General features: G+C 38.6%; 6 protein-coding genes, 3 long non-coding RNA genes and 1 pseudogene across 12 annotated transcripts in view; 4 read left to right on the forward strand and 6 right to left on the reverse strand.

The window, feature by feature from the left end:
* Positions 1-4,128: 4,128 nt before the first annotated feature.
* On the reverse strand, positions 4,129-6,298 carry LOC125145882. Its single transcript, XR_007144346.1, has 2 exons — positions 5,647-6,298; positions 4,129-4,446 (listed from the first exon to the last, which is right to left on the reverse strand). It is a non-coding gene; the product is annotated as an uncharacterized LOC125145882 (long non-coding RNA).
* A 1,877-nt stretch (positions 6,299-8,175) lies between these two features.
* proca1 (protein interacting with cyclin A1) lies at positions 8,176-18,633 on the reverse strand. 3 transcript variants are annotated; one of them, XM_047820511.1, is made up of 6 exons: positions 18,407-18,633; positions 11,662-11,755; positions 10,865-11,122; positions 10,469-10,601; positions 10,029-10,163; positions 8,176-9,938 (listed from the first exon to the last, which is right to left on the reverse strand). In XM_047820511.1, exons 2-6 carry the CDS (start codon positions 11,666-11,668, stop codon positions 8,357-8,359), a joined length of 2,115 nt encoding a protein of 704 aa, XP_047676467.1. In that variant the 5' UTR covers positions 11,669-11,755; positions 18,407-18,633; the 3' UTR covers positions 8,176-8,356. The 3 variants fall into 3 exon arrangements, with proteins under 3 accessions (XP_047676467.1, XP_026992781.2, XP_026992772.2); XM_027136980.2 differs by lacking the exon at positions 18,407-18,633 and adding an exon at positions 17,258-17,382; XM_027136971.2 differs by lacking the exons at positions 11,662-11,755; positions 18,407-18,633 and having other exon boundaries at positions 10,865-11,655.
* On the forward strand, positions 16,490-21,336 carry zgc:174895 (uncharacterized protein LOC100126024 homolog). The gene is made up of 5 exons (XM_027137014.2): positions 16,490-16,667; positions 16,809-16,902; positions 17,292-17,438; positions 19,449-19,544; positions 19,910-21,336. Exons 1-5 carry the CDS (start codon positions 16,545-16,547, stop codon positions 20,062-20,064), a joined length of 615 nt encoding a protein of 204 aa, XP_026992815.1. The 5' UTR covers positions 16,490-16,544; the 3' UTR covers positions 20,065-21,336.
* Positions 20,481-29,381, reverse strand: rab34a (RAB34, member RAS oncogene family a). Of its 2 annotated transcripts, none has more exons than XM_027136992.2 (11): positions 29,166-29,381; positions 26,729-26,792; positions 26,229-26,320; positions 25,434-25,499; positions 25,163-25,264; positions 25,024-25,088; positions 22,854-22,905; positions 22,510-22,591; positions 22,322-22,412; positions 21,388-21,495; positions 20,481-21,080 (listed from the first exon to the last, which is right to left on the reverse strand). In XM_027136992.2, the coding sequence occupies exons 2-11, from the start codon at positions 26,780-26,782 to the stop codon at positions 21,013-21,015; spliced, it is 780 nt and encodes a 259-aa protein (XP_026992793.2). In that variant the 5' UTR covers positions 26,783-26,792; positions 29,166-29,381; the 3' UTR covers positions 20,481-21,012. The 2 variants fall into 2 exon arrangements, with proteins under 2 accessions (XP_026992793.2, XP_026992803.2); XM_027137002.2 differs by lacking the exon at positions 29,166-29,381 and adding an exon at positions 27,498-27,571.
* On the forward strand, positions 26,802-39,647 carry LOC125145881. The gene is made up of 3 exons (XR_007144345.1): positions 26,802-27,002; positions 30,429-30,554; positions 39,310-39,647. It is a non-coding gene; the product is annotated as an uncharacterized LOC125145881 (long non-coding RNA).
* On the reverse strand, positions 31,330-37,458 carry LOC113636785 (TLC domain-containing protein 1-like). The gene is made up of 4 exons (XM_027137103.2): positions 36,640-37,458; positions 34,931-35,013; positions 34,506-34,588; positions 31,330-33,446 (listed from the first exon to the last, which is right to left on the reverse strand). Exons 1-4 carry the CDS (start codon positions 36,843-36,845, stop codon positions 33,045-33,047), a joined length of 774 nt encoding a protein of 257 aa, XP_026992904.1. The 5' UTR covers positions 36,846-37,458; the 3' UTR covers positions 31,330-33,044.
* Positions 39,648-40,700: 1,053 nt separating the features above from the next.
* Positions 40,701-51,517, forward strand: nek8 (NIMA-related kinase 8). The gene is made up of 15 exons (XM_027137092.2): positions 40,701-40,845; positions 41,397-41,602; positions 41,854-42,086; positions 42,171-42,302; positions 42,400-42,608; positions 42,933-43,012; positions 43,349-43,536; positions 44,224-44,371; positions 44,753-44,829; positions 46,140-46,257; positions 46,378-46,528; positions 48,949-49,112; positions 49,225-49,377; positions 49,778-49,936; positions 50,970-51,517. The coding sequence occupies exons 1-15, from the start codon at positions 40,784-40,786 to the stop codon at positions 50,996-50,998; spliced, it is 2,109 nt and encodes a 702-aa protein (XP_026992893.1). The 5' UTR covers positions 40,701-40,783; the 3' UTR covers positions 50,999-51,517.
* A 616-nt stretch (positions 51,518-52,133) lies between these two features.
* traf4a (tnf receptor-associated factor 4a) lies at positions 52,134-84,638 on the forward strand. Its single transcript, XM_027137030.2, has 7 exons — positions 52,134-52,639; positions 73,963-74,014; positions 78,034-78,138; positions 78,829-78,990; positions 79,460-79,621; positions 80,442-80,597; positions 82,365-84,638. The coding sequence occupies exons 1-7, from the start codon at positions 52,497-52,499 to the stop codon at positions 82,995-82,997; spliced, it is 1,413 nt and encodes a 470-aa protein (XP_026992831.1). The 5' UTR covers positions 52,134-52,496; the 3' UTR covers positions 82,998-84,638.
* Positions 84,639-89,814: 5,176 nt separating this feature from the next.
* On the reverse strand, positions 89,815-89,963 carry LOC113636910 (annotated as a pseudogene).
* A 50,259-nt stretch (positions 89,964-140,222) lies between these two features.
* LOC113636823 overlaps positions 140,223-144,179 on the reverse strand; it is a 7,490-nt gene continuing 3,533 nt past the window's right edge. The window contains exons 3-4 of the long non-coding RNA XR_003439180.2: positions 142,985-143,149; positions 140,223-141,292 (exon numbers count right to left, since the gene is read on the reverse strand). This is a non-coding gene — a long non-coding RNA (uncharacterized LOC113636823). The remainder of the gene's footprint in view (positions 141,293-142,984; positions 143,150-144,179) is intronic.

The following is a 144,179-nucleotide window of genomic DNA, read 5'->3' on the forward strand; positions in this document are numbered from 1 at the left end:
TGGATGAGATTGTCACATAAGGATAACCATGTGCACGTTGTGTGGCAGATACATGTGATATGCCAGTTACTCCACTCCTAAAATTTCTATTCACAGTGTTTATTCCAGTACAGTATTTCTGCACATGTACAGTAGCATATACAGTATGTATACTGGTCAGTGCTGCTTTTGTGTACCATCTTGTAATGTTTTTATTGTTTGTTTGCACTGTATTTTGTCTCACACTGTTTGCAGGTTGCACAGATGTAAATGTAAATCAGGAGAAAAAATCTTTAAAATAAAATTAATGGTGTAAGAAATTACAGAAATTGCACCCAAATTCCACTCCAAGGTACACATCTAAAAGAGCTCATTCCTAAAAAGTTATCAAGTATCATAAGGTAATACGTTTAGGACTCTAAACGTATAAACTTGATTCAATTATAAATATGGGTGTGGCAGAAGGACATGAAGGATCACCACGAACAAAGGGTTTACGTGACCGCGATTACCATTTAAAGTGACCATTTGAAAAAAGTGACATTTAAAGTGACTCATTTAAACTACAAAGTGGAAAGCAGTATAAAATGCGTGAGCAGGATTTGCTCTGGGTTCTTACCGACTCCGACGAACCCAAAGTACGCCTATGCTGGAATAAACTTCTTGTTCTTGATTAAGATCTTCAACATCATCGTCTTATTTTTGCACCAGCGCATTTTTTTTACATTGGCGAGCCACCCAGCGAGGATAACAAAAAAAAAAGTGGGGAAAGGTAAGAAAAGCGGTATTTTCTTCCTTTACGCTGTTTTTTGACTCAGGGAACCCCCTCGTTTAAAAAACATAGAAAAGAAATGTTTTAGTGTAGAATAGAACATAGAGTATAGTTTACTGATCATAAGCAGGAGGAGTTATTGTTAAGCCTATTCTGTACATTTCTGTTTAAGATTCTAACGAAACTGAATTAACCCGACGCAGTGTGGTGACAGAGTTGTATGTAAATTGTTGTTTCTAAAGTAACTGAAACTTCTTGGTGTTTGTTATAATTCTGTTAAGATTCTAAAGTAACTGAATCAGCCCGACGCAGTGTGGCAGTTGAATTATAGCTAAAAGCGTTTCTAAAGTAACTAAGGGGTTTTTACACCTGGTCACTTCATGTGTTTTTTGTGATCCGATAGCTACCCGATCGTAAAAAGACCAGGTGTAAACGCCCTCCAAAACGGTTGCGAGACGGATATAAATCCGATCCCTCAAACCACTTCAGGAGGTGGTCTAGCTGGGACGCATTTCAGATGGAACTGGACAGGTGTAAATGAATGTGGTTGTTCAAGCCACATACGTCAGCGCTATACTCCTCCCAAACAGAAGTACGTCACTCGCGTGTCGTGCATCGCGCCAGAATCAAATATGTTTTCCCACCAGCGCTGGCTCCGATCTTTCACCCAGGTGTCTCGTTGGGTCCCACCCTGGCCCCACACCACATAACAGCCAATCACAAATTTGGTGCGATATTCAATTCAGCTCGAGATACGATATTTTCTAATTTCTGCCCAACCCCCCTTTCCCCCCTCCTAGACAGACAGACTTAGCTCATTCATTCACATTCACGCAACCTTTGAGGTAAACGGACGTGCTTATAAAGCAATAAACGACAGTCACAGTAACTTTATTAGAACTGTTAGTGAACTTGATTAACACACTATATATAGCCTAATAAAATACAACATGTACAGATTTCTTGTTCCGAAAAGACAAAAGAAAACCACTTTAGCTCTCCAGGACACAGCTACCACCTCCTCATCCATTTGCGGCAATGAGGTCGGAGAAATGGATGAGTCGAGTTCATCTGCAGCTTCCGATGGTGTCAAAAGCACAAATACACCCACTGAAAGATGCAGCAATTCTGTCCCGAATGATTCAAACAGGGCGAATCCTTACCATCCGGTTCTGATATCATACCCCCGTCTTCACTCAAGTAACAAGTTTGTTTTAGTTGATGTAAAAAGTTATTTTAAAAGAAATGCCCCTATTTATCAAATCTAAAGTTACTTAATTGATACAAGATCTGTTAAGGGGTCAAAAAAATATTACAAATGCAAAAAGAGAGAATGTAAAAATAAACATGTTAACCCTTTTATATATAAAGTTACTAAATAGTTCCAAAATATGTACAAAAAATATTAAAAATGAAGAAAACACAAACACAACAATAACAAACAACCCTGACAATTGTCTTAAATATATGGTATTAAAACTATAGACATGAGAGATTAAAGCATTAAAGAACCCCCCACCCCCCAATCCGACCGGCCCATCTGGAATATCGCTTGGCCCACCTTTCATCTCATATCTGGAGCCGGGCCTGCCATGTACTGTGGTCAGAGGTGGCAAAAGTACACACATCCTTTACTCAAGTGGAAGTACAGAGACTCCAGTAAAAGTAGAAGTAGCATTTGTGTGATTGGGAAATTCATTTTGTACTTTTGTTATTATCTTTTGTTATTATTATTATTATTATTATTATTATTATTATTATTATTTTGTTATCAGATTGTACTTGTTATTAAGTACATGTGGAAGCACTTAATAACAATAATGATTTTAACAATTCTTCAGTGGAATGCCAGAAGTCTTAATGCAAATGGAACAGAATTTAAAAAGTTTATAGATCAATTAGATGAAAAACCGAGCATAATTTGTCTACAAGAAACATGGTTAAAACCAAACTTAAACTTTGTTCTGCAAGGGTATCAAATTGTTAGGAAAGACAGAAAGGCAGGTAATGGAGGTGGAGTGGCAACTTTTATAAGAAATGAATTAAAATATAGAGTTATTAATGAGACTGAAGAATTTGAATTGGTGGTTATAGAGATATTTGCAGAGAAACATAATATTAGAATATTCAACTATTATAATCCTTGTAATAGATTGAGTACAGATTTAGAAAAGGTTATAGGGTCAGGGAATCATAAAATAATTTGGTGTGAAGATTTTAATGCACATAGCACCTTATGGGGAAGTAGTAAAGATGATCATAATGGGGATGTTGTTGAAGAAATATTAGATAGTAATAGGTTAGTTTGTCTTAATGATGGCAGGAACACAAGAATAGACTTGGTACGTGGAATTGGGTCAGCTATAGATTTGACGTTGGTTTCTGAAAGTATAGCTAGCAAATGTGTATGGGATTATTAAACATAATGCATTGACAAAGAATGAGAAAGATGTAACAATGTATGTGTACTATATTGAAACGGCAAATTGCAGATAATTCAATGATCAATGTGGGACGTTCCTGTTGGCTGTGATGGTTTCTGAATGTCTCTGCTCCAAACCCAAGTAATATTTTACATAGAACCAAATTTTAAGAAAACCTGTGATAAGGTTGCCTTATGGAATGGAGCTAAAACCAGTGTGAGTGAGGTGAAGTTGACCCGATGACGGGTAAGATTCTCTGAGGGCCGAAGGGGAACAACCTAAGGCAGGGCTTCACCGACACTGGGCACCAAGGATCACCATGAACAAAGGGTTTAGGTGACCGCGATTACCATTTAAAGTGACCACTTGGTTGATAACTGTAACAATACCAAGCCATTGTCTGTGTGACCGCGGTGACTGCGATTACCATTTAAAGGGACTATTTGACTGATAACAATTGTAACAATAACAAGACAAGGTATATGTGACCGTGATTAACATTTAAAGACATCTGGCTAAATAACAAGGTGTGACCCAGCCATTTGGGAGACACTCAGATCTTACGCTCAATACACATTCAAAGCAGAACCTCATTTAAACTACAAGAGGAAAACAGTATAAAATGCGTGAGCAGGATTTGCTCTGGGTTCTTATTGACTCCGGCGAACCAAAAGTATGCCGTTTTTTGTCACTGCTATGCTGGAATAAACTTCTCGTTCTTCATTAAGATCTTCAAAATCATCGTCTTATTTTTACACTACGCATTTTTTTCTTACATTGGTCATGCAGTATATGAGATGGAAAAGATGTATGTTAAGTAAAATGAGTAGTTTCCACTGACCAAATTATAAGATTGTAAAGATTTTAAATTCAGATAAATTCTAGGCCTCCTAAAAAGCAGGTTTTCTTTCCTTCAGTCCTGGAAAATCAGATTGAAGATTTCTACAAACACAGTTCTGCTCATGAAGGGTTTAATTATTAGTTCAGGTTTTGTGTGTATAGATAGTATGCACAAATTAAACAAAACAAAAAACAAAGGAAGTGTCATAATATGGTGTTGGGTGAATATAAACTGCCAGAACTATAATGCATCAGTGGCATTCTCCAGAACTCCGGAGGTCTCTAGAACTGCAAAAGATATTCTCTCAGTTGATATATATTTTATTGATGGTGGTAGATAACTCTTTCTGCTGTGTTGTAAGACCCTGGCAGGTACAGGATGGAGTTGCAGGAATCTTCCTAGGCTCCAATACTGGTTCTCAGCCAACATACCTAAATAAATACAAAGATACACCTCAACCAATTGTTAACTTATCAGAAGACAGACAGAAATAAATAGTACAAAGAGAAGGAAAAATAGGAAAATAAAGGAGAGACATAAGGCAAATAGACAAAGGAAAATAGACGTAAAAATACAAAAGGTTGAAGAGTTGGATAAAGAGTTGAAAGACTTAAATATGAGTGACTAAAAGAAGACAACAAGGGATCAGCTGCTGTACCTAGACAGCTGGAAGAAGATTCCAAAAGAAAGAAAGATTATAATGCGTTAAGTTTTATTTTCAGAAGTTCAGAACTCAGAATCGCTTTCCTTTTTCTTATATTCATGTATTCTCCTATAATAGAAGTGATAAGATTAATATTGCTTATTTTGATTGTAAACTTAGATGATTGTTTCTCACAGTGAAATCTTAAAAGCCCACTGTGACATTTACTCACATCAAGATTTGCTTATGCCGAATTATTGCATTCGCGGGTGAAATCTGCAAATGAAGTATTTCAACACTCGCTGTCGAAAATTCGAGAGAAGTTTTCAGTCATATGTAACCACTGCTTTGCAGCTGAAGGAAGTTAACCGCAATCATATAACCATATATAGAATTGTTAACCTTTAAAGACAGGGAACAAACATGAGTAGCACTCTGAGGGTCGCACACTAGAAATGTTTGGTGCATGAAATTTGATGTTGGCTGTCAAAAAAAGCCCAAAGGGTCCAGACTCGACAGCGAAATACAAAGTGTATATAAGGTCCATGAAATGTCATCTGGGTGTGCATTCTAGTGTAGGCAGGCTTGGTGCATGTTACACTCTGTGTGCATCAGAGAACAAATGCAAGCTTACACTTGGAGAGTGTTTCTTGGTTTGTTATAATCTTTGGATTTTAATTACTTTTACTTATTCTAATACTGTTTGATTATTTGAAGGAGATTTTATTTGTATTTTTTTTTTATTTTACTTTACATATATTACACACATTTGTCTGTATTACATTGCTGTTAATAAAAACAAGGCCTCCCATTGTGAGGACCCTGAAAAGACAAAAAAGTCTGACTCCTTCATTTAAAGATTCGACCAATAGATTAGGTAGAGGATTTTGAAGAGGATCCTTTGTTAGAAGACCAAGGGACTTCGAAGGACACCTGTGTTCAAGGTAAGACCGACTCTGATCATTGATCTTGTGTTTTCAAAACTAACCTGTGCAAACAGACACATTCCTTAGTGGGACTGTGGAAGGGATTCCTAAGCAAACGAAAACATGTGTCACATAAAATACTTCTGCTCTGAAACTTCCCTAAACATTTAATTGTGTTAGACTGTGAAGTAAATAGCATATGATCATTTTAATTCTCATCAAACTATTCAGTAATCCACTAGGCTGTTTGGAGTTCTAGGAAATAGAACAATAAAAGGTAATTTTCATTCTTCCTTAAACTTATTTCCAAATTTACAGGTTTCATCAAAACGCCCAGAAAATGGTTCCAACGGCTTAGACGCCATCTGGTGGACACTTACAGAATTTTATACTTTTTTCTTTCTTTTTTAAAATGTTCTTTACGTTCTCAGTTTGCTTTATCATTCTTTCACTACACTCATCTTTATCTTTGCTACCTGGTAATGGTGATGCCGTCACAATCTCCCAACCAGTATTTCAACATGCTGCTTAAATCTATTCACATCGTCTCATTAATTTTTTCTGGAGCAAACAGGCTGAAAACTGTGATATCTCTCCCAGCTGTTCCACAAATGACATATTATGTGAGCACTACACTACACAGTTAATAGTGAGTATATAATTCATCATTTCTGAAAATTTTTGGTACTAAGGATCCTTCATCCAACCTCACACTCTGTATGACATTTTCTATTGTAATAATAATAATAATAATAATAATAATAATAATAATAATAATAATTATTATTATTATTATTATTATTATTATTATTATTATTATTATTATTATTATTATTATTGTTATTATTATAAACTTTTTGTACAGTCCTTTAGAAGTAACTTCTCAAAGCACTTGACAAAAAAGATTAAATTAAAAGATACACATAAATAGAAGTTACATAATACAAGTTGGCTGTAGCTTAGGACATTCAAATGCTTAGAAACAGCCCTAAAAGTAAGGGGAAAATAAGTATTATAAATATTGTGATGCTATCACATGGACCGTACTCCATAAATAAAAGTAGCATAAGTGTGATAAGCTCTAATATACTGTAAGTGCACTACATTCTCAAAATACAATGCTCCTATGTGCCTTAAGCTGAAATTCTGTTAATGAAAAGTTTGCAGTCAATTGCAACATACCAATAAAAAACAAACAAAAAAACCTCCCAGTGGACAAAGAAATAATATAAACAGCATTTACTCCAAGACCTGACATGTATATGGTTGTGGAAAGATGGCTGTCTGTAAGGGTCAAGGTAGCTATCCTGTCAAGGTTTTTACATTCAGTGTCTTCGCTGCATGAATTGCTTTGCAAAGCATTTGAATCTTCTTGATGATATACCAGGAACATAACAACCAAATACACAACAGGAGAGAAGAACCCTTGAATAACACCAGAGTGTAATCACCTTCATCCATATCTAATGGATCTAACTATAATAAAATGTCTCCTTCATTTCCTTCCAAGTATGAATTATAAATCACTCCCCTTACTTCTTATCAGATACCAGTATTATGGGTTTTTGTTTTATACATTATATCTAAATGTGTGAAAGAATATGGACTGTTAATGCATCAGGACATAGAGAGAGAAAAAAACAAAGTGCTCATAGTTTCAACTGTGTTACAGTAACTGTGCCCTAGGCAAAAGCATGAGAGTCACAAAAGGCCACAAAATCACAAAAGATCTCGCTTTGTATGTCCTAAATTTACTGGCATGTGAAACATTTCATGTTTTTATTTATTTTTTTTTATTTCACAAATTTTATAAAAGGCTGTGCTTCTATTCATCTCTATAGAACATATTTATTCTGTGGCTTTGTGTTTCTGTCTTTGAAGCAACTTACTATTAGAATCTGAAAAAGAACGAGGTCAAGATCAGGTTAATGTACAAATGCACATTCAGGGTCTGTAGTTTTATAACAAGTCCCACCTGTTTTCAACCAGTCCAATTTAATTCTAAAGAACAGAATGTAGGTTTGTAGTATAAACCCCCACGATATGTAATTATGCTTCTATGGACTGCCTGAATAAAGGTGCACATTGTTTCATAGCTCCAACTCTAAAAGTGAAAAGTACCAAAGGGCTTTGAGGGAGGAGTCTAGAGTGTGAATGGTTGTAGTTTTCACATCACACCATAATTTGAATAATCGTACGACCGGTATTCCCTACTTCTTGCATATCTTACATGCAAAGAAACGTGTATTTATATGGATTAAAGAAGATGCACAGCATTCTTTTGTACTTTAGTTATATTTTGTTCAATCTTTGGATCAAATCTCTACATATCTACAGCCAGTGTATGATAGATGTCTGATCTTTTTTGTTGAACATGTGAGGGTCAGCTGACAGAAAATTGGATTTGCTGTGCTGGTGCTGGCTAGTCATATAGTCATGGAGTTGTAGAGCTGGTAGAAGGAACCATTATGTTGTAAAGAATGTAACCTTTCCCCACTTAATCCTTTTGCTCTCCAGTCTGAGAAGACCAAAGCTTAAACTCAGTAGATATTATAATTCCACTACATATGCAACAAATATTCTGACAGTGTTTTTTCAGCTTTCTTTATTTAATGACAGTGTTAAATAAAGGGAAGTCTGTGCCATCTATCATCAGCAAGTAGTAAAAAAAAGTATGCTTAAAATCATGTCTTTCTTATTGTACTAACAGCTCTGGTCATCATGACACAGGCTAACTACTAAGACACATTCCACTGACTTTGTTTCAGGTAGTTAAACCCAAGTATTTCCTCCTTTGTTTTTTCGTCTGCTCTTGGCATCCCTCTTCTTTGATCTTCTTCTCTTGGATATTCTGGTTTTGAGAGGTGGCATGGATGGAGTGATAGTCTGTAGTCTAGAAAAGAAAAGCTGCCCAGTGCTTGCCTCAGCATCAGTTGCCTGAGAAGCAAGATCAGCTACAACTGATCCCATTGAGGTACTGGTAACCATGACCACTAGGGCCTCTTCCCTTCCCTTGATAACATCCTCTGTTAAAGATGAATTGTACTTGTGTAGTCGAGGATTTTTTCTGACCACTGTGCCCTTTAATGTTTTAAGTCGAATTCTACCAGACACACCTGTTGTAGGTTTTTCTGACATGTTGTTTGGTCCATTAGGCTGCAGCTTCTGTGATCCATTCTGTATTTCAGGAAATGGGCTAACAGACAGATCTTGAGTTGTGTCAGTAGGGAGAACATTTGGTTCTTCTGTTGTTAAGGTGTCTGTGGGGGAGGAAGAGCTATGTGGCTTCCGACTTTTCCTCCTCCCCCCTTTCTGCCTCGACCTCAGCCTTTTGGCTCCAACAATGGGTGTATTCTGTGCGGTGGCATTAAACGCAGATCCCTTTTCACGCTGGGACTCGACGTTGTGCGGTGCCTTTTCCCATGGTAGACTGATGGGAGTGTGTGCTGTCAGACCTGCTAAGCTGGTGCTTTTATTTGTACTCACTGCTGTGTTATCTGTCATCATATTATGTAGGGTGTCTTTTACAGGAAGGAATTTTGGAGTTGGATGTCTCTGTCTCTTTTTTGCCGCTCTTTCTTTCGGTATAGCAGGAGTAGATTTTCTGGTGACAGTCACTGTGGGGAAGAGTTGCAGAAATTCCATATCCTTGATTTGCTTTTGTGGTTTTATTATTTTAGCCTCTTGCTTTGCATCTGGTGCAGTGGTCATGGCAACTTGACTCTCGTCAGGTGTCCTCTGATGCTCATCCCTCATCATCTTATTGTTATGCTCAGTGTCTCCCACAGGACTGAATCGGCTGTTCATGAAGTTGTCGTTCTTGCTGACCCAGTCAAAATTCCCAGGGTCTCCCACATAAGTTTTCTTGTTGATGACATCTTCTCCTCTATTGGCAGACGGAGATACAGTGACATTGACTTTTGGAACCCTGCCTGTGTTCTGTTTTCTCTTTTTCCCTTTCCCCTTTCCTCTTCTCTTCTTCTGATCTTTCTTCTTTTTCCCTGCATTCTTCTTCCTCTTCTTGTCTGAGGCCTGTGCTTCACCTGTGTTACCACCATCAGTAGATGAGCTTTGTGAAGTGGAAACTGTAGCAAGTACTTTGATGAAGTCCTCAGCTGCTGTGACGACATTTGTAAGTGAAGGCTCTTCTAGTGGAGGATTTTTAGATCCTGAGGTGCTTGACTGTGTTGTGCTTTCTGACCTCTGAGATTCTTCTTTCTTGCCTTCATCTATCTCAGATAATTTTATCTTAGGAGGTGCTACAGTCAACACATCAATAACTTCAATGCCTCCAAAATCATATGGCATTGACTCTCTAATCACAGCAACAGGCACTTTCTCATATCTCTTACACCTTTATAATAAAAGAAAGTAATAATTACATCATGCAGAATTTGTGGAAAAAATTATGTTTGAAGTGAAACCTATAGGAGGTTTTACTTACACTCCATACCAGTGCCTCTCTACGCATTGCTCCTCAAGAGAGAATTCAAAACAGGGAACTTCAATCACGTTAAAGAAAGCCTGGCCGACCACCCGTGATGACGTATCATTAACCGCCCGCAGACACTGCTTCATTCTGCAGAATGACAAAATTTTCTTGATTTGTTATGTTTTAATAAGTACTGAATCATGTGACTTAACTTGGTTGTAGCATCAAATAAGGTAACATGTATGAGTATGGAATAAGCAGGGGATGGCAAACTCTCGGATGTGAGAATTATATCAATTTCATACATTAGATCTAATGCAGCATATTTACTTCTAATTAGCCTGATGTTTCCCCCACACTTAAAAAATCTCTAATAATAATCATCTAATTCTACCACTGATGTCTGTTCAAACATGCAACGCATGACACATTGTGAGCACTGTGATACTCACGCATTGTCACAGTCACAGTGTGAAATGGAATGCCACTTAAAGTTGGTGAAGCCATATTTAGAAGAAAATGCATGAATGACATGAGGACAATAGTCATGTGTTCGGCAGCATCTGTCCGTCTCAGCAAACTCTCCTGGAGACGAGACATGAACAAGCCAAATAAGGTATAAAAAATATATATTTTTTAAATCTGGGTGTTTTATAAATAATAAACTAAACATGATGAAGATACAGAGATAAATGTAGGTTTCAAATAAAAGATTTATTGATTTATAATATTTTAGTAGATAGACAGGTTTAAGAGCTTTAAATAATCAGTGGTTGTTTGTATGATTCTTAAAGAATATCTGTATAAAATTGCCTATAAGATGAATAGTTCACAGAATATAAACTCACCTAGTTGATCGTAGTTATCAGCGATGTTTCCTGCGCCACACCACAGAGTCCCTGGATAAGTGAAGCCCCGTTTGGATCTCCTCAGTGTCTGTATGTCACCGGACGCGTCTTGAGCATCTTGTCTTTCACCGTCGGCTTTCTGATGACTCAAATGCACACGGCACGCCGACGTGTTCGCACATGAAGTCGTATTGAGCAGAAAATATGAATCTTTTTCCGCGTCTAAAGCGGAAATTTCGCCTTTAACAAAGTCTCCGTCTAAGTAAGACAGAAACAGGAAAAGAAGTGACCACATGGCAGCTGTGCGCTTTCAGCACCACGGCTCGTGAGACAGCACCAGACCGGCCGGTCCCCAGATGCCCGATTGCGCGTGTTTTAATAGACTCCGGATTATGGGAGGGGTCTCACACTTAATTAACATCTTCACATCATGAGAACACATTATCCTGTGCAAATCTGTGCAAAAAAATTACTCTTATTCTGCTTGCACCCAAGGCAAAAAAGCCTAATGTAAAATAATTAACTACAGTATCTTATGTCTACTTTTTCGACATATAAAAAAAAAATCATATAATGTAACTTAATTATAAGAGTTTAAATACATAGATGCAGGAGAAGCCTATTGGTGTACAAAGGAGAAGGCTGGCATGATTTAATTAAGTTTTAAGTATAAGTATTTAATTAAGTATTTTGTCATATTTAAGTTGAGTTATTAACGAATGAATTCATTTTCTATGGCTTTGGGAAGTTCACACAAGGAGAATGAACTGAGAAATAGTGCTTTGACCGAAAGTTACCCCTCATTCTCCACAAGCTCGAGATTTACTCCGATGACGCAGCAAGGGGCGGGGCCTGTCACCGTCTCCACAGCAACAAGAGATGGGGTGATTCCTAGGACCCAACGAGATTGAGCTTCACACTCCACAAAGAAACAGTGACCTGATTTGGATTGGAGCCACACTGCTTTTTTTTTTTTTTTTTTTTTTTTACTCTGGGACTAAACATGGTCACAGATTAGCCACCAAAGTAAACCAGTTGTTTTACTTACATCAAAGTTCTACTTCTATCAGTAACTACTGACAATGATCAAAACCAGTGTTGAGCCATTCAGTAAAACATATATACAACCTTCATTAACTCATTTTTATTTCCTTGTTTACATTTTATGTTGTTTTTTTAAGCCCATCAAATACTTCTGCAAAATCAAAATCCATGCAATTTGTTGTGTGGAACATATTTAATCTGGTTTGCTCTGATTTGAATAAATTTTAACTTTAATTTCCTCCATGGCGTTCAAGCTTTGAGTAACATAATTTGATTCCTTTTTGTTGAGCAGTGATACACACTGCCACACCCTCTTTTTACTTGTGACACACAATAGGCCTATTTTGGTCAGCGCTTTATTAACTCTGAACAATGGTTCAAAAAGAAAACCCATCAAACATATCTAGCAACTTGTCTTTCTATCCCTCGAACCATCTTTTTTAAATTTAAGAATGTGAATGCAGTAAAAAAGGTAATTATATCACAGAAAGGTCACCTGAGAGAAGAAAGGTGCGTTTGTTAACATGCAAATAGTATGTGCACGGCATTCAAATTGTTTTTACATCTAGGATGTAGCAAGCACCTGAACTGTAGAAGTTGTTTTCATGACCCCGAAGGCTATATTCTGATCTACTGACATATAATTTGATCTGGACAAATATAAGCAGGTATAACAGAAATACCATGTATGTGATTAAAAGAAGCAGTCTTTATTTATTTGCCACATATATTTTACAGCAGAGTGAAATTATTTTCTTCACACATCCCAGTTTTTTAGGAATTTGGGGTCAGACCTAATATATGGTCTGAGGATCAGAGAGTGACACTAAGGCCTAACAGTGGCAACTTGGTTGTGCGGGAGCTTGAACCCCTGAACATTCAATCAACAACCCAGAGCCTTAATCAGTGATGGTCTTGAGAAGCATTTAGTAGGCTATAACATTTATGAGTATACTAATCATTGCAGCTTTGCAATACAAGTATTCACTAGTCCCCCAACTAACCACGTTAAAAGGAACATATGTGTCTATTCATGCAGTTATCCAATCAGCCAATTCTGTGGCAGCAGCACAATGCATAAAATCATAATAATGTGTATATATGATGTTGTGGTCAAAAGTCTTTCTTTAAGCCACAAACAAGCCTTAAATGTCTTTGATCAATATTCTCTGGACTGATGTGACCAAAGTGGAGACATTTGCCAGATTTGGCTAAAAGCAAACAGTGTATCACCACACCCAATACCAAGCATGGTGCACAGGGTGATTTGGGTTTGTTTTGCTGTCACAGGACCTGGAAAACTGGCAGACATCGAGGCAATGATAAAGACAAGAATATTTTGAAGATTACTGTAAAGCCACCTGTCCAGCACTTTAAGATGGGCTCATGCAACAGGCCAATGACCCCACAACACCATCAAATATGAATGGCTAAAAAATAAATTAACAAATTTCTTTTTGAGATTTTCTACCATTTAAATGATTTTGAAGGTTCACAAAAGCATCATCAATCTGAAATCTAGTAAATTTAGAACTATCAGTGGCTTGACTGCTTCCATGAAGAACCTGCTGGAAAGAAAATCATGTCAGAAATATTAATTCAATCAGGCATTCATGGTAGGGTATCTAGCAGACATATAACTGGCTTCTGGTCTGATGAGACAGAAATGTAACTCTTAATGTAGATGTTCTACATCTAAAAAGAAAATTCAGACACTCATTACACCATCCCTGGAGTAAAGTATAGTGTTATGGGACTCTTGTCAGTGGTCAAATGCAGCCACATACAGAGATGTCCTGAAGAAAGCCTGCTCCAGAGAACACCCAACCTCAGACTGGAGCAAATATTCACACTTCAGCACAACAATGACTCAAACACTGGAGTGGTTTTGGGACAAGTTTCTGAATGTTCTTGGATGACCAAATCTGTAAATGTTAACCTTTTAAAAAGGATCTGCCAGGAAAAGTGGGAAAACTGCCCATATCCAGGGTTGCAAATCTTGCAGAGACGTGGTTCAGAAGAATCAAAGCTGCATTTGTTGCTAATTGTGTTGAGTGCTTATCTAGTTTTATATGCTGTTGTGTCCTAAATACATTTTCAAAAGATTTCTAAAAACTTTGACATTAAGGGTTATTGTGCCTGGATGAATGGAAAATTATTATTTTAATCCATTTAAAATTAAATCTATAACACAATAAAGTGAACAAAAAAAAAAGCTTACCAAACTGACTGAATATAAGCAGAATTGGCTGTTACTCTCCGACCTCATTTTTTATCTGTAAATCATTTTGCAAATTTTGTTGATTTCTTTTTAGATTCATGACTTACACACCCTAGTCCATTCCAGTTGAAAGTTGTAGCACTACATAATGTGGAAAGGTTCAGGGGTGAACATTTATTCACGGCACTGTATGTTTCTATGACTACAAGAATGCCAGGCAAGTCAAGCAGGAATGAGACTGAATGGTTATGGCCTTACTCTTAATATATAATCATACATATTTTTTTTACATTGAACATAATGGAAAAGAACAATGATTTACATTTACATTTATATGTATATATTAAAAAAAATTATTATAAAAACGAGGACAGTAGAAGCTTAAGGTTTAGTATAATGCTCTCAAGCCCTCTTAACCCCCAGCTGCTCAGTCATGCTTGAACTGAATTATGCCTCACTTGGAATTTGATTTAGAAAGGGAAAGAAAGAAATAATGTAATTGTTAATTATACAGCATCAATAGTTTAAATGCGTATTTGGAAATTGATAGAATGCATATTATGCTTTGTTTGCTATTTAAGAGTAATGCTTACTCTAGCTGTTCACAAAAGACCATTTTGCCGTGTAAGCAGAAGCTATCATCAGATTATATAGTCTAGAATATCTGAGTATCTTGTGACATATAAAATGAAGTGCATGTTCAATTATGCAGGAATACTGTGGTCCGAGGAAAAATTCTATCCAGACCACCAAGTAGATCCATATAAAAGTGGAAAAAAGCGTCTCTGACATATTCTGTGTTTTGCTCTGCTCTATAAGAACTTGTGCAATGCACACTGTGGGCAATAGGCTTGTGCAGAATGGAATTTGGGAGGCAGAAACAAATGATGAAACATCAGCCGAGGCAAACCGGCCACTCTCTCGGCAAACCTCCTAAATTAACACAGGCTTATTTAAAATTTGCTCAGTTATGAATCTGCTGAACTCACTACCCATGTGATTCCAGTTGTACACCTATATTAAATCTTGTAGATTCATTAAAAGCATGCTGTGGAGCTTTCATTTTCAGAACATATAAAAGTGCATGCTTTATTCTGCAGTTTACACAGAAAACACTTCTTAAGATAATGCATGTAACTTTTTTTTACTTATCGATATTTCTTCCAAGAAGTAAAGATTGTAATTTAACTTTATTAAGTTCCAGCTGTGGAAATCATGACATTTCCATTTAAAATGATGCCGTTTGGAAGATGTCCTTATTCAGAGTAACTCACCGAAGTGTTTTGAAGTTTCTACTGATGAATTCATCGATACTGGTTCAATAGGTTAAGACTATGAATACCATCAGGCTAAAAACTCTTTTAAGAGGAAACATAAAAACAAATGCATAGAAATTTTTGTTGAAGTTTTAGTTTAAGTACTTCAGGAAGATGTTAATCTGTAGAAGTCATTTGAAAACCAGTAGTTTGGACACTTAGTGGTCAACTCATTACTATCAAAATTTGTATATTCATTTCATTATTTTATTAACCGGTCACTTTAAGTTGTTTAATGGTTAATGCTAAAATTCAGATCTTGGACCTTGAACTGAAAACTTCAGGAATAAAAAGCTTAATGGCTTAATATACAAAATATTAATATTAATATTTAGAAAAATAAATGTGTGCTGAGTGTTATTTGTTATTTGTTTAAATTTGTTTTAGAAAGAAAAGCCCAGGACATCAGCAGTTACAGAAAAAATCATGGTTCATGTGAGCACTAACCCAAACTGCTGGCATATAGCTCTATTATACTTTAAGCTCTTGCTACATGATTGGCTGATTAGATAATTACATGAATGTGTAGGTGTGTGCAGGGGTTCCTAATAAAGTGCTCAGTGAGTCTATGCATGTGTCTGAATGCACAGTTTAGTAGTGATTATATTTAGGGTTTAATTAAAAATATAGTACAAAAGTGTAAAGGTTTCGCTTGTTTCTTTGTCATAGTGATATGTAGATTAGACATGTGATGAAGGTCCACATGTTACACTGAGATTAATATTCAGCATCATTAACTGCAATCTCTAAAAATATAAACAGCCTAAATGCTGTTGTTATTGTTGTTGTTGTTGTTGTTGTTTTCCTGCGTGTTGCCAGATTGTGGGTTTTACCTTATTTGTTATTCTAGACTGTACGGGTAAATACATAAATGATTAATTACAATGTAATGTAATGATTAAACTTCGACTGTGCTGCACTATGTAGAATGTACAAATGTATAAAAGCGACTTTTACACTCGTTGGAATTTAAAGTAGTAGAGTGACCTGGCAACCCTGTAGTCTTACATCGCCCTCTAGTGTCAGTTAGTGTCATTGCTCCTCCATTCAGTCCGTTAGTGCTAAGTTTCTGCAGTCTGAAGTTTTGCTCCTCGTCAGTATGAATAATCTGGCTTTTCCTCAGGAGAGAGATGAAGGCTGGTATCTGTCACTTATGGCACCTAATACTAAGGGTCCACATTTTGCATGGCTAGATCCCTCCAGACTTTACTGCAATTCCCAGGTATGGTTTATTCTAATCTCTAAAGTCAGGAGCATTTAATAAGACTGTCTTGGAATGTCATGTCCATGATTACAGTATTTCATTAGTATATATTTTCTTTCTCTGCACTTGTTCATTCTTTTCAATGCGTTCCACAACCAGGCCTTGTCAGATTGTGTGACAGATCTTCTCAAACCATTCCAAAATGATTTGATTGACCTGGTGGCTGGAATAGACGCAATGGGCTTTATCCTTGGTACGCTGCATTTTGTCATGTTGTTGAAGGCAATGAGTTTCTAAGACAGGAATGACTCCTCTTCTATTTTTAGTTCATTCCACATGTTGGTAAGGCTGTAAATATAAACTGGGCTCTGACCCCACAATAGAACTGCCTACGGAGGGTATTCAGTGTAGTTACCACACTGTGGTATGGTAACTACACTGAATATGTGTATAAATGAAGAAAGCATGCTTGAAATTAAATCATTTCTCTCTTGGGGCTACATGGTATAACCTTCTGCAATATATTACGCTTATTTATAAAACAATATTTTGCAGGATTTTTATAAAGTGAAGTTTCTAGATGTAAAAGATGTCGTGTAAATAAATACCTCAAAAATAATAGCACTTAAATTCGGTTTTCAGGTACAGCCGTGGCCACCACTCTGGGAAAAGGCTTTCTAGCCATCCGAAAAGCAGGACACCTTTGTGTAGAAACTCAGACGCAGGAATATACTGACTACACAAGAAAAGAGAAACTATTGGAAGTACGAGCTGATGTGTTAAAACCAGGTACTTAAATCTAGCAAAACTACAGTAACAAGCCAATAGGATAAATACAGGATGAACTTAAGCAGAGAAATTCCAGAAATTCCTATATCATGGTGTCTAGTTTTGTTTGGCTTGACAAAGAAAGCAAATATCTGGCTTCCTAACCTCCTACAATGTTAGACTTTTCACTCTGAATAAGTCAGTGTTTTGGGTTAATGACCGATAATAAACCCTGACTGAGCTGGGAATAAAAACATCTTGTTCTACACTGTGAGGTTTAAAAGGAGGCAGATGCACCAAACAAATAACTCATTGTATAAAAATAGCAAGTTGTCTTAAACCTAAATAGAACTATGTACAAGTTTAAACAATTTCGAGCAATATGGCCATTGTATCATTATGGATTCAGAATCAGAACCAGGTTTATTGGCAGGTACTGTAGGGTCAACATGTACAGGAATTTGTCTTGGTGTGTTGGTGCATAGTGATAATAGAGAAAAAGCATAAATTTAGGAAATAACGATTATAAATAATAATAATAATAATAATAATAATAATAATAATAATAATAATAATAATAATAATGTGTATAAACATAAAGATTTACAAAAAACAAGCAATTGGATATAAACAAGAATAGAGACATGAATTATACAGCAATGCAAAGTGGCCAGTGCAAATATACAATTAGAAATAAGAAATGAACTGGACATTAGTGCAGGATATATAATAGTGGACCAGTGTGAGAAAGTAAAAAGCTACATATTTTACTTATGTGGAAATTCTGTCCTTTTTGTGTGTGATTGCTGAGTCACACTCAGTCTACACTGTGACACAATTCTAGATGGTTAAATGTAAAGCCTTAAGCCTTAGAAACATGAGTAAACCCAACTTAAGATAAACTTTGTTTCAACTCACAAGTATTCAATACAATGGATCAAGTTTCATTTCTGAAAACATGGGTTAAAGAGAAAAATAAGTTCACATACCTTAAAGGAGCTATCATGATTTACAGTGTACTAATCTGTTAACTCAGCTCCATGAAATTGGAAACCTTTGTCTTGTGAAGTTTCATAGACATATGAAGCCAACCAAATATCAAACTGTTGCTCCTGCAGTTTCACAAAGCAAAGCGTCCCCCTCGGAGGAAAGTGCTGTATTATGTAGACATGGCAGTTTTTGCTCTCATGGCTTCTAATGGCCCATTGCATTGGATGGCTCTTGCATCATCAGAATTCCAATCAAGAATCTCAATTTTTTGTTATATCAGAGAAGAGACGTGTTTTGAGGTTAACCCTTTAAACTACTGGGGCCTGCTAAGCTGTTCCACAATTGGTTTCACTTTAGATTCTAAATAATTCATGGTAGTTATTATATTATATGATATAATATGAATACATGAATAATAAAAAAGCCTAATGTCACATTCGCTAATTCAGTGGGTTTGTGTCGTTTTCAGATAACGTTTAGCATGGTAAAGATTAGTTCTGGGCATCATGATGTGGAGTAAGTAGTGTTGCTGCTTCACAGCCCGAGGATCCCTGTAGTTTGTGGAGTTTTGCTTGCATGTTCTCCAAATGTCACAGTGGGTTTCATTTAGTGTTATTGTGTATGTCTATGTCTATGGGATTCCTGGAATCTAGTCTCGGCTGCCGTGTCTTTGCCCAGTGTTCCTGTGATTTGGAGGCCCCATGTTGCTGACCAAGATGACCAGCATTCACTGATCAGTTCTGTAGATTGGTTTATTCCTTCTGTTCACCACAAATTTTGATAAGCATCCTTTACCCTAGGTTTTTTAGATCAGGGTTTTAAGAACAGATTACAGAACACCTTTCAAGCCATCTGCCTTTACACCGTAGTCACTCTCATGTCCCAAGATGTCTAAGTAAATAAAGAGGTTGCAAACCCTTAGCATGTTCTTACCAATGCTAATATGATGCTGCAAATACATGCTAATACTGTTTTCTTGCCATTCAGTAATGCAATTCAGTAATACCATTCAGTTTAATATTATGGTATGGTGTTTTTCAGGTCTGCGTGTTCTTATAGTTGACCAGTGGATTGAGACTGGAGGCACAATGAAAGCTGCTATCAAGCTGGTAGAAAAACAAGGAGCATCTGTTGTGGGTGAGCATGCATTCGTCCTGAATAAATGAATGAATGAATGAACGAAAAAATAAATAAATAAAATAAACAAATGTGTGTAGGATTACATTATAAGTTATAGAAATAGCTTGAAAAATTATAGCAAGCAGTTTAAAACATTAATATGCTGAAATACTGATGAACATCCAGTCTTCAGGGCCACTAGAAGATCCATTTTTGCTCTATCCAAACTTGCATAACAGCAGAAGACTGATTTTTTATGCTGTCAAGTCATTTAGCTGACAAGAGTTAGGGCCACTTGTTCCCGTAAATGAAAGGGTCACTACAAATCAGGAACATTTATTCAGATTCCTTTATGTTATGTTGTGATGTTCTGCTCTCTATAGGCGTCGCTTCTGTGGCCATTGAGAACAGCGAAGGAGGAAAGTGGATAAAGGAAAACTACAAGCACTCACATTGCATCCCTGAGAAACTTCAGTCTCAAATAGACAGAAAATATCTGGACTCTTTCAAGAACTTTGAGCGAAACGTTACAGAGTAGGTACCTCTGAGGACAGCGATACTAAACAGAAGAAAACCATTCTGTGTTTGTTCTGTCTATATATGATACACCACATATAAACATTGTTCTGGTCCATCTGAAGATGACTGCATTCTCACAATGGACTGAAAGAGAACATGATTCTAAATTAAGCTCTGATATTCCTCTTTCTCAAAAGTTGACTTATAACAGGCTTAGTTTTAAAGACTTAAAACTAAGAACATGACTAGCTTCATTAAAGACATGATTAGATTAAAGACTAAAACTAAGAGCATGAAATAGTTCATAATCTATTGAAACGTACGTGGCTCACATTCTTTGTACTAGAGAGCATGTTAAAGTTTACTACAATGAAATTGTTTTTTTTAATTTCTGTTGTTTGTTTAAACTAAATTCCTTAGTAACAGTCTACAGAAAACACTTTAGCAGATTTTAATTTAAAACAAATTTGAAAGCATAGTATACAATAACATGTAACAAGAACATGTATAACGATAGCATAAAAAAACACAAGCTAGAAATTGTTACTGTATAAACCAGAACAAATCTCCTGTATAAATGTGTATAAAAGTTTCTGATAGTGTAGTTAATACTACTGATTTTATTGCAACTATTTTTAATATTAAAAATACATCAGGTTCATTAATTGTGCAATACAGCATGATCTTAAACTGACATGTAAACTAAAGAATTCATAAACCTGATGCTTATGATTGCCATAATATGATGATCATTCTGAAACATCTAACACTAATGAAGGCAACGCAACCGATGTGCATAGAAAAAATTAAAAAGACAAGTACAACATACTACAGAGGAACCTGTCCTAAGTACAGTGTTTTTAACACTTTCTAGTCTCCCTTGTTCATCTGTACCTATAGTGTCTGCTTTGGTATCAGTTTTTTGCATCAGTTCATTCAGTGCAGAATTCTCAGGTTTTCTCTCCCTTTACTGACAGCAGCTTGGATGTTTCTTTTTAGAAGTTGCATACATGTTACTCGTGTTGCTGCTGATTTCTGTGAAGACAAATAGATGGAAAAATTAGGAGACATTTTAGCATAAATGGTATTAAGTTTGGTTTAAATCACTTGTTGATATAGGACTTGATTTTATTTTAAAATATATTTTAACAATGGAGATCAGAACGAAATAAAAGATTTGAGGAGAAATGTCACCTTTTTAACCTGAAAAGTAAAGTATGAAGGTCAGAATGTCACCATTGTTTGTACTTAGAGATATCATGAAGACTTAATAAACTTCACATTGGTTTGAGACAGAAGCAACTATATAGCAATTATGTTTAGAAATTAATCCGGTACTTACTGACAACATCCCCAATGCACCTGGAGCTGCCTTTTTCCAGCTCTGCCAACACGCTGTTCTCAAACGTCAGTGATGCCACACGGAAGAAAAACTCCCTCACGTTTTCCCCTGTAAACAGCACAAAAAACAAAACTAAACACACAATCATGAGGGAATAAGTGCTTTAATAACCAGAACTGCCACTATGTTCCATTTCTGTTCGTTCAGTTTGATTTGTAGATAGAAAGACAAAGCGAGAGTAGAAGCTACATCAAACTATATCAGTATAAATGGTATTATCCTCTAACACTTTTGAAAATATAGTGATGCATCATAAAATCTATGTATACACAGCAGGGGCTTTGAATATGCTACAGACTGGTTTAAAACTACTGCGCATATGACTGGATGAGTGACTAATCCATTTCATGGTACATCAGTCCATGTGAGAGTTACTTGGCTAATTCAACAGCTTAAACAGAGTTTAAGGGCTCACTGGAGCTGCAGCTTGGTAACAGAAGTCATACTGGCTGCAGTGACTGATGAGGAAAACCTGGGGTTGAGCTTAGTGCCTGCAGTAGAGCACAGTCACATAGGGTTTAGTACAAGCTGCTATTTCTTTATTTCAGGCATATCCTTGTAAGACACTAATATTCCTACAAGTGAACAAAACTGAACTTGTTCATTTGTAGGAATCTAAAAGATTTATAGAGCAGTGAAGCAAGTATGTAGAGAAACTGTCATGAGTGAGAGCACTTCAGTTCTTCGAGTACTAAAACACATGCATTTACATACTTTCCTTCTCTCACCACAGTCTACATATTGCTCCTAGGATTGGTGGGAATTTTTTTTGAGGTCAGGTTACAAATAGTGTAATTATTTAGCCTTTTTCCTCCCACAGTATCCCACCAAACCTAAGTAACAAAGCAACCCTCCTTAATCCATTTTGTCTTACCAGACAAAGCAGACACAGCCCAGTACTCCGCCTTCATCTCCTGAGCCACTTTAATAGCGTCCTGTTCAATAAGAGAATACTGTGCCGGGGGCTACAGGAATACACAACAGTGGGGTAAACAATTTGTTGCAGAAATTGTTAAAAAAATAAATACACTAAAATTTACAATCTAAAAAATAAACACTTACAATCAGATCTTTCTTTGTGCCTACCAAAAAGAGTAAGACACTGGTGGGGTCGTTCTCTTTCATAGCATCCTCCAGCCATTGCCTTTAAGAGAAGAAGGTATGTTGTCTAAAATGTGTTTCTAAGCATGTTTAGTTACACTGTGCAGGGACACATGTCCAAACACACTCATACATCCCCATATCACCTTCTGATGCTTTCACCAGATGTTATAGTTTAGATTTGTGTTCATTTAGCTATAAGAGCAGCAGTGAGATCAGTCACTGATGTTGGCTGAGGAGGTTCCAGTTAAACATTATTTAGTATACTTCACAGTGCATATTTATGATCTTTACAAGTACCTTACCAAGTATGTTGGAGCGAGGCCACATCAGTCAAATCAAAAACAATTATTACCGCTGAAAAAGATGAACAAGAGTATAGAGTCAATAACAATGAGAGAAAAGCAGTATTCTAATATCAAGTGTCAAGTAACAATGTGTCAGGGTGATATGACCGATGATCTACAACACACACATACTCTAGTTTTTATTAGATGTATTAATTAGACCGAGTGAAAAGGAGAAATATTTTAAGCATCTGCATATTGAAAGGTACAATCAACAATAATAAAGTTAACTCTACAATATCTGTTATATGCCATGTAGTGTAAGGAAAAAATTTAGACCCAATCAAGGCCAGACTCCCTCCTCCTCTGAGTGTGCTAATAACACACACAGACACACATGTGCACACACAGACATGCCCACAGTGACCCACAGACACCTACAGACACGAACACAGACACGAACACAGACGCAAACAGTCACACGCAGACACGAACCGTCACACACAGACACGAACCGTCACACACAGACACGAACACAGCCACACACAGAGTCACACACAGACACACGCACAGTCACACGCAGTCACACACAGACACGCAGACACAACCACACACAGACACAGAGTCACAAACACACACTCTGCCACACAGTCAAACATATCCAACACAGTCAAACACACAGACACACACTGGCACACACACAGACACACACTGACACAGTCAAACACAAACAGAGAGTCACACACACAGACACACAGTCAAACACATCCAACACAGTCACACACACAGTCAAACAAATCCAAATACAGTCAAACAGTCCACACAGTCACACACAGTCAAACACACAGTCACACACAGTCAAACACATCCAACACAGTCACACACATCCAACACAGTCACACACATCCAACACAGTCACACACATCCAACACAGTCACACACATCCAACACAGTCACACACATCCAACACAGTCACACACATCCAACACAGTCACACACATCCAACACAGTCACACACATCCAACACAGTCACACACATCCAACACAGTCACACACATCCAACACAGTCACACACATAGTCACACACACAGTCACACACACAGTCACACACATGCATGCACACACACACACACACGCATGCACACAGGCACACACACGCATGCACACAGACACACACGCGTATGCACACACACGCACACACACACACACACACACACACATGCACACGCATGCACACACGCACGCACACACTCACGTGCATGCACACACACACGCACACACACACACACATACACACGCACCCACACACACCCATGCACACACACACATGCATGAACACACACATGTGAACACACACATGCGCACGCACACACATGCGCACACACGCAAGCACACACGCATGCACACGCACACACGCACACACGCATGCACACGCACACACGCATGCACACACACACACACACATATGCACACACACACACACACACGCAGGCACCAACACATGCACACACGCAGGCACCAACACATGCACACACGCATGCACACACACACACAAGCATGCACACACATGCATGCACACACACACATTTCAGATTCATGAACACAGTCAAACACATCCAACACAGTCAAACACACAGACACACACGCATACACACACACACATGCATGCACACACATTCACACATGCACGCACACACATTCAGACATGCACACACACACATTCAGACATGCACACACATACACACATGCACACACATGAAATTTAGCAGATATCAGATTCATCAATGGAAGTTGCAAAATGAAGGCACTGCACTTTCAATAGATCCCAAATATTGATTTGACTAATAAGATGAATTGAGAGGGCAGTTCAACACCTTAAACTCCTCATGAAGTTCCTCAAATTCTTCCCCAACAATGTGTGCAATCATGGGGCCAGTGCCCAGGTTCTGCTTCTAAGTTCTTTGGCTTTTTTTTTTGTCTGTCGCATGTATTTCATAGGAAATCAATATTTTATGACACTTGAACCAAAATATCCCTTGAAGCTCATGACCTGTCCCTGCATGATGTTTTTCGCACTAAACAGGTGCCACATGACTTGCTGATCAGATAACTACACGAAAATAAATAATAAAGTGGGAAGTAAGTGTTTATATGCATACTAACTCTATATATGTACAAATATACTAACCCTGAGCCCCTCTGTAGTATGTGGAAGCGATGCACTTGAACCTTTCCTGTCCTGCAGTGTCCCACCTACAACAAGAAAGAACAAGCTAGTATTTATTCAGTGGTTTCTGGAAGTGCTCCACTATATGGTCAATACTTACAGCTGGAGGCTGAACGGAACTCCAAGCACCTCAAACCTCTCCATCTCAAAGTCTACACCAATAGTAGCTTTGTAATTCTTGTCAAAGGCATCTTTGCAAAATCTAGCAAAGCAGATGAAAAAAGTTCAAACTTTAACAACAATTAATCAATCACACAAACCTTAATATTTTACTGCACTCTATCTTACATATTAACCTTGTCTGGTGAAGTACTTACTAAACATGTAACAGTGGTTTCTTCAGTTTTTCACATAAGAAGAGTAAAGCTTACCTATTAATCAGACACGTCTTTCCTACAGCCAAGTCTCCCACTACAATAACCTTGGAGATCTTAAACCTGGAGTAGAGAGAAAGAGAGAGAGAGAGAGAGAGAGAGACAGAGAGAGAGAGAGACAGAGAGAGACAGAGAGAGAGACAGAGAGGTGGCAAGTAAAATATTTTGTGAGCTCTGATTGTACAGAGAGAACAAATTTTAATCTAGGAGTAGGATTATAGATGAAAGCTTTTCTTATGATTTTTCTCAAATAAAGCATATTGTCTTTTAACTTTGTGTCTGCACTGTCTTTTGTCCTGCAATGTCTTGTCCTGCACTGTTTGCACCAGGTTGCACAGTTGCACTTTATGTGGCTAGGACTACTTACATGTCCTTAGCCCTGTCTTTGTTTTATGTAGCACCATGATCCTGGAGAAACGTTGTCTCATTTCACTGTGTACCGCAACAGCTACTGTATATATGGTTGAAATGACAATAAAATACTTCTTGACTTGACTTCTCTTGACTTGATATTGCCTCAATTTAAAAAATGATGGTTAAGAGAAAACTGATTCCAAATGAAGAAATATTTTTTTAAATAAAAAATAAAAATGTGTTTGCTGTGTGAAGAAAAAGTTCATAAGTTGTTAAATGTTGTGGACAAAGTATTTTAGAGCAGAAAAAAAATTATGAAAATGACAAGAAATGGGACTCGGAACCCCTGGATACAGAAAAAAACAATTCAGAGACACTGCGATTCAGACACACCTGGAATGAGAAGACTTTAAATAGGCATTACAGCTGTAGACTCACCCCACAGTGCCAGTTCTCTGCTCCTGGCAAGCAGTCTTCACTTTGGCATTAAAGCCACCTTCTGTGTGTAATGCAGCCCCTTTACTGAAGCACTAGATAAAATGAAAAACAAATAACTGATCAAGTTAAATATGAGAAAAAATAACCTCAGTTAAAAATAAGACAAAGGTAATATCAGGACCATGATCTCTGATTTTCAGAGGGATAAAGACATGAAAGGCAAACAGAAACCTCCTAAAAGTTCCCACTGCAGAGACATCTTAAAATTGTACACAGATGACAGAAAGATTCTACACTTTGTTTGTACAGCTGAGAAAGTACTTCTGCCTAAATTGTCCTGTATTTCCAGAAACATTTACTTCTAAGACTTTTTTCAGAAAAAAAAGACCTTTAAGCGAACTGCTTCCTGGTTGCTGAGCCATAACATGTAATGAATAAACGCCTGTGTGATTCAGCCATGTGAAGTCAGGCAGAGTTTGTTAAGATGAGTGATGTATTACCTTAGGAAGCTGGCTAATGACGCGGTCCTTGCGCACGGGAGGCAGGACACTCATGATGAAAACCCTGTGAGAGAAACACAAGGGAATGGATCACACCTTACAATTAGAGAACAGGAAACACACCTCAGATCAAGCAGACTGAACAGTTGCTTCTGTCCTGTATGAGCTTTTACACCTTGCATCAATATAATGTCTTTGTTTACAGCTATTAATGTACACTGTGGAATGGAACGAAAATTGGGTAGCATTTTATGTAGGACCAGAAATATCTTGTGTAAGTGTCTTTTTTTTTTTTTTTTGACACCTTTTAGAAGTTTATCTAAATCTAAAGTTTACCAATCTACACAGACTATTCATCCCTATTACAATTTGCATTTATCACAGATTATATTGTGACAGTAAGATCTTTTGTAGCTAGTTTGTACTGTTATATCACGCTAGTTAACATTTGTTTGAGAGATTAGGAACAAAGCTTTTCATATCTAATGCTTTTCCATATTTCTTGGTTCCTTCATGAAAGAAACTCTCATTTTTCATGATCTGCCATGACTGTGTTACTAAAGTTGTCTTTTTCCTTTGTAAATCTTTAATGGTGGACATATCCTTCTACTGGAGCAGTTAATTAAATAGTAGTCACATGTTAAATTTAGTTTAAAAAAAGTAGGTACTGGTTAATCTAATGTAATCCACTTAATCAGATAATCCTCGTATAATCAGAATATCAGGTATAATCAGGTATAATAATCTGGTATCGAGCTGCGCCACTCACAGTGATAACAATTAATCGGTTATCATACGGTCATGTCTCCAGCATCAAGTTTAGCGAGTCGTGGCAAAAATGATGCCTCACTAATCTGCTAATCCTACAAATCTGTAGACAAAGAAATCTAAATCAGATAATGTACATCCAAACTATGTAGCACACTATTTAACACACTATGTAGCACACTTTTTACCACACTATTTACCCCACTATGTAGCACACTTTCTACCACACTATGTAGAACACTATTTATCTCACTATTTACCACACTATGTAGCACACTATTTACCACACAATGTACCTCACTATTTACCACACAATGTAGTACACTATTTACCCCACAATGTAGCCCACTATGTAGAACACTATTTACCTCACTATTTACCTCACTATGTAGCACACTATGCAGCACACTATTTACCTCACTATGTAGCACACTATGCAGCACACTATTTACCTCACTATGTAGCACACAATGTAGCACACTATTTACCACACAATGTAGCACACTATTTACCTCACTATGTAGCACACTATTTACCTCACTATGTAGCACACTATTTAAGACACTTTTTAACACACTATATACCACACTATGTAGCACACTATGTAGCACACTATTTACAGTACCTCACTATGTAGCGCACTATTTACCTCACTATTAATCACACTATGTAGTACACTATCTACCCCACTATGTAACACACTATGTAACACACTATGTATCACACTATGCAGCACATCATTTACCACACTATGTAGCACACTATTTACCTCACTATGTAGCACACAATGTAGCACACTATTTACCACACAATGTAGCACACTATGTAGCGCACTATTTACCTCACTATGTAGCACACTATTTACCACACTATGTAGCACACTATTTACCTCACTATGCAGCACACTATTTACCACACTATGTAGCACACTATTTACCTCACTATGTAGCACACTATTTAACACACTTTTTTAACACACTATATATCACACTATGCAGCACACTATGTAGCACACTATTTACAGTACCTCACTATGTAGCGCACTATTTACCTCACTATGTAGCACACTATTTAACATACTTTTTTAACACACTATATATCACACTATGCAGCACACTATGTAGCACACTATTTACAGTACCTCACTATGTAGCACACTATTTACCACACTATGTAGCACACTATTTACCTCACTATGTAGAAAACTATTTAACATACTTTTTTAACACACTATATATCACACTATGCAGCACACTATGTAGCACACGATTTACAGTACCTCACTATGTAGCGCACTATTTACCTCATTATTAATCACACTATGTGGAACACTATTTACCCCACTATGTAACACACTATTTAGCACGCTATGTATCACACTATGCAGCACACTATGTAGCACACTATTTACAGTACCTCACTATGTAGCACACTATTTACCTATTAATCACACTATGTAGCACACTATTTACCTATTAATCACACTATGTAGAACACTATTTACCCCACTATGTAACACACTATGTAACACGCTATGTAACACACTATTTAGCACGCTATGTAACACACTATTTAACACACTATGTAACACACTATTTAGCACGCTATTTAATACACTATGTAACGCGGTAGGAAGTTTGCGGTTTAGGACGCAGTTTTCTGCACTTACCTCAACACAGTTGTGATTTTTTTTTCTTTTGCTCTTTGTTTTAAATCACAATAATTCTATCCTATATAGTCTGTATGTTAGATCGCCCCGTTAACAGGAAGACTTCTTGTTAGTTCCAGACTACAGAAGTATCCGACGAAGGCATAAAAATTCATTCCAAGCGTTTTTTCCCGACCATCCTTCTGTCTTTCCAACAGAAAAAAAAGAGAAAAAAAAGAATCATCAGGATAATACTCTCTGCTGCCCTCTAGTGCTCGTGGGTCTTGCAAAAACATACTACGAGGGCATCAACCATGGGGTCACATAGTAGCTCAGTGGTGCCCAAACCTGAACCCAGAGAACCCACTGATCCCAGAAAATCTCCCGATCCCAGAGAACCCACAAATTTAAGAGAACTTACTGAACCCAGAGAGCCCAACCTAGAGGACCCATTGAAAGAAGAGAACACACCGGATCACAGTCATACCTTACAATTTTTCTTTCTCTCTCTTTGTCAAGCTATATATGCCACTCCGGAGCTCCCAGTTCCGAGTTCCTAGACTGATCTTCTTACGGAGCAACTTCGTCAATCCTGATGTTCTACCGCTGGCTAGAGTCTCGTCGCCCGGTGGTCACCTTGCCAGGGATTGAGCTGCATGGTCAGAAAGTTAAGACACTTTCTGACCATGCAGCTCAATCCCAGGATGGGATTGTTGTGGATTCCTTCTTTTGAACCAATGTTGTGTCAGTCAGCTGTATGGTCTGGTCTTTATCAGCAATCAGTTCTGCGCCGAACTCAGAGTTTACAATGACCCTCGGGAGCTCTCGGTTGCACTATTATAAACTGTTGTAGAAACGACGTTATTTACATTAACAATATTTACTGTAGATTGTCACCCAAATGAGGATGAGGTTCCCTTCTGAGTCTGGTTCCTCTCAAGATTTCTTCCTCATGTCCTCTCAGGGCATTTTTCCTTGCCGCCGTCGCCTCCAGCTTGCTCATTACGGATAGGGAAAGATATATAGTATTTTATATTTTAATTGAATCTTTTTTAAATTATCTTTTAATTTAATTGTATATATTCACATTTATTTTTATTCTTATTTTTCTTCTTCTTCTTCTTCTTCTTCTTCTTCTTCTTCTTCTTATTATTATTATTATTATTATTTCTTTTTCTCTCTCTTCTGTTTCCATACTTCTTAAAGCTGCTTTGAGACAATGGGAAATTGTTAAAAGCACTATACAAATAAATTGAATTGAATTGAATTGAATTGAATCTACAGAACCCACTAATCCAAGAGAACACACTGATCCCAGAGAAACCACTGAACCCAGAGAGCCCAACCTAGAAGACCCATTGAAAGAAGTGAAGAAAAAGACAATGATTTCAGACAATCCTTTGAACCCAGGTAACTCACTAAAATCAGAACCCACTAATCCAAGAGAACACACTAATCCCAGAAAACCCACTGAGCTCAGAGTAAAAGATTACAATATAGGACAGGGGTTCTCCAGGCCCAGGGATAAGAACGTGTGACAGATAGTATGGTTCTTTCTGTGTAAAACATTAGATCCCAGATCAGCCATCATTTCTAAAATCCTCAGCCACTGAAATACCATCTGGCACTGACAACTAAGAGAGAGGGATAGATAGATAGATAGACAGATAGATAGATAGATAGATAGATAGATAGATAGATAGATAGATAGATAGAGAGAGAGAGAGAGAGAGAGAGAGAGAGAGAGAGAGAGAGACAGAGAGGTGGCAAGTAAAATATTTTGTGAGCTCTGATTGTATTTCAATCATCTGTTTGTAATGCTATACAAACACATTATAGCAACAATCAGTCTCACAGAAAAAACATTCACGTATAATAGGTCATGAATTAATTCATACTTGCAGACATATTGATTCATAATCATACAATTATCTAAATTTCTACATGATTGTGAACCGTCTTTGTTTCATGACCTTTTTTTTTACATGTTCTGTGTCAATTTAATTTATTTGTATAGTGCTTTTAACAATTGACATTGGCTCAAAGCAGCTTTACAGAAGCATAGAATAGAATAAATATTGTAAAGCTTTTTTGTAAAGTTTCTCTTACTTTTAACAGTTTATCTGCAAGCTGTGAGTGTTATGTGCAGTTTTCAATCCTTTTGTACAAAGAAATGAGTCAGAAATTATTTTAGCACAAGTTTATTCACAATCATTTTATGCAAACACAATAAATAATGACTGGTTCACACGCTGTAGTCTAAAGGCCTGTTCAAAGTCTTGACTCATCATAAGGCACATTTGACTCAACCGTTTTTGTTTAAGTCACAGTTCCGACCTGCCAGATGCAAAAAAAAAAAGAATAACTTCTCGATGCAAATCTTCAAATGGTGACTTAATAAATTTACAGACCTACATAACCTGGAAGAAATACTTCTATGAGCCACAATACATATGGTAAGGGATGAATAAGGTATATGTACAGGTGTTAATTTATGACATTTTGTTGCAAAAATCAACTTTTTGTGCTTTTATGCATGCATGCAAAAAAAAAAGACCTCTGCAACATAAAGCACCAATGAAGTATTCCTTCAGTTTGTAATACTTTGCAACACTCCTGAATACACAGCCTTCAATAAAAAGTACTTTAATAATTGATACAAATAAGTGACAGGACTTTGTTGTCTGAGGACCATCAACATGTTAATCAAAATGGTAGCATTCACAACTGGCTCTAGCTAGTGTTGTTGTTTGGTCGACCTATTGTATTAGCTGTCTATCTAGCTGTTTACTTATATCAATAAAGCACAGCTTGTTTTCCTCTGGCATAGACTACATTTTCATAAACCTCCTATTTACATGACCAACAATCCCATAGTGAATTAATTTGCTTTGTTAGGTGACTGTGTGAGTCAACCAGCTGTCAAAAAGCTAGGACTCTTAGAGAGATTCATATGTCTCTTTTTCTATATGAAATGCATTTTTAAAGCACATCCAAAGTAATAAACGGACTATATAAATTTCCAGCCTGGAAATTAGTAGACACATGTACTGTTCTGACTGTTCTGACTGTAAATATGAATTACAGACCATCTTGAAAAGGTGAATATTATCAGTGGTATAACAAGATGCTTTAAAACCGTCTGCCACTCAATGCTACATTATTGCTTGTTTTGTTTACAACCAGGAAGTCGGCCCACAAGGTCTGACAGTGAAGGCCATACAGCTTACCCACATCCCATTAGACATTAATCACAATTGCACAAACACAGGAGGCAGTGAGATTTCTGAAGAGCTCTTGAGAGAAGGCAGAGAGAGGCAGTCACAGATTTTCAGGGTAAACACCTATTCCAGTGATCTGGGCTGTACAAAACCATTCCGTTAAGACTCTTATTACACTTGGTTGTTTCATGCGTCTTGAATATAAGGATTATATCTGGATAGGGATTATCTACATAAAAATACATGTGTAACTGCACCCAGGATTCATTTAAAATAGATTTCAAATCTAATTCCTTCAACCACTTCAAAAAGGATGTTTGAAACACATTTTAGCCACATATATCACACTAGTGTCACTATATCCATCTCCCCAAGCTGAAAGTTTGCAAGAGATTAAAAACAGAATGCAGAAATCTTGATTTTTATTGTAATGACTGAAAAACTAAAAATAAAGAATTGCACAGGAAGAATGTAATGTTCGGATTAATTCCTAGTCTATTAACGTGTAATACTGAAAACATCTTTCGAGAGGCTTTAACTACAAGTACATATCATGTGATACTTATCAGGATACAACCCAGATACAAGACACTGAAATGACCAGGCAAAAACACAGTCTAAAAGGTACTGAGGGTAATGAAACAGACTGTCAGATTTTTATTTACCCTCCAAAGTCTGGTTAGTCATCAAAGAGCTGAGTGGTGTTTCGGTGAGCACCATTCTGTATGACATGCCCCTTCCTTCTGGGCCAAAAGTCAGCCCTGAGCAATCGGTAGAAGTAGATGAGGATCATGGTGTCCATGAGGAGCACGGTGAGCAGGAAGTAACTGCCATGTTGCAGCATGGAGAAGTTGATGATGATGTAATAGGTTATGTAAAACTGGGTACCTAGGCGAAAGGTGACATAAGTGAAGAGGTTGAAGAACTTGTTGGCGTTGTAGAGAACGGACCCTTGAGCTCCTGCTAGTTTCAGGAGTAACCGTGCATGGAGGGTCATGCTGTTAACTTCCACCAGGAGGGCAACCGCTGCTCCAGCCACATAACGCTGGTTGTACAGATTGTACAAGAAGCACCACAACACCTGAGGGGTGGAGATAAAGGAAGGATGCAATCAAAGATGTTTTTGCCCTAAAGTATGTAGGGGTAATGTAATGCATTGTGCTTATGAGGGCGTGCCTTGTGATTTGTCGCAAGTGTGTGTGGTAGATAGCCTTGTTTATTTCTGCCAGCTCAGTAATTTTTATAAAGTCTTCTATAAGTGCACATTTCTCATTGATTCATAAAGTGCTGTACTTCCATTAGCGTGCCCGAGTCTGGTTACCACAACGTTAACTTAAAGCTTTGGGTTATTAATCACATGAATTTTTAAGCATATCATTCAGGTATTCAGGATAAACAGTGAAACTAATAGTAAAATAGGTATGGGAGTGTACTGAGTTTAAGGGTTTTTAAAAGGATAATCTATACATTGTTCTTCCTTGTTTTCAATGTATAATAGATTCCACGATTATGTGGAAAGGGTCAGAATGGTGTGGGTTTTCATTCTAGCTAAGCAGATGTCACATCTGAGTCTGTGGAAAGCCTAAATGAAGTGGTTAAAAAGGTGGAATCAGGTGGGGCTGCTGCTTGATTAGAATGAAAACCTCACACCGACCCTTTCTGGAAAAAAGATTAGAAATCCCAGGTATAAACCATACAAACTAGATATTCTGTTTAGCAAGTCAATTAAAATTAAATTGAAATGTTTCTCAGGTCTTGTCATGACGTGGCCGCTTTCGTCCCAAAAACAGGAATGAAACTTATCCATTCACCCAGTCTTCATCACTAGACGTCTGATCACACACGTTACGTCACTAACCCAGACTTTCACTCACAGTGCCATGTCTTGTCCCAGGAACCCGAGCATCTTATTCAAGCCGTCATTCTCATTTTCATTGTTACTTCAACTCACAAATATAGCCATACATTACTCATGTGAATAAGTACTGTACTGTAACTGTAGGTTACACCATGAGACTCATCTATAAAATAATATAATGCTAAACTTAATACTGCTGTACTTGCTGTTGTTTCCTAATGCTCCTTTTTTTGTAAAGGACATACCAAGAGAACCGTTCTGTGTTGCAAAAATGCAACTCACCAAGAAATGATGGAGGAGGAACTCCCATGATCCTAGGGCATGTCCTGAAAATATGATGTCACCAGCATCTTGCACAAAATAACCTGTGACAGTAAAGACCTAGGATTAGTTTAGGTTGATGTTTTGCTTAACAGGTTTCCAGTGTGAGATATTGCATTAAAGATCTTTGATGCAGTTGCTCACGTGCAGCATTAAAATAAATCTTATGAGATTAATGAAGACTAGAAACTTTTACTGAAATTAATTTTAATTCAAGATCTACTGTCTCTGTAGGTAAAAACAGTTTTTGTTTGTGTTTTTGCACAAATTTTGTTGCTCAGTATTTGAAATACAAGCTGGTCGATGGAGAGTAATCAGTTTACAAAGCAGGAGCATATGATTGTGTTTCATTAAGAAGCTGAAGTAAATATGGGGATGTTACTGACCTGCGGAAACACTCACAAGCAGGTAGCAGACTGGTGTGGAGAAAGAATGCATGTTACTCAGCATCTCTGGCCATAGGCTCACACTGCAGAGTGATAAAGTAACCACAGATAAATCTACACAGGACAATTATATTACAATTTTTCTATTAATCTTAACCTGTCATAAGATTTTCTGTAGTAGCAACTACATAGTAATGCACAGGTCTACCTTAATGTTCTCCTTCTAATAAGTTCTTGTTTCTATAGTAACAGCTTACAATAGGGTCTTATATAATAGAAACTCTATGTATACCGATTTAAAAAAAAACAAAAAGGCTGTCAGGGGAATACCAGGATTAAGATTTATGAAAGGATTCTCCAGCCTTGTAACAATCTTTTAAGTTTTCCATCCCAGGAAAGTCTTTAGGATGGAGGGCACAGTTGCAGAGTTGACATTAACACGAATTCATTGCTATGATATTAAAGTAATTTCACATTTGCTGCCAACCAACAATAATCAACATCAGGAAGAAAACAGCAAGAACCATCTTCAGCATCGATCATTGTTCAATGTAACAACATGAGAGAATTCGATTCTGAGCTCAGGTTACTGTTTGTGTTGAGTTTTGTCTTTGTGAGCCTACTTCAGTTTTCCTCAAAAACAAAATTCTAAATAAAAAAAATGCAAAATGCTAATAAATAAATAAATAAATAAATAAATAAATAAATAAATAAATAAATAAATAGATAGATAGATAGATAGATAGATAGATAGATAGATAGATAGATAGATAGATAGATAGATAGATAGATAGATAGATAAATAAATAAATAGATAAATAAATAAATAAATAAATAAAGGCGGATTCTGTGTGCGTGTGTGCACATGGTACACTGTGATCTACTGATGTCCCATTAAGGGTGAATGTCCAGCACACCTCCATTATTATTATTTTTTTTTATACTTTAACCAGGATAAAAATACTGTACAGTAAATGGACATTGAGGAAAACATCCACACATATTACAATAACAAACATTGGTAAATTATATCTATGACCATTATAGTAAAATATGTGGTAATTTAAAATATTTCAATCGAGTAATTATTCTTAATTCTTTTTTAAATGTTATTAACAAAAAATATACAGGACAATAATATTATTGTTTATAAGCTGACCCATATTTCATTTACAGCATTTGGCAGACCCCTTTATCCAGAGGACCTTATATTTTATACAACTGAATAATTGAAGGTTAAGGGCCTTGCTGAGGGGCCCAGAAGTGGCAGCTTGGTGGAACTAGGAATCGAACTCACAATCTTCCAATGTGTAGTCTAACACCTTAACCACTAGGCTTCCATGCCTTTATGTTAGGATTTCCCTCTTTCATTTCCCTAGGATTCCAGATTTTCCTCTTTTTACTTAAGACTTCTATTTCTTCATTCCCAAAGAGTTTCATACATACATTATAAACAAAAATCTAGGATACAGATGGCACAGATGCTAATATACAACCATCCATCGAAATGAAACACTTGCTATTTTATACTTTCATTATCATTTATGAATTAACCAAATCAGCATTAAACAACTCCAACTCCATCCCTGTATTATCAGTGAAACTATACCTTATCAATCCCAAATTTTCATACACACACACACACACACACACACACACACACACACAAGCATTCCCCGCCATCGACCACATGAATCAGTATCTCTTACCAGGTGATGGCCCATGGGCCGGTGAGCAGTGAATGGACCAGAGACACACTGAGGTTTCTCCACTTCCAGGACCGGAGCTCATCATGCTCTACTACTTTAGGCAGAGGAAGCTTCCTTAGGAGGTGATGGACCACCCTGAACATGAGAGAGAACAACAACACAGAGAGAACAGGGTTCTGGTCCACCATCAACAGTATTCCATCCATCGTCTCCCGCCTTCCTTTGTAAGGTCCCCTGTGGTGTGCTCTGGGATTCCTATGGCTAACCTTTCGCTGTTTGGTCTCTCTTGGCCCTTTTTTATATTCCTTATTAGCCGTCACACATTGTCTCACATTTTTCAGCTCCCTGAGGTAGAGAGGGAGTCTTACTTCTGTGCATTATACTCCTCCCTTGTGTCGAGATGACTGTTGCTGCTGCAGCTTCTGCAGGCTGAATGGTGTGAGAGGGGTGATGGAAAAAGAGGGGGAGTGGAGAAAAGAGAGGAGACAAGAGAAGGGAAAAGGGAGGGGTGTATGCTCAAAAATGGCCAGGAACCAAGGAGGAGCGACGTCGCATTATTTCATGAAATAATAACAGGGATGTCTGAGCCAGAAGCCATCTTTTTTTTTCAAAGCTCTGAAACAGCAAGACAAAATGGCTGATTGTTTCCACACAACAATGTGTTGTTTATATGTCATGGACAAATTGCAGGCATTGTCACGAGACACAGAGTGCTGTCAGTGGTGAATTCCAAAGAGGTGCTGCAGAAATGATCTCTTACAAGCACATTTTGTCATTTAAATCTAACACCCACTTTCTGAAAGAGAGAGACAGACAGCAAGTGTGCCTATGTATGAGTGTCGGGTGTGTGTCAGAAAGAACCACTATCATCACACACACACACACACACACACACACACACACACACACACACACACACACACACACACACAAACCACCCCCACCCCGAGTCACAACTCCCTTTCAGTGGGGGAAGGGTGATGAGACTCGTCATACGTCATGCATGATGAACAAGCAGTAGCTAAACAATGAGATAGATAGATAGATAGATAGATAGATAGATAGATAGATAGATAGATAGATAGATAGATAGATAAATAGATAGATAGATAGATAGATAGATAGATAGATAGATAGATAGATAGATAGATAGATAGATAGATAGATAGATAGATAGATAGATAATGCATTTAAATAAAAAAAATCATTTGCAAATCAGAGAGTTAACATATAGAGAGAGTATAGCTGAAAAAAGTCAAGTCCAAAGCTCCAATGCCTGAAATCTGTTGCAGGAGCTCCAGGATCCAGGGATTTCTTTGAAAGCTGGTGAAGAGCTCCTTGCAAGTGTCAGTCATTGTGATCTGGAGCTATCAAGCCTATTTTGGTAATGGCACAGGCTCACCAATTAAGACCACAAGCAAAAACATGCCTTAATATGTCTCAGAGGAAGCATGTGTTAGTTAGCCTTCGCTCTCATCATAGCTGTCAGTCATGCTATGAATTTTTCATACTTGTCTGAATGAGTCAAAATAAATTAGAGCATAAATCACAGGACATTGATTTATTTTGAATGAATCCATGGTCTGAAGCCTCTGGATATTATCAATGGGAATTTAAAATAGGCACAAGAGGGCAGCACAAACACCTGAGGATGTATTGCCCTCTTCACTAAGTAGATTATTAACGTTATTCATCAGTAAGTAAAGAAGATGTGTTTGAATAATTTCATTAATGAACAGTACATTCAGGACAATAAAAAAAAACAGTGAAGAAAGGAGTTATTTTTTCACCTCAGCTAAAAATCATATTCTTACAAACAACAGCCTAGGATTTGTTTTTTTATCTTTAGCCCTAAGATTAAACTAAGGTTAGTTATAATTTAAAAAAAAAAAAAAAAGATCCCACTTTATTCATTTATTTTCCTTTATTTATTTATATTATATTGGCCTCAAAATGAACACAAGGGATTAAAGGCATTGTTATAGGGTCTATAGTGGCCCCAGTGGACTCTAACCTCCATAACCTCAGAAAATCTCTGGTCTGTATGGTTAAATTAGCTGAATCATCTCTCTCTCTCTCTCTCTCTCTCTCTCTCTCTCTCTCTCTCTCTCTCTCTCTCTCTCTCTCTCTCATATAGAAAACCTAGAATAACTAGCACATACAATAACAATGAAACTAAATGACAGAAACGTGCTATGATATGGTGTGATTATTAGTTTCAGTAACCATAACAGCTTGTTATCCTCTCTCTGTGCTACTCTATGGCCAACAACTACCGTTCTGCAGCTATTATTTCAGTCATGTCTAAAGAAATCAAGTCTACTGCATTCTATTAATCTTTGTATTATTCTTTATATTAACCTTTTGTTCTATGTTTATGTTCTGTAAAGCTGCTTTGAGACAATGTCAATTGCAAAAAGCGCTATACAAATAAACTTGAATTGAATTTAATTGAAATGAAATGAAATTAATTGAATTAAATTATTTGGTGTGTAGAAGCACACGGTTATGTTTCCTGTTATGTTTACATATTATATTTAGGAATAATTTCATTTATTTCAGTTTTAATTGTATAGAGCTTTAATAGACGTTGTCACAAAGCAGTTTTACAGAAATGTATAAATTCAGGATCTAAATTTTGCATTTAAAAATGTGTCTCTTTTGAGCAAGCCAGTGTTGAGGAAACACTCGCTGAGGCAACATGAGGAAGAAACCTTGAGAGGACCCAGATTTAGAAAGGAAGCCATCTTCATCAGGGTGACAAAGGAGAGTGTGATCTTTTCCCTTCTATAACTGTATACTATATGGCCAAAAAGTGCAATTATGTAACTGGCATTCATTATGAAGTTTATTCACTAATAAACACACACATGCACATGTTCACACAGTACTTAATAATGAATCATAGCATCCATAATTAACTAAGTTTACTTTAGCTTTACAAAAGAAAAAATGCTCATTGAGGAGGAATGTGCTAAGCCTCCAGGATTTGCTCACAAAGCATGTTCCACCCCAGCAATGAGTGATGACTGATCTATGGTCTGTCTAAATGAGTAGCACTAACCAGTATATATAAATAATAATGATTAGATTATTTATGTAATAAGTTAAATAAGGTCATAAGCATTATACAAGTGATTTTTTAATTGTGTTTGTATGAAAGTTCATGATGAACTTTTACAGCCTAAGACTGTCTGGTTGCATATTTTTGTGTTGTGTGTTGGTTTTACGGCTCAGTCATTGGCAAGGAATGCATAGACCTGTTGTTCTCACTGAAACTGAGAGCTCCATTGAACTAAAGCATGCAGTGGAACAGTATCACTGAAAATCTCCACCTCTTTAATTGCTTACTGATATTTCCTAATAAATATGCTATGCTTTGTTACAAAAATATTAGTCACTGTAACAATTTACCCCAGTAAATACAGAATTTATTTGGATTTATGTTTAAGCCTCATGTCCTATGCAGACTCTCAGGTCTATAGATTGTATCTAATCAACACTTCAGCTGACTCAGCTATAGGGTCATACTGTATTAGATTGTATGTTGTGTAGCATAACCCTGCTAAAAATCCAGCATCGTCCAATGAAAGACAACAATATCCAGTCAGAGATTTGAGCAAAATCTTGTCAGGCAGTACCATGGCATATATGTACCAGCTGGTGAGTTATTATGCAGCTGCTCTATTATTTCATGAAATGTAGTAATAAAACCATTTTATTAATAGTGATATGTCTAGGTGCAGTGCCACAGAGTCGAGCATTGCTCCCTACTCCAATGACCCCAGTTTGATCGTGGTACTCTCTGTAACGTGTTCTTCATGTCCATTGTAAAAAGAGCTATATAAATAAACTTGAATTGAATTGAATTAAAAAATTCTAAGATTATTCCCATTAAAAAAAGAAAATAAATGTCTATATTTACATTTATCATGAACATGCTATGCTTTAAAGCAATCACTTTGTACAAAAATGTAACTATGAAATTTTTGTCCGTAGTGAGTTTTGTGTTTGTTTGTTTGTTTGTTTGTTTTGATTTGCTTTCCTGAACGCGGAGAATTTTCCAGGTTTACCCTTAATTTGTCCTTTCTCGCGTTCCGTAGGGATACAGGAAGCGTTGCTTAGCGACGTCGCAGGCGATGGGATGATTCACAGCAAGATGGAGAAGTACGAGAAGATCAAAGTGGTCGGTAGAGGAGCGTTCGGGTAATGCAAAGATAAACACGTTAAATCCGCTCCTTTCTAAATGCCGTCTTTTACAAATAGATCCATTCGACAGCTTGCAAATGTTTTGTTTTAAACTAAAAAGTTACTGTACTTATGCGCGCGTGCTTTATTCTTAAGTAGGATTGTTATTGATGGCTTATAAAGCGGATCCTGGGCTTTCCCCCCATACACAAACTTGTCTTTTTCTTTTTCTTTTCTTTCTTTCTTTTTTTTTTTTTACTATATTCCATATTTCTATATTTTACCTAATCTATTTTATTAGATGTTAGTTAACATGCAGGTTATCCTATGCATGCCTGATGATTCTGTAATCTCAGCCTGATCAATAATTCACTCCTCTGTGGCTTCTTTAGAAAGAAAGGTTGATATACAGGTGCATTTAGGTCTGTAAAGAATGATTTTTTTGAGAAATATAATCTGTAGTGCAGAACATAATTGAATGGTCTGATTTCAGATAAAGTCTCATAAAAATGAAGACCAGAATTTTACCTTCACTTTTTAACATTAGCTTGTCTTTTTCTTTCGGACAGAATCGTGCACCTTTGTCGTCGGAGAACTGATGGTGCTTTGGTCATACTGAAAGAAATCCCAGTGGAGCAGATGACCAGGGATGAGCGTCTTGCCGCGCAGAATGAGTGCCAAGTTCTCAAGTTACTCAACCACCCCAACATAATCGAGTATTATGAAAATTTCCTGGAGGACAAGGCGCTCATGATTGCAATGGAATATGCACCAGGTAACACGTTTCCAGGTTTTTTGTTTTTTTTTACATAAACTTTTTAACCTTTGGCCTTCGGAGAAAATGAGAACTTAGATCAATGTAATGGGTAAAAATAATGTAATTCTGAAATATGGCCAGATTCAACCCATTAACTGAGCTGGATAACAAGCAGCTAAACATAAATTAAGCAATGCCTTTATTTTTTGTTGTTTGGAGCAGATCAGAGTTTTTGTTGTATTTGTTGTTACCAGTCCTGTATATTTTAGGTGGAACTCTTGCTGATTACATCCAGAAGAGATGCAATTCCCTGCTGGATGAAGACACCATACTGCATTTCTTTGTGCAGATCCTACTGGCCCTCTACCACGTTCACAACAAACTTATTCTTCATCGAGACCTTAAAACCCAGAACATTCTTTTGGACAAGCACCAGATGATAGTCAAAATAGGTGACTTTGGGATTTCCAAAATACTAGTTAGCAAGAGCAAAGCTTACACTGTAAGTGCCTTGTGTACCTTTACACCAATTCCCTTTAGAACCATTATTAGTATATTTGTGCTGTAAATGTTCTTGTAATTGCAGGTGGTTGGAACCCCTTGTTACATCTCTCCTGAACTGTGTGAAGGAAAGCCGTACAACCAGAAAAGTGATATTTGGGCTCTGGGTTGTGTGCTCTATGAACTCGCCAGCCTCAAAAGAGCTTTTGAGGCAGCTGTAAGAAAGATTTTTTTACTTGATTTGTCTCAAACCATATAACTTCTGCCTGAACTTGTATAGTGAGAGTCTGAGAGGAGTTGTTTTCTGTTCTCAGAATCTACCGGCCTTAGTCCTAAAAATCATGAGCGGAACTTTCGCCCCGATTTCAGACCGCTACAGCCCGGAACTGCGACAGCTCATTCTCAACATGCTTAACCTGGACCCATCCAAACGGCCACAGCTCAACGAGATCATGGCCAATCCCATCTGCATCCGGCCCCTGCTGAACCTCTACACTGACATTGGCAATGTCCGTATGCGCAGGTTGGACAGCTTGCATAACCTTGCAAACAACCACGCATTAACATATTGGGGCAGTGGTGGCTAAAGTGGTTAAGGCTCTGGGTTGAGGATTGGGGTTTAAGCCCCAGCACTGAAAAGGTGCCTCTGTTGGGCCCTTGATCGAGGCCCTTAACCCTCACTGCTCCAGGGGCGCTGTATCATAGCTGACACTACGCTCTGACCCCAGCTTCCAAAGTTGGGATATGCAAAGAACAATTTTATCTGCGCTGTAACGTATATGTGACAAATGAAAGGCTTCTATTCTATACTGATAAATATATTCACTGGATAACTTTTTCCAAACAGAATTGAAAAGCCGCTGTCCACCATGCAGGCAGGTTCTCACAGCAGACCAGGCAGCCGTGTGACTGGAACAAGAACAAGGGGTTAGATTTTATGGCTTTATTAATGCTTTATTTTATAGAGGGAAATTTTTGGGGATTTTTATAATACATATATTTAAATTTTACCTTTATATTTATCACTGTTGTTTTGATAGCTTAAGTTATAGGTTATTTTACCAATAAATGTATTTGTTTTCAGTTTTAAGCATGCTAAATGTTTTTGTAATCTTGTTTATTATTATTATTATTATTATTATTATTATTATTATTATTATTATTAAGTAATAAAATGAGTACTACTACTACTACTAATAATAATAGTATAGTTGAAACAAGCATGAACATAAGGTGTAATTTTAGGTGCTATTTTTTTTCCAGGTGGTTTGTCAAGCTTAATTTCGACCAAGATGATGCACTCTCTGCCCTTGTCATCGGTGTATACGTGGGGCAGTGGCATCTCCACGCCACTCCGGTTGCCCATGCTCAACACCGAGGTGGTGCAGGTTTCACTGGGCCGCACACAAAAGATGGGTGTCACCAAATCAGGACGCCTCATCACTTGGGAGGTTAGTTGGTCAGAGTCCAGCTTTGCATCCCGTGTTCACAGAATTTATACCACTCTAGAGTTATGATGCTCTGAGAGTTAGAAGGTAAAAGTGTTCTGGTGAAATGTTATAAATGGCAGTGAATATGGAATAAAGTCTATCAGTCCTTGTTGTCTTCCCTCCATCTCTTGTTGATACTCCTGACTGTGCTCACACCTGCCACTGGCAGAATCCCAAAAGCTTCATACAGACTGGACATATGCAAGGCTGGAATGGACTGCATAATATTTGGCAGAAAAAGGTTTCTAAAAATTTGCATAGTTGTTTGTGGGTTTGATTCCTGAAACTCAGCCCTGTGTGGGGGGGTTCGCATGTTCAACCTGCGCCTCAGAGATTTTCTCCAGATACTTTGGTTTCCTCCACAGCATGCCTTTAGAGAGGGGTAGGTGTTGTCTAGTGGTTAACGTGTTGGATCAGAAGGTCATGAGTTTGATTCCCAAGTCCCAAATTTAAACATTGTCATTTATTATTCAGAATTTTTAGATTTCTATACAGCTGCTTTGACACTGTCGACTATTAACAAATAAAATTGAACTGAATTGAAAATAAATTTTTTTCAGATGGTCTTCTTGACATCACCTTCTTTTGAAGAAGTATGTTGTTGAAATATTTTGACCCGTTTAATATTTTGATGTGACACTGTCACAGGCTCCGACTGTGGGCTGCGGCGAGGCTTCTCTACCCGGTGGTCTGGAGCAGATGCAGCCCCAGTTTGTCTCTCGCTTCCTAGAGGGTCAGTCTGGTGTCACCATCAAATCTGTCTCCTGTGGAGACCTCTTTACAACCTGCATGACAGGTACACAACAAAAATAGTGCAAAAAACAAGGTTTAAATGCTAAAATAGGTTCAAATAAAAGTGTTAAAAATAATAAAAATGCTAAAGCTTAATTTACCATTACATTAAAGTGATAAAACTCTTTGGTTTATTATTCGAACTCAAGTCTAGTCACATTCCTCACAATATGAAATCTTTTTTCACTGAAACACAGCTTTCAGCTCAACACAACATAAAGATCTGCTCTCACAGTTCATTTGCTTTTCCCTCAGCGTTTATTACAGATGACAGATTAATGCTTTTTTTTTTTTTTTTGGATTATTCTGTTTTTATTTAATCCTAATCCCAGTTCACCTTTTGTCATGGGTGGTTAATTCTCTTCTCTTCTCCTTTTGTTTACAGACAGAGGCATAATTATGACATTTGGAAGTGGAAGCAATGGGTGTCTTGGACATGGAAATTACAATGACATAACACAGGTAAGTGCTTGCTAGTTAGTGTTAAAGGTTTCAGAGTAAGTATTTGAGAAGTGTGAGTTTTAAACCCAAGGACTTCCAAAGAGCCAGTGCTGGACCCTGGGTCTGGACCTCTAACTCTCAAATGCTGAACTGTTTGCTAATTGATTGTATCATTTATCTGCATTGGATAAAGGTGAATGTCAAATATATACATTTTATTTCTCCTAACTGTCAGGGAAAGCAGGTGTCTTAGATAAAATACAAACCCAAGTGTAGGGATTCATTCATTCATTCATTTTCTACCACTTATCCGAACTTCTCGGGTCACGGGGATCCTGTGCCTATCTCAGGCGTCATCGGGCATCAAGACAGGATACACCCTGGACAGAGTGCCAACCCATCACAGGGCACACACACACACTCTCATTCACACACCCAATCACACACTACAGACAATTTTCCAGAGATGTCAATCAACCTACCATGCATGTCTTTGTACCTGGGGAGGAAACCGGAGTACCCGAACATGCAAACTTCACACACACAAGGCGGAGGTGGGAATTGAACCCCCGACCCTGGAGGTGTGAGGTGAACATACTAACCACTAAGCCACCGTGCCCTGTAGGGATTCATTTAGGGAAAATTAACAAAGGGCTAGAAACACTAGAAAACTGGAAACACAAAAGACGGAAACACAGAAACAGACACACAGACACTGAGACAGACACTGGCACTGAGACTGGCACTGACACACTGAGATATTGAGACAGAGAAGGGAACCAAATACAAGGACTCTGCAAAAAACAGACGCAAGACAACCAGTAAAAATAGGGGTGACAATCATTGAAACACAAGGAACAGGTGTGCAGAGATGGGACAGATAAGGAAAGGGCTGGGCTTACACACCTGGTACAGAAAAACAAAACAAAGACACATGGCACAGATAAACAAACTTTAACAATGTCCCCCTAGTGTCCAAACAGGAAAAAGTCCAGGCCAATTCCTGACACTAACCACACACTGACTGAGGGCTCTATAATTTTAGAACTGAAATATAGGGTTCTAGAAGCAGAATACATAAATAGATAGTAACTGCACTGCAATTGTCATCTTATAGCATTTAGTGTAACTGTAATGAGTTTAATTAGTCAGTTAAACTGTTTTTAATAGAGATAAAGAACACTTGGATAATTTGATCTGTTGTAAATGTAAATGTCAGTAGTCTTGTTTAAACACAGTCACTGTTTCAGAGATTTACTTTCCACATATTTATAGAACAGATTAAACCTTCATGTTGCTTCTTCTCCTGTCTTTGTCTGTATTCATTGTAGCCCAAAATAGTGGAGGCTCTTCTGGGCTATGAGCTGGTTCAGGTGTCCTGTGGCGCCTCCCATGTGCTGGCTGTGACCAACGAGAGGGAGGTCTTCTCCTGGGGAAGAGGAGACAATGGTACATTGACATGAGCTATAAGTTGACCTGATCAAGTAACTCTACATTCCCTCTCTCTCTCTCTCTCTCTCTCTCTCTCTCTCTCTGTCTCTCTTAAAACCTCCCCTGCTTCCCTTGCAGGTCGACTAGGCCTGGGCACCCAGGATTCCCACAATGCCCCACAGCAGGTGAATATCCCAGTAGATTTCGAAGCCCAGCGAGTATTGTGTGGGGTTGACTGCTCCATGATCGTGAGCACTCAACACCAAATCCTAGCATGTGGCAGCAACAGGTATAAAACTTCAACAGCACCAAACACTTTTATAAATTCTCTTAAATATGTGCAATCTGTTAAGTTCTGAACATTCACACTCCGTCTCAATCAGCCAGCAAAGTGATTTGTTCCGGCCCTTCAAGTGGGAAAAAAGACTTCTCTAGAATAAAATGATTTCAGTCGGACAACGGACCCTACAGTTCTGAAGTGATGCGCATCTGTTCCATTTAGCACGAGCCGCAGTAGTGGCACAGAGCAGGAGTCACGTGATGCTAGGCGCGTCTCATGAGCAGCCTCTCCTGTGAGACGCAATGGCTGACAGGATGATGATGGATGAGAATCTTTGTTCGACATTCTTACACATAAATACCATTAAAACGAGTAATCACACATCCCTCACACACCCAGCACCTGCACCACTGTACTCTATATGTATTGTGCAGACAATGTATACCTGTACAGCCGATTTCACTGCTCTTACCAAATCTAAAAAAATGTATTTCTCTCATTAGAAGGCAGCCTAAATGTTAGCCATTTATTAAAGAGATGGCAGTCGTAGTTTAAATAGACATACTAAAATAATTAATTTTGACAAAAAAATACCATGAAACAAGGATATTTTCCATATTATGAACTTTTTTATTAAGTCTCAGTTACTGCAAATGAGTTAAGTTGTAAAGGAGTGTGATACGGCTTGCTGATTTACCCATTTAAATGTAGAAAAAGTCTACATGGGCATCTTACAATGCACTGATGATGTAATGCAGTTTCAAAATACACCATAAGCATATTTAAATGTAGGGGGATAAAAAGCCTGGTGTCTTATGGTGCGAAAATACAACACATGGGCTCCTATATTGTTGTGTCTTCACTCATATTGCAAGCCAGACTTCTCCAGCCCCTCATTTGGTATGCTTTTCATGAACTGGCCCCATGACAAACTAATTGAATAGCCCTGCTGCTCGAAGCAGCCAAAGGATACTGTGTGGATTAATTGAGAGCTACTGTATAGACCCACCAGAGGGTGCTGCTCTTTCTATTTTGCTGAAAGTCTTTGATGAAATTTTATTTGTGTAGCACTTTTAATAATGGACAGTTTTAAAGAAACTTGGGTATACAGTTGTTATTTAAAATGATCTGTAACGAGCAAGCCAGAGGCAACGGCAGCAAGGAAAACCTCCCTGCAGCGACAGAATGAAGAAAGTTTGGATTAATCAGACTCAGAAGGGAAGAGAAAATCCTCTTCTAGGTGAAGCGTGATCATAAATCATTTCTATAACTGTAGATTATAAAGTAATATAATGCTTCCTGTAAAAAGGAAATTGAGTATAAGAATCATTTGACTTTCTTGTAAAGTTGAAGTTATACCCAGTTTAGTGATGGGTGTGTGTTCAAACTGTTCTTAGGAATTGCTGTCTAAACTTTAGCTAAAGAGAGAACATCCATCCATATTAGTGTGTCTATGTGGAACCATGCACATGTTCATAGAGATCTGTCCTGACAGTCACTTGTGCGAGACTCCAAGTAATGGGTTCATCAGGATGGATCAGGTAGGACCAGAAGGATGAAGGAGTCATGATCACTGACTGGTACAACAGGAATAACTCAAGAGACAGAGAACGAGAAATAACGGATTATTAGATACACTCTTATGCTGTAATGGTTTAAGAAGGTGTACTTGTGCACAGAGTGAAAGCTGGGATTTCCTAAAAACTAGCTGTGACAAGAAGAGCCTCAAGGTAGCACAGACCTAAAGGATTCCTGGAACATAAAGCAGTCACTCTAAAAGGCGGTGGCTCAGAGTGAAGTCACTAAAGTGCAAGAGCAAATGACAAGCAAAAATGTCATTTAAATATATTTGTTTTGGTGAGATTTGGTGAGCTGCTGCACAGTCACTTGTTTTCATATCGCAGAAATTGAGATTGATTGATTGATTGATTGATACATTTTCATGTATACAATATATACTGGTTAGCATGGCATTTGTGACACAGCTTCAGATTAGACTTCAATTTCTTTGGAAACCTGTAAGCTAAGCATATATTTTATTAACAAAAGATCTTTGACATCTTGACCATTCTGTCTTTGGCAACATTATAAAACAAAAAGATCGTTTTGCAATGCATGAGCTGAAACCCCTGAGGCACTGTCCCAGTATCATATCCTGCAGTATTTCCTTAACCAACTAGTTCTGATTGTTATGCTTATATTCCTGTAATGCTTGCTGTGTCACTGAGAAAAGCATCAATCATCACATGGAAATGACCTTTCCACATTTAACCACCACATGTGTAATGATGATTATCCTATTAAGTATTGTCTAATAAATCCATACGTTTGTTTAATTAAGACTCATGTTTGCTGCTAACCAATATGAGCAGATCAAGTTCAAATGACATTTTCTTTTCTAAAGGCCAGTAATATATGTCCACTTACAGGTTTAACAAGCTAGGCCTGGATACCACCAACTACACAGAGGAGCCCCCCTCATGTTGTGAGGTAGAAGAGGTCCACACGTTCCAGCCTGTTCAGTCGTCCCCGCTGAACATCGAGAAGATTGTGTACATCGACATCGGAACGGCACACTCCGCCTCGGTCACCGGTGAGACGAGGATCCATCAGACTAGTGATCTTTTTATCTTTTTGTACAGTTATCAGATACAGCATAAGAGATTTCAACCAGATTTCTGTTGCAAATGTGCCCTGAAACCCAGAGAAAGGTCAGTGTTTCACATTTGGCAGTAACCAGCATGGGCAGCTTGGCTGCAGCTCTCGCCGCAACAGCAGAGTGCCCTTCCGGGTGCCAGGGCTGCAGGGCATCACCATGGTAGCGTGCGGAGACGCCTTCACTCTGGCCGTTGGTTCAGGTACTAAAATAACCCGGTATCATAATGACTTAAGAGTGGCTGTGGTATCAGGAGATTTTGAGAGACATTGTTTTGTCTTTTGTGACTGGTATTGTTACAAACCATTAGTACAAATAATTGTATTGTTTCTGTCCCTGTTGGCTAGTTGTATTAAATATTTTGGTACATCAGAATCTTTTTGTTTCAGCTCTAGATCACTCTCTATGTGCTTAATGATTTAGTCAGGTCCATTAAGCAGCTTCATGTTTTAGTCTTCTTAAAAGCAGAATGAGATAATACTTTAGACAGAATTGTCTCAAGAAAGCAGACATCAGTTATTAGATATTGCAGATATTAGTTACTAAGCTGTTATTACCGTGTGATGTTTTATTAGTATTTACTAGTTTCCTTTGTCCTTTAGAAAGTGAGGTGTATACCTGGGGAAAAGGAGCCCGTGGGCGCCTTGGAAGGAAAGAAGAGGATTCTGGGATACCGAAGGCAGTGCAGCTTGATGAGAGTCACCCATTCACAGTTACATCAGTGGCTTGTTGCCATGGCAACACACTCTTGGCTGTGAAACGTAATGTAGCATAATATGTCTTTTGACATTCCATTAGAAAACTCTGGAATCATCCACGTCTATGAGTAACAGCAGCCTTACAGTACAGCTCCAAGAATTTGGGATCTTTTATTCAGATTAAAAAAATATAAACCAGATAGCAAAGTCTATATTTTATATATTGAAACAAAAAATGTTGATGGTATTCAGTATTTTAAGTAAAGGAACAGGAACTAGTGAAAGATGAATTGTATACTTTAATGAAATATTTTCTTGTTGGTTAGAAAGTTCTTCTCATAAGTTAAAGCATACGCTGAATATTGACATATCTGAATATTCATTTTATGATACGTATATTGTCAATTTTATAAAATGATTATAACAGCGTTAATCAGTAGACATTAATTTCTACAAGTTATTAAAACCTGAAAAGTTATAGAAATAGCACCAGAATTAGCAAATCACTCTACACAGTTGGAATTATATTATTAAGAACTTTCTGGATCCCAAATCTCTGAGCAGGAAGGTACTAGCAGATAGTGCAGATTTTGTTGGGTTTGAAGCTTTGCAACAGGGCCTCAGATTGTTGATGATGTCTGTTGTGCTCAGTTGACAATAGTAGCAGTGTAACACAAGTCGCACCTTGTTTAGGTCCCTTAAAGCTTCAATGGCTTCTTACTAAATGCGCCGATTTGAATTTAGACATGCTTTGTCCCCAGGAATACAATGAATACTGGACTATCATGTTTGGTGACTATCCTGCTGGAGTCAGGGGCTTTTTAATGTACAATGTGTGAAATATAAACAAAAGGAATAACTTTAGTTTGCAGTTTTAAAAATATATAAATATTTGACTGAGTTGTTTCGAGTTTTATATTTCTGTAGTATTAAAAGAATTTGAATAGATAGATAGATAGATAGATAGATAGATAGATAGATAGATAGATAGATAGATAGATAGATAGATAGATCGATAGATCGATAGATCGATAGATGGATGTTAAATATACACATCAACTGTTACTTTCACTAATAATGACACTCTCTTTTACAGCTTTTTTTGAAGACCCTGGCCCTAAGTGACCCTTATACCTCAATGGCATAAGAGAACAGACAGACAACAAACATTCAGAGCAATTAGTGACAATGACTTTATAAGACTTGGAAGGAAGTGGACTGCCAAAGAATTTCAAGGCATTACGACAGTTTATGGAAAGTGCAATAACATCGAAGGTACTATTGTATGGATTATGAAGGCTTATGGGTTTATATATCCAATTGAAATTATAACATATAGTGTTTATGCTTGAAGGCAAAATCTTTTATTAATAACGTCTGTGAATGCTTCAGCTATGGGATTGTCAGTTTGCTGCTATACAATCACAAAGTAATTATATAACACACTCGCAGGAAGTCGGACCGGTCCTGTAGGATTATTATGAAACAATATGTGACAGAACTAACATGTAACACAGCTGAATGCCAAAGAAAATTTGTTAAGTTCTTTGTTCTTTCTATAAATTGCATCATGCTATCTATAACTTTTTTAAACTTTTGTACACCAAAAGAACAGAAATATTCAAATAAATGTTTTTAAATACATACAATGACTAAAAGGAGTTTCTGTGCAAACCAAAAAAGTGTCTACTTTCTGTATCAGCTTAAAGAATAGTTTATTATTTTAACGAGAACGAGTAATTAAATCCTGCTGAAGCCACATTTATAAAAACATATTCTATAACAGTGTTTAATTTGCTTACATTAGACTGCTTTTGTATTTTGTGGGGCATTTTTAAAGCTCAACCACTGATAGAGGGAGCTCTTTCCTAAACAAAAAAAAACCCTCCTCCTTCATCATGTGTGATGCTTTACAACATAAAGCTACTTGTAAAATTGAAGTGTAACATTGTTTTCGAACATATTTTAAACACTCCTTCCTTTTATTAGTACTATTACTATTAATACTTTTTATTATAGCCTATAAAATAAATAAAGTTGAGCTTTTTTTATGAATCTATCAGATTATTTAGGATAGAAAGACAGAGAGATTACCATGTGGGCACGTTAGGGAGAGAGAGAGAGAGAGAGAGAGAGAGAGAGAGAGAGAGAGAGAGAGAGAGAGAGAGAGAGATTACAGAATAAATAAATAAATAGATAAATAAATAAATAAATAAATAAATAAATAAAAGTAGTGACGCATTAGGCCACGCCCACGAGACGAAGGAAGGCGTGGTTTGTCCGACCTAAACAGATGGGAGCAGGAGCTTTTGTCCACAGAAGACTGTCAGTGTTCATGGAGATAGACAGTGGACGCGTTTCACCAAAGACCAAACAACAATAGCAGGAGGAAGCTGACACGTTTCCCAGCCGGACCGCTCGCCTGTTTGTTGTCTGAGAGCCGAAGGACCGTCTTGACAAGAGGACAATAGTGTGGGGCTTCAGGCTGGAGGCTGCAGGGAGGCTGCAGGCTGGAGGTTTAACCGTCAGCGCTCCTTGTTAATAAAAGCAGGTTCTCTAACAGTTCATCAGGGAGCAGATCCGCTTTGTGCCGTCTATCCGCTTCACCTGGTCTGCAGTCACAATGCCCGGCTACGACTATAAGTTCCTGGAGAAGCCCAAGAGGCGCTTTCAGTGTCCGCTGTGCAGTAAAGCCATGAGAGAACCGGTGCAGGTGTCGACCTGCGGCCACAGATTCTGCGACACCTGCCTGCAGGAGTTCCTCAGGTACGAGGCCTTCACACAGACACCTCACAACACTGTACATAGGAGCTGAAGGTGGAAGAAAGAAAGGTCATGTAGAGGGGTTGGAGATGACTGACAAGCCTTAGACATGTGGCTCTAAGCCTTTATACACATACACAGACTTGTAGCATGTGTTATTGTGCTGAAAGCTGTTACACAATGAGATACACTGCTTCACATCACACAGGGCTTTAGAACAACAGGAGGGTTTCAGGGATGTGCAATAAGACACAAAAGGTTTTGTGCGTGCAGTTCATGTGCAGTACTGTCAGAGTAGATGTTGGCATGTTGGCATCATCCACACGGTATCGTATGTGTGTTTTCTTGGTTATTTATCTCAGTCTTGGCCGCAAACTGTTGTTTCAGTTATTACAGAAAATGATTTCACTTTTGGTCAGATTAATCATCGCTGAACAAAAGATCATACCAGATTTACATGAATGGACATGGCCCTTTTGTTGTCTTGCATGAATTTCTGTGTATGTGTGTGTGTGTGTGTAATCAGGCAGTGGATAGCCCAAGCCCTGGCCCTGTCCGTCATTGTACCCCGAGGCAGTTCATTGGGAGGATGGGGCGGATAGGAGTTAATAGAGTCGAGCAGCCTCAGACGTGGGATTAGTGGGGGATTCTTTATAGGATTTAGGGATCCTGTGTGCTGAAAGACCGCCGGACCTTTCCCTCACACCTTATTCACGCTTCATTGCTTCTTTCTACACATGACGAATGCACTACTGTACATCACGAATGCACTACTGTACATCACTCCCATTTCCACAGCACCTTGTAACAGTGACCTCATGCATGTTTACCTTCAGCACTTGTTCTAAAGATCATGTTTATGTTTAACAGAGAAGTGTCCTATTTGTAACTTAAAAATAGAAGCTTTTTAATCTTGCTTTCCACCACATATTTAAATGTCCACGGTCTGTTTTCCTGCCTGCTGTAGAGGGAAAGTACGGTTGCTGGGAATGTTCCACTACAGACATATTAGGTGTCCTGTGACAGGTGTGACGTCGACCTCCAGTTTAGGCCGAATGCTCAGACACCTCAACAGCTTGTAGAAGTTATGCTCTCATGAAAGCCATAGTATCATAAAACATGAGAGTTTTTTGGGAATGTGGAATGTCTCTGCTTTACCTTCTCTCTCTCTCTCTCTCTCTCTCTCGCTCTCTCTCACACACATGTACTGATAGATAGATAGATAGATAGATAGATAGATAGATAGATAGATAGATAGATAGATAGATAGATAGATAGATAGATAGAATGAAAGAACTTTATTGTCATTTCATAGTACAGGTACACAGCAACAATATGCAGTTTGGCATCTACCAGAAGTGCAAAGATTAGCAATTGTGCAAATAGACGAGTGTAGATAAATATGTAGCTTATATATACGTGTATATATATATATGTGTGTGTGTATATATATATATATATATATATACATGTATATGTGTATGTATATATATATATATATATATATATATATATATATATATATATATATATATATATATATATAATGTATATATACATATATATATATATACATATATAATGTATATATACATATATATATATACATACATATATATATAAATATAGGTATATATGTAAACATAGTGAATAAATATAAAGGCTATAGCAGTGCAGAGATGTGTGGACATTTTCTAAATGTATAAGTAAAGTGTTATATGTATACAGTATATATATATGAAATATTAGGCAGAAAGTGCAGTAGGGTAGACATGATTTTTATATATAGATACACATAAATAATATAGTGCAGATGTATATAAGGCACAATATGTGTAGAGAATGAGGAGTATAAAAAATACAATATGTAATATGTAGATTGTATGTATAATTTTACAGACGTTATATACAGTAAATAATATTTGTAAAGAGAAGAAATAGAAAAGGCTGAGCAGTGTTCAAATCAAACCCCAGCAGCAGAAGGTGAACCACGAGATTGTCCTTGTGAGGAAAATGATGAATCATGTTTCTTTTGAAACAAGGCTGACACGGTTTGAGTTACTGATATAAAACACATACTACTATGTTAGTAAATATTCTGGCCTTCACATGAAAGCTTTCAAATCTTTCTTTGTTTTGTGCATTTTGTTGTTGTATTTTCTACGTACATTATTTAGGGCTGACTGAGTCAAGATTTTGATCTATTGTTTCAAGTATTGTTTGTGAGTAAACACAGCACACAGACACACCATACAGAGTCCCAGTCTGATATCTAGTCTGGACATGTCAGTCTGTCTTTACATTAGAAGAGGAAATCTTTTGCACTTTGCTCCAGGAATCTTTCGTGCTCAACTGAAATGGAAAGAAGTACCACCTTGTGTGTGAGTCACCCAGGTGTAAAGTTTTACAATAGGAGATTGTGGAGCTACGTATCGAATCATGCTCCAAACTTCTGATTGTTGTCAGATGTGAAACGCTGATGCAGGTTTCTGCTAGTGTTTGTCACGTGAAACTGTCCTAAATGGTCCGTGTTTCCGTTGAAGAAGGAATGTGTAAATAAAAGCAGCGTATCAGGAAGTTGTGTGACTCCTGGGAGAGGCAGGAGAGGCCCATGGTCCTGCGTTATCGCCCCTGCAATCAGCCATGAGTCAGTCACATGCCCATGCCACCATCGCTGATTGGGTAAACCACGAAGAAGAGGCATTTAAACCACAGCTTTTTCACAGTGGATTTCCATATGATGAGGGTTAATAAGTCAGAACACTGCAGTGTCTTATGTCCTTCAGTCTTTTACGTTTCTGTCCTCTGTGATTTTTGTGTCCGCTGTTTGCTGAATGTTTTGGGGATGGAGGTTCGGTGCAACAGTCGGTTTGGTCCTTTTGTTGGTTCGTTTTTCAATGCAATTTTTTTATGTTCTATTTGTCACGTAGAGTCTGCATCTAAGAGTCTGCATCTAAATCAATAGTATTAATAAGGTTTTTTTTATTTGTCACTTAAAATATGAGGTAGGATATGTTGAATGAGATTTTAAAAAAGAGATGACATCTTTGTGATTTTAAAGTAAAGTAATAATCTTCATCTTTAGTGTATTTATTACTCTTAAAAGAAAAATGAAAATGTTGTTAATTATGCAGATGCTTTTAATAGCAACATATGTCATCTTTAAAGATGCAGCACACCCATGCTAAAAGAAGAAGGATTATACATGAAACATCCCTGAAGGTCTCGAGACACGTTTACATTTCAATTGAATTCAAATCATTTTAAGAACAGCAGTTTGTTCTCACACCTCTGGGGTCGTGGGGGCCGATTCCTTCCTCCATACTATGTGTTGAGTTCCCATGTTCTCCACGTGCTCAAGGGGTTTCCTCTGGGTTCTCTGGTTTTCTCCCTCAGTCCAAAAATGTGTTGTAGGCTTATTAGCAACTTGTTCACCAGGATAAGCCCCAGGGTCCCTGTTACCCTGTAGAGGGTTCAAATTTCTAATCAACAGGCCAGAGGAAATAGGAGCAAGGAAATGATCCCTGAGATGATATTAGGGAAGAAATGCAAATACAAAATGTTAGTGGAACTAGTGGGATTATAGTGGGATTATAAATGTTAAACAATATTGGAGAACTGACAAGTACAAGCGAAAGTTTATCCCTGCATAAAAAGAGCTTCTCACAAATCTCTAGATTGTACACGGGCCTGTGTTTACCGTGAGTGGAAACACTTTTTTCTACTCATTTTTGTGATTTAAAAAGAAAAATATGTTGCATGGATAGATATAAATGCTGCAAATGTCCTCATGCAAATTACATCTGGTTTCTTTATTAAGGTTGTTAGCAAGAGATTGTAGAACAAGAGCAATCAGGAACATGAAGGAGCTTCTTAAGGGACAATGCTGTTACACACAGCGGTACAGAGCCATAGTCAAGACCTCAGTCCCTGTCAGTACAGCTGGGTCAGTAATACACAGGTGGAAGGTTCATTCGCTGTTACTGCTGCCTGGAATAACTTGAATGAGCTGAAACTTAAGGAGCTGATTTCAATTTCAACAGATGATTTTAAAGATATGGAAGCAGAATCATATAGCTGTGGATACGTTACCTGGTTCAGTTATGGACTAAATGATATTCTTCACATTATACATGTTCTTTTTCGTAATGTTCTTTGTTGGTGTGCGTGTGTTAGTGCGTGTGTGTGTGTGTGGTCATGCGTGTGCATGTGTATGTGTGTGTGTGTGTGTGTGTGTGTGTGTGTGTGTGCGTGTGTGTGTGTGAATTGCATTGAATCTTTTTTCCTGATAAAATAAAGGATAAATTTATAAAAAATCTTCCATCTGCTTCTCCTTTCCTTCTCTTTGCGGCTTGTAGTGAGTGCATCCAATGGCAAGTGTAGAGGAAGGATGAGTTTAAGCATGGTAAAAAAAAAAGGCCCAATTGATGACCAGCAAACTGGAAAAGAAAGGTTTACTTCTCTCTTGCTGGAGCCATCTGGAAGAACGACATCACTCCCCATTTAACTCCACATGAATTGACCTCTGTCTATTTAGACCTTTTCCACTGAGAGCAGTAAAATGGTCTCTTGCCAGTCAATAGCTAGTGGCTCTGTTGAGGAATGAATGGGTTGGGGAAGTTCCCTTTTTGCCCTGGATGAGCCAAACGAGTAGGGCTTGCCAGCTGGGATGGCACCAGTGGGACTGAGGCTGCTGAAAGGGTGACTGCATCCGGTCTCACTGCCACTTCCACTGCCACTGTCAGGCCACCTGGCTCCGTGCTTCACCCCGGTCTCTGAATACTCTGAATGGCTCTGTTTACATGTTCTGTGAGTGCTCACATGCCCATAATGGGACAGGTCGAGATGAACAGATCACATTTGCGATGGATTTCCTCAAACGCCTTACACAATATATTATACATACTTCAGTTCATTTCACTTTTATTTGTATAGAGCTTCACTTTTCACACCGGATACGGCTTTATAGCATTTCTATGTAATTACGAGAGAGAGTTGGATGTTTTATTCCTTATGGTGTACTTTTTTACGGTACGTTTGGATTTTAATCGTATGAAACATTCCTGGAACAAAATGTTATCACTTAGATTATAAATAGCTGCTCTGTCTCTCTCTCTCTCCCTCTCTCTATCTCTCTATCTCTCTCTCTCTCTCTCTCTCTCTCTCTCTCTCTCTCTCTCTCTCTCTCAGTTAATCATTTAAAAAGCACATCTTAGAACTACCTGAAACTTCGTCCATCAACATTCAAACACATAACATTACCTCACAGAAAGCTGCACCGTGTCATTTCTATATTTTCCTGCTGTCCCTGTGAGGGTTGTTACTATAGAAACAGTAATCTATTTCAACCAGCGCATTAATACACACCTGTTCTTTGATCTCGGCTGAAACGGCAAAGGTGGACTCACAGTCACTGCACCGAGGATCTTGAACGATCGACACCTAGACACCAGGGACCACATTCATGACAATTCTCAGTGCAGTGAGTTTCTCCTAGTGACGAAATTCTAAGTAAATTCTTAGAAATGTGGGCGTTTCCCCTTAAAATTAAAGAGAAGATCCTAGTAAACATAAAAGTTATTCACAAAGCACCTTAAGGTCAAAAAGTTTTAGGAGTTGAGAGGAGGACTTTTAAGAGGCTTAACAGTTTCTTTAGCATTATACTGTATAAGTTTTAATGTTGATGAAAAATATTAAGCACACGTTTCCTTACAGACTCCAAGTACAAAAATACTTGCAGAGTTCCAGTTCACAGTGAGTGAACTCCTGTAAAAGATCTCTCCTGTCAAGTAAACTGAAATAAATTCCATGCCGTTTTAAAATCTAGGGATTTCTCATAACAGCGTGGATTCCTGAACCTCATTCTATGCAAAAGTTCATAGTTTCACATCTGCTGCAGTCCCATTCAATCACTGCAACCTCTGCAAAAAAACACTCGCCTGGCCTTGTTTTACTGTCCGGAGCAAAAGTAAATACGTGAGTAAATATTACACACTACATCCTGTTTAGATTTTTTTCTTTGTTTAGATTTAAGAGGATGGTGTCAGTGGATAAGTTCTTGACTCATACGAGTAGAGGAAGGAAAGTGAAACTCTGGGTCCAGCTGTGAAAGTTGGCCATTTGTTTCTCACAGCTGCAAGAGCCATGTGCGGTGTGAGATGGTTATTATGAACATATTTCATTTGGATGTTTGGAAACGCGTCCAGTTTTCTAGGTCTGTAAGCGTTACCAAAGTTTTAGACTTTTAAAGCAATTACAAGCAGATTATCGGTAACAGTAAAATCCAGAGCATGTTGAATTGTAGCCAAGCGTGAATTTGATAAGCTAGTAAACTTGATGTTGTCCTTTCATTAATGACCACCATTTTACATGCTCGGAACATGCTAGTGTTTTACATGCTAGTGTTTTGTGCAGCCAGCTGTTGGTGGAATTGAAGTCTTTATTTGTCAAATAGACATTAAAGCAAAGTGAAATTTTTTCTTCACATATCCAAACTTTGGAGGTTGGTGTAAGAGCGCAGGGTCAGTCATGATACAGCACCACAAGAGCAGTGAGGGTTAAGGGCCTTACTCAAGGGCCCAACAGTGGCAGCTTGGCAGAGCTGGCGCTTGAACCCCCGATCCTCTGTATAGCAACAACCACTCGAGCCACCACTGCCAAGAGATAAAGCTCTTTGTGGAGATTTGGAACAAGTCCAAAAGTACAAACCTTCCTTCCACTGAATTATTCGAGCTATGTGCTAAAGTACACTTACTGTACATATGGAGCCTGCTGGGACCAGTATAAGTTTAACAGCTGAACTGGGATTTGTTTTAGGTGTGTGACTGAACTTGTACAGATTTGCATGAAAGTATGACAAGAACATTGACAGACCTGTTGGACCGATTTGGGTGCATTTAGAGCTCATATTCTCAGCATGTTGTTCCCTTTAAGATTGTTTAGACTTGTACTTCTAACCCTGAGTCACTTACTTTATCTGTTATGTCAGATTATTAAGCCTTACGAGTGCATGCAGTATAGTAGAAGAAGCGCTCAGCTGTAAAAGGAATGGACGCTTTCAGACTATGAGCAGACGTCCAGTCTGATTTGTTTTCTTTGGTGGACGTCATGAACACCGGTGAAGCGAGGTAGATACTTGGAACTTGAGCAACAACAAAGTGATCTTCATTTGTTTAAAAAAGCAATTCATTTCCTGTTGTTGTTGCCTGCATAAATACTTGCAGAAGAATCCGTCGACATTCAAACCTCTAACGATCCACAGTCTCTGGGTTTATTACAGCTCCATATACTTTCACCTGCAAAACTCAGCATGAGATTTTCTATATGGAAGGGAACTGATCTGCTGCCTACGTAAAATAAATCAGATTTAGTGCCTTATAATTAATCATGTTGGGACACTAACACATTGACTAATAATCAAACATATTCGTTATAAATAAGTCTGATTTGGAAGTAAAGCTGGGACCAAAGCCACGTTCACACTGCAGGTAAAAGTGGCTTAAATCTGATTTTTTGGGGGTCAAGTGACCAGGTCAGACTTCTTCAGGAGTAGTGTGAACATTCAAATCTAGCCCAGATCTTTTTCAAATCAGATTCAGACCACTTCCATATGTGGTCCTGAATCAGACCCAATTCAGATTTTTTCCAATGTGGCCGCAGTGTGAACAACCAAGGCGGATTTGATGCGACTTTTACGTCAATCTACATCGACATTCGTCACAATTATGCGCCGGCGAGTACGCAGACAAACATGACTACGCCTACAAAATGGATCAAATAATCAAAAGTTGAAAATTTTGAAAAGAAATAGCAAACAGTTCACACTGGTATCTCATATAGGCCACATTTTAAAAGGTAATGTTAACAGCCAAACAAAAAAATCAGATCTGAGCAAAATATCCGAATTGAGCATTAAGACTTGCAGTGTGAACGTGGCCCAAGTTGCATTTTCCAGCAGACAACCAGGGTTGAGCTGAAAGTGAACCTTCTGAACACTTCTAGTCATTGTAGATGGATTCTAACATATAGACTCATTTATTGATTCCGTTTGGTGGAGCAGTTACTGTAAGAAAGTTATTGCAAGAATAGATTTGTCTTTTAAGTTCAATTCTCCTAAGTTCAAACTATTTCACTGTTTTCTTACATTCTATAGTTTTAAACTTGACCCTGTTTAACTCAATATGTTATTCCGGATGTTGGGAAATGTTGGACTGGATTATTTGCCCAACAGTAAGACATTTTTCATCCATCCATCCATCCATCCATCCATCCATCCATCCATCCATCCACCTAATAATCCATTTTCTACACCACTTTCCCTACTGGGTCACAGGGAACCTGGAGTCTATCCCAGCACAAGGCCAGGTACAACCTGGATGGGACGGCAGACCATCACAGAGCACGATTACACACACATTCACACACTATGGACAATTTAGTGCTAATCTTTCTACAGTTCATGTCTTTGGGCTGAGGCAGGAAAACGACATCCTACACTGGTTGGAGTCTCATCATCTGGTGTGCACTCTGCTGGGCATAGATCTGCATGTAACTCTGGGAATTTCTGTGGAAAGGTACCAACTGAAGACTGTCACCCCAACTTTGAGCTACTGTCGGGTGGGTCAGCTTTACGGCTTTTTAGTGTTGGGTCTGTGGTGAACTCGGAAATTGCGCTGACGATTCAACTCGATTACAAGCTGTTGTAGAATGGACATTGCTTACATTTACATAAGTTACTGTCCGGTGTCACCCAAATGAAGATGAGGTTCACTTCAGCGTCTGGTTCCTCAAAGGGAGATTTTCCTTGCCAACATCACCTTCTTGTTCATCAGGGATACATGTTAGAGATATATAGTAACTTAGTATTAAACTTTACCATATTTATTCTGTTTCTATACTTCTGTAAAGCTGCTTTGAGACAATGTGAATTGTTAAAAGTTTAATTCAAATAAAACTGTCCAGGATGAAATATAGCTATGTTACTGTCCAAACAGATAATGAATAGTAATAATGGGAAACCATTAGGATGCCATTTATCCCAGTTGTTGTTGTTGTTGTTGTTGTTGTTATTATTATTATTATTATTATATCTTCCAGTCAGACAAATAAGTAGTTTATTCAGATGACCCCTAGTGCGTGGGATCTGATAGTCTAGCAGAATTGTTCTCCTGTGTTTTTGTTACACCTGCACAGCGCTCCTTTCTCCCACAGTCCATCTGCACAGGTTAGTGCTGTTCCTCGCTGATCTCCACACCCACCTTCCCTGTTCCGTACCAGCCGCTAACCTCCAGTGTCGGTTTCGGTTTGCAGTGACCTCGCCGTGTCGTATCTCCAATGCTAACAAATGTCTTGACAGAAATCTGTAGTGTGAGTCTGCATGCGCTGAGCAGTGTGAAAAGACTTGTTGTGTAGTTGATAGACGAGCGTGACCGGACTCGGGATGAGAGCGAGCAGCTGGAGGAGCGCTGAGCAGGAACGTGTGGATCTCTGGCTCAGGGGCACCTGTTCTGTGAAAGGTCCTCTTTAAGGCTGCAACAGGTGCTGCACTCGTTCACCGTTACTGCCAGCACGTCCGGTTAAGGTCAGCGCCTCCGCTTCTGTTCCTCAGAGAAAAGAGCATCTGTGGTGGCTTCCTTCCTTTCCAAGCACAACGGATCTATTCTGTTATACCAAGGTGGGTCTGTTAGCAGCCTACTCAAGCATGTCACCGTGTATGTGCCATTCGTCTGGCTCACTGCCAGCTTTCAGATTTATCAAAATGACCGTCTGAGCACATGTCCTCGAGTGACACAGCCAGACCATTGATTACTCCAGTGAGATAAAATAGAGGGGGAAAAAACCCTTAGTAAACTGTTCCAGCTGATTCATTAGCTGATGAATTTCCTGCTTTCCTAATTGAACACTTTGCAGCCAGAGAAAAACTTTGGAGTGACATTTCATTACTCAGGTTTCTAAAGCAAATTTGTGCATTATTTACAGCCACGGTTCTTACAGCACTGTTCATGGTTCTGATAAACTCTAAACAGTTGCACTTTTTCACATTGCTGCTTGTTTCTAAGTACCTTTAAAGAACGGACCAAGGCACTCGGTGGTTTCAACCCATCTCTTGGTGGCAGATGTTTTACCCGATATACCCCACTGTGCAGATGTTACCTGTTTGGATCTGTTTGATGGGGAGGTGAGAGCGTGTTTGAGATTGTCTCAGCTATATGTCTGTACAAGCAAACAAACTTGTACACCTGATCCCAAGGACCTCACTTTCCCTGGTTGCCATGGCATCCACAGCGGCGCTCGCAGTAAGTCAGAGCCCGGGCTGAGTGTGCTGATTGATAAATGATCAACAAGCATTTTTTCCCCTCTCGGATTACATTGCCTTGGCAGTAGAAGCTAGACTTGCATTTAGATCATTATGTTAAGCACACGTCCACTTTCTGATTTGAAGAATTTGATAAATTGCTGAAACAGAGTAGGAAGCAGCTGCAAAGGAGGAAAGTTTTGGGGCGTGAGTTTCAGCATGGTGGAAATGACTCATCACACATTATGTGCGTGGCAGTGTTGCCGTGCCATAGCGCAACCTGTGACTCAGCCCACCAGTTACTCAGCTGAAGATAACGAGCAAAATTATTAACTTCCTCTGAAACACAGCTATACTTTTGAACAACTCTTAACTAACTGACTCACTGGAAAATCGATCAGTTCAAAAACCTCTGCGTAGCTCTCGCTTCCATCTATCACCTGAAGCGTCTTTAGATGCTAATGAGGAAACGGAAGGCAGGAATTTGACGTTAACGTACGACCTTATTAACGTCAAAAAAACGTGGACGATTTTTCTTTTTTTTTTCCCCCCACAGATGCTTAGATGTGATGGAGTAAAACCTCCACCAAGTCTGCCCTTCACAGACTGAGCCCCAGAGCCTTTACTTCTCATTTGCTGCTAATTTGCTGTTCATGATATCAACCTAAATCTAAATTGCACTTATATCCTCTTAATATGCTCTTCATCGGTTACTGCTGATCGAAGTAAATGTCTGGATTTTTTAAATCAGCATCAGAAACGCTCAGGATAATCAGGATAATCTGCATGCTGACCCAAATGTCATAAACATTTAGGTCGAAGCTTCAACAAAATCTACGTACATATGACTACGAACATTTTTAAACTAAGAAATTTCTGAGCTAGAAGAAGAATGAAATACTTGATGTTTGTACCTGATTTGAAAAAAGGTCATTATTTATTTTTCTTTTCATTTCATGCATCTAGCGTGACATCTCTCTGTCTTCACGGTGGTTTAGACAATAAAGCACTGAACGAACAGGTATTTATTCTGAAAGCATGTGGGTTAGAACCTGGGAGCTATCTATTATTCCAGTTAAAACATGCTGGGTCATGCTGGAAAATAGGAAAAACATTTATTCACTGGATTGTGCGAAAGAGAGAGCACAACAAAACTTGTACAGGAAAACAAATTTTGTCAGCTCCATAAATATTAAAAATTGACAAATTCCTCTTCACTTGCTTCTTTTTTTGTACCCATCTTGAGGCATATAGAGATTGTACTGTACCAGCTCCGGTTGTGTTCCGTGTCATGAAGATCTCACTCATTCAAAGAGAAGATACCAACTCCATGTGGTCTTTAAGGACAGCAACCTCCTAATCAATACACAATTATCAGACTGTATCTGACTGTAGAAAGGAAATTATTCATAAGAACACTCTCTGGTGTTTATAAAAGTTTATAATCACACCCTTCAGTGTCACCCAAATAAGGATGAGGTTCACGTTTGAGTCTGGTTCCTCTAAACCAGGGGAGTCAAACTCAAATTCACAGTGGGCCAAAATATAAAACTGAGATAAAGTCACGGGCCAAACTGAATATTTATTGAAAAATTGATCTGTAATGTTCAACCTTTTTCATATGAAAACAAACTTTAGTTTTGCTTAAACACAGGATTTGGAACAACCAGAGCTTGATATTACAAACACATAAGAAATTAAACTTGAAATTAAACTTGACACATCAGTGGTGTTCATTTCGCAAACTTTGACCATACACTTTTTGACAAACTCTCCCTCATTAAAGGGCCGGACAGATTTTGCCGTCTCTGCCGCCACAATAAAGCTTTACAGCCTTTACAGCAGCTTCACTTTTTGATTTAGCTTTCAGAACATAGTCTGACGGGAAACCAGACTTTTTTCATCTCCTCCGCCTTCTGGAGCTTCTGCTTTACGTCCAGGTCCTTATACTTCTCATAATGTTTCGTTTCATAGTGTCTTCTTATGTTATATCCTTTCGTTACAGCTCCGTTAGCACACAATACAAACAGATCTGTCCTTTATATTCGTGAACAGATAATCTGCCTCCCACCTGTCTTGAAAGCTCCTATTGTCCATCTTTCGTTTGGCCATTTTTGTGGAGGGTGAATTAAGTTGCCCGATGTGACTGTAACATGGTTGTTAACGACTGTCAACAGAGAATGAGGGGCGCTTGCTGTTCGTGACTACGCGTCAATACAGTGGCAAGGCATTCTGGGATTTGTAGTGTTAGCGGAGCATGCGGCTAGTCAGCTGTAATGCACATTTGATATGATCTATCAGGCCAAATATAATTACACCCCTGCTCTAAAGGTTTCTTCCTCTTCCCCAAAGGGAGTTTTTCCTCACCTCAGTCACCTCAGGCTTGTTTATCAGGGATAAATACAAACACATTTAAATATAAGTCAATGGAGTCAACCTTAGACAATGGACATAAAGTAATTGGACATTATCAACAAACGGTCATGTATTTGAAATAAATAGGACATCGTGCTTCTGAACACCTGAACAGCTATTAGCAATGGCTTTAATTCTTACAGCGTTATTTTTAGAGCTGAAATCTTTTCCTAAATCCCTTCTGCGTCTCCCGTGAGCTGCCTCTCAGCCAGAATTAGAATTGTGAAGGCTTTTGTTGCAGTTTAAGAAGGGCTCACTGACACCTTTTGAAGTGCCATGATGATCTGGGCAGACTTGTTTTCAGTAAGCTCTTCAGCCAGGTGATGTCCTGCTCCTGGATCACTGATCTCAGCTTTTAATCACTTTTCTGCACAGGAACTTTCGGAATACTGTCAGTAATTCAATGAGGAAAAAAAGTTATTCGGTCTAAACAATTTGTGTGTGTGTGCGTGAAATCAGGTGACGTGTGAAAAGGGTGTGTGGGGGATGAAAGACAAGGGTCAGAGTGAAGGATTAAGGAAGAGAAGGTGGGCATGAAAGTAGGAGCTGTGAGGTTTGTTTTCATTCGGTGGGAGAGTTTCACACCTACGGAGTTGCACCGGAAGCATGAATCTCTCCTGTTTCCACCTCTTGTCTTCTTTTCAAACACTGCTGAAATACATGAAGTGACCATTTAGGTGTCTGATGTGGGGTCACGTTCCACTGCAGGAACTGGGTTTGATTTTGTTTCCTGCCTGATGGAATCCATCGATCCTTTCACTTCCTGTTCCAGAGGAGGAAATTTTACTAGCAATGTTTAGATGGAACTTTACTAATTTAACCTTACTGAAAGACCAGAGGAACTGTATAGACAGACATTATGAAATACTTTTGAGTGACCAGAACAAAGCTGAATGAGAAAACTACAAGCTCCTGGAGATCCACAAGTTCCTGGAAACAACGGCAGAGGAGCTAAAAGCACAGCGAAATGTTTTGACTTCCTAAAAACGTCTCCTAAAAACCTCAGATCAGTCTCCTAAGGACCTCAGATTACAGACACCTCACATACTGAAGAATCAAATACTCCTCTTTGTCAGTGCCTCTGAATGTAAAGCAGCCACGTAATGTTCATCTTGTTACTCAGCAAACGTCAGACGATTGGAGAGATTCATTGTGTCTCACTATGATCAGAAATTATTGACTCAGAGATGCAGCTACAGCAACAAGCAGCATTTTCATTGAGATCGTGTTAATGTAGGGAGAGAGAGAAAAAGAAAGAGAACGAGAACGAGAGAGAAAGAATGAGAGGGAGAGAGAGAGAGAAAGAGAATAAGAACGATAGAGATTGAGAGAGAGAGAGAGAGAGAGAGAGAGAGAGAGAGAGAGAGAGAACGAGAGAGAGAGAAGGAGAAAGAGAGAGAGAGACAGAAAGAGAATGAGTGAGACAGAAAGAGAGAGGGGGAGAAAGAGAGAGAGAAATAGAGACAACAAGAGAACGAGAGAGAGAGGGAGAGAGAAAGAGAATGAGAGAGAGACAAAAGTAGTTTAGAAGGAACATTACTGATTTAAGCTTAACTGTATATCCAGATGAATTGTTTAGACTGACGTTATTAAACAGTTTTGAGGGACCAGAACAAAGCTGAATGAGAAACCACATGTTCTAGTTTGGAGTCACTGATTCTGGTCTGTACTGCTACAGGATCTACTCCGTAGATCTCGAAGTGACCTAGAAGCTAAAATAAGATGTAGATCCTCTGGTGAAGACCCAGCAAAACTTTTTGACTTTGTAATAAAACGTCTCCTAAAAGATTTAAGAGATTTAAGACGCAGTCGAATCTCCGCTTTCTTCCATCTTCACGGACTCCTGGTAGGAAAGCAGCGTGTTCAGGCTGTAATTCTGGTGCTCTGGTCAGCAGTGAGGCTGAAACGAGGTATCCAGCCATGCATGAAGTGCTCCAGCTCCATCAGGAAGATTGCTTCAGCAAATACAGCAGGAACTAATGAAACAGAATTGATTTCTCTCGTCTCAGACGCAGCACACTGCCATTGTTCATGACCCAGAATTAGTTGAGTGTTTGAGCTGCATGCTGTCATTCAAACACGAAGTGAATTCTCTTAGGCTTTTGTGCTACAGATTTTCTTTTTTTAAAAAACAACAAACTAACTAACCAAACCATCAGGTCCTGATCATCACATTAGACTTGTTATGTAATGCAAGTAGCGTGGAATATTTTTCTATTTATTTTTCAATAGAAGTCACAAGCATGTCAAGTTTTTGGGGTTTTTTTCCTCACTTTTAGTTCCATTTAGTTCTAAAGGAATAATATATTATGATACCAATCCTAAATTGTATTGTGAAGTATCGCAAAATTATATACATATTTTTTCTATTTATTTCATTTCATTATTGTGTTCTTTTCTATTTTTTCATCCCTTTTTTCTCTTCATTCTATTTGATTACCTGTTTTTGTATAAAACGAAGGAAAAATACGTCACCGCACGTGGTACCATTTAAGATCGGATATGAATTCAGTGGTATTGCTCAGCTCTTCTCTTTACTTCAGCTCACGCAGGCGTTTAGTCGGGCCGAGGTGGTTAAAAGTGTAGCTCAAGAGTGTTTTATCGGTGAAGGTGTTGATGTTGATCCAGTGCGATGTCAGCACTTGAGTCCATCATGCAAGATTGATATCATGGCCTTCTTTAATGCTTCAGCAACTCCACTCAGTTCTATGATATCAAAAAGTATTTTAACTTAGGCTTCAGGTTTAATGCATTAGGATGAATTGGGAATTGTATTAAAACAGCGGGAGCCGTGTGTCAGTCACCTCGTCTGAGTCGTAAACAACCTCAGAAATCATCAATGAGGTTAAAGAAGCTGACATTTGGGGCAGAAATGTAGATATTTTGCTAACCTTTTAGCATGGAGTCACTGTGTGGATTAGATCACAGATGGCAACTGTTCTCTGAAATGTCAGCGCTGACGATGCAGGGAGAAGCGCATGGAGCGGAGAACCATGACGTAAGCGTGAACCTGCGCGACCTGCGGTATCACTCGTGTCAAAGCCGGTGACTGAACTGCCTTTGAATCTCAAATGGCAAGTGAATTACACGTCATAGTGTTTTGACAGAAACTTGTCCTGAGCGTAATCAGCCTCCTCTTCTCTCATTACAACAGTGTAAATACTGTTTTTCAGTCAAAATCTTTACTCATTATGACGCTACAAACCCATTTCCTGCTCCATTTGCAGTCAAAATATGAGGCGTGAGAGAAAGTTCCTGCTCCTGATACACATGACGTTACCATTTAGGTTTCTAATGTGGGGTCAGGTTCCACAATATTTGATTTTGAAATTTGATTTAGTTTCCTGCCCAATCGACTACATCGACCCTTTCATTTCCTGTTAAAGATGACGTTAGTTCCAGTACTGAGATTTTGCAGACCTCAGATTACAGACACCTCACATACTGAAAAATCAGATGCTCCAGATGCCATGTAATGTTCATCTTGTTACTCAGCAAACGTCAGACAATTGGAGAGATTCATTGTGTCTCACTATGATCAGAAATTCTTGACTCAGAGATGCAGCTACAGCAACAAGCAGCATTTTCATTGAGATCGTGTTAATGTAGAGAGAGAGAGAGAGAGAGAGAGAGAGAGAGAGAAAGAGAAGAGAAAGAATGAGAGAGAGAGAGAGAGAGAGAGAGAGAGAGAGAGAGAGAGAGAGAGAGAGAGAGAGAGAGAGACCAATGGGGCAGTGGTGTTTCAAGCAGTTAAGGCTCTGGATTGTTAATTGGAGGATCAGGGTTCAAGTCCCATCACTGCCAAGCTGCCACTGTTGGGTCCTTGAGCAAGGCCCTTAACCCTCCCTGCTCCCGAGTGTTCTGTCTGAGTAGAGTTCTGTCCCGAGTGTTCTGTCTGAGTAGAGTTCTGTCCCGAGTGTTCTGTTGGTGTAGAGTTCTGTCCCGAGAGTTCTGTCCCGAGAGTTCTGTCCCGAGAGTTCTGTCCCGAGAGTTCTGTCTGAGGAGAGTTCTGTCTGAGTAGAGTTCTGTCCCGAGAGTTCTGTCTGAGTAGAGTTCTGTCCCGAGTGTTCTGTCGGTGTAGAGTTCTGTCCCGAGTGTTCTGTTTGAGTAGAGTTCTGTCCCGAGAGTTCTGTCTGAGTAGAGTTCTGTCCCGAGAGTTCTGTCTGAGTAGAGTTCTGTCCCGAGTGTTCTGTTGGTGTAGAGTTCTGTCCCGAGAGTTCTGTCCCGAGAGTTCTGTCCCGAGAGTTCTGTCTGAGTAGAGTTCTGTCCCGAGTGTTCTGTCGGTGTAGAGTTCTGTCCCGAGAGTTCTGTCTGAGTAGAGTTCTGTCGGTATAGAGTTCTGTCGGTATAGAGTTCTGTCTGAGTAGAGTTCTGTCGGTGTAGAGTTCTGTCGGTGTAGAGTTCTGTCGGTGTAGAGTTCTGTCTGAGTAGAGTTCTGTCTGAGTAGAGTTCTGTCGGTGTAGAGTTCTGTCGGTGTAGAGTTCTGTCGGTATAGAGTTCTGTCTGAGTAGAGTTCTGTCGGTGTAGAGTTCTGTCTGAGTAGAGTTCTGTCTGAGTAGAGTTCTGTCTGAGTAGAGTTCTGTCCCGTAAAACATCCTGTACAGCATCCTGACTGGTAGTATTTCCTATTAGAGCTGGACAGCAAACTTCCACAACAGACAAACGTGAGGGACTTGTTACTCTGTTCTGAGCACATGGTACAAACACATGTTTCTGCTCACACACACACACACACACACACACACACACACACACACACACACACACACACACACACACACACACACACACATCCTTTTAAATCAGGAGCTCGAAATCACCACTCATGCTATTGTCACTACGGAGAGAATTGTGAGGTGATGTAACAGGCCTAATACTGTGAGCTTTCCAGTCTCTCTCTCTCTCTCACACACACACACACACACACACACACACACACACACACACACACACACACAAAGACCTCTCTACACACTAATCTATTATCACCGCAAGACGAGCTGCAGTTCCTCTCTCTATCTTTCTTTCTCTCGTGCTCTCAGCAGAGTCTCAGCTGAACACAACTAGCACTGAACAGAAGGTTGTGTTGACTCTTAACTCTGCTCAGTTGGATAAAATAACATATAAACCTAAGTCATTCTGGATAAGGACGTCTGACAAATGCCACAAAAGTAAACCAGATCAGTTCTGGTATAACAGAGATGGTAGTAGATAGATCTTTAAAGCACTTGGCTAATACATGAGGTATCACTGCACACTGTAGTGCAGCTCAGGAAGAGCTGACGTACTGGATGATTCACTCACGATCCACTCGTTTGTGCGACTCGTTCTGCATCGCAATTAGACAGAACGTGGCTGCAAAAGAGCAAAACAGGACAGAAAAACTCACTAAAGGATCGACTTCAGGGTCCGCCTTTGTCACGATCGGCCGCTCCTCCGTTCTCCCGTGTGTCAGAAGCAGTACAGTGAGTCTTCTTGCAGTGTTGTGATGGCTGTCCACATCTATAGCAATAGCGGATTCTCTAATGTCCGCTTCAGGGCACGGCAGAGAATTTCAGCCACCACGAGAAGGAGGATTAAAAAGCAGATATTAAAAACTCCCAACACTGCACGAAAGCTTTTTTTTTTTTTTTTTTTTTAAAAAGGAAACTTTTCCAAAAGGCACTCATTTGGCTGCCTGCAAGCTTTTTTATGTGTGTTTGTTCTCATCCTTGTGCTAAATTAATACTGTTAATTGCTCCAGTGCTGCAACCATCTACACATATTCTTAATCATTTATGAGGGACTGGGAAATGAAGTTCCCCCAGATGTCCCCTCTGTCCTGTCGCAGATGCACCAGAGCAGCTGTCCTGTCTGCCTGATTAGACCAGTCTTAACCACTCCACCTGAGTGTTAACTGAGGGCCTTGCTCAGGGGCCCAGCAGCGGTAGTTTGGCAGACCATTGATTTGAGCTCTCAACCTTTCCGATCAGTAGTCCAACACCTTTCTTTCTCTTGTTCTCTGTCTCTCTTTTATCTTTTTTAATACAAGCGATTGAGGGTTGAGGGCCTTGCTCAGGGGTCCAGCAGCAGTGGGTAGCTTGGCAGACCTGGGATTCAAACTTACAACCTTCCCATCAGTAGTCCAGCACCTTAACCTCCTACCTCAGTACTTCTGAAAATGTGATTTTTCCCTCAAGATTTAATAAATGATCTGAGGTCCCCAGCTGGACAGATATCAACAAATCACACTCCATTGTGCTCGTACAGTCATGTTTTGGTTAATTGAACAGTCTAAAACATAACATTTAACATACTTTAATAAAGTATTGTTGGTCTCATACATAAATCAGTTACTTTGTTAAAACAAACACACACGGTGTTCATGCTCGAGCAAGTCGTCGTTTCTCTTCACATGGCACTTAAAGTTTATTATTGTCTTCTGGCAGGCGTCTTTATTAAGTGAGAGGTGACTCTGTCTCGTGGTAGCAGGAGAGATGAGATTTTCTATGTTTTTGTTTCGTTCCCGGTTTGTGCTTCTATATTCCAGATTCATGTGATCAATGCAAGCTGAAGAATCCCTCGATTTGCGTAGTGCAGCAGACCGTGGGCTCGAGACGGAGAAGCGTGTGCTGTAATTACAGCATTGAGGAGCACCGCAGCACCGTCAAGCAAATTTTAATTCATCGTTCAATCAAATAAATACTTTTGCTTTGCAAGATTTTTCTTTCTGAGTGTTGTAGAAGAGAAGAAGAACAAATTCAGTGGTGACTCATTTACTGATCCTGCATGTTCTCCAGGTAAATGTAGAACAACCTGGACACGTAATCTTCCTGCCTCGATGCTCACTAAGGGTCGCTTGTGTAAGATTTGCACAATATCCTTAGTTTACATACAACCTACAAAATGACTTCTGTTCTTCTCGTCAGGGCCGTAGCAAAGCAGGTTGTTTGTTTTTGTCCTAATCTTAATTGCCTTAAATCACAAAGCAGCGTGTTTCTGCTCGTATTTCCGCATCGGCGACTCACTTCCTGTTTGAGTGGCGCTCATCAGCAGGGGACTCTGATTACAACTAATCTGAAGAAGTCAAGTGGACCAGTAATAATCTGCTTTATTCACCAGCACATCCACATCGGTTGGTCTTTTTTTCAAGACCCCACCATGGGTATTAATCTCGCACCTACTGCCCTTATGACACAGTGACCTTAATGGAGCAGAAGGACAGCATGCAGTCAGCTTTCACCAGATGAGGCTGGAGGCTTGTTGTGTCCTATGTTGCTCCTGATCAGGTGACATTTCAGCTACAGCAGATTAAGGACACTTGAGGCTGAATGGGACCATTGTAGGATTCTTCACGCTCGTTAGATCCCAAGCTGCTGATTCCATTGTTTTTCAGTCTATTTATGGCCTTAAAGGATGGCAAGGATGTCAGGGACGTTTATTCATTAGACACTAACAGTTCTTAGACAGTAGCTGGTTGTGAAACATGTAGCTTCCAGCCTTAGAGCATAATCCCACTGACTGGCTGTACTAAAGCGCTGGCTTCATTGTCACTTGTTCTCCTTTCAGATCTACTCAGTGTAGTGATGATCTCTGTTCATCAGAATGAAATAATGTCACTGCTTCATGCTTTACCAACATCATAACATCATGCTGGACATTTCTGTCTGCTGATCAGGTCTCCAAAACAAGTTTCATGTTTCAAATCAGTTCTTCAGACAAGCAGTTAGGTTTTTTAACAGGACTGAACATGCTACACACACACACACACACACACACACACACACACACACACACACACACACACACACACACACACACACACTACTTAAATCTACTCTCACATCCAGGATTTGCCATTGTGAATATTGCACTACAAGCAGATATGCTGCAGATCCCCTCTCTCTCTCTCTCTCTCTCTCTCTCTCTCTCTCTCTCTCTCTCTCTCTCTCCCCCCCCTCCCTCTCCCTCCCTCCCTCTTATCGAGTCCAGCATGACCCTCCCCATATAGTCATTTCCCTGTGGAAGACAAGGCACACAGCTCAGGATTTCTGAGATGTAAATGTCTAGTTTTTATCTGTTTCTGTTTCTGGGAATAAAGCAATGAGTTACACTGAGTGAGAAAAGAGTCACTGATACGTTTTAGCCTTGTTCAGTTCTAGATAGAATATAATCTATAATGAATCCAGAAATGATGTTGATGCTCAAACTAATAAATAACTTAAAAGCTTGGTTTGCTGATTAGGAATAAATATACATTTCATTTTAAACTTTATTTAGAATTTTTATAGTTCTATGCTTTGCGACTGTATTAAGTTATTACATTGAATAGAATGTGTGCATTAAAGCCAGCTGTTTAGAGAATATAATCTGGATGTGTTGGTGTAGTGCTGATGGTTGAGGCAGGCTGGGAATCAGGCCACGTATTTCTGTACTCAGCTCAGCACATTTCTGAACCTGTGTCGATTTAACACTCCTTTTGTGTTCATACAGATCCGCGTATTAGAGTACAGAATAAATATTTAAAAAATTGTAGCCCAGATTTTTGTCTGTGCATCAGTGATACTGTATGTGTACTGCGTTACAGACAGGATTACATTAATGTGTGTGTGTGTGTGTGTGTTTCTTCTCTTTGAAGTGAGGGGGTATTCAAGTGCCCCGAGGACCAGCTCCCCCTGGACTACGCTAAGGTAAACTATTAAACCCTTCACCAATCTGCACTACACTTTTATGCCATTCTGAAACATCACTTCCTGTTGTGACCCTGCAGTGTGTTCCTCTAATCCCAATGCTGCTATAATCAGATTATGACCCAAGGTAAGACACGGAGCGCTGCAGGCGTGTAGACAGTTTGTCATTTTCAGTCTCAGTCAAAGCCTGCAAACGTCTGCAGGTGACACGACAACAAATCTCTTATTGACCTGGGAATATCAACTGTGGAAGTAGGAGGGCAGATGTAGGACGAGGAGGTGTTCGGAAAGAGAACACAGGATGAATCATCTCAATTATTCTCCACTTTGATTTGCCTCTGCGAAAACAAAGAGGACGGCACGGCAAATGTCTCTGCGTGGCACCCGATGCGAATATGTCTGAATTCCGACAATGATTTAATGCTAGCTCTTTGTTTGTTCAACGTAGTCGTGATGTCAAGACGGAAACTGTAATGAGCTCTAGATATGGTTGTGGGGGAGGTTGTGGCAAGACAAAAAAAAAAGAAGAAGAAGAAACCATGCTATTTCTGGGAGATTTATCTAAAGACTTTCTTTACTGTAGCTTTCCCAAAAGTATTACTTTCTCCAATCTATTTATGGGAGAAAATTACAACCTGTGTTTTTGGATCATCTTTGCACTACACCCTGATGTCTTTAATTAGAGTTTTGGTTTGTTTCAAAGCATTTAATCGGGCTGTACGATCACGGGCAACGAACACTCTTAGAATTTAAAGTCTTGAGTTGGATCGTTATTCCACCATGGTGTTTTCAGAGGGTTTAGGAAAAAGGAAACTGGCTTGAGAAACTCTGAACTAAAATATGTTACAGTCAGTTTTCTGCAATTTAACATCACACACACTCTGTGTTCAGCTCTCTCACCATCCGGCTCTCATCTCTCCCACTTTAATCCCTGCCGCAGCTCACTGCAACACAAGGTGTGCGATCATTACCGCTCGCCTCCCTCGGCTACGCCCTACTTCCAGAACCAACGCTCGACCACACCCCCGCTTCCACGTTCATTATTGAATGAACCACTATTCAGAATAAACATCACAATGTCAGACATGTTCTCAGTTAAAGTCCGGTGCTACAGTAAAGCCGAACTTTTATTCACTCATCTCCAAATGGTAAAAACCACAGAAAAAATCATCTGTTTAAATGCATCTTTTCATCTTGAAGTAGTCTTCAGTTCCTTCCTCCCTCGTTTCCAAAGCGACATCAAACCCACATGGCTTTTACATCACTTTATAGCAGCTTGGTTTAAGATCAGTTAATATACAGACACACTAATTGTTTAAATAAAAAACATGAACCGTACTAATCCCTGTTCTGGGAAGGCATTCATTAACAGTAGAGTTATCGCTTATATAACTAATGCTAGCTGGTTGCTAAGTTACTGTTGCTGTGCAGTACAGTAGAACAGATCCAGCAGACCCGTAACTGTAAAAGTTTGGTTAAAAAAAAAGTATCATCTCTTCATCAAGAAGCTTTTATTGTCATTTCAAAGTGAGACGCAGTACATCGTGAAATGAAATGTTTCTCCAGGACCGTGGTGCTACATACAACAACACAGAGCTAAGGCTAACTTATACAAACGTGTCCTAGCCACATAAAGTGCATCGTGTGCAAACAGTGCGAGACAAAAGACAGTGCAGACAGACAAAACACAAAACACTACAAGACAGATACACAAAAATAGCTCTGAACAGTACACATTCTGTAAACAATAACAGGGTTCTTGTAACCGTATATAGACTTATATAATAGCAACAGTTGGTGGAAGCATTGAATTGAAATGCAATTGGGGCATAAAAGCCTTTATCACCACATATTCATTACAGCACAGTGAAACTCTTTTCTTTACATATCCCAGCTGAGGAATTTGGGGTAAGACTGCAGGGGCAGCTATGATGCCGTGCCCCTGGAGCAGGGAGGATTAATGGACATGGTCAATTGCCCAACAGTGGCAGCTTGACAGTGCTGAGGCTTGAACCCCAACCTTCCAACCAACAACCCAGAGCCTAAACCACTGGAACCACCACTGTGGTCTGCAAAACAGTGAATAATGTCCCTCATGTCCCTGTGCAATCGTGTTCAATAGCTAAAATGTTTCTTAGATGCCCAAACATCTCTTAACACATTGATAGGGGTTGATTAATTTATTTAAATAGGTTATAATAGGACTTTTTAGCCCGTAGTCCTGAGTTGTCTTATGTAGTTCTGTGTCTTTATGTTGCCTCAGGGTCCTGTTTCATTCCTCTACTTTAAGGTCATCTTTGGAAATGTTGTTCCCGTAAACAGAACCCACCCTCAATTCCACCCTCACTTCCTACTTGCTAGTAGCATGAAATTAGCTGGGACCTGAGTTTCTTTTCTGCTGTAACAAGATAAGAATTTGAGAATTTAAATGTACACTACACACACCTTTACACATTACTCCTTCTTGCTATCTCACACTTGCCTGGTTTCCCCAAAAATAGTCGCAAACATCCTCGTGATCCAAGATCCCTGGACGCCTCAGGCATTCAGAACTCTGGTTCTCTGGAATATTTCTGGCAACCAGTCTTTGATACATGAAGTCAGATTTTGTGAATTTACTCACTCTGAGCGGATTACGTCCTCTCAAAGGGCCGACTCCACATGGCACACTTTTTACCATTTATTATGCTAAATTGTGGGGTTGGCGGTTGGAGCTGATTTGCTCATCTTTCTTAATGTTTAAGTAGAACAGAAGACAAACAATATTCACTTTAACAGTGTTGTAAACATACGTATTCGACTCGCTCGTGTCTTGGCTGAAGGACGTTTCTCCTCTGTAGCCCTGTCTAATTAATCTGGATTAAGATCACTCAACACTTAGGGATATGACGACTCAACCCAGTCCTTTATATAACCTATTAAATAAACAACTCTAACCTTTTATTTAGTCAAAAGTCCTCGTCACCACAAAAAATGTCATGAATAATACATTAGTGGAACATTGCTTGCAGCACAGTGACGTGTCTGTGGCAGCTTTAGGAGTGAATATTATTTAGATGTAGGTTTGGTGTAATAAATAACCAAACAGCACATTCTATGGTTCAGTAGTTTTGCAGTTTTCCGAACGCCACCCCTTCCTTTGTGTGACATCTTTAGTGGACTACTCTTAGCGTACTGATGGCTGTGGCTCATTTCAACTGGGCACAAGGTTATGTAGCGAATCTTACATTTTATACCACAGCACTCTTCTTGATTCTCAATTCTCTTTGCTCAGAAGTAGAAAATGGATCAGAAAATTAATTTTGTGTTCCAGCATCCAGGTTTCTAATAATGGGCTTGTTACTATAGAAATGTGTTAGCATTTCTATAGAAACAACTGGCACAGGAAACATCTGCAGTATGGAGAGTGTCAGACTTCATACACTTTCCTCTCGTTAACCTTAAGTGTACAGAAGATACACTGATGAGACAGTGACTTTTTAGCTTCTTTAACCTAAATCAGAAGTAACTAAACTGGCTTTGTTGATAAACACACCGTTAAATGGAACGGTATAAAGTACACATTAATAAATGTTAATATTAGAAAATGTATGTGGTTTAAGAGGAATAAAGAGCTTTAGTATGTTTAGGATATGTTTAGCTTCAGCGTGGACATACATCACACCACCCCACCGCTATTATGTATTTTGTAAGGAATAAAGCACACTGTTATAATGCTGCATTATGTAACTTGTTATGTAACTATTTTGAAAAAAAAAACATGAAAGAAGTTGCATTATTCAGCCTGTAGCTAAAACGTGTTGTTCTTACACTACTGTGAGTCGCCATGAAAAACCTAAAATAGTATCTATTAATGTCTAAAGTGTAAATAATACAAAATCTAAAACCACTCATATGTACATGGTGTGACATATTTAGAGTTTCAGAGACAGTGATGCTTTTCACCAGTTGTCATTCAGATCATTTTGCTTCTATCTTGTCTGGGTGTCAGTCTCATTTCCTCTGGCTGTGTTGTGCAGATCTACCCTGACCCCGAGCTGGAGCAGCAGATCCTGGCTCTAGCTATCCGCTGCATCCACAGTGAGGAAGGCTGTCGCTGGACCGGCCAGATGAAGCAGCTGCAGGTCAGTTCACTCTTTACGTATTCCTCTTTTTTTCTAACATTTTGAGCTATGCTTAATAATTATTGCCCACTAACAAAAACTGTGTTGATTTAGTTCACGTTATAGTTATAACAATCTACAAATAACAAGATTGTATTGGGTTCGATTCCTGCCTCGGCCGTCTGTTTGGAGTGTGCAAGTTCTCCGTGTGTCTGAGATTTCCTGGATCTTTTCCTGAGAATCTTGGGTTTCCTCCCCCAGTCCACAGACATGCTTTGTAGACTGACTGGCATCTCTAAATTGTCCATAATGTGTGTGTATATCCTGTAATAAACTGGCATCCTGTCCAGGATGTACCCCCAGTCTCCTGGGATAGACTCCAGGTTCCCCATGACCCAGTACATTAACGGCATTTGGCAGCCGATCAATTTAGGGTTAAGGGCCTTGCTCAGGGGACCAGCTGTGGCAGCTCGGTGGTCCTGGGATTCAGGCTCATGACCTTCTGATCAGTAATCCATCATATTAATCACTAGGCTACAATCCCACATCTTAGTAGGATAAGCTGTGTAACGGATGGATGGGTAGATGCTTATTTGTTTGTTTGTGTCCTTCTGCCTGTTTCTGCTCCTGCTTCTGCCTTGACCTCCACTTGCATCTGCCTGCCATTTGCAGGTTTATTGAACCTGCCTATTGCCTTGCTTTACCCCACAGAGCCATTTCTCTACCTGTGCATTCAATGTGATCCCGTGCCCTAACCGCTGCAGCGTCAAGCTGACACGCCGAGACCTGCCCGAGCACCTGCAGCACGACTGCCCCAAGCGCAAGGTCAAGTGCGAGTTCTGCGGCAGCGAGTTCACCGGCGAGGCCTTCGAGGTACTCACCTTACAACAGTTAAACAGTGGTCGCTGTTGGTGGTGTTTCAACTTGTGCAGTGTGTGAAGATGGGCTTAGCAATACCTCAAGTTTTTTTTCTCTGGGTACCTACAAGAGAAATCTGCCTTAGTTTAGTGGACCAATCAAAATTGTTCTTTGTTTTGGAGTAAACTAAACCAATTTCTCCACTCTAACACTGAAGGTACCTCAGTGTTAGAGTGGAGAAATTGGTTTAGTTAGAGTGGAGAGATTGGTTTCTGGGTTTATTTTAACTCTGTGGGATCAAACAGTGTGATCGAATTAGACGCCTGATTAATAATTGCAAGATCAGTAAAAAAAAATGGCCTAGTTATGTGAAATTTAACATTGTAGTTTGGAGCTTCAGTTTAAACCAGGTGATGTGTCTGGGAAGGTTTTTTCTCCTTTTGAATCTTTCTTATGCCTTTTTGGTGTTTTTTCTCTCTCTCAGAATCACCAGGGCATTTGTCCCCAGGAGAGTGTGTATTGTGAGAACAAGTGTGGAGCGAGGATGATGAGGAGACTCCTGGCCCAGCACACCATGTCTGAGTGTCCCAAACGCACACAGCCATGCAAGTACTGCGGCAAAGAGTTTGTCTACGACACCATCCAGGTGAGTTACACGACATAACCAGGAACCTCCTCTGAGGGATGAGTAAAGTCACCTTTAACCTGAGAAAGCTTTACTCAGGTGTTTAAGATGGAGAGGTGGTGTGTATATGTTTGCGTGTTAGTAAATGAAGAGTACGGTCTCAGTGATGTAGGAATAAGGGTGAAGCTTCCAAAGAGTGGGATGGCAGGAGGCTTGTGACTATATGAACAGGGGCATTCATAGTAGAGCTGAATTTGGTGCCAATGAGTCACAGCTTGAGCTGGAAAAGTCTCTATGCCTGACACCTGCATCACACACACACTCCTCTGTTCACACACACACACACACACACACACACACACACACACACACACACACACACACACACACTACCCTCACAGATTTACCCGATAACTCTCTTGTGCTTTCTGGTGCATTTATATTTATTATACCACAGCACTTAAAACTCTTGATTGAAATCAGTCAGAAGCTGTTCGCTGAAGCAAATTTTATTTAAAGCTATAATGTCATTAACAAGCAACGTATCATTCTGACACCTGATAATCTCCTTGACCGAGGACTTGTGCTTTCCATGACAAGCTAATGATGTACTATAGGAATAATTTACTTCAGATTTTAGCATATTTTACTCCTTAAATAAAAAATTAGAAGAGATTTCCATTTAATAATTTTGTATTATTAAGTCCACTGATACAGTTTTGTCCTTGATATTTACTATCTGAGGGTTTTGCCAGTCACACCCCATATATATACATACATATATATAATATGCAGAATGAATGCTAAAATTGTAACTCTGGTTTTTGTGCCTTTTCTATAGAATCATCAGTACCACTGCCCACGTTTCCCAGTCCAGTGCCCGAACCAGTGTGGTGCCCCCAACATCGCCCGTGAAGATCTCGCAACCCATGTAAAGGAAAGCTGCGGCAGTGCTTTAGTGCTCTGTCCCTTTAAAGAAGCTGGATGCAAGCATCGAGTGAGTTCTAATCCACTACCCTACAGTTAAGTTTTAGTCCATTTCAGTTACTACAGGGATTTAGGATTTTGCCTGAATGATTAAAAACAAGAAGAACAAAAACCACAACCGTCTCGTAGCTCTGATACAGACACATTTTGGTCTATTTTTGAATGTCAATTTTTTTTTCGAAAAGAATTTGGGCATTACATTTAAAGTTCAACTCAGTGTTCAGAAAATGGTGAGGAGACTGAACACAGAGCAGTGAAGATAAAGTGACTCAACATTACCTTCCCATCACTGAAGGGAAAACCTCCATTAGATAATTATACACTACATTTATTTAGAAAAATAATGTAATCCATAGTTCTGAAGTTATCTGCCTCTACCTGTGTACCGCTCAACACTTTGTATTGCTTTACGCCTTGTCCAAACTCATTTACATTGATTTCTTTTCATTAACTAAATCCCTAGAAGTTGCTAATTTGATTATCTACTGATCAAATTATTAAAGTCAAAAGTGATGAGATAACATAGACATTACAGCACAGTGAATTTCTTCACATATCTCAAATTTAAAGTTTGGGGTCAGAGCACATGATTACAACACCCCTTGAGGGGAGAGGGTTAAGGGCCTTGCACAAGGGCCCAAAAGTGGCAGATTGGCAGTGCTGGGGTAGGAAGGCTTTCTTCTGATCAACATCCCAGAGCCTTGAGCCACCACTATATGTAACAAATGAGTAATCTGATTTGTCCAGATTAACCTTCAAACTGTAGCCGTTTTTTGTTTTTTTTTACTAAATAGCATAAACATAAAAACGTTTTCTTAATCTGACGACTCATAACAGCAAAGAGATCAAATCTTACACAAATGATGTCATAACCCCAGTTTAGTGTCTCGTGGCTTCATTGAATATCATCTCACTGTATAGAAGGACAGGACAGATTAATACAATGTGCTGCTGATCAGATGATATTATATATCTAATGAACAATATGGTGGAAACTATATTTTTTTTAATTACCAGCAATTTATGTGTTAATTACAACTCTGCAAAAATCAATGCAGGAGTATATTGTGAGTGTACTGGACTTAGATTCGAGTGTTTCACCTCTTGCAATCTTCTTGTTCATGTATTAGTCATTTTAGTCTTTTCACATTTTTTAAACCGTCTCTTTCTTGCATATTGTATTACATTTGGCAGCCCGTGTGAAATCTATGACACATCAGTCAATGGTGTGATGAGCCAAATGTTTCTTATTTGTCTCGCTTGTCAGCCATTTTCAGTACACCTGTGGTTTTTATTTCACTACGTACACTCTTTGCACTATATTTTTTCAGACTATCTACAGGGTATTTGCATAAACTGAATTCTGGCACCTATAAAATAAAATTTAGCAGTTGTATAAATGGAGAGTGAATTTGCACCAGAGCTACACATTAAGGTAACTCAGGTGGTTATGGCTCTGGGTTGTTGATCGGAGGATCTGGGTTCAAGCCCCAGCACTGCCAAGCTGACACTGTTGGGCCCTTGTGCAAGGCCCTTAACCCTCTCAGCTCCAGGGGCACTGTATCATGGCTGACCCTTTGCCCTGACCCAAACTTCAAACCCAAAGTTGGGAAATATGAAGAAAGAATTTCACTGAGCTTTAATGTATATGTGACAAAATAAAGGCTCCTACTATAAAAGGCTCCTCTGGCTGTGAATACAGCTCAAAAAGTGTTATGCTTTTTACACTTTGTATTCCTTTACCCATGTCCACTGACAAATGCTCTATCACTTCCAGTGCCCAAAGCTGGTGATTGGCCGACACCTGGAGGAAACCACCAAGTCCCACTTGACCATGATGTGCAACCTGGTAGGTCGTCAGCGGCAAGAGATCGCAGAGCTGCGGCGAGATCTGGAGGAGCTGTCAGTGAGCCATGATGGTGTACTCATCTGGAAACTGAACGATTACTCACGCAAGTTGCAGGAGGCCAAAATGCACAGCAACCATGAGTTCTTCAGTCCACCCTTTTACACACACCGCTATGGCTATAAGCTGCAGGCATCCGCTTTCCTCAACGGCAACGGGAGCGGCGAAGGCTCACATCTCTCCGTCTACATCCGTGTGCTGCCTGGCGAATACGACAACCTTCTCGAGTGGCCCTTTTCCTACAAGGTCACTTTCTCCATTATGGACCAGAGTGATCCATCACTCTCCAAACCGCAGCACATCACTGAGACGTTCAACCCGGACCCAAACTGGAAAAACTTCCAGAAACCCAGTGGCAGCCGCAGCTCACTGGACGAGAGCGCGCTAGGCTTTGGCTACCCCAAGTTCGTCTCGCACGAGGAGATCCGCAAGAGGAACTACATCCGTGACAATGCTATCTTCCTGAAGGCCTCTATTGAGATCCCACAAAAGATCATGGCTTGAAGGCTGAAGGCTTTGAAACCTTGGACCAACACATTACTGACTTCATGTGTAGACCTCCTGATGCACGCTGAAGGACAAACCTTTAGATTTAGAGTCTGTCCGATCTGGTGAAGCTTAGGAAAGTTCTTGTTTTGCTCCACAAAACCAGCATGTTATTTTTGTTTTGTATAAGTCTGGTTTTCAGTGCTTTTTCCTTGCAACACAAGCCTCTGGACTTTCAACAGTGCCTAGAAATTTTCAGTTAAAGTTTCGTTTAAAAATATGATTTAAGACACCTTATAGTGGGGTGTAAAAGGTCGTACAGTATGTAGCCTTTGCACTTTGAAAATGTTTGAATGCTCTGTTGGAAACAATGCACCACTGTTCAAAATACACCGCAGGTGACAAAACTCGTGGGGTCTGGCGTAGGAATTCCGTGTACACACTCAATCTTGCCTTTTGTTTACACACTCTGTCCCGTTCAACAGAAACTCAGCAGCAGGGCCAATGACACACAGTTTTCTTATTTACATAGTTTGTAGTTAACTAACAGCAGCTGTGAAGTGAACATGCCTGACTTGGTTATCTGCTGTCTTTCGAGGTCTTTCCGGTCTCAGCTTTTAGTTTAGTACATTGTAATTTTACTCTTAAGAGAATTGTGATGCGCTGCAATTGTGATATCTTCTTGAGTTTAAGGAGAATGCATTGATGGAAGAACTTGTTTACATGCTAGTGTTGGAAGAAGGGACGGTGTACTAGAAACTAACAGTGAACGTTTTAACATCGCATACTGCATACTGTGTACTGTAACCTGCATTTATGAAACCTCTGTCGATCGAGAATTTTATTTTTTTTTTCTTTTCAAAGAGCAGACCATCATGTGGAAACTAAATTCACTCGTGTGAATGAAGTGTGAGGAAAAACTGATCTAAAAGCTAATGTGTTCTAAAACTGGAGATGGGAACTCCAGATATTCTGCCCTTCTCTTTGTCTTACTCTGCTGGTCACTGGCAGCTGAGAGAGAGTACAAGGGACTCCAAAGTATGTCGGTGCCTCAAATGGATGGGCGCTCCCATTTTGCCTTTGCAGCTTGCAAATATCTGAGGAAGATAAGCTTTGATAAGGTTCTCAGACTGCAGACCAGGAGGGTTTAGTCCATACTATGTGAAGACTTATGAAAGACATACGAATGCACATTTGTACATTCGCTTTCTTCTCTTCCTGCTCTTCATAAGAAGTCCTGATTATACCACACTATTATACCAGCTAATGTTGTCAAAATAACATTGAGAAAATGTGGGGAAAAATTTTTGCAAGATTCTGTATTTTACAATGTATTTCAAAACATTTTATACAACACTTTTGGAGTGACAGACAAGGGAGCTGTTCTTGGACATTTTTTGACCCTTGCTTCCTTCCTTCCTTACATCCTTCTTTCTTTCTTTCCTTTCAGTTTCTCTGAAATGTGCACCGTTGTTTTTCGGTCTGCATCTGATTTATTTTTTTGTTGTCGTGTATTCTGTATTTGTCTGTACTTTAAGTTCTTAAAAAGTATTTATTTTAAGCCATTGCATAGGCTTGTTATGCATACTGGTGCAAATGTTTTATATGTCGATTAATGATTGCTTGTCATTTTCCCCTTGAAATAAAACGATGACTGTGTGTGCGTCTGTGTTGCCTTGTGCCTCTGCCCTTGGGATAATTTACAGAAAATACACTTCTGTGTTTTGGGCTGCGTGAGTTTCTGTCACGTTGATGGCCCACTATTTATATGCCTGTCCATTACAAATATTTACTGTTCACATGTATTGCTTCCTACTTGGTTTCAGTTACACAGTAAACACTGCATACCTGCTGCACCGGACAACACGGTGACTTTCTTGCAGCAGAATTTGTGTCTTCTGTTCATAATGAGCAATAAGTACAGATAAGTACAGAGCAATACAATAAGTCTATTCAGTTGATTCTTGTTTTGTTTTTTGTAATTTTTCTGGTCAGCACTTTGCTGCATTGGCTGTTACCACACTTTCCCTGCATGAGATTTCTCACTCTCATTTTATTTCATACCTACCTGTGCCAGGCACTCATGAGAATCTGCATGCCAAGTCTGCATGGCTTTTCCTCACAACAACCTAACATAATCAGACACTACAGATCCTTCATGCCCAAACTTCCCTCCGTCATTCCTTCAAAAGCCCAGAGAGACGCAGGGAGAGGAAATGAGGCAGACACATGCTCGGCTTTGATATTCTTCCAGTGTGGGGTTTCTTCAGCACCATGAGTGTGGGGGTTTATAGACCAGGGGGAGGAAATGCGTCCTCAGATTTCCCCCCTGGAGAAAAGCTGTTGCTCCGTTTAAAGTGTCCAAAGCAGACTTTTGGGCTTAACTAAAGCATAGTGTTTGAATGGCATGCTTAAACTTCTGAGAAACAGCTAGGAATTAACTGCAAATTCATGTTTACAAGAGAATGATGACTCCGAGAGTAATTCATGTTAGTAAGCCTCTCCCAGAGCTGTCTCAGTTTTGCAGAGCCTTAAAGTATTGCGTCGTTATATAAAGCTACACAAGTTTCCTGGCGTGGTGGCTCCTCTGTGGCAGAAAAAAATATAGTAACCTCTAATTACACATTAGCTCATATGTGTTTCCCAGCGGGTGTGGAGGAATCATATGTGGCTCCTGTTTCAGCTTTACATTCATTGGCTGAATCCCAAACAGCTCTTTCTTCCCTGTGAACGTTTATCACATATATGGTAGGAAATATGGGCTATGAGCACTCTATGTAATGCATTAACTTGCTTACTTTTCTCACAATCAGTAAGACACTAACACTCCCTCACACACCCTTTTTGTCCCTCATATGTAATATAAGGGTATATGAGGTAAACCTTGGCAGATGGGAATTTTCCCACCGATAAGGGCTCTGGGGGACATGTGTTGTAGAGACAAGCAGGGTGGACTTTGTTTCTTCATACACGCTTCAAAAGCTGTGTGTATTTGTAGTGGTGCCATGCTGCTGTTGGTCACGTCTAAAGTTAAACAAAGCATACGCTGGGATCAGGGTCAGAGCGAGTGAGAGAGATCTGCTGACTCACTCTTCTCTCCCACAGATAAAACAGAAAAACTTTATCAAAGACAGAGCAAATGTCCAACATGCTCCAAAAGTTCTTTAAAGGCTTTCTTACTAATAAGCACTCAAAGTGTAAGCACCTCCTGCTAGTAATGCATTATTTCACCAGTGCCTCAGTGTATCACAGTTTTCATGCTAAAACTACAGACTCAAGCTTTCATCATTTGTTTGATGCGAGAGCAGTGAACCTTTGGATTGCTTGAGAGATTGTTTGTGAAGATATACAGTTCTTTCTCTGCTGAATCATTGGAATTCCACTCTTATTGGTTTGCAAATTATACAACCTTCTTACAACCTTCATTTTATCTGTATTATTCCTAAATCCAGAGGTGACAGTGGCAAGTAAAAGCTCCCTGATTTTATCGGATAAACAGTACAGTGTGCTGAGTATGAACAGATTGTGAGACCTGGGATTTAATATTACAGCACATTTTAGAGAGATTCAAATGAATTCACTTCAGTTTTATTTATATAGAATACAGAATAAAAATGACAAAGTTTAATATTGAGATTAATATTATTCCTGGTGATTAAGCCAGAGGTAATGGTGGTGATGAAAAACTCCCTGAGATCATTCACTCATTTTCTACCGCTTATCCGAACTACCCTGGGTCACGGGGAGCCTGTGCCTATCTCAGGCGTCATCGGGCATCAAGGCAGGATACACCCTGGACGGAGTGCCAACCCATCGCAGGGCACACACACACAGTCTCATTCACACACAATCACACACTACGGACAATTTTCCAGAGATGCCAATCAACCTACCATGCATGTAACCAGAGTAGCCAGAGGAAACCCCCGAGGCACGGGGAGAACATGCAAACTCCACACACACACAAGGCAGAGGCGGGAATCGGACCCCAAACCCTAGAGGTGTGAGGCGAACGTGCTAACCACCTTGCCCCCCTCCCTGAGATGATATGAGGAAGAAACACAGAGGAACCAGACTCAAAGAGAAAGCCATCCTCATCTGAGTGGCGCTTATAAAAAATGTCCTTACTACACCTATATATAGTCAATGTCACTTACACATAATCTTAACTTTGTGCTGGTGTTTGAAATGGAATGCTAAAATAGTTGTAAGTAGATTCAAATGAACTGCGTACATTGGCATTCTGAGCTGGTAAGCTTCCTGCCTTATGAATGATTTTCCACATCCCTCCTCCACCCATTCTTTGACTCACATGCTTGGACAGTCAGTATTTAGCATGCCTGTGAGACTTCCCTCCAGTTTATGAGTCACCAAACATCAAACCAAGAACACTACTGTTTCAAGGCTGTGGACAATCACCAGGTATTACACTATCCAACAACAGGAAATATATTATATAAGGTAATGCTTTCAGCTTAATGACAAAGCACTAGCTGTAGATAATTTGATGTTCCAGATCATTAAGTGTGACTCTGCTTTTCTGCAGCCACCTTGCTGTGCTCTCTGCTGAGTGAACACTATGGCCTGTAAAATGCACTCTCACTCTCACTCCAGCGTCGCTGTAGCCCAGATGAACGCACCTTTCCATACTAAACAGAGAGCCATTTTTCTCAAGCCAGGAAAGTGTGGCTCGGCTCAGCACACGTGCGAGGTCAACAAGGACAGTTTTTGCCCTTTGAGCAGTGAATTATGGCCCAGTGAGGAAAAGAAAAATGGAGCTATATTCAGAGTAAACAGAAACAGTGTGGCTGGCCTGCATGGCTCACATCACATTCCTGTTTGCTTTTGTGGCTGGGTTTGTCCCAGCGTTTGTGTTCTAAATGAATCAGCCGTGTTCACCGTCAAATGTATTTTAATACATGTACATATTATAATGATTAAAAAGTCACTCCTTGAAAAATGTTAGCTGTATTTGTAATAAATATTCCTTTTATATGATAATGAAGTTTCACTGATAATGAAGTTTCACTGATAATGAAGTTTCACTGATAATGAAGGAATTATCGTTTAATTCTTTTTCAATTTCAGTGTTTATTCAAACACTCAGGACATTGAAGGTTGTGATCTGATTAACTTCCATGTTTACACACTTCTAGTCTACACACTAGTCACTAGTTTGAAAACATTCTCCAAACTTTTAAATGTTGTTAAAGAGATTTGTTTGAAACTGTTAGCAGCAAGTCCGATATATCTACATATTTGCCAACTTGCTAGAAGCCCATGCTTGGTCATTTTTAATGGCTTTTTTGCTTTCCTCAAAGTTAGTCTTTGGCTATGTTTCAACTGAATCTAAATTATCTAGTGTTGCTTAGTATTGTTAATATTTCTAATATTAATAAAATCTAATTAATTAATCTAATTAATAAAATCTAATATTGTTAATATTAATATAAGTAAATATTTTGGAGGGGGCATGGTGGCTTAGTGGTTAGCACGTTTGCCTCACACCTCCAGGGTTGGGGGTTCGATACCCGCCTCCGCCTTGTGTGTGTGGAGCTTGCATGTTCTTCCCGTGCCTCGGGGGTTTCCTCCGGGTACTCTGGTTTCCTCCCCCGGTTCAAAGACATGCATGGTAGGTTGATTGGCATCTCTGGAAAATTGTCCGTAGTGTGTGAGTGTGTGAGTGAATGAGAGTGTGTGTTTGTGCCCTGCGATGGGTTGGCACTCCGTCCAGGGTGTATGCTGCCTTGATGCCCGATGACGCCTGAGATAGGCACAGGCTCCCCGTGACATGAGGTAGTTTGGATAAGCGGTAGAAAATGAGTGAATGAATGAAAAAGTTAATATTTTAACTCCTAGGTCTTTGGCTTCTGATATGGAGTGACTGCATTGCTGCTGAGACATGCATAGTCAGATACAGGTATCAGATATCAGAAACATTCAACGGATCACAGACACACTCCAGAAACAAGAGGTAAAGCATAACCCTCCATCTGACTGCCATGTGACAACCATGAAAATTGCATTAAGCTGCATATTATGGACATGACTATGATTTGATCTAAATCATCTAAAGATAGCACTTTCAGGCTCTTTTTTCAATACACATTAGATTTTATGGGCTTACACTGATGTCATGGGGACCTGAGACAGAATTTCTCACAGCTTGCTGTATCTGCTGTTTGCCTAAAATAGTTACAGTTGTCTTTATTTGTACAGTCATGTGATTTTTCTTCTGAAAGACAGAGAGAAAAGATCTAAACAAATACCAAAACATATTCTACTCTCTGAACTTCACACATGTCAGGGTTTTTGGTAACTGGAATTTTTTAGCAGCTGACCAATATTTAGGAATTGTCATAATAATAATAATAATAATAATAATAATAATAATAATAATAATAATAATAATAATAATAATAATAATAATAAACTTTACTCTATGTTTCAGTCCCCATCATGGGATCTTATCTTCATTTAATCATCTCATCCATCTACAGGAAATAATTTATTCCAGGAACAACGGGTGTGAGTTTGAGCTACACCCGGTCTATTGAAGTGCACACATACTGCTCATTAACAGTAGATATAGATTATGTCTTTCACTACAGATGTAGAAGCCTCATTTATTTTTGTCACATATTCATTACAGCAGAGTCGAATTCTTTTCTTTGTATAACCCAGCTTTAGAGGTTGGAGTCAGAGCATAGATACAGCGGTCTCTAGATCAGGATACAAGTTACTCTTACTCAGAGGGAAACAATGGCTGGCTTGGCAGTGCTGGGGCTTGAACCCTGACCCAGCTCCTTCCCACTTGAGCTACCACTGCCCAAGTAAGGAGTAAACTGTTCCTGCAATATTAGGTTGATGTGTGGACACATCAAGCCCCTATTCCTTCACCCGGTTCTGAAAATCTATTTAACATATGGTCCCTGGGTACTACAGCTACTACACTTGATCTAAGCCAAAAGACAGAGAAGTGATACAGGAGTGTTCCAGAAAGTGAATTATAATATTTCTGGCAATATATTTTTTTATGATAATGACCTCTACCATTTCACCTGATACACACTTGCTCTTGCACTGCATTACTTTATAGTTTAGAACACATACAGATACTAAAGGGAGGGATACAATAATTTATCTCATTGGGTTTCTGGTGAGACTCGAAGACGTGACACAACAAAATATTTCCATGAATATGAATGTACATTGCTCATTCGTTCATCCTTGGTAAATGCCTGGTCAGCGTTGCAGTGGAATAAATTATGCAACAAGTTTGTATATTTTAGAGAATAGAACCAACTTAAGTCATTAGAAAACATTGAGAGGCATAAACTGAGTCTGTGGTTTCTTTTAGTGCTTTCCAGTGTAGTGTTCTTAAAATAAAAAAATAAAGAGGGAGGGAGGGAGAGAGAGAGAGAGAGAGAGAGAGAGAGAGAGAGAGAGAGAGAGAGAGAGAGAGAGAGAGTATAAAATCTAGAATATTGTGAATATTTTGAGCACTGAACAGATACACAGTAGAATTGCATTACACCACTATTTCACCCACTGTAAAGCAACGCAGATCAGTCGGCTGTTGTTCTGCTCTAATAAGGGAGTTTATAGTATGCAGACACACAGGGGACGATGTGTAATGAGATTTATCTCCCTCAGACAGCCACATGCTGTTTTTGCTGACTTCAGCAACTCTTAAATGTAATTTCAGTCATTTAGTTACTTTACGCATTTAATTTCAGACCGATGTTTTCTATGACTTACTTGAGTAAGCAGAAAGGGACAGGTAACAAGAGTGCAGTAGTACTGGGGGACATGGGGGGAAACATGTGACACAAGGAAAAATCTAAGAGCACCAAATAATTTTATTCTGATCACCAGGGGCGGTTCTAGGATTTCATCTTTAGGGGGGCTTAGCCCTCGGAGAGAATTTAAAACAATAAGAGTTTTATATTATAAATTATATGACAACTCTGGTAATAAGAATAGTGACATTTCACTGCTTTTGGTCGCCGTCTTTGCGTCTTTCCGCCGATTAACGTTATAGATAAACGCCTCCAGCTCTGACTGCGCGTGCACGCTGCGCGTACCTGTGCTTCTCCGTTCAAATAAAGCAGACAGCTGAAGACGCACTTTTGAAAGACTACAACACACGCGTGTAAAAGCAAAGTAAAAAAATCGCTCTTGGATCAAACTGATAAATAACTTTATTTCCCATCGACGACATGTCCTGCATTTTAACGTAATTTTTATTGTTCATTTATGAAAGTAAAAATTATCCTAGTTTTAGGGTGGCTGAGATCACACACAGGGGGGCTGAAGCCACCCTAAAAAAGGGCTTGAACCGCCCCTGCTGATCACTGAGGTTTGCGTTAGGTTTCGGTCAAGGCATAGTATTAATTAACTGCATTAATAATTGTGGGTGTGGCCGAGTGTGTGTGTGTGTGTGTGTGTGTGTGTGTGTGTGTGTGTGTGTGTGTGTGTGTGTGTGTGTGTGTGTGTGTGGTGGGGGACCTTCTGAACCACCATGTTTCCCACATCTGACTAAAAGGCTTAAATATCACTTCTTCCTCCTCAAACATCTGCTTCTGGTGCTTTGCATAATCCTCAGCTGCTGTGTAGGGCAATGAGCAGTAAAACACCTGAAGGTAGAAGCAAATAAGAAGTTACGGGTGACAAAAGTAAAGCTTATTACAAAGAAATAAGTAAGGAGAGAAATTCATTTCCGTTATCAGATCAAAGGAAAATACACAGAAACACACACATACACACAAACACTCTCACACATATATACACATGTACACACACTCTTGCACACACTCATACACATACACTCACACACATACACACTCATATACATGCACACCCACTCTTATACTCTCACACACACCTAGCTTCCCAATCTAGTATTGCTTGCCATAATGAGTGTTGATGGTGATTATAATGGCGACAGACACTAATTAGAGACACATAAGACCGTGTGGTGCGCCAGTGTGCAGCTTGTTAAGATGCCCAGCTTCCCGCCTTGACTTTCAGGTACACTGGCTGGGTCACAGAGTTTCTCCCCCGCCGCTCAGCCAATGAGCGCGTTCTGACAAGAAAACTAGCCAATAGGGAAAGGCGGGTAGGAGCGGTTGCCAGGGTGAGGAGACTCGTTTCCATTTTGTTTTGCATTGATTGGTCAGTTCCTTCGGCGAGGAAAAGGAATTCCGCCAATTAAAAACAATCGGCGTTTTGTTACCGAGGAGTTGCGTCACGAGACTGACTTCAGTAACAGGGGGTTACTCCAGTTAGCTCTATAGATAAACATCTACCAGGCTTTGGAGCTTCCAACCTGCATATCGGTGTATTATTCTTATCCATTTGACAAACTTGGTTAGGCTTTGATTTGGATTAGTAAGAATATTTTGGCTTAAAGATTAAAGGTTACATTTGGTGCTTGTTATATAATATATGTATAATATGTAAACACAGGGTTCAGGCTTGAGATTCATAAAGAAAAAAATAAACCCACATGAAAAAATGATGAAAGTTCAGGCTCTACCGCTCATGAAAAGCACACAGCCTTATTAACGTGCGTCACTACAGCCACGTAGATGCAAGTGTGCAATATTGTCTGCATATTTTATTGGATGAAAGCCACATTATAAACCAACCCGGGGCTAAAAAGTACAACATGCTAATAAAGTACTCCTTTGATATGAGACTGTTTAACACCACACAATTACGTCACGGTCTATAACCAGTACTAGGGTTTAACTCAGTTACAACAAACGATGCATATTAGAAGAGTTCTTTCATTTAAAACGTGAGCTACACACAAACACACTAACACATATATACACACACTCTCACACTCACACATACATACACACTCACACAATCACACACTCTCACACATACACACACACTCACACATATACACACACACACTCACACATACTGTACACACACTTACATACTCTCACACAAGCACTCACACACATACACACAAACACTCACACACTCTCACACATACACACACTCTTACACACACTCTTACACACACACACACACACACACACACACACACACACACACACACACACACACACACACACACACGCACATGAGAAAGACTTTCCATTTCTTGTTCCTCATATAATATAGTACCTTTTTAGAAACGTGAAAAATCACACTACCGCTTTTATTCCCAATGCGTTTGTTTCCAGTTAACTCTATTAGTGATGTATGCATTTTTGTTTGCTCGGATTTTTCCATGTTTTTTATGGGTCACTTTCTCGCTATTGAGTATCTTTATTATTGTTTTTGTTGAACGATGAAATTAAGTAAGTATGGTGTATTATTCAGTAACTACTTCAAAACCTAACAGGAAATTTAGTATTTAAATTCACTGATGATTTAAAATAGAATAGTAGTGCAACAGTTAATGTAACATTCATGGTCATATACTGCAACCCTGACTAGAATAAAGTGGTTACTGAAAATGAATGAATGAATGAGAAGTGGACAGTCATAGTTTTAACTTGTTTGCTCAAATATGTCTCAGTAACAGTATAATTCAGATACAGGTCAGCTTTTTCCCCTATTAAATCTAAAATGTGGGGGGGGGGCACGGTGGCTTAGTGGGTAGCACGTTCACCTCACACCTCCAGGGTCGGGGTTCGATTCCCGCCTCCGCCTTGTGTGTGCGGAGTTTGCATGTTCTCCCTGTGCCTCGGGGGGTTTCCTCCGGGTACTCCGGTTTCCTCCCCCGGTCCAAAGACATGCATGGTAGGTTAATTGGCATCTCTGGAAAAATTGTCCGTAGTGTGTGAGTGAATGAGAGTGTGTGTGTGCCCTGCGATGGGTTGGCACTCCGTCTAGGGTGTACCCTGCCTTGATGCCTGATGATGCCTGAGATAGGCACAGGCTCCCCGTGACCCGAGGTAGTTCGGATAAAGCGGTAGAAAATGAGAGTGAGAGAATCTAAAATGTAGTGATTTCTCTTTTTTCTTTCTTTCTTCTTTTAGCACTGAGCTGTGCGTGTGTGGATGTGGCCATGAGCACAGAGAAGTAAAAAGCAGTGAGTCAGCTGGAACACTGTCAAATTATTTGTTTTGAAATGTTTTATGTTTCTGACTACTGAGCCATGGGCATAATCTGAAAAAAGCTCACACGCAATCTTATACTGGATCTGCTGTGTTTCTAAAATAGACAGAAAGACAGACAGAAAGACAGACAGACAGACAGACAGACAGACAGACAGACAGACAGATAGATAGATAGATAGATAGATAGATAGATAGATAGATAGATAGATAGATAGATAGATAGATAGATAGATAGATAGATAGAAAGTAGTAGTAAAAACTAAGCACTACAACAAACACTAATAGAGGCCTTTAAGACCATAGCCTTTAAAAGTTAAAATCTCTCCAAAAATGTTGCTTTAATGTCATTGTCCTTCAGAAAGTCACACTGTCATGATCTCCTTATGGCAAAAGTAAAAAGGCTTTCTTTTTCTGAACATGGCAGGTTGTTGAGCAATGTGCCATTGTTGCTGAGGTTGGACAGGCTGTCCGTGAAGACACCGGCCAATCCTCGACCCAAATTATTGCGATTACTGATGCTGACTTCAGCTCAATAACCATGTGAGGACATGATGGTTCTATGGTTAAGGCTTTGGGTTACTGATCAGAAGTTTGGGGTTCAAGCCCACAAGCTCTGAGACATCAACGTTGGGTCCTTGAACAAGGCTCTTAACCTCACCTGCTCAAGGGGCACCGCACTATGGCTGACCCTGCGCTCTGACCCCAGGCTCATAATACCCATCCTAGGTTATGTGAAAACTTAAAGCATTTCACTGCATGTGTATGTGACAAATAAAATTTGAATTTGATGACAGCATCTGCAAAAGGACATTGAAAGATGGAAGGAAGTTTTATTCTTGGACAAGAAAAAAATTAACCTGGATGGTCCTGTTGGCTTCCAACGATACTGGCATGACAAGGAGATCCCACTGCAGATGTTTTCTACCCGTGGCGTCAAACAGCAGCTGGCTATGTGGACATGTGGCAGCAGGTATTCGTCTTGACTGAGGGCCTTCGTCTGTGTGGTAAAGACTGGGTCTTTCAACAGGACAATGCTGCTGATAAAGGACTTGTTCCAGGACAATAAAGTTGCACTTCTGGACCATCCTCCGTGTTCCTCCGATCTAAATCCCCTTGAAAATGTTTGGGGATGAATGGCAAGGGAAGTTTACAAAAACGGACATCGGTTCCAGACAGCGAATGCCGCTGGTGAAGCCATCTTCACCGTTCCCACGTAGCCTCCTAGAAACAGTTGCAGTAAGCATGCTGATACAAGTGTTTGCAGTCTTCAACAAGAACGGTGGGGCTACTCACTACTGAGTCCTTTTTTGACACTTTTTGTTTTGTTGTGGGTATTTTTGGGCTATGGTCTCAAACTTTTGATCAGCTGATAAACAGCCTGTTACCAATACGTTGCCAATTTTTTGTCTCTTGCTCCTTTTTTCTTCTGGGTGCTGCTTCTTTTGAAACCGTTCTTACAACCTGGTTATGATCCGCAAAATACTGTACAAATACCACAAAACACATTTAGGAAGAAGTGGATATTTATGGGAGCATATTTCATAGGAGAAGAAGGGCAGAGTGACAAATCTGAGCAGAACAGTGCAGGAAGGTGGAGAGACACCTGAGGTGGAGCCGGAGGTATAGCGACATCCGAGGCAGAGAATTAAGGCAGTCTGATGTTGATAGTATAGCCACAAACATCCTCTACATGGCAGAAAGACATTCAAGCCGCTTACAAAAGCCCCTGAAGTCAGACTCCATTATTCCACCCTCCGTAGTCATCGCCCCTGTTCAATGGGACATAATGGAGGAAATCAGGTGTGCCTGGAAAACCGAGCTGCCTCCTCCTAAGTGTCGTGCCCAGCAACCTTCATCAATGAGCCATCAAATTGGTGCATACCTCCTCCAGTTCTGGTCACCCAGATATCTCCAGAACCATGACCCTACTACAGAACACCTTTTGGTGGCCCACACTGGTAACAGATGTCACAGACTATGTCAAGTCTTGTGCCATCTGTGCTCAATCCAAGACCCCACACTAGTTTCTTTGTCACTGACCTGCCCTGCTCCCATTGTCACACCACGATCCTGGTTATCCTCATCAGTTTTTTTTAAGGCCTCAGAATCAATGTCAGACTCACTTCAATGTATCACCCATGATCAAACGTGCAACACTTTTGGATTAAGTGTCTACCATGGGCAGAGTACGCTTAAAATTCCCTGATTCACTCCTCAACAGGCCTCACACCTTTCTAGTGCATTCTGGGTTACCAGCCTCCCCTATTCTCATGGTCTGGAGATGCACCTAACATGTTCCAGCAGTAGGCTGTTGGTTTCGGTGGAGTAAAAGTGTGTTAGTGCCCACATAAAATGTTCCCCAGCCTACCTGGTCTGAGCCATTCTAGACTCCCACAGGAGAAGAGGTCAGCTACACTATCTAATAACTGGGAGTGATATGGTCTCGAAGAAAGATCACGGGTCCCTGCCAATGATATATTAGATCCCTCCCTCACCAACAACTTACACCAGGTCCACCCAGATCACCCTGCACCAAGGCAAAGGGCCAGGCTCAAAAGAAGTGGGGGGCAACCGTAATGAGTTCACATGTTGTTCCGCTAACCCCCACCCCTCTGCCCCTCCATAAATGGATTCTATAAACTCTTGGTGCAAAAAATCATGTATTATGTATATTATTAGTCTTAGATGTGACATGTCTGCTATACAACCAATTACAACCAATAATGTGAGAACAAGCACATTTATATATTGTTTTGTTATGTGTTTGTGCATCATATTTTAATAAGCAGCAGCTGCCAATGGTGCATTATTTCATAAGAGTTCCATGTGATGTGCTTGGTGTCCAGTGCGGATACGTTTTTTGCTGTAGAATTGATTATTCTCTGTACCAACAAAGAGCCTGCACCTTTTGATCAAAGTATGTGTGGCAGATTATAATTCATATTCTTATAAACTGAATGTGATGAAAAGTAATTTTTTATGTCAAATCATTTAAATTTCACTGAATTCAATTCAATTCAATTTATTTGTATAGCGCTTTTAACAATTTCCCACTGTCTCAAATCAGCTTTACAGAAGTATGGAAACAGAAGAGAGAGAGAAAGAAACAAATATAGAAGAAGAAGAAGAAGAAGAAGAAGAAGAAGAAGAAGAAGAAGAAGAAGAAGAAGAAGAAGAAGAAGAAGAAATAAGGATAAAAATAAATAAATGAATATTTAAAAAAATAAAAAAGATTAACTTAAAATTCCTATCCCTATCCGCTAATGAGCAAAACGAATGAGACGACAGCAAAGAAAAACTCCCTGAGATGATACATCTATATCAGATTTTTCTGTTGGGGTGCCCAAATTTATGCACCTGTCTAATTTCATTTTGATGCATATTGCGCATTTTCTGTTTATGCAATAAACCTCATTTCACTACTGAAATATTACTGTGTGCTTCAGTTATTTGATAGTTATTTGAATGAAATTGCTGATCCAAACACCCAAATGTTTAGAAATGAAAATCATGGAAATTGTCAGGGGTTCCTAACATTTTGCATACAACTGTATGAGGAAGAAACCTTGAGAGGAACCATCATTTGGGTGACACTCTACAGTAAATAGTGTAAATGTAAATAATGTCCTTTCTACAACAGTTCAGCACAGATTGCTGATAAAGACCAGACCATACAGCTGACTGACACAACATTGGTTCAAAAGAAGGCATGACAGTCTCTGGGCGGCATCATACACAACAATCCCATGAGACACTGGCTGACCATGCAGATAAATCCCTGGAAAGGTGACTACTGGGTGACGAAACTCCAGCCAGCGGTAGAACATCAGTATTGACAAAGTATATTATGTGCAAAGTGCAGACAGGGACTCCGGCAAGACTAGCTATGACAGCATAACTAAAAGGCAAGAGCCAGAAGTCGTGGCAGACATGAGGGCTTCCTGGGATGTAAAGCGTTCGACCACTCCACAGTCTGCACAGCGAGGGTGGTAAGCCGACAGCATCCAGACATCCCAGTTCACCAAGCACTCTATGCCCATGAACCCTCCAGATCTGCTCCTTTACCTAAGAAAAGCTATTCATAAAAAGCTAAACTAAACAAATGTGTCTTTAACCTGGACTTTAATACTGAGACTGTGTCTGAGTCCCGAACTCTAATTGGAAGTCTGTTCCATAACTGTGAGAAAAAGCTCTTCCCCCTGCCGTAACCTTTTGTACTTGAGGTACTACCAAATAGCCTGCACCGTTTGATCTAAGTAGGCGTGACGGAACATTAAAAACATAAAGATCTCTCAGATACTGTGGCACGAGACCATTAAGTGCTTTATAGGTTAGTAATAATATTTTATAATCAATGTGAAACTTGACTGGGAGCCAAATAGGGGTGATATGTTCATATCTTTTAGTTCTAGTTAGGACTCTAGCTGCTGCGTTGTGGACTAACTGGAGCTTTTTTATGCCCCTAATGGAACATCCAGACAAAAGCATTACAATAATCCAACTTAGAGGTAACAAATGTATGAACTAGTGTTTCTGCATCATGTAATGACATCATATTTCTTATTTTAGCACTATTTCTGAGATGAAATACGACTACCCTTTTGGTATTATTTATGTGAGTGAGAGACCGGTATCAATAATCACACCGAGGTCTTTTACTGCTGCACTTGATGTAATAGATTGACCATCCAGTTACTCTGTAATCAGAAAGCTTACTTCTGACTGCCTGTGGACCTAGTAAAAGCAGTTATGTCTTGTCATAGTTAAGCAGGAGGAAGTTAATAAGCATCCACTGTCTTTCTCACAATCTTCAATAATATTAAGCTGGAGACTCACATCTGACGCACATGGCCAGTGCTTAGCGAAAAATTTATTATCTGTAGAATGGGTTGGATAACTACTGGAATTCACATCCAATTCACTTTTTCTGTAATTTCTCTACAGAATTTAACCCTTTGTTTCACTACTTATATTTTTAATGGTGTATACATGAATCAATATAACTTCCTTACAAATATTTGTTCAATAATACAGAAAGCAGCAATACAATAAAGTTAGTCATTCTGGCAGCTTGTTGTTTGCTGTGAGTAATTGATGTGGGCTATAGGGAAGACAATGGATATTAAATGCTCTAGGCTACCAGGCCTTGACAATAACTTGGGGATACACGACCTCCCATTATGGTGCTAACAACCCGCATAAACCCACAGTGTCAAAGCCTATAATTAGGCAGCAGAATTAATGTCACACTCCAGGATTTCAATTAGACCAATCTGCGAGCCTGATGTGATGATCATTGGAAGAGAAAGTCCTGTTAATGTGGGAGAGTCTGGAATCAATTTGCTTACAGTATATCAACACATTTGCAAATGCTATTTTGGAATGGTGTTATTATTTGTGAAAACATCTAAACATGATATCATAACACTCACTGTTGTTAACACTCTCACAGCAAGTGTGAATTTTTTACATTTATTTTTTTACAACATGTAGCATTGAGGCCAAAAGTTTACATACCTCTAGGATAAAATGTTACCATACAATTCTTTTGGAAAGTCAAGTTCTTTTGGCATCTGCTTTGTTCACATCTGGGAGATTTTAAAAAAATGGATTAGAGACAGATTTTCTTCAGCTTTAATTCACTATATCAGCATCCAGAGACTCAGTTCTTTACATACTCCAAGTTGACTGTCTTTTTAAACAGTCTGTATGAGTCCAGACAATAAGGAAACAACATTTAAAGGCTTTTGTTTATCCAGTTGTTATAATTAGGAGTTAATGGGAGAACACCTGTAATAAGGGCACACCTTTACAGTGCATTTTTGCCTTGGATACCATGGCAAAATTCAAGCAACTGAGGCCTCTGAAACTAAATGTGGAATTTCATTACTCCAGTTTCTTTAGGAGCAATTTACCACTGCATCATTCAGGTAAATAACACAAATAAACTCCCAGGGATAAACAAACATTGGTCCGTAAAATTCAACCAAACCCAAATACAAAAACTAAGTAACTTCAATTCAACAGATACCAAAGAATGTACACTCACTGTCCACTTTACTATGAACACTTGTATGACTTTTAATTAATGAAATATCAGAACGGGAAAAAATGTGATTCTTGTTAGATTTAAAGTAGCATGGTCTCAGTTGGGCTGGTTTGAGTATTTCGGAAACCAATTTCCTGGAAATTTCACACATATCATGAGCTATCATAAGTACAGACTTACCCAAACTAGACAGAAGACTGGATTTTTTTTTAGAATCTTCACCTATCCAGTTTGGATGAGTTCTGAGATGCTTTTCTGCTGTAAAGAGTGCTTACTATATCATTTCTGGCAGCTCTAACCAAGTTAGTGTGTGTGTGTGTGTGTGTGTGTGTGTGTGTGTGTGTGTGTGTGTGTGTGTGTGTGTGTGTGTGTGTGTGTGTGTGTGTGTGTGTGTGTGTGTGTGTGTGTGTGTGTGTGTGAAATTATCAAGTGATCAGCAGTTTCCAAAATACGCAAACCAACATATGTGGCACATGCAATAAGGATATACACAACCATCTTTATGTCACTGAGTGACAATTACTGCAACAATCTAATGGCAAACTTTTTGCTGCCTTCTGAGCAAATACTTAACAGCAGAAGGGGATTCTTTGGTAAAGTAGTATCTAAGCAAAACAAACATCAATCCCAGTTTAACAAAACACTCTATTCCCATAAACACTCCAGATCTGTGCATTTACACTATGACATACACACTCTTAGCAAACTGAGTGTCTGTGTTTCAGTCCCACATTTAGAGACTCAAACCTCATGTGTTTTATATGACAAAGATCCTCCAACTGTAGTATTGATTATTCTCGGTACCAACAAAGACCCTGAACCTTTTGAATGAAGTAAGTGTGGTGCATCATATAAAAGCTAACGGTCATTAGTAGTATCTCATAATCAATGCAATATTCTAGTGGTAGCCAGTGTGGATAAATTAGGGATGATGTGATCATACTGTAATTTCTAGTTCTAGTGAGGACTACTGCATTCTGCATTCTGGAACTTGTTTATAAACCTACTGGAACATCCAGAAAGTAAGGAATTACAAACATCTAACTAGATTAGTTTCTCGGTATCATGCAGTGACATTTTATTTCTATTTTTAGAAATATAGCATTATTTCTGAGCTGAATGCAATCTATCCTAGTAATATGATCTACGTGAGATCTGCAATCAGTAATCACACCAAGGTTTTTTACTGCTGCACTTGATAGACTGAAAGGCCATCCAGAGACACTGAATAATCAGAAAACATACTTATAGTTTATTCAAGACAAAACGCTTATCTTCACTCAGCTATTATCTTAAATAATGTCTTGTCACTTAGCTACTAATGATGGCTTAGGAAAAAAGGTCAGTACGTTTTCCTAAAGTTGGAGTTTCATATGTTAATCCAGTGCAGACATGTCATTTGAACTCAGACAGGTTCTTGACTCATGAGTTATTAATGAGGCTTTCTTGTTTTCACTGAATGCGATGAAAGCTCTGCACAAAAAGAGACTAAAGCAGTTGGAAGAGCAAAATGAGCTTATGTGAACAGTTCGATTTAGGATAGCATGGGTGGGAGTCATGTTTCATCCTGGGAGACATGGATGATGTGAGTGTGGTGAAGGGACAGCAGGTCATATCCCAGCCTTGACTCTTTCTCTGTGTGTATGTGTGTGTGTGTAAATCTCACTGAAAGACAGGGCACATCTGGAGCTGTACCACAGAGCACAGACAGGCATCATTCCCTTACACACACATACTCACACACACAGAATAAAACTGTATGGTGACACTCAATCCAAAATGTAGCCTGGTTCTCGATTAAAGCTCTCTTTTACCAATTATCTATAAAAGACCCTGTGTTTAGGAGATTCTCCTTGGAACATGTCCATACATTCAGTAAACATTGTGATTACAATAAACAACTGGAAATGATCAGAAAGCATTGCAGTCTTTCTACATTAGTAACACGTGTTATACAACAATATGAAAAGGATCTTTGCAAATCAAGTCCTTCAGATCTATATTAGAGGTTTATCTGTGGAATAAGTGAACTCAAGCTCTTTTCTGTCACAAGTACATGTTAACTGTTTAGTACACAACTGTTTGACATCACAGTTGTAACGCAGTTGTAGCTCATATTTATGAGGAAGTCGACGTTGTTTCAATTGATCCTGCATTAGTCATTATATATTCATGTGTTTGAATACAGCTGAGCTCACGCCATTGTTTTAAGTGACAAGCACAAATCATTCCTGATTAATTTTGGATCCATAATTACAGATTTGATTTGCTGTACAGGCGAGGTGCCATTTTGAGAAGGGTAATAATTACCGTCAATGAAATTGGACACTCAGTTCTATTTTGGGACAATAGATAAGAAGCTGATGTTACTTTTCCTCTGTCAGAGGAAGCTTTGATCTGATATAAACCTGATGGCTGGAATGGGAACAGATTCCAGCTGAAATCTAAGTTTGCAGGGGAAAGGAGGATGTTGGCAAATCCTTTTACATGAATTTGACAACTTTTTTTTCTCCAAAGCAACATACAAGTGAGAAAGAATCCAATCTGAGATTCGACGTAAGCAGTCGAGATTTAAGGATCTCACAGAAAAATTATGCATTTTCTACAAATGTGACTTTTCAAATAACTTTTCATGATAACCACAGTACATAGAGCTCATGAGAAAACTGGAATGCCCCTTCCATGAGGAGCTTTAAATTACTGCACATCCCCTGCTCCATGCACTTACTGGCTGACTATAACTACAAAGGAGCTTCAGCAATGCATGCTGGGTCGGGGGCTGGGGTTCAGCCATCACCAGAGTGTCTCTAACTTCCTGCTGGGGCTCAGTGCATACAGTGTCAAGTTTCAACATATGGAGCACATTATCCTCCACACTGACAAAAACACACCCAAACTCAGTGTCCCACGAAGCCTCTTTTTGTCTTAATGTTTTTTTGTTGTTTTGTGTGCAGAGAAAAGATACATTCAGTAGTTTGTAAGGCAGAAAAGGACAAACGTTTAATCTGTGATATGCTGTAAAGTTAATCAACAGATTTCTTTTATTGTTAATAAACAGTGTGCAGTGTCGGTTGTGCACCAAACCAACAAAATAATATAAATTATTAAAACATTTGGTAAAAAGTTATTATGCTTAATAGCGCCATTATTTAAAGCATACACACTGGGGGAGACCAGTGATTTGTTTTTTAACAAATTTAGACGCTTCCAGCATCTGTCTTCTACAAATAGCAACCATTTTAACCTCAGTTCCAGAGTTTCACTGTTATACTGGTGTAATGCGGAACAGTAAGTTGTGTAAGCTGTGATATAAATTAGAAAAACTTTATTCAAGTTAGTAAATGAAAGAAAAACTGTGACTGTCAGTCAGAATGATGATGTGGGTATGGATAATGTGGATGATATACCACTGATGCTATTATTCATTTATTTGTTTATATATATATAAATCAATTAAAGCCAATTTGCTTCATCTCTCCAAATCAAAAGACAAACACACTTACTGGCTTAGCAGCTAAACCATAAAAAGTTCAAATGAATGAACTAAGCACTGTTTATAATATAGAAAGATATGCCTAGAGTGAAAACATTTTAATTGTTTGAAATCACTTTCTTAGTTGCTTGAGTAAGTCTCTTTATTTTCCATATATCACTATACCATCAAAGCAATGCCTCTCAGTTACCTCTACAAGGCTCTTGATAACACATTTAAACACAGATAAAGTCTGTAGCTTTAGCTTTGTTGCCTCCACAACTCTCATGAGCAGGTCGAGAACCAGTCAGCGATAGAAAAGATTCCAGGTTTGAGGTTATACTCCACTGCCATGTTGAATTTTTTAAACAGAAAGTAACAGGGAAGATAGAATGAGCTTTGGTGACACACACAAATCATTATTGTGGATTTGTTATAAAGTTGTTTTCTAAGTTTCAGATATTTTATAACTGTTGTAGAATGATGGGTTGACATTAGCATGATCGCAACTACAACACACTGAGTGATCATTAATATTAAAATATAAACCTGGTCCCAAAAATGGCTTTCATATACTATTTGTTTCCTAAAATATAAAAAAATCTGTGGCTTTGATTAAACAGCCATGTGAGATCAGGAAGGAATCCAGAAAAGAGTGTAGAATAAGAATCATAAAATTCTAGCTTATGCCTGATTGTTAGATACAACAAACAATTAATAACAACTATCCCCAGTCCCTTACATTTATTTTTATTTTTATGATTAATGGAGTTAAGAAACAACTGGACTCACACTCACCTGCAATCCTACGCTCCCAGTAACCGTCTTTATGGTTACATAATTAGAAGGATGGATAACATATATTGAACATCCAGCAGTGTTTAATTATGACCTTCTTTTCAGTTCTCTCGTGTCACTGATGTTTCTAAAGCCTGACGTTCTGCTTTTGTTTACCTGGTTATTGTACTGGTTACCCTGTTTGACCTGTGCCTGTTTTTGACCCTGCTTTTTACATTATTTTCTGTACCACGTTTGCTAACTGTTCTTTATTTTTGGTCTGTTCCTTTCAATTTAAACTGTTTCCATATTTGAGAACATCAAACAACAAAAACGTTGTTCTGGAGCACAAAGCGGTCACTGTTACTGTCATAAAAATGTAAACATTTCGGAATAAGTGGACATTTAATAACATTAAAACGTTGAAGGAAAAACATTTTTTATTACAAGGTTAAAAATAGATTGTCAAACTAATTTGCATGTATTCAAACCGGTCTGAAAGCCTGTGCTTTGGAATTCCAGAGGAATTTTTAGGTCACTTTATGCCTCCTAAAATGCTCAGTAAAGCAATTACCGAGCGGGACACTGACATGGCGGAATGTGAACTTACGCAGTAATTACACACATGCAGTGCTGTAGAGTTGAAGCTGTAGAGTTTAAGCTGTAGAGTTTTGATGCAGTTGCTTTGTTGTAAACATAAAACTTGTATGATTAGTGTGCATGCACCACATAATTGTAGTGCAAACTATTTGTGCTGTTAATGTACCATATCAATGGTATGATATGTACCATGTTAATGTGTTCTAGAGAAACCTTCACTCAAGGAAGTTTAAAGAGAGGAATTTGTCACTTTCGTGACTACAATGACACGATTATATCTCTGAAGATCTTTTTCGTTTCTTAGTGGTCCACAAATACATGTACATACTGTATTTGGTATTGTAGACAGTTTTAGCCTGTATTTCAGACTATATAGAACTTATTCCTTGCCCTGAGCACTGTGGGAGGTGTGAGGGTGTGGGCTGACATGCACTGTACTTCTTCCATGGCTTGAAATGCAGAATTCTGGGTGTGCAGCTGCTTGCTATAATCAGTGGTGAGCTTGATTCTGCACAGCCTGTGGGAACAAACAGGGTAATGAATGCAGTAAGGCAAAGAAAAAAAAAGCCTTGATACTATCTTTTAATACAGCAGGGTAAAGGGATATAGAACACTGTGAAACTAAAAGACTATTAACTGATAACCATTGTTTTATAAATTTTCCGCATTTTGTTGCTTGTTTGTGAATATACCGTAAGCTGCTATTTGAATTGTATTGCTGGTAGATTAAAGTTGATGTTTAAGGGACTTCTATAAAGTCAAGTACTGAGATTTATCTCAACTTTAACTTTCAGGTTATTATCACAGAGACTTGATCACTAAACTTCCTTAAAAACACTTTAAAACACATTGTGTGATCTCTGTGATCTTTCTTTAACCCTTGTCACATGTAACTTGCCAAATCTGACATTTACTATAATATATTTTGAAACCTTTAATACTTTTTTTTATTAATAAGCCAGAGGTGACAGTCGCAGGGGAAACATTTTTTTGAAACCTTGAGAGTAAACAGACTCAAAAAAAGAACCATCTTCATCTGGGTGACACAGATTGGGAATATAAAGCATTTCCCTTCTACAAATCTACACTATATGTTCAAGAATTACAATTGATCATCTTAAAATGAAGTCTACTTTGTTGAAGTTGTGAACTGTTTACTGATGGAGATTATCATAGAAGCTCTATTGGCACTTGAAGTAATAATCCATCGTAGCAATTCTGTTTGGTTTCATCCACAGTAATCTTATGTACTTTTATGCTGTCCATGCTGCGACCTCCACAGTAGTGAGGGTCCAAGTGATGAGAACTCCATCAAGATGGATCAGAGAGTAGAAGGTTTGGATCACTGGTATCTCTGGAGTAGCATGTGGGGAGAGCCCAGACAAACAGATTCTGGGATGTCTGGTTTCCTCCATCTTCCCAAAGCATGCTGTAAGATTAGCTAAAATAAATTGTTTTTTGGAATGAATGTGTGATGGACTGTCACCCAACCCAGAGTGTTTTTCTGCCTCAGCCCAGGATTCTGCAACCCAGAAAAGACATTGTACAAATACATATTCAGTAAACTGTCAAAATGTTGGAACATGCAGCAATTATATTTTTGCTGATCTATCTGTATTTGAATAAAGATTATATTTACAATATTTGGCAGATGCCCTTATCCAGTGCAACTTATCCAGAACAACATTATCCAGAGCAATTTATCCAGAGCAACTTATCCAGAGCAACTTATCCAGAGCAACGTATCCAAAACAACATTATCCAGAGCAACGTATCCAAAACAACATTATCCAGAGCGAACTATCCAGAACAACATTATCCAGAGCAACTTATCCAGAGCAACTTATCTAGAACAACTTACATTTTACTTCATTCATACAACTGAGTGGTTAGGGGTTAAATACTGGAAGCTTGGCAATGCAGGGTTTTAAACTCACAACATTCTAACCAGCAGCCCAACAACTTAAACTACTAGTGTTCCACTATTTATTTATAACATTTTAACAAATATCAATTAATACACGGGGCTGTCAAGTGTCACGCATTGAGAGTGACAGTCATGCATTTGGGTCTTTTGTCACGCTCTCCTGCCACACATCGTATTTCTCACACAGAAAAATCTTTTGACTATTTATCATATATTTAATAAGCCACAGTGCCCAAAATGTATCAGTCCGCACTGCTGTCTCTATGGATCTGGTCAGTAATCAAGCGCATCTCCCCTGGAGTTCTTAGTCGAGCCTGACACTTACCAACCAATCAAAAAAGAGGCTACACAATAGCCAATCAGAAAGTAGCATTATTGTATCTGGGTAAGATTTAACGCAACAATCAATAAAAAAAAACATATTAATAAAAGAGGGTATATTCGATGGTCGTTTTGAACAAAACCTTAACACGAAACAGCTTGTCTCTGGACGGGACATTGTCCTTAATCATGACCCTAAAAATGTCTGGGCTTGAGCTGAACTGTTTTAAATGGGAGCAACATTACAAATGATAAATGATAAATGAGTCCAAAAAGGCAACAAACACTTACAATAAACACCAGTCATAATCTCTCTCTCTCTCTCTCTCTCTCTCTCTCTCTCTCTCTCTCTCTCTCTCTCTCACACACACACACACACACACACACACACACACACACACACACACGCACGCACACACAAATTAATAAATGAAAATTAAACAAATACTTTGTATTTGGTTAAATTGCAGTCAGTGATCCTTACCAAGGGGGGGTTGAGATGTAACGCTTGAATGTCTTCAAAACTTGAGAGCCCTGAATACATGTCTTAAATTTGTTTAAAAATGCTGATCCGTGATTGAGAGAAAAAACAAATGTAGTAAACAATGTTAGTTAAAAGTGCCTATTTTTAGTCGTAGGCCTGATTTTCAGACCTTTAGATTTAGGAAACACTAAAAGTCAGGACTAGCTGTGAAGGTGACGAGGCTGAATGTGGGTAGTGTGACTAAAACAGCTGACCTTTCATTGGAGCTGTGCCTTTTGATATTAAACTAGCGTGGATGAGATCATACTTTTCTCACTTTCCTGAGGTTGGAAACAGAACATTGCTGAACAATAGAGATGTTGAACAGGATCTTTAAATTTTTTGGCGCTGATTTCACACAGCCTAAAGAAACCTAGGAGACTTGGAAAAGTTAGTGTAGGAAAGAAAGCCTCCATGCCAAGTTTTCACACATTTGTTAAGCTCATTATTTTCCACACAGTTCAGTTCTGCTCAAAATGATACAGGAGTGAACAGTAACTTTGTGCATTGTCTTACCGTGGGTGACTCACTGTGCAGTTTTACTGCCTCCTATGGACATTTACTGCCTATAACAACTTATTAGTTAACAAGGCTGTAATTATGAATTAGTCATGCTTAACTCATAGCATTTCCATTGTGCTTTTAGTTTTGATCACACCCACGTCTAAACAAACAAATGTATACCCAGGCATGTCACAGAAGATTATCTAAAAACACCATAGATCTTTTCTGTTTGGTGTCAGTCGAATACTGTAGAATAATACGTTATGTTTTACTCGTACTAGTCCAGCTCAAGGTTTGGACGATTATTTAGAAACATAAAGAAAGTGCAGTTCTATTGGAGACGTCTGATAATTGTACAGAATAAGTTTTAAAAAAATAAATAAATGGTGTAAATAACCTGTTAAAATAACTGTAAATGATCATGCCATGGAGAAGATGATAGATAGATAGATAGATAGATAGATAGATAGATAGATAGATAGATAGATAGATAGATAGATAGATAGATAGATAGATAGATAGATAGATAGATAGATAGATATTGATCCTGGAGGAAATTCAACCATCCAGTAGCCACAAACAGAGACCCATGTAAGTTAAAAAACCTAAATTACACAGTAGCATTGTCTATTGTGCAGATACAAGCAAGTTCTGTGCATTGGGGTGAAAACATTGGTGTGAACGATGTGCAAATTATGTTATTTCAGAGTACTCAATAAACTATTTGCATGGTTTTATATTAGTGATTGGTCTTTACCATAAAAGCGTAGGAAAAAATTCAGAGTCACATCTAGTGAAAGTCTTGATATAACGTGATCCTTGATATAACACATGGTCCTGTATGTCACTTTTACGTTTCACTGCAGTGTTATTTACATGACTACAACACACATATACACTCACTCACACACTCTCACAAACCACACCTGGTTATACAATTTTAATGTTCTCATTATTTTTAGTGATGTAGTAGTGAACAAAGTAGTGATGTAGTAGTGAACAAAGTAGTGATGTAGTAGTGACGTCGGGAAAACCTTTACCACACACAGAGTTCTCAGGGTGAAAAGAGATCTACTGAAACTGGAGCTGCTTGTGAGGTAGATTGGTTTCAGCCTGCAGATGGATGAGGTTCTGCGTCAATAAAAGGTCTCCCACTCTGACAGGAGCCACTGACCTTTCACCCCAGCTTGGGAGACCTCCTGATTTTGCTGCTCACACACTGCTGTACACTCTCACGGTCACACTGTCCTAACAACATGTACCAAAAACAGCAATATCAAACAAATATGTGTTTGATATATCTGTCAGGTAAAATAGTTTTAGAGCGAAGTCCTCTGTCCTGAAGACTCTACCGTAGACGTATAAAGTGCAAAAAAGGTAGATAAATATGTCCATACAAAAGATTCAACATGAAATAAGATGTTTTCAAATTTGTATATTATGAGGTTTAGATCACATGGATCATCTACCATACAAGTAATAAAATACGTTGTTACAATAGATCCAATGATTTAGAATTAGTGTGCACTAATTCAAGTGCATCAAAACAAATAAACGAACTCTTGAATGCGACTCTTAAATATAAGCAACAACCTAGTGTCTGTTTATCTATTCTTTTGCATCCACTTTTTAAAGAGATCAGTTCAGTCAAATATTAATCACACTGAACTTAACAACATTTATATATCTTCCTGTTAAAATGACAGATTTTTTTTAGATAAATACAAAATTACTCATAATAACATCTAAAATTTATTATAAAGTCTATACAACCCTAAACTAATACTTTTAAATTAGATCCATCAGATCCCAGATCCATCAATTTGTAAGAACCTCCTGTACACAGCTCGTTTCAGGTCACCCACAGAACTGATATTTGAAGTTATTCATAATTCTCTCCACATTGATAAAAGCCTCAGGTCTGCCTGAAGAAAAGCATCAGAAAAGCAAGATACTGCAACCACCATTGTGGAAGTGAGAGCACCAGAATACACTTTGAGAAGACGGCAGAGGCAGTGTGATGCTCTGGTTAACGTTCTGCTGGGAAACCATGAGCCCTTGCATTCATGTGGATGTTACTTTATTATGACCCACCTACCTAGACACTGTTATAAAACAAGTACACCATTTCATGGTAACAGTATTCCCTAATACCATAATGTCTCTTTCAGCAGGATAATGATCCCTGACATGCTGCAGAAATTGTTCAATAATGGTTTTGGGGAACATGAGAAAAAGATCAAGGTGTTGACTCAATATGATAAGTATCTGTGGAATGTCCTGGATGAGTCTAATCCATTGCGGCTCCACCTAACATCTAACATATTAATATCTTGGTGCCAGATATTACAGCACACCTTCAGAGGTTTTGCAGAAGAGTCATGTAGAGTCCATGCCTCTATGGGTCAGAGTCCACAAGAGGGACCAGCATCATAAGCAGGTGTTTTTAATTGAAAAACATTACAACTTATACATTTATCTGTACAGACATATGTTGAAATCTAGGTTGTGCACTGTATTTTCTATTGGAATCTACTGCTTCTGAAACTCCACTACTGTGAAGCTATTCTAATACACAAGGAAAGTATAATGGTAATGTTATCTATCATGGGATAAATGAGAAAGCACCTTTTTTATCCCATTAAATTCAACAAAAAGAAAAGAAGAAGTTGGTGAATTTGAAAACAGTTTATAATGTCAGTGATAACAGGAACTAATTTGTCCTGCAGACGTTCCATAACTTTAAATGTACATATAAAATGTGCAAGAAGTCATTCAATAGAGAATTAAAATTGTAATCGTTGATAAATTGCCGAATTATGGGTCGGGGCTTCCTGGTTTGAACCTGAGCTCATGTGTTTGTGTGGGTTTCCTCTGGTTTTCTGGTTTCCTTCCACTGTCCAAAAAGTTGCAGGCAGGTGGATTAGTTGTGCTAAACTGCTTCTATATCTGGGAGAGTGAATGTGTATGTGCCCTATGACAAAATGGCATTCAACAAACTCCAAGTGTAAAATAGCTTGATCTGCCTGGTCAGCATCAGGTCACTGGTATGAACTTAAAGTTTGGATTAAATATGCAGTATATGAAATGGATGGTTTTGCCATCTCATCCCCCTTGTTCAGTAATTATCTGATGACATTCACATGTATTCACATGGGTCACCCTTTAATCGCAGATTACTTACAATCGGCTTAATAGCTATTAACATGAAATTCCTTTCTTCGGGTTTGTTTATTTAATTTAATCAGTAATTTTCAGTAACTGCTTTGTCTTTGTCAGGTTTGCAGTGGACTCAAACCTATCCCAGGAATGTTAGGCATGAGGTAGGAACACGCCCAGGCTCAGGGAAGAGGAAAGACATTTTACACTGGGAGTAATAGAATTTATACAACATACAGTATGTGTTATAGAGCAATATAAATATCATTATTTTAGAAGTAGAAGTTAAAGTAAGGCAGAAAGTCAGGGGTGTTGCTGCAGCTTCAGCTCCCCCACTTTCCATCTCCTTACCTGGCTGGGTTGCCAGTCAATTACAAAGCACCATACACTACCTATATGCCCTGTATAAATCCAGGCCACCTATAGGTGTGTTTTTGGGAGGAAACTGGAAAACAAGGAAAACCTAAAATAACATTTGAAACTCTGTATAATTTGATCAATAAATTGAGCTCATGATTGAGCCAGATAACTCACTTTTGTTTATGTGTAATGTTGTTGGACTCCTTCGGCTGATCTACGTATTTGTTTTTTTCCACAGATTTTACACTTGATGCCTTTCCTGATGCAACCCTCCCATTTTATCTAGCTAAGAATCAGAACTGAACGTCAGTGGGTGGGTTGGTTCCCTGGCCAGGAATCGGACCTGAGCCACAGGGATGAGAGTGTGGGATTTTGTTTAGGCATGATGTAATTTTTACAAACCTTATAATTGCACCTAACTGTTCGGTCAAGCATCACTACAATTACCTTTTATGTGCAGTGGATATGATAAAATCTATTTGATTCATGCATTTATTAGATATTATTATATTCATTAGACTGATGATACAATTTGTTCTGTTAACACTTGGCAAAAACGTTAGCTTGGAAGTTGTATTACATTGTACTCTGGAAAATATACAGTGCTGCATGTGCTGTATGTGCTGCATTGCTCATGAGGTTTTTCCATTGAGTGAAAATCACAGAAACTGACATTTCTTGGGAGTTGACCAAACTGTACTGACAAAGTCCAGAAACATAAAGTGCATTGAACATTTCTGTGTTTAAAGCTCTGGCTCTTCATGCTGGTGTTGTGTCTGCATCTGCAGTATCCATTATGCTGAAACATGCCACATTTATTAAGATTCCATTTAAAACACCTGCCCTAAACTGCAGCCTCTGTACTCTGGAAGATGTCCACATATCGGCCACACAATCCTTTACGTTCCTCCCTACAGTCTGATGTATGTGACATACTGTACAGATACTCAGAGTCCTTGGCTGAGCTCCAGACACAATATGTTGGAGTGCTTCAGCACTGGGAGAAAGCAGGGGGAGAGAAATCTATGATCTCAGACATAATTAAAAGCGAGTAGAACTAAACATATGTTGTCCTTGAGTCACTTTTTCTGACATGGTGATGAGGAGGTCTACCTCTGATTGCTCAAATCATTAACCTCAGTCAAGATGATCTTGATTTGAACAGGCTGCTAAGTGGTCTGCAGCAAAGCTTCCTAAAATAGAAACAAGCTATTTCGAGCAGATTTCATTTGTTTTTTTGTTTTTGGTTTTTAATGAAAAGAACAGACTCTTTTTTTCCTCAAGGTTATGCACAGTTATTGATTTTCTGTACCAGGAGAAAGAATTGAAATACTTACATGGCCATATGATCTCATAATTATGAATGTAGATGGATGTCATGATAATGGATCATGCATTTTTTTTGGATTACTACACCCAAACATGATAGATAATGTACAGTCCTGTGGATATCCTGAGCAAATTTTTTTGTTTGAGTGTGAACAATTTGTACCATTTTCTCTCAGTCCAGCTATCCAGGCACACTCTTCTTCTTCTCTCTCACGCTTCTCCTGCGGTTGCTGTTCTCACCCTCCGGACCGGCCCGATTCATCCTGATGCTCTACTTGGAGCTTTCCTCACTTCTGACTCACCTTCTGCTGTTCTGGAAAGTCCCACTTGGATATCCAAAAGATTTCACTTCCCATGTTGTAGACTTGTACCTAATGCTTTTAGGCACTGCTTTACAGATTCCTTAAATGGGTATGTGTAGGAAGACTGAACTGTACTTCTATACGTGCGTGAAGCAGATTGATGACAACAGGTATAACCTACCTTAAATGTATGTGCAGGAGCATCAGGTAAATATGATTTTTTTGGGAGATTGGGACCTTGGCTAGCCTTCAGACTGTCTAAAGTGCCTGGAATTCACCATGAGGAAGGTCATAAATGGTATTGATACTGTCCCTTCCAGCTCTTCTATCATTTATCTTCAGTACCTGCTTTATCTTGGGTAGCACTTCAGTGGACTTGGAGTCTATTCTGGGAACACTGGGCATAAGGCAGGAAAACCCTGAATGAGATACAAGACAACATACAGAATTTAGAGAAGCCATCACACCTACAGGCATGGTTTGGGAGGACGTATGTGAATACAAGCAGAACAAGTGAAACTAAACACAGACACAAGATTGAGACAGTCCCCGAGAGACCTACATGTTAGCCACTGTTCCACCATTCTACCATCTGTTTTATTTATCTATACCAGATCTTTCACAAACCCCATTGTTTCTCCTAACTGATTTGTGTATTATATTGTATGTACAGTATGCATATAGTATGACATAGAATTTGAAAGAAGAAATTCTGAACTCATAAGCTGTTGCTTAATGGTGCAGCTGTTATTCCGTTCAGCTGTTTACTTTTCACTGTTTTTCATTTCCATGAATTCACAGTTACAATAAATATTAAATATTTATATAAATAAATATTTCCTTTTTACATTTAGACCACTTCTCCCTTATGCAGAGGGACCTGCAGACGTCTGTGAGGTCTCTGTCAAAAAACAACCAAATTAGCAAGGTTCTAAAAATAGCATCAGGCTAAAACCCTGTTAGAGATGGGTTAGTAATGCTAGGAAAACAATATAATGTAAATTTATTGCTTGCAGTGAAGTGCTTAAAGAGGAAATGGATATACAGTATAGTGTATTTACTATATAGTGTATGTATAGTGTATAAACACTGTCAGATGAACCATATATCTTATCTTTTATTGTGTGTGTGTGTGTGTGTGTGTGTGTGTGTGTGTGTGTGTGTGTGTGTGTGTGTGTGTGTGTGTGTGTGTGTGTGTGTGTGTGTACCTTCTGTTATATGTGCCTCGTCACAGGAAGGGCAGGTGAACCTCCTTGCTCACTAATCCCATAAGTATTATAATGGCAGACTAGAATTGCAGCTATCAGTGTGAGACACCTGAGAATATCTGAACAATACATCTGCCTGTGCTGATTGAGGCTAATGTAACTTCCTGAAATCCGGAGGACTGTGCAGGAGGTTTTGGCAGATACTGCGGAACCCAAGTGCAGGAAATGAGTGATTGATGGAGATAGAAAGAAGGGTTAATATCCAGCCATTCACTCCAGCACACACCCTTTGTGATTTAGAATGGATTAGACAATGCAGCACTCTTTAGCACTATAGTATGGAGTGATCACTTGTATCTAGTACAAGACTTAATTACATTTGCTTAATTACATTGCAGTGAAAAAAAATCTTTACGTTTTTTACACTTTACTTTTTATTTATTTTTACCTTCAATTTTACTCAATCAGATGTCAATGTTCTCCCATCTAAACTGAGCATTTAAACCTCAGTAGAATTAAGTATTAAAGCATAAAAAACTCTTCCAGAAAAATTTGTCACTTGCATTGACCTTCTCATACTATGCAGCATAGTAAAAGCTCCAGCTATCCATGTGCATCAGACTGGAGACAAGTCTCTGTTCAATAGTGTGGTGTCTGAACCTCCAAAATACTGTAGAAACCAATGACTCATGACTAAAATGAGCAGAAATGTTGTCTTCCATGTATGATCTCCATTTAATTTGAACAAAAAGTTTAATATGTTGTCGGCTGTATTGAAGGTAGCACGTTATCTTTGCTAATGCAGGTTAGACTAACATTGATTCCTGTTGCTAAGCATTCTAGCTAATGGTAACTTTTGGTTATCTATGATCATTTATTACTGATTCATTCATTAACAAACATGATATTTTTATTTCACTTAAAAGTTGACTTTTATATAATATTAATAATATTGCATTTATAAGTAGCAGCTATAAGATTTTGACTTTTACTTTTACTTAATAATACTTTTATTGTGTATTTTCCTCCATTGCTAAACAGTAATAAAAAAAACCTTGGCAACCTGATTTAACTACTGCATGAAGTCTCTCATAAAATACAATTCTCTTTCCTTTGCTTTCACATATCAATGATTTCACAAAGACCCTAATGGTATTAATTAAACTCAGCAGGGACCCTTACTAAGGTGTAAGTTTTAGCCTAAGATAGTATGTACATTTCCTACATCACAGTCTAATCTCCACCATGCTAACTTGTTGTTGCTAACTCTTTGGCTAGTGACATTGATACACTCCTACATTTGCTTGTCTAGTGTGTGAACTATGAAGTCAGATAAAATTGCAAAGTATCATTGTATCATGTGGCTTCGGGGAAACAGCCACCCGAAATTACCCATGAGGCAAATGACAAAGGGTATCTGTCCCAATAAGAGAAAGAGAAGGAACACATGCACAAGTAACAGCTGAATCAGGGCAAAGCAGACCTACTGACATGCAGGAAAGCTATAAGATTTAGCAAGTGATCCTTTAATCACACTGATGATATGCTCAGGAAATCAAAATAACACATATTTGTTGTGGTATTCAAAACGTAGATATTAATTGGGAAGAGAAAATGTACAAGGCCTGGCATAAGTGTTTTTTCCCTACATTTTATCATATTACGGCTTTGCTTGGGATTAAACTGTCAAAAACAACACTAAACTACCCATAATACTGCACTACCCATAAAACTACACTAAATTACCCATAATACTGAATTGTGTACCCAAGAATACACAAATAAAAAATATAAAAGATGTTGGCATATTCAATCCACAGGTGTGAAACTCCTGTAACTGTGTGAAAAGGCATCAGAAATTGTTAGGAAACACACAATAGCAACATAGCAAACAGCATCATGATGTCAAAGGATTTATCAAATCAGAGCATCAATCAGGGTTTAAACACCATTAAATCCAGTATTAAAACAATATGGGACAACTACAACCCTGCCTAAAGGAGGTAGTCCAACAAAAGACAGGGCATTTAGTCAGAGAACCATCCTGAGGACAAGGGAAACTCGACCTGCAGCTGCTCCCACCACCATGCTTCACTGTGGGGATAGGTTTCTACCTAAGAGTGAGCAGTAAGTTTTCACCCAAAGGCCATAATCTTCAGTTTTGGTCTCGTCATATAGCAGAAGACCTTTTTGTCCATGCTTCTTCTATATAGCTCAGCTGTGTGGAGTGTCCAAGCTGTGGCTGTCCTGTTCCTTAGATCTGAGCTGAGTCATGATTGTGATATATTCTTTTTATTTTTAATAATGGATTTAATGATGCTCCGCAAGACATTCAAAGTCTGGGGCTGATACTCTGCAGTCAAACCTAAAGCATACCAGCAAAATACCTCCACATGCCTGTTATACCTAAAGGTAGATGACCAAAATGTAGATGTACAACATCTCTCTCTCAACGTCTCAGACCTCTACAACGTCTCTCTCTCTCTCTCTCTCTCTCTCTCTCTCTCTCTCTCTCTCTCTCTCTCTCTCTCTCTCTCTCTCTCTCTCTCTCACACACACACACACACACACACACACACACACACACACACACACACACATACACACACACACACACACACACACACACTCTTCGTTTTGATTGCAAAAGTGCAACCATCATCTACTTTGAAAAAAACAGCGGCGTGGTTTTGCTGATTTGGCCTTTTAGATAAAGTCAGTGTTAATTCTTCTGAGTTAGGGTTCTGGCTGACGGTGGTGTGGTGCATATATGAGTTTGATTAAAACCGTGTGGCAGTGATGGGATGCAGTCACGTAATTCTTATGATGACGTGCAGTGTGTGATTACTGTTGTTTTGAATATAATTCCGAAATGTCTGACACAAAAACAATCAATTGTAACTAATTATAATGAAAGCTTCAATATCTCTCTCTCTCTCTCTCTCTCTCTCTCTCTCTCTCTTTCTCTCTCTCTCACACACACACACACATACACACACACACACACACACACACACACACACACACACACACACACACACACACACACACACACACACACACAGGTTTGATTTAGTTCAACATGTTACAGCTTACTCAGCTATTTATAAATTTAATATGCACTCTCCAAATAAACATTTGAAAATCAGGATGATGGATATATTGTATACCTAGGAACATAACATTAAACATTTGCCTCACACTTCCAAGGTTAAGAGATTGATTGCCCACAGTGTGTGTAGGGTTTGCAAGCTCTCCCTGTGCCTTTGGGGTGCAAAGACATGCACTCTAAAAGAGTGGCATCTCTAAATTGTCTGAAGTGTGTGTGTGTGTGTGTGTGTGTGTGTGTGTGTGTGTGTGTGTGTGTGTGTGTGTGTGTGTGTGTGTGTGTGTGTGTGTGTGTGTGTGTGCGTGTGCGCGTGCGCGTGTGCTTGCGTGTGTGTGTGTGCTTGCGTGTGTGTGTGTGTGCCCGTCCTTTAATACAATCACACTTTAACTAAAACTAAAAAACTAATTAAGACTAGGGAGTGTTTTCCTGTAACAGTGTTGGTTAAACATGTAGAGGATCCTGGAAACCAGCTCTGAACAGAGCATTTGATGCTCCATTTATTATTTTATATTATATTTGTGCACTTCCTCTTCAGTCCAGGATGCAACAGAAGCAGGTTTTCCACAGAGCCGAGGAGACTGAGATGTAAAACAGTAATTTTGCATTCCGCAACATTTCTGTTTTGGGTTGGATGTATGTTTGGGGTCATTATCCTTTTGAACAATCTTTCTATGACCATGTCTTAATCTTTAGCTTAGGACTGAAAAATCCTGGCATTTAGCAGAACACATGCTGCCACCTGTCTTTGCAAGAGGCCTAAACCACCAGCTGTGCAGCCTCAAAGCATCAATGATCCAACACACTATTTTACAACAGGTACCAGGCACATATCCATATACAGCATGGTGTCGCCATTTTAGTTGGGAATGTTCAAAATAATGAGGGGACATAGTGTCTGGGACTATTTTGAAGACTTTTTTATCACTAATAATCAAACTAAACTGCTTTTCACTGAAGAGCCAAACTTTTCAAGTTACAGCAGTTGTTTAGTTTGTTTATTTCTTTGATAATTTGAGATCTAATTGAAATTCAGGAACCGAATACACATCCTGTTGTAGCAGTGTTTATCGTTTACACTGTGAAGTTTAAGTTCTTGCATTGTCCTGTTGAAGCGTACACTATGTGTATTTGATATAACGCATGTCTGTAGGAGATGCGATGTACATGTGGCAAAGTTTCTAAATCGGATTTCTGTGGTGAGGTTGTATTTAAATATGTCTGACTGTCGTGTCACGTTACATTTTGGGGCACTGGATCAACATGTAATTATATCGAAGACAAATGTTTGATCTGTTCTTCACATCGAGTTCTTCACACAGCTGCTGTAGCTCTAAATGAACCGGCTCAGTGTTTGCATGTACGTGTAAAAAATATATGGTATTACATTACTAAAGGAGTAGGGAAGGCAACTCCTAGTGTGGCAAGTGTGTTCACTTTTTGTTCGCCCCCCCCCCCCCCTTAAATGAACTCTAGCATGGTGTCTGATGGCTCTGAAGGAATAAAAGTGAACAAATGCACATGTCAGGCAAAGCAATCCTATCTCATTAGCATTATGATTTGTATACTTCAGGTTACAAAGCAGTTTTAATTCTTTAATTGTTCTCAAGCATCTCACCTAAATCTTGCTCGAGCTGCTTCACCCTGAAAAAACACAATAGATCACAAAAGGATTTATAAACCTCGGCAGATCTGTATGGGCAATGTATGGGCAACGTTTAAAAAGACACACAAGGCAGAAGCCTGTAAACAATGAATTATATAAATCTTGCATTATGAGAGCAAAATGCTACAGTATTTATCCTAAACATATCAGAATGAAAAGTCTGCAAAGATGCAAATGCAGGTAAGGTGCTTTTAATAGACAAAAAGGACTCGTACGTTAGAATGCTGTTCATAGACTTTAGTTCAGCATTCAACATCCCTCAACAGCTCAGTAATAAACTGCTCCAGCTAGGGCTCAGCACTTCACTGTGCAACTGGCTATTGGACTTTCTGACTGGAAGACCTCAGGCAGTACGGGTCGGCAGAAACACATCCAGCACCATCACACCGAACACTAGGGCCCCCAAGGATGTGTGCTGAGCCCCCTTCTCTTCACCCTGCTGACCCATGACTGCACACCATCACACAACTCCAACCTCTTTATCAAGTTTGCGGATGACACGACTGTAGTGGGTCTCATTAGCAACAAAGATGAGACAAACTACAGGAACGCAGGAGAAAAGTAAAGTGGTGCGTCCGACACAGTGGACTAAATGAAAGTCCTTTTAAGAGTGAATGTGATTTGTGGTGTGATTAAAGGAAGGTGTGTGCGATCATTTACAGCTCTTGGCAGACACCTTTATCCAGAGTGACTTACATTTGTATTTCATTTTATACAAATGAGAGTAAAGGGCTGTGTTCAGGGGCTCAGCAGTGGCAGCTTGGTGGACCTGGGATTTAAACAAACAACCATCCGATGGGTAGACCAACACCAACACCTTACCACTAAGCTACCACATCCCAGATGACCAGCAGGAAGGTAAAGGTGAACACAGAAGTACAAGCATGTTTGTAGGCCACTGTGTTTGTAGTGAATTTAAATGATCCACTTTTCCAACACAGCTGGAACAAGTGAAGAATAATTTACAGTAGAGAAGAGACATCATGAGAAATGACTGCCAACAATAGCACAAAAAATACTGCAAATGCTTCAGTTCTTTGTAAGACTTCTATAGATTCAGAGGTTCCTTTCCGCTACTGAGCTACTTAAAATGCTGTCACTTAAAATCCATTTTATTGATAGAATTTTTGTCTCACTGCACGGATAACCGGTTTAATCTAATAATGTTTCTTGGTGTAGCTCAGCTTTTTATTCTATTTTTCAAGACTTAATCATGGGCAGAAAACACTAATGTGACATTAGGCATTATGTATTTATGACATTCATAAGATGTAATTATAAAACTGATATTTGGATGCTTTGGAGTTCTGGTTTGTTTTTTGGCAGATGGTTGTATATTACCTTTCTGACATCAGCCGTGTAAGCTGGACTGCACTGACGATTAAACTGATTGCTTGTATGGCAGGAGCTTCGGTCTTTCATTCCAGGTCTAAGGTCACTAAAAGCATTGGTGCACTCTGATTATTCACTTCACTGCCCAGAGATCACAATGCATTTACTTTTCATTACCTTTTAACTTCCTTTTTAAGGATTCTAGATTTTAGATTTAGCTTTATTAAGCTTTATTTATTTAACCCAAATATTTTCGTTAAGACCATGAACAGCGAGTGATGGACATACAGTACAGTATTTCACAAACAAAGAGTATTTATAGTCGTTACAGATTAGATCACTACCACAGGTTCTAAGTAATTCTGACTGGTGTTAGCATGTTTAAGTTGGAGATGTCATTCATGTTCATGATCGTTTTAGTGCTAATGCCTTTTTCAGAAGTCTACCTGTGACCATAAAGGGAAACTATGCATGAAGATGCAGGAAATACCATGAGCACACTGTCCAATAAACACTGAGAACTTTTGTTCTGCACAAAACACACTTCCATGGATATCAGTGAAGCCTGTGCGTCTACGTATCCATGTAACCTTTGTGGCTAATAATGTTTCTTTTTCTAACAACAATCATAACATTTATGTACCTTTAAGTATATGTTGCAATTGTGCAGTCCAACAACAGTCCATGGACGAAAACAAACATACAGTATGAGACGGGGCTTGGACTGCTATCGTATTTTTTCCTTGATATTATCAGAGTTAATGTAAGTCTTATACTATATTTTTTACTGTTGTGAACTATTCACTCTGTGATGGTGAAACACTACAATTGCTACTACTGAAACTACTACTAATGTTGTTGTCTTCAGTTCCTCCCTGTTCGGGGTTGCCACAGAGGATAATCTGATCCACATATTTGATTTAGGCACAGATTTTGGCCCTGATGGAATCCTCCCATTTTATCTGGGTTTTGGTTCCAGCTCTGAGATTTAACCCTTCGTCGCTTCAGTGGGGAATCAAACCCTGGCCGTTGTAGTGAGAGACTGAAACTACTAGTAATACATTGCTGAGTAGTGAACAGACCAGAGCTCAGAAAGTTCTCTTCATCATTACAGGGCCACTAAATGTATAGTAGGGTCACTTTCTGCTGTATGGTAGACAGTTCAGGGCCTCGTCTGATGGTGTTAAAAGATAGAGAATGAGAAATGAGTCAGCTGGTGGTGTTTGGAAATAGCGTGTGTGTGTGTGTGTGTGTGTGTGTGTGTGTGTGTGTGTGTGTGTGTGTGTGTGTGTGTGTGTGTGTGTGTGTGTGTGTGTGTGTGTGTGTGTGAATAAGTGAGTGAGAGGGACAGAGAGTCTAACGTTGCATTGCTCCTTTGACCCACACCAGGTTTCATATCTCTTTCCTTTCTCTTTCACTGACATGTTCATTTCTAGAAAGCAGGTGGCATCCAAAAATATTTTCTCTTTTTTTCCCTTATGACTTTCCTTATTTAGATCTGGCACGCAGCAGTAAAAACAGTTTAATTCAATTGTTACATGTTAAAATCTAATCGAACAATATATTCGTGTTTCAGCTTCCATGTACTCCTGCAACACTAGTGCTAAGAGTGTCAATGCTCCTCTCACCGTCCATCATAACGTCTGTTTATGAAGTATTATCACTGTAACTGCAGATCCGTGATCAGATTTATCAACTCATATAATCACAATTTGTTGTTTTTTGTTACTCTCATGTTAGACTGTCCAAGAACACGATTACAAACTCTCCGACTTTAACTGTGAGACTTTACATGTTCTCTCTTTAGCCAAATGGTATACTTCTGGGTTCTCTGGTTTCTTTCCACCTTTCAAAAACATGCGAGAAGATTATATGTTAACTCCTAGATGTGAAGCGCACGTGAATGTTTGTGTTTGCATGGTGTCTCATCCAGGCATCATACTCTTGGAAATGTTCCTGGGAAAGGTTCTGGATCCACCGTGACGCTGAGCCGGACAACGCAGATACGGAAAGTGAGTCAGTGAGTGAGAGCAGTGAATGAATTTGTTCCAAAATGTTTTAGCAGTGACAACCTGTGAAAACTCTGTAATCTGTAAGTTTAATAACTGATACATACAGACATTTAAGGAGGACACAGTGGCTTAGTGTTGAGCATGTTTGCGTTGTATCTTTGAGGTTGTGGGTTTGATTCCTCTCTCTGACCTGTGTGTGTGGAGTTTACCTGTTATCCCCAGGTTTCCTTTGGGTATTCAGGTTTCCTCCCCTGTGTGTGTTGTAGGCTGATTGAGACAGTCTCATTTACATTTACTCCATTTAACAAATGCCCTTTTGAGGTTCCATTGTGCTTTAATGTCACTGGTTTACTAGGTTACAGTCTTAGGATAACATTAACTAAAACCTTGTTCAGGGTTTTTTTTTTGTTATTTTTTTCCAAATATACACATAAAACACACGGAAAATAAGTGCTAATGTAAGTGCTTTGCGAAGATGAGATCTTCAATCATCGTTTGAAGACCACTCCGTTCCACCACCTCGGTGTCAGAACAGAGAAGAGTCTGTTTGCCTGAGAGGTGATGGGAACAGTCGAGCAGTCACAGTACTCATGCTGTCCAGGATGACTGCTAACTGTTACTCCTACTGTACATTCCTAAATTGTCTTTTGTGCATGATTGGCCCCTGTCTCTGCCCACAAGTCAAGGGTCTCCTTGTACCCTGAGTCCCCCCTATCCCCCCCATGCGGATAGACTTCAGGCTCCCAATGACCCTGTGTAGGATGAGTGTTAAAGAAAATAGTAACTTATTTCCACGTACGTGTGTGTGTGTGTGTGTGTGTGTGTGTGTGTGTGTGTGTGTGTGTGTGTGTGTGTGTGTGTGTTTATGTGTGTTTATGTGTGTGTGTATATCATAGTCTTATATAAGTGAGCTGTACACTGAGTGCTCTCTGTGCCTCACTGGTTCATCTCGACCTGTTAGCATAACTCTCTTGATGTCTTCCAAACAGCTCATTTAAACCACTGAACAAGCATTAGTCGAAATCGTGATCTGCTTTTCTCATCCCTCACAGACTGTCGGCCTGATCCACAAACATCCTCCTACTCATTTAGCGCCGGTGCTTCACGAGAAAGACCTCAATATGTGCTACAGGAAACCGTATGCGTTCCACACCCTGTTGTTGACCCCCTCAGCTAAGTTTGTGAGCTAATGCCTCATGCCTGCATTCTTACTAGAAGAAGAGGTCACTTACACACACACACACACACACACACACACACACACAGGAAACTCCAACACAAAACGGAAATCCTGAATACATCAGAGAGTTGAACCAATGTTCATGATATCTGCGCCGGCTCACGATGCTTGTGAACTGTGTGGGTTTCCAAAAGGTCAGAAAAGGACATGAATAAAAAAAAACAAACATTCTATTGTGTTGTTTACTTTCAATGGTAACCTCTTTAAATGCAGATATAAATAAACCTTAAAGGGACACGTGAATATAGGAGGGGGCTTGAAATTTTGTTAACTTATATCACAAAGTCTTATAAACTTCGATATGAGTCTCTAAACCAAATTATACATGGATTGTGATTTATATACAGAGACTTGTGATCTATATAAAGACAAATTGTAACTTAATTGTAAACTTTACAATTTTTATTCTGTTTCTATGCTGCTTTGAGACAGTCAATTGTTAAAAGCGCTATACAAATAAATTAAATTGAATTAAATATACATGTAAAACTATGTGGCTACATTTTCTCTTGTTTCCCAGAAGGAAAATATTTTCTTGACTCCAAATCTTCTTTAAAAAAATAAATAAATACTTTTGAATTCATTTAATTTCTCAAGTATTAGGAGATTTGTTTAGTTTCTAAGGAATGCTATGGCTTTTGGCTTGTTTGTAACCTGAAGTGCTGGAAAAAAAGTGCTGGAAAAGAAGTAAATAATTTCTTTAAATGAAATGTTATTTGGGAAATTAGATTAATTCCATAAATCTAAAAACATCAATGTGTTTATTCGTACTTCAGAATCAGTGTCATCATGCCGTTAGTACAATATAACAGCAGATAGCAGATGGTTTCACAGCATAACCTCCTCCACTGGTGCAAAACAGGTCATGTTGGTGAAACTAACATCCTGGTATATGCTCTTTGTTTATGCTTCATTTTTTCCACATTCTGTTGACAAAATGAATTCTGCCATGAAGAGGACCGACAGGAGGAATAGTTTTTGTAAATAAGGCAGACAAACCTAAGGTCTAGGCAATTCTCAGAAACATGAGGAAGACACATGGCAAGGTGATCATTAAACGTTTTTTTAAACTAATCAACAAACTAACTCAACAGACAGAAAGCAGGTTAAGTTCAAATGATTAATTAAAACAGACAGATGAAAGATTGGACTCATTAGAATCCATATTATGAGAAACACACACACACACACACACACACACACACACGCCTGGATTGTTTTCCACTCATGGGACATTTTCAGTCAGTATAAATAAATGAATTATGACATGGCTTTTCCCCTTTATTGGGATATGCATCAGACTTTTAGTGACTGAAGTTAACAACGACATTTTAGAAGCTGAAAACAACAAAACAGGAGCAGAATTAAAAAATGTTGGCTTCATGTTTGGATTTAAAGAAATGAGTGTGAATTCAGTGAATAATCAGGTGACTATGAACATTGGGATAGATGCTTGAACAGATGCCATGTGTGGGCTAAGGATCATGGGAGTTGCAGGCTTGGCAGAAAAGAAAAACTCCAAGATAAAGTTTCTGCAGAAAGTGAAGACCTCAGTGTTATGTTTTATAGAGATCTGCTGTGAAAGAGATAATGTTCAATTTGGATAATTTAACAAATTTAAAGTTGAACGTCTAGATTTATAATATTTAAGAATTTATTTGTCACATACAAATTTATACAGTATAAAACCTGCAGTAAAATGAAAACCCAGGCTACTCTTGCCTCAACTGTACATATAAATAACTAAACTAAATAAAAACATAAAAATTTAATAGGAAATAATAACGATTCATTCAAAAGAAACAGAATATTGACTTACAATTATGTGTAACAAAAAGACAGAGACAGACTGGATGTCTGGATTCCATATGCAGAGTTTAATAGCATAAGTACAAGCAAATCCAAAACGTAATCCAATGGGGAAACAAGCAACATGCAAAAGTCCAAAAATCACATTAAAACAATCTGTGGAGCAAACAAATCCAGAAAATCGCAAGGCAAAGAAAACATGTAGATCAGTAATAACAAACAGAGTCTGTACACATGAAAGTGAACACAATTATAATGAAAGAATGGCTTGGTACACTACTGAGAGATAATACTTTGCATCGAAGTTAGCATGAGCACGGTTTGTGTATGCTGAAACCCCAGAAATGCCTCAGCATTTGGATTTAGATTTAGTTACATGTACCTGTAAAATGGGTAAAGAGTGATGTAGAAAATGTACAGTTGTGTTATAACTGGATATGTAGTGACAGTAAAACAGTCTTTATGGAGTCCTAAAGGATCTTTAAGGTGGACATGTTTGTATCGAGGTGTCTGATGGACTGAGTGAAGAAGCTCCTCATGCTCCTCGTGACCACACAGCTCTACAACTACCACAACTTGCATATCCAGGTTTTAATCTGCTAAAAAGGCAGATTTACTTGAGTACATTTACAATACCTGCTAAAATGTTGGATAAGATATAAAAACGAAGGGGAGAGAAATGGTACTTTTACTTCATGTACTGTACAATATTCATTCAGTCTAAAAGATTTACTGTATATCATTTCTGCCAGACCTTCACTCCTACCCCAACTCCTACACTGCACACTTGGGATCGCCTTTCTCTCTCACTGTCATATACTTCTACTTTCAGAAACAGAAAAGTTCCTGCAAGTCATATTGTCCTGCAATCATATAACATGCCTACTGGATCTAATGCCATCCATGATGCTCCAGATGATCTCACTACCTTCTCCCCTTCATCACTACTACCATTGATGACTCCATAGCATCTGGTCACATACTAACTGTGTTGAACAGAGTAAGGGTTATTCTCATATTGAAGAAACCTATTCTGGATCCTTCAGATATCAGCAACTACCAACTGAAATCATTTCTCTATTTTATTTTTTTCAGATACAGGTTGTCTACCATTTATCTCTTACAGAACAATCGCCAAGATCCTAATCTTCAAAGCAGCACATTCATTTCAATTCAGTTGATTTGTTTTGTGCTTTAAACAATTGACATTGTCTCATAGCAGCTTTACAGAAGAAAAGAAAAAAAATATGTTTAAAATGAAATTACTATATATCTCAGTCCTTAATGAACAAGCCTTAGGTGATGGTGGCAAAGAAAAACTCCCTGAGATGATATGAGGTAGGAACCAGGATCAGAAGTGAACCTAATCCTCATTCGGTGACTCTGGACAGGAAATAATGTCAATGTAAATAATGTCCATTCTACAACAGCTTGTAGTCGAGTGGAATTGTGCAACCAAGAGAGGAACTAATACTGTAGTTCAGCAGAATTTCTGAGTTTATTACGGACTTTCCACATTCCACAGTGACTGCTATTTTGACCATAACTGAGAAGCTCAATGCTGCTAGATCAGTCAATTATCAGTCTTCATCGTCCTCCACCTTTCAGCAGCATCTGACTCAATAAACCACATGTCTATACTCATGAGTCTTGAAATTCATGGTACAGCATGACAATGGTTTGCTTCCTACTCAGTGACTCGGTGAGGTCATATACCGCTAGTGGCTGATACTTACCTCCTCAACATCATCTCCTTCCCTCCCTCAGACTCTCATGTTTCTGCTCAGATGTCAGCATCTCTGGAAGCTATCTAGATTACAACAAAAGGATTCGTCCATTTGTATCCACACAGGCCACTCAGGTGCTTGTTCAGTCCCTTGCCATTTTCTGACTGAACTACTTGTGCCCTATCCAGAATGCAGCTCTGTGACTTGTTTTCAAAATTCCCAAGTTAATAATAATAATAATAATAATAACCTTTATTTTCTATAGCGCCTTTAAAAGAACATCTCAAAGTGCTTTACAAAAGCACAATAAAAACAACAAAGAATACACCCATAATATAAAGATTAAAATTAAAGCAACAAAAAATAGACTATAAAATAAGCACTATGTAAAATCTCAGTTAGTCAAATTAAAAGCTACCCTAAAAAATTGGTTTTGAGTTGAGATTTAAAAGTGCCAAGAGATGTTGCTTGCCTTATCTCGATTAGTAAAGAATTCCACAGTTTTGGAGCTAGTGAAGAGAAAGCCCTATCACCCATCGATTTTAAACGAGTTAAAGGAACAGTTAAAAGACCAGTTTCAGAAGAAAGAAGGTCGCGAGATGGAATATAAGGAATTAAAAGATCTGCGAAATATTGAGGAGCTAACCTGTGTAAGCTTAGAGCTTTTAGGTAAGTATCAGAATCTTAAAATCAACCCTAACGGGGAGCCAGTTCGAGGACTCCAAAACGGGAGTAATGTGATCTTTAACTTTGTTCTAGTAAGTATTCTAGCTGCTGAATTTTGCAATACCTGTAATTTGTTTAAGGTAGCTTTATACATACCAGCCAACAAGGCATATCCCACATGGAAAGAACCTATATAAACATATATGTATCTATATATATCAATATAGGTTTTGATATAGGTTTTTGATATATGTGACATATATAAAATTGGCCGTTTTCCTATATTATATGTACATATATGCGCGCATACATGTACCTATATAGGTACATGTATGCACGTATATTATGCACCTATATGTTCACCTATATAATAGTAAAATTAAAATCCATAGCTGCTAGGCAACATAAATAAAAGTCCAAAATGTAGAAATGTACATTATTTATTTACTTCAGATCAATCAAATAGTACAAAACAAAAAATATAGTACAAGAACAAAAATAAGAAAAAAAAACCTGCTAGGCGCCATAAATAAAAGTCCAAAATATAAAAATGTACTGTACATTATGTATTTACAAGAACAATAAAATAGTACAAGAACAAAAATAAGACAAAAAACTGAACAGAAACATTTTTTTTTTATCTTTTTGCTCTTCTCAGCTCCGTGAGCTTCGAATTAATAGATGTGCCTATCTGCCCTCGGCTGGCTGCCGGCCACTTCTTCAACGTAGCATCTAGAGAAGACAAAATAATAAGACATTATTATTATTATTATTATTATTATTATTATTATTATTATTATTATTATTATTATTATTATTATTATTATTATTATACTATAGGTTTCATCAGGACTTGTGTCTTATAAAAAACACTATACAAATAAGATTCCCTTATCCCCCATAAAAATCTTACTCATCATGAATGTATTGTAATGTAACACACACAGGATGGAGACTGGTAGTGTACCTTATTCTTTGAAAGTCTGTCATGTCCTGGTGCTTGTATTTGGAAGCCCCTCCCTTTTTATTGTCAACCTTGAGAGAGAGAAACAAACTGATTAGCCCAACTCTTATTAACTTATTTTACACCACCTTGCATATACATCTTGTCAACAAAGCACATAAAATCATCATAGATGACACAATTACAAATCTACACACATGCCTATACATTAAGAAACAAGAGAGAGAGAGAGAGAACCAAGTCAGTTACCTTTTTCTTTGAAGCCTTCTCAGTCGGCCCCTAGCTGCTCACTGTACTTTGAGTTTGGGATGTGAGGACGTTTTATTTGCCATTGTGTGCCATCTTTCTCCATCTCGATCAGTTTAATTTGGAGAGTTTTTTCAAGTTCTGGTGCAATAAAATTTAAATGTTATCATGAACTGCAAACGTTTGTCTAATCATGTTTACCAAATCTAACATTATTGGACTAAAGCAAATTAGCATACGGCTTGCAGTAATCAATACGGGAAAACACAAGAGAGTGCAACAGAAAATGAGAGCATTGGATGCAATCTGGCAATATTTCTGAGATGGAAGAATGCAGTTTTAACCGTATTTTGGATATGTGGCTCAAACGTTAAATTGGCATCGAAAATTACCCCTAGATTCTTCAATTTTGTTTGAAACTCAACATTTGAACATTCTCCCACTCCACCCCATTGCTATGCTTCCTCCACTGTGTTCCTGTAGCTGGGTGCATCACATTTAAAACACTGATGCTTGCCTACAAAGACTCAAAGCACTTATCACAATTCCTCTGACCCTCTAACCCCTCGACTGGTCCCACCTTCTCTAAGGGTACAATCAAGGCATACATTAAGACGCTTCTCTGTTCTGACACCTAGGTGGTGAAGCAAACTTCTCCTTGATGTCATTCATCTAGCTGTCTTCAAATGGTAACTAAAGACCTTCTCTTTCCTGAAGTCCTTAAATTAGCACAAATAGCTTGTGCAGACTGTGTGATTTTCTTGCTATATTTTCTCCCAATACACAGAAAATTTCTAGAGTTAAATATTCTGGAGTTAGACATAAACGGGTAAGTGTTACACACCAGGTAATCTGGTTTGGTGTTCATGAACTGGGTGTTCATTCATTCATTCTTATCTGAATTTCTCGGGTCACGGGGCACTCAGGCGTCATCGGGCATCAAGGCAGGATACACCCTGGATGGAGTGCCATCCCATCACAGGGCACACACACTCTCATTCACTCACATAGTCACACACTACGGGCAATTTTCCAGAGATGCCAATCAACCTACCATGCATGTCTTTGGACCGGGGGAGAAAACTGGAGTACCCGGAGGAAACCCCCGAGGCACGGGGAGAACATGCAAACCACACACACACAAGGCGGAGGCGGGAATCGAACCCCCAACCCTGGAGGTGTCAGGCAATCGTGCTAACCACTAAGCCACCGTGCCCCCCTGAACTGGGTGTTGAAGAGCCTTATTCAACTCTCCGTGGTGCTAATGGTCTATATGCATTATCTTGGACTTCGTTGTGAGGAAGGAAAAAGTGCCATATTGCTGTATTAAACTATTCTTTATGCTGTGAGGGATTTACAGAGAATACTGCTCATGTTTGGAGGTAGTAGCTGAGTGGTTAATGTGTCTCTCTCCTGGGGTCCTGAGCAAGGCCCTAAACATTCAATTGGGCAGTCGTATAACTGTGCAAGTCACTCTGGATGACGTTGTCTACCAAATGTAATTGTGTCCTTTATCGTAATTATTTTCACATGAAACTATTTTAGTATTTTACCATTTCTAAGACTATGAAAGGGTTATTATTTAAATAAACTATAGTTTGGAGTTAAATTTTACTCCACATGTCAGAATTTTAACTACACAAAAGTTTAATTACCTCCTGAAAAAGATACATCTTCCAAAAAAGAGTTCATTTAACTAAGTCATGAATGTACACTAAAATCTAGTAGACTCACAGAGTTTCCAAAGGCCAGAATTTGCAGTGTAGAGTTTGTAGACTGGTGGTATTGGTCCATGTCCTAGGGATCCAGTGTCAGGAGGACTTCATAGAGACTACAAAGCAAGGGATGATTACGAATGAGAGCTAATAATCTGACTTGAATATACGTAACAATATGTAGCTAATCTTAAATAAAATCGGATCTTAATCGGTTTGGTTTGTAATTGGTTTGCATCAGAGTGAGTGTGACTGAGAGGGAGAAGGATGGCTTGGTGGTTAGCATGTTAGCCTCACACTTCCATGTTTGATTCAGGTATCTGCCATGTTTGTGGAGTTTGCCTGTTCTCCCTGTGCTTAAGGGATTTCCACCAGGTACTCTGGTTTGTTCCCACAGTCGAAAAACATGCGCTGCAAGTTGAGTGTCATCTCTAAATTGTCTGTATTGTTTAAATAGGTGTGATAGACTGGCATTGTGCCTGTTACCCAGTAGTACTGTATATGCAGTGTATAATAATGGATTATGACCGAGTATTGAACAAGAAGCACTCCAGCATATGAGGCTAAAGGAGCAGATTATCAAGGACAAAATGGGTCGTATAAATCCTATAATTCACAGAAACCATTTATGACCAATCTTTGTCCCACACACACTGGCAAAATGTTTTAACAATACAGTTTTTTGGTAAAATCCAATGTCAAGCTTTATCTGATCCAAAACTGTATTGTTGGCTAGACTTCACAGAATTATGATTCCCTGTGATGTATGAAATTTACAACAAAAGCAGCAGCTTCAGGCAGCCTGTGGAGGCACACGTGTGTATCCAAATAGCCATGTTGCCTCAGGACACGCCAGCTTGTCGCCCGCTCTCTGCATGTTGACCCTGGGGAGATTCTGAAAGACACCACAACCCCCTCGTTCCCTTTTTTTGGAGGATCAAAGCCTGGAAGATCCATAAACTGCTTAATGCAGAAAGTGTGCCACATTGAGCTTGGGTCACACAATTGCCTCATTACACACTTTCAGCTCCATCACCTCTTTTCAATAGCGGCCTTCCCCCAGTGCAACAATACCCATCTGCTGGGACCTCAATGTGGGTGCTGTGGAAGAAAAGAGAGAGCATCTGGTATAAGGCTTTCAGGGGCCTCTTTGTGGTAAAATTATTGTGATATCATGAATTTAATTTAAAGAAAAAAATGCTGGGTCCAAACCAAATGGATTCTTAATCAGCTAATGATCTTCAATGCCTTGTGATATTCATACAATTTTTTTTTTTATTTTAAAACAAATCTTTTTTTGAGAAATCTAATTCAAATCATTTCATTTGTTTTTTATAACTAGCAGTGGACAGATGTACAGTATATAAGGCCCAGTTTATTGTAATGTGCAGTCAAATTGCTGTCAGAAGTCAAAATGCTCAGAGATGTGGATTAAAATACAGACTAAGCCAATCAGAGACCCTCTTTAACAAATCAATAGCTTTTAATTGAAGCAAGGGCTAATGGATTGAATCTGTTGGAAGGCAGATCTTGAGAGCACCCATGAGATTATGCTTTGTGGAAGCTGTGAGTAAATGACTGCTCAAATAAATCTCTGCAGTCCAAATGCGCTTGTGGATCCTAGATCGAAACTAGTTATAGCTCACTGTCACCATGAGCTGAGTTATAGGAGACTTCACTGACTGCATACTGACTCAGGAACAGACCACAGAGCTTTTTTTTTTGTCTCCCTCAATTTCTCATTGCAGTGAATGCAACTTTGAAGATTTATAATAGATTCTAGTTTTCAGGAAAGAACATTGCTGTTGTCTGTCTGTGTTTTTTGTTTTTCACCACCATCAAAACTTTGTTGCTTTGCAGAGTGCAAGAGCATCCTCTTGTGGTCGAAAAGAGAACTGCGATTGCAGATCATTTACTTCATCCAGATTTCTTGCAGATATACATTCTGTATAATTCCTCTTAACTGGACCACTCAATCACCACTGATGCTCTTACAGTCCATGTAGTGAACACAGCTGAGTCTATATTTCATTCTAGAAGAACATGAGTTCTGTTAGATACTGCTGAGTTCATGCTCACAACATCAGAAAATATCATGGCAGTCGGTCCATACAGATTAGATTAGTTCAACTCCCTTCATATCTTCTCTACATGGTACTGATGCATCATTCAGCTCTTTTAGCTGTCTCATTTAGCTAAGAAATAAAAAAAAGAACCTGTAAAGCAAAGATGCCGACAAAATCAATGCAATCAAACCATCAAAATGTTTCCACATTTAAAAAGTCTTTAAAAAATATCAGGAGGTTCAGCTACACTTTTATAAGTTAATTATTACAAATTAGCTGCTAGGATTTAGAATCAAAGCAGGGGACAGTGTTCACCTTTTGCCTGAAATCTGGATTCTATCACACATTAAATTATGTAACACATTAAATATGTCTGATATCAATCTTGATTTTTTTTGTATTATATTAATCTTTGTATAATAGTAAATGTTTTATACTATGCATCTTATGTTCTGTAAAGCTGCTTTGAGACAATGTTAAAAGCATCATATAAATAAATTTGAAATGAGTTTGAATTAAATTGCTCTCAGTACCGACATACAAACGTTTTACCGTTGTACCTTTTTATTATTTTGAAAAATAAATGCTTAGAAATCTATTTTTTAAGCTGACCCAATAACACAGAAAATGTACATCTAAGATAAAATTATATTATTAAGTAATTCAGGTGCTTAAGATGGTTGATATTTACTGTATTTTTGAGAGAAGTTTATTTTGTAAAGGAGATGCTGCAACTCTTGCAATGGAATTTAATCAGTGAAAATGTTATTGTGAACAGTGACCCATGTGCTGCTTCTGATTTTTCCGTGTCATGAAGATTTCAGACCTTCATTGAGAACAGGCCGACCCTGCGAGGATCCTGAGGAATCTAGAGATGTACCAGCTCCAGTTGGACTCTGCTTCATGAAGTATTTAGACATTCTAAGAGAAGATGCTAAGTACATGTGGTCTTTGAGGACAACAACCTTAAACCCTCCAGTGTCACCCAGATGAGGATGAGGTTCCCTTTTTTACAGTTAAATAATGACAAAACCGAAATAATAGTTTTTGGTCCAACAACTGTGTCTTCTGGTCTTATAAAGCAGCTTTGCCCTTTGTCTGCAAATGTACGTGATCATATTAGAAACCTTGGTGTTGTTTTTGATCCTATGTTGTACTTTGATAAACAGATTAGCACTGTTGTGAAAAGCAGCTTTTTTTCAGTTAAGATCAATTGCTAAAATCAAGAAGATGCTTTCTATGAAGGGCCTTCAAACTATACTGTACTTCATGCTTTTAGAACTTCGAGATTGGATTACTGCAACTCTCTTTATTTTGGCTTGCCTAAATCATCTCTCTACTGTTTACAGCTGGTACAAAATGCGGCAGCGAGATTACTGACCGGAACCAGAAAACGTGAGCATATTACCCCAGTACTTGCCTCATTACACTGGCTCCCGGTTAAGTTCCGTATTGATTTTAAGATTTTACTTTATGTTTTTAAAGCTTTACATGGTTGTGCTCCCCAGTACGTTTGTGACCTCCTCACTCCGTACCCTGCCCCTAGATCTCTTCGGTCTTCTAATCAATTCCTTCTCTCGGTACCTTGTGCACATTTTAAAACTAAGGGCGATCTGGCACTCTGTTTGAAGGTGTAGAATTTTATGTGTTTTCTTTTTGGTTTGTTTTGGATTGTGTTTTTACTTTTGCACTGTTCTTGTTATACAGCACTTTGGCTGCAACGGCTGTTGTTTTTAAATGTGCTTTATAAATTAATAAACTAAACTACACTAAGCTAAACTATAGTCTGGTTCCTCTCATGGTTTCTTCCTCTTCTATCTAATGGAGTTTATCCTCACCACAGTCACCTCAGTCACCTCAGACTTGTTCATTGTTGATAAATACAAACCCATTTAAATATAAGTCTAATCTTGAATTTTTGTATTATATTAATCTTTGTATAATATTAACCTTTTGTATTTTTTTTTCTTATCTTCTGTAAAGCTGCTTTGAGACAATGTCCACTGTTGAAAGTGCTACACAGATAAATCTGAATTGAATTGAAGTTTTCAATCTTCTGTATTTAATCACATTTATTAGGAGACTTGATCAGATTTCAATGGAAATAATGGGAATAAATCTTCTTAATGAAACAGACACAGCATCATTAATGCCAGGATGTTTACAGCATGTAAATTTGTATGTCTTTGCTATTTTAGTGAAACTTTATATTTAAATGGATCTTCTAAACTGTGATGCAAAGTAATGTTAGTAAGAAGGAAGAGTAAGATTACATGAATCATTATTTCAGTCTTGTGGTTGGAATCGTATTCTGTCATATTTCAGGCCTTGAAGTTCACTGCAACATGTTATCGTGGACATGTTTCTTTCACTTCAGGACGCCTGTCATGTCCTTCTCTGCGATCTGTATATGATCTGAAATGATCTTACTGTGCTGAGTGTCTCCATAACAGTTGCAGAGCTCTAAAGACACAACTCTTCTGACTTTATCTAAAATAATCCCCTATTTCTCTCCACTTTATATATTGAAAATTCTCTGTATTATTTAGTAGTTTGAGTTCTTTTTTCTCTTTTATGTATTTATCATGTTTATGTATTTATGTATAGCATAGATGTTCATAAATATGCCCTTTTCTTACCAAATGATAAGGTAGGGCTTGTACAACTTTTACCACTAGGAGGTGCTGGCCTACGAATCGGAAGGTTGTGAGTTCGATTCTCACTTCCACAAGGCTGACACTGATGGAGCCACTGAGCAACCCTTAGTTGCTAAGTTGTATAAAATAAGATAAAATGTATGTCGCACTGGATAAGGGTGTCTGCTAAATGCTGGAAATGTGCAAGCTCATGTGCAAGCTCATACAATTTTGTAGGCTTTCAGCATATAATCCAAACTAAATCCTCCGTACTGTTGTACATTTTCGGCTGCACTTTGAAGTGTTTGTTCCTCTTTATGTTCTCTCCAAGATTCTTTTGTGTTGAAATCTGCTGCTGGAACACATGGGTTTGGAAAGACATGTCCCAAATGAGATAAATAGTGAGTGCAGGAAATGTGCTGGTACACTTCGTACCAAAAATAGCCTTCAGCATTTTCACTGAATAGTTTTGTTCCAGGTTGTGTCGTTAACAAAAGAGTTAACAATAAAGTCTGCACGATTAATTTTACATTACATACACACCGGAATGACCTGATGTGTCATCAGGTCACTGGAAGGAGCACCGGAAAAACTTTTTTTTTTTCGTCGTGTATTTCCTGATCACTTGCTAAGAAGACAAGATGGAGTCTCCAAACGCATCAGGACTTTATTTACCTCAAGAGAAGGTAGGAGATTTTACAACTTAGTACTGATTTGACTCACTGTGGTTGAAAGATGACACAACCGTTATGACACATAAACTTGCGAAACTTTGTTATGAAATAAATGAGAATAGTTAGCATCTTATGCAGATGTGCACACACCAAAAATTTGTGTGTGTGTGTGTGATTGAGTGTAAAATGAACACGCTGTTTTAAATACTGCGTGAAATATTGGCTTGTTCCACTTGCATTACTGCAGTGATTTAAATACCTTATTAAATGCGCCATTGTAACTTTGAATTGCCAGATGTTTGCTCGTCTAGTGCCAGATTCAGATGTTTACTCGTCTCAGTGCGATTACCATTCATTCCCTGCTGTAATGGAACAATGGAACAAAATAACGTTGAGAAACACACCATTATACTTTATATCCAGATTTATATCCAGTTTTAGTCCTCAGCTTGCTTGCAATCATGCAAATTGATCTAATGGCATTTACGATGGTGAGGAACATTCTTGTCTTAATCACAGTTTACATAATGGCTTATTGTCATATTATTTGGACAGTGCTAAAATAAATATGTTTTACCACAGCACTGTTAAAATACTCAGATTGGTTTGAGTGGTGAGTAAAAGTTTTATTATAATGTGCGCATTCTAATGGCTATCGCCTCTACAGTAACGGCGCAGTGGCTTGTATGTCGGTGGAAGCTCCAATTAAACATTAAAGCGTTTTTCAAATTAGTTTTCATTGTCAGTGGTTTGTCACGGTCGGAGGTAAACCTGTTCTTTTAAGCTTTCTGATACTGTGACATCTTTAGATTGGAGAGGTTTGTAGTTGCTTGGTAATATAATTGGTTCATTTAAAGTATTATTAAAATGTTGTGTTATTAGTTAATCATTATATTTTGGAGACTTTGGAAAGTGATCAAGTTCACGGTGGTAAAACATCTCACCACCCCGTCATGTTTTATTCCTTATACTATGTCTATTGTTTCTAGATCATGAAATAACAGGAAGGTGTCCGCTGTACTGCTTCTTGTTTACAACCTTCTGTATTTAGTCATGTTTTTTAGTAGACGTGATCAGCTGAAAATCAGTTGAGTGCATTAAACAGAACTACAACACAAATCTATATCTGAAAATTACAAACCAACTATTATTGTTATTTTCTCTCTCTCTCTCTCTCTCTCTCTCTCTCTCTCTCTCTGAGTAGCTAAAAACAGCATGTGTGTTAGCATTACTGTGCAAAAAGACACTAATACTGATTAGGTTTTACATAAGCGAAATCTTTAATGTTTTTAAACATTAAATGTGTTAAATGTTATGACACTAAAGAAAGACAAATATTTTATGCACACTCTCTTTCAGGTTCCTGTACAATGTATGGATGACCCTTTTGGGTTCAATGCTGAGGTGGTTTACGGAGACAAGTCTGTTCGTCTGAATCACTGTACCCCATTTTTTACCATCGAAAGGGCACTGCATAGGTAAGTCAGCTATTGTGGGTGACGTGTTGCAATAATCAATAAACAGCTGCTATTGTCTTTGTGTTTACATTTAATACTGTCTAAAAGTATTATACTATAGTTCTAAGCATTAACTACAGTATACCCTGTACAGTTAAAACTGTTTTTATTTCTAAAGGGCCTATGAAATGCCTGCTGTGGAAGCTGGGAATATCTGTAAGTTTATTTAATATTTTAAAATTTTCAGTACTGCATATGAATCTCAATTTCACAATGTTTATTTTTCAAAATATCTTTGTACAGTCGAATCAAGAAATATGCAGGGCACATCCAGCGCAGATAACCGTGGACAACCTAATGTCATTCCTCGTCCTGTCTGGCCCAAGGACAACGATGCTCACAACTATGGCATTCAACTAACCAATCAAGATCTAATCTTTACTGATGGTGAGACATCCCTGTAGTCAGAGAATTTTTATTCATCCTTGTCTACCATTTCAATATGTCACACAAGGATGGTGGATTTTTCACATGGACGGATGGTCCTTTAAAAATACTTGCTAGCAAAAAAATATTAGAAATAAAATACAAAGATTTTATGCTAGCAACGTTTAGAACATTTATCTACATGATTAAAAGGCTGTTGTGAATACGGTCACAATGCCAGGGTACATAGTGCTTATGCAGTTTATCCCGCAACCCTCCAAGAATCAGCTAACAAAAGTGTAATGTAAATTTCAACAGTGTATTTGCTAGCTACATACTGTAGTTAGACTAGCCTGCTAGCACGTGTGCTAGCAACAGATTATGTTACCTCAGCACCAGCTCTTGACAGGTTAAGACCGGTTAATCTCATTTGTGAATGATTTTCTGCTGTTCCTTGTAGGTGGTAGTCTGCTAACCATGGCTACAGGTGGAATGGGAAACTACCAGCCTAGGCAGATGGAGAGCCATGTGATGCCGGAAGAGGAAGAAGGGGACACGCATCCAAGTAAAAGGATGAAAAAAGGGAGTAAAAGAGGAGGGAAAAAATCCCGTCGAAAGCATCGGGCATAAGCAACAAGCTGCAAAAACAAAAAAAATTAAGAAAATGTAGACTACTACTGTAGAAGTAATATTGTAGTAATAATAATAATAGTAATAAGTGCTAGTAAACACAAATAAATACAAAGTGCAAACCGGTTGGTGCACATTTCTTCTGTGTCTTTTTATATATGTATATAAGACAAAATACTGATCAGATGACTTGCAGCAAACCACAAAAACCTGAACTGAAAAAGTCTGGTGTGGGTTTAACAGAATAAACTCCAGTAGATGAAACTAGTACTTGGACACGGGCCTTCATGCTGTGGTCCAACTTGTAAATCCATCCAATCTGCATTGATTGTGGATGTGTGGATGTTTGCTTGTGCTTTCATTTAAATGCTTCAGTGTTCTGAACACGTCATAGAAATATGTATCATGAGGTAGATGCTGTGGATGGAACCTAGTGGAAAACTAATAGGTGGCTGTAGAGTGTGTCACTTGACATAAAGATGTTAATATTCAGTGCCTAATTTGGACTTTAGATACTACTGAGTAAAAACATAAATGACTGGTGTCTGAAATGACTGACGCTTGTACTGAAGATGCTTTCATCACACCCAGTGCTGTTTTATACTGATCATCTTAATGACTCATAATTACACTAGTCAGCGTCACCCATAAGAACCTTTTGAGTTTCATTCTTTTTATGGTTTTGTTTCAGGGACTTTTACTTTTTTCCACTGTCTGAATAATCTAAATAAAATCTATATTGAGATTTCTTTAAAGCTGCTGTAAATAAAATAAAATAAAATAGAACTAAGGTGAAGAAACTGCTGGTGTGTGAGCCAAAGAAGAAACAGGAACCAAAATATTTCTCTCTAAGATACAGAATCAACAGCTTCTATTAAATGATCAGATAGTCTGTAACAATAACAATAATTTATTGTTTCCTCTTTAAAAACTTCTTTTGTTTCATGTTTAATATCCAAGTGTATGTTTATGTTAGTGTGTGTTAGCAGTAGGTTATCTGTTACTTAAGCAAATAAGGCAACAGCACTTAACAACAAGGACTGAACAAAATGAGATGGATTTCCCCAAGAGGCATCAGAGCGAAAGAGCTGAAAAGGATATGTTTTACATAAAAAGAAAGAGAATTGAATTCAACCATTAGCCATAATAATATTTATTGAAGATCATCTTTATAGGTGGAATAGGAAATTGCCTAAGGTTAAGTGTTTCCTTTTCTTTTATGTATAAAAATAAACAGATTTTTATTCACATTATAAGATACGTTCAGTGAGTTTTATTTAGAATTTCTCATTCAGCTGTGACATAAATCCAGGTTTTAAGAAAGTATTAGAAGGGTGATTAGATGGAGCATCTTAACCTTGGGGAAGTGAAGATGATTTGTCAAGAGGGAAAGGGACAAAATTCAGTACAATTCTGAAAAAAGCAAAGTACTTGCTACTGTAAATGTCTCTCTTCCAACAACAGCTTTGCAACAGAATACTATTCTTAGTCATTTGTGGTGTTCAAATACTACAGTTTTTAAACTTATAGTCGTTCATGCCGAGAAATACATACCGTTTTGTTCATATATGTAATCATGTAAAGTTTTCGTAGATGATATATATGTGTAGTAAATAGCAGAATAACAAAAAAAGCTAACGTTTCAATATGTCACACGAGGACAGTGGATTTTTCACTTGGACTCAAATGATTTTTTATATGGTTCTTTAAAAATACTTGCTAGCGGCAAAATAAAAAAATAAATAAAATAAAAATATACAAAAACATTTATTTTTAAAAAAAAGTAGATTGTCATGTAGTTTTATAGTCAAAACACTACTGTAAATGATAAAATAGAATATAATAATAATAGTAATAAAAAGAAATACACATTGCTCACTGGTTGGTGCACATTTCTTCTGTGTCTTTTTATATATGCATATAAGACAAAATACTGAACATTTTAAGTGAGAGTATTGACCCCAAATTTCACTAGTCAGCGTAACTCTTAACTCTCCATAACTATTAGTCATTATCATATTCCTTGAAGAAAATGCTTACAGATGGAGTGGAAATTACCTAAACTTCAGGGAGGCTGACAAGGGTCCAAAAGCAACATATCTGGCACAAATATTTTGATATTAACCCTACCATACAGGCCTCTGAAGTCAGCTTAAGATGAAGAATCTCACCTTTCAGCATGAGAACAAATCCAAGCTAACAAAGAAAAAACTTCAAGGTTTTGGAAAGGCCCAGTCCAGGTCAATCCTATGGAAAAGTATAGGATGTCTTCAACAGGGCGCACAGGAGATCCTCCGACAGCCTGATAGATTTGGATCATCTAAGCATAAAAAGAGGGTGAGAGGAATGAGAATCAACATGTTTCATGTAGATTTCAGAATCAACATGTACTAATTTTCTAGACTCTTACACCAAAAAATTAAAGTATTAATGTGTACACTCAGGCAACCAGGCTTTTGTACGGTTTTCTTATTTTATATTTTAAGACATTTAAAGTGGAAAGTTCATGGAAACACACCTAATAATCCCTAGACTTATGTGTCATTCAGGATTTTACAATACGCTCAGAAAGAAATCAGCAGTCAGCTGAGAAAGTTGCAGTATGACCTAAAAAGCTGCAGAAACGACCAATATATGGATGGAGGTCATTACATATCACTGAACGAAATCAAATGGAGTGATGTAGCTGGACAGATTAGAGGAAAATTTGATCTCACCAGACAAGAAGGTAATCCTAGAAAGAGGATGGACATTTCAACAAGACAACCCCAAACATACAGCCAAAACAACTCAGGAAGGCCTTGAATGTGCTAGTTAACCTCTTGGATCCAATTAAAAATTAATAAAGGGGTATTAGAAGGGTGATTAGATGGAGCATCTTAACCTTGGGGAAGTGAAGATGATTTGTCAAAAGGTACAATTCTGCAAAAAGCAAAGTACTTTAAATGTCTTTCTTCCCACAACAGCTTTACAACACAGTACTATTCTTGATCATTTGTAGTGTTCAAATACTTTTGCCCTATAACTTAGATTTTTTTAAACATATATTCGTCCATGCTTAGAAATACATACTACTTTGTTCATATTTGCACTCGTGGATTTTTCGTCGATGATAAGTAAAGAAATAACAAAAAAGCTATTTCTATCTCTCTCTGAACAGTGCAATCGTAATGTTAATGATGCAACTAAACTGGTTCATAGTGTTGTAGTCAAGACCACCTAAACCGAGACCAAGTCAAGACCAAGACTTTGAAGGGTCGAGACCAAGTCAAGACCAAGACCAAGACAGGCCGAGACAAGACCAAGACCAGTGCAAGTCCCCACACTGCATGACACATTTATGATAAAATGTGGAATATGCATACGATTGGCACTTCTCTCATGTGTGTGGGTTTGTAAGAGAGAAGTTTTGATAAAATAATCAAAAGGCATTGCAGATATGTGGGAATTTATTTTTTTCTTCTATAAGCAAATAAATGCGAACAAACACTTAAGAGCTGAAATTAACTTAACCATTTCTTCAGAACTCCTTTTCCATGGTTTGAAATCCACCTAACACAATGCAGGTGTTTCAGCCATAAAATTACAAAAATTGTAATTGGGAAAACCTTAAACATTTATGACGTTATATGCCAAACCTGAATGAACTGCAGTGGCAAAACACTCCTAACAAGCTCGCCACCAAGGATAAACATAAAGCTGTAGTTAACTAGAAAAAAAAAATCAAATATGATCAATGGGAAATTTGTTTAAAGTAGCATTTGGTTACATTTAAGAAAAAATTAGAGATTGCAACATTTTGTGATGCAAACGTGCACAATGGGGTCTCTTTATAATGCCCCCTCTACTAAAAACCCTCTCCACTGGTGCAGAGGAGGCAAGGACCGACAGCACCTTCATGGCCAGATTGTGGAGTTGGAGAAGGAGAGTGAACAGAAGGAGAGTGTATTGTCAGTGTCAGTATCTGTATCATGGATTGCATCAAAGTATTTCCTTATGTGTGTTTCAATACTTGAATCCTGGGTTGTTGAGCTGCGCTTCTTGTGAGCCTTGTAGCGGAACAGAAGAAGCGGGAATTTGACTGGTTACGACTAGCAGGGTGGATCCACATTCATGGCCTCTGAGTCAGTTGCTTCCCATTCACTGCTTGTTTTCTCTGCCTCTGAGATCAAAGTGTCTGAGAAGCAAAAACATAATACCTTGGTTAGTTATAAAGAGATGGAATGTCTGCACATATCAGAGAGTTACATTTATACTTTTAGGACAATTTTAAAAATAATTTATGAATGATTTTTAGACAAGTCTTTTTTTTTTATTATTTAAGTGAGCATTGTGTGTTAATATAAACTTAAGTACAGGGTCTTTGTTCCAGTGCAGACTCAGAGGTCAGTTTTAGGTAGGAAAATGGCAGGTTAGTAAGATTAGTCAGATTTAGTAAGAAGTTACTAAAGTTATTCTAGTCAGACCAGTATATTTATTTAGGTCAGATATAGTTCTACTGTAACACATCTAACTGTTGCCTTACTTTTTTACTTACTGTAAGTACATAGGCAAGTACTAGATTAAGTACTAGCTAAGAAGTACACATTGAGGCTAAAATGTTCCTCTCTTCCACTCCCTTTGGCCATGTTTGTTTTTCTAAAGATTCCAGAGAATCTTTTCACCAGAGACTTACGGGGGCACAGGGAGATGTGGAGATGGAAGATGAGCCATTGTTTAAAGTACAGACTACGAGGAAAAAACCAAGTGACAAGGGAAAAAGCAGGCAAAGAAAGAAACAGAGTCCGACAGTGAAGACTGCATGTTAGATTCTGTCTTCACCTTTTGCTCACAAGAAGAACAGTTAAGTGTTGAAGTGAAGTGAAGATTTTTCCCCAGACTGAAAACAGTTCAACCGTGAGGTTAAACATTATAGAAGAGAAGGAGCGTTTATTCATGTGGAAGTCTTTCGGTTAAAGAAATCGATAACAAAAGTGAATCGGGAAAACTTTGATGATGACCTATAGAATGTGTTATGTGTTGGAGAGGTTTTTACCCTCTGTTGATTTTATCTACATTTTATAATGAGTGGGATTCACATTGCGAGTTTGAATATTAATGGTGCAAGAGGGTACAGAAAGAGATCTAAATTATATGAACTTTTAAAGCAAAAGCATATTGCTATTGCCATGCTACAGGAAACCCAAAGCGATGCTTGGGTGAAGGAG

The sequence above is a fragment of the Tachysurus fulvidraco genome, chromosome 11, assembly GCF_022655615.1.
Source record: "Tachysurus fulvidraco isolate hzauxx_2018 chromosome 11, HZAU_PFXX_2.0, whole genome shotgun sequence".
NCBI lineage: Eukaryota > Metazoa > Chordata > Actinopteri > Siluriformes > Bagridae > Tachysurus > Tachysurus fulvidraco.

Bases quoted from the DNA above. Each gene is read 5' to 3' on its own strand.
- proca1 (XM_027136971.2), bottom strand. From the start codon at position 11,159: ATGTGGTCACTTCTTTTCCTGTTTCTGTCTTACTTAGACGGAGACTTT. The intron at 10,602-10,864 runs GTGAGTTTATAT...TCTCGTCTCCAG, and splicing joins TGATAACTACGATCAACTAG to GAGAGTTTGCTGAGACGGAC. The intron at 10,164-10,468 runs GTGAGTATCACA...GTCATTCTGCAG, and splicing joins CACTGTGACTGTGACAATGC to AATGAAGCAGTGTCTGCGGG.
- zgc:174895 (XM_027137014.2), top strand. From the start codon at position 16,545: ATGAATAATCTGGCTTTTCCTCAGGAGAGAGATGAAGGCTGGTATCTG. The intron at 16,668-16,808 runs GTATGGTTTATT...TTCCACAACCAG, and splicing joins GACTTTACTGCAATTCCCAG to GCCTTGTCAGATTGTGTGAC. The intron at 17,439-19,448 runs GTACTTAAATCT...GGTGTTTTTCAG, and splicing joins AGCTGATGTGTTAAAACCAG to GTCTGCGTGTTCTTATAGTT.
- rab34a (XM_027136992.2), bottom strand. From the start codon at position 26,782: ATGAGTGTCCTGCCTCCCGTGCGCAAGGACCGCGTCATTAGCCAGCTT. The intron at 25,500-26,228 runs GTGAGTCTACAG...TCTCTACTCCAG, and splicing joins CAGAGAACTGGCACTGTGGG to GTTTAAGATCTCCAAGGTTA. The intron at 22,592-22,853 runs GTAAGGTACTTG...CTTCTCTTAAAG, and splicing joins GCCTCGCTCCAACATACTTG to GCAATGGCTGGAGGATGCTA.
- LOC113636785 (XM_027137103.2), bottom strand. From the start codon at position 36,845: ATGGATGGAATACTGTTGATGGTGGACCAGAACCCTGTTCTCTCTGTG. The intron at 35,014-36,639 runs GTAAGAGATACT...ATCACTCTGCAG, and splicing joins GGCCCATGGGCCATCACCTG to TGTGAGCCTATGGCCAGAGA. The intron at 34,589-34,930 runs GTCAGTAACATC...TTACTGTCACAG, and splicing joins GCTTGTGAGTGTTTCCGCAG to GTTATTTTGTGCAAGATGCT.
- nek8 (XM_027137092.2), top strand. From the start codon at position 40,784: ATGATTCACAGCAAGATGGAGAAGTACGAGAAGATCAAAGTGGTCGGT. The intron at 42,609-42,932 runs GTTGGACAGCTT...TTTTCCAAACAG, and splicing joins GGCAATGTCCGTATGCGCAG to AATTGAAAAGCCGCTGTCCA. The intron at 49,378-49,777 runs GTACTAAAATAA...TTTGTCCTTTAG, and splicing joins CACTCTGGCCGTTGGTTCAG to AAAGTGAGGTGTATACCTGG.
- traf4a (XM_027137030.2), top strand. From the start codon at position 52,497: ATGCCCGGCTACGACTATAAGTTCCTGGAGAAGCCCAAGAGGCGCTTT. The intron at 74,015-78,033 runs GTAAACTATTAA...TGTGTTGTGCAG, and splicing joins TCCCCCTGGACTACGCTAAG to ATCTACCCTGACCCCGAGCT. The intron at 78,139-78,828 runs GTCAGTTCACTC...TTTACCCCACAG, and splicing joins GCCAGATGAAGCAGCTGCAG to AGCCATTTCTCTACCTGTGC.